Source organism: Hemiscyllium ocellatum, chromosome 36, assembly GCF_020745735.1.
Source record: "Hemiscyllium ocellatum isolate sHemOce1 chromosome 36, sHemOce1.pat.X.cur, whole genome shotgun sequence".
Taxonomy (NCBI): Eukaryota; Metazoa; Chordata; class Chondrichthyes; order Orectolobiformes; family Hemiscylliidae; genus Hemiscyllium; species Hemiscyllium ocellatum.
In genome coordinates, this window is record NC_083436.1 from 43,431,192 (window position 1) to 43,575,370 (window position 144,179).

Consider the following 144,179-nt stretch of genomic DNA (forward strand, 5'->3'; position numbering starts at 1 on the left):
TTGTTTTGATGGCAAAGCAGCTAATTGGTTTGCTAGCCTGCAAAATGCATTTGAAGTATCAGAAAATATACATTTGCTATGCAGCGATCTCCTGATTGCACAGAATGTTCATTAAAAAAGCCGACTATTTTGTCCATAAATCCATGTTAATGTTTATGCTGCACACCTACCCTACTTTATCAGGTCCATTCAGCACATCCTTTTCCACATCTGTGTATTTGGCTTCTCCTTCAGAATCCAACTCTGCGAATATTCCTTGAATAAGGAACAGAGAAAAGCTTCTCAGAAACTAATGTTTCTCTGAGGAAATGTTCATCAATGGATTGGCACCTCTACTTGAACCTGGTGCCCTAGGGAAGGAGCATGTGGAACTGTTGGTAGACTTTCATTCAGACGTGTGAATTAGGAGCAGAAGTAGACCATTCAGCCCCTTGTACCTGTCCCGTCTTTCAACAAGATCTGCTATGATTGAAATTACACACAGCCATCTACACTAATTATCTTTGACTTCTCTGCCTAACAGGAATCAATCTATCTCGGCCTTAAAATAATGTTCTATGTCCCATTTACACCACTATCTAAGGGAGAGAGCGATATAGTCCCCTGAGAGAACATAACCCCTCTGACAGAACTCATCTCTTGTCTCATAGACTCAAAAATATTTACAACACAGAAAGAGGCCATTCAGTCAAATCTGTCTACATTTTAACAAAATCTGATTGCTCTAAGCTCATCATGGGAAGGTGATAGACTGTGGGATTATCAAGAGATTATTAATCTGGAGATGCAAGGCATATTCCGGAGAACCGGGTTCAAATCCCACCAATGGCAGATGGTAGAATTTGAATTCAATAAAGATCTGGAATTCAGAGACTATTTCATAGAATCCCTACAGTGTGGAAACAGGCCATTTGATCCACAGAGCCCACACAGACCCTCTGAAGAGCATCCCACCCAGACCCCACCCTCATCCCTGAAACCCAGCATTCCCCATGGCAAACCTACCTAGTCTGCCCACTATAGGGCAATTAGCTTGGCCAATCCACCCAAACCTGCACATCTTTGGACAGTGAAAGGAAATTGGAGCACCCGGAGGAAATCTACGCATCACAAGGAGAAGATGTAGACTTCACACAGACAGTCGCCCAAGGCTGGAATTGAACCTGGGTCCCTGGAGCTTTGAGGTAGCAGCAGTGCTCATCACTGAGCTACCGTGCCATCCTAATGATTACTGATGACTATGAAACTGTTGTTGATTGTCAGAGAAAACTCATCTGGTTCAGTAATGTCCTTTAGAGAAGGAAACTGCTGTCCTCACCTGGTCTGACCTAAATGTAACTTTAGACCCACAGCAATGTGACTGACTCTCAATTGCCCTCTGGGTGATCAGGAATGGGAAATAAATGCCGTTTGTGGTAGACTGTGAGTGTAGTGGCCATCATCTAAGGAGAAGTTGTTGGGCAAGCTGAAAGGTCTGAAGGTAGATAAATCACCCAGACCAGATGAATTACACCCCAGGGTCAGATAGCTCAGGAGATTCTGGAGATATTGCCGGTGATCTTTCAGGAATCACTGGAGTCAGGGAGGGTCCCAGAGGACTGGAGAAAGTGGCTAATGTAACCCCCTCCCCACCCCATTTAAGAAAGGAGGAAGGCCAAAGACAGGAAATTATTGGCCAGTTCAGTCATTGATAAGATTTTATTCATCGAGAAATGATGAAGGATCAGTGAGATACATCCAGGGCAACAAGAATTTGTTTTTTTAAAAGTCATCCAATAATCTGAGGCAATCCAACAAGCCACATTCACTTGACCTTGATCCACATTTAGAAATATTGGAAAGGTAACTGAACATTTTCCCACTAGGGAAGGTTTGAAGGAATGTTTTAAAGGAGGATGGTGAGGTAGAGAGTTTTGGGGAAGAAATTCTTCTTTGACAACTGAAGGAACAGCCACCAATACTGGATTGATGAAAATCTACTGTGCCCGAGGCCAGAATTTCGTAAGGTGCGTAGATCTTGAACGATGTGTGGTGTGAGGAGAACACAGAGAGATGATCACAACCAAGAAGGAAGACAGAAATGAGAATTTTAAAATGTTGCTGCTTTCCAACCAGGAGCCTTTGTACCTTAGTGAGTACAGGGGTGATAGGTGAACAGATTGGGTGTTAGTAGTATATGGCAGCAGAGTTTTGGAATGACCTCAAGATTACGAGGAGGTAGAATGTGGAAAGCTGGCTGAAAGTGTGTTAGGATAGTCTAGAGTTAGAGGACAGAACAGAAGTTTCAGCAGGAGAAGAACTGAAACTAGGGTGAACTTGAGTGACATTATTGAAGTTGAAATAAGCTACTTTGCTGATGATGGGACAATGTGTGTGTGAAAGGTCATTTTAGGGTGAAATATTTCTGAGTCTGTGTGGAGTTATTGCTTTCAAAGAGTGTGGAGCTGGAAAAGCACAGCTGGCCAGGCAGCATCTGAGGTGCAAGGGCTTATGCTCGAAACGTTGATTCTCCTGCTCCTCAGATGCTGTCTGATTGGCTGTGCTTTTCCAGCACCACACTCTTCAACTGATCTCCAGCATCTGCAGTCCTCTGGGTGCTCTAGTTTCCTCTGATCGTCCAAAGATGCGCAGGGTCAGTAGATTGGCCATGGGAAATAGGAGAGCTCCCAGGGTAGGTTGGGGAGCTGGGATGCTCTAAGAGGGTTAGTGCAGACTCAATGGGCCAAATGGCCTGTTTCTGCATTGTCGGAAATTCAATGATCCTATGGCAGTGAAGGAATGGCGATATATTTCCAAGACAGATGGTGAGTGGTTTGGGGGGCTATCTTGCTGGGGTGATGTTCCCATGTATCCCTTGTCTTTCTAGATGGAAGTGGTCCTACATAACAAATGCACTTTTCATTTTTATCATTTCTCCTCATCCCTTCCAACTGAAATCAATCATTTTTATCATCCAGGTCAAGTTTTACCTTTCATGTCTCTTCCCAATTCCATACACTCCTGTCATCTGTTATCCAAATAAGGTTACAAATAGAGAGAAAGGAAATATATCTGTTCTATTACAAGATAACCTTCATGGATCCCACTCTGGCTGATTTCATGGCCACAAATCCTTCACTTCACTAGCAGCCCTGTCAATAAACTTTGGCAAGTCAAAGTAGCTAAAATAACACACTGTTGCTCCACAACAAGTAGTTATCTGAAAACAACAGTACTTTACTCAAACTCTACAGCAAAAGGTAATAGTGTGCATTTACACAAAAACTGATATTCATAAAACATTCTGAGCACTGTGAAATGTCCCAGTCCCTTCATAAGATCATCATCAGGCAAAGATTTGATGGTAACCTACAAAAGGAGAGTGATATAAGGATCGGTTGGGAAGAAGCTTGGTTAAAGAGGTCTTTTTCTATGCTAGTCTCTTAAAAAAAAGGGCAAAGAGGCAGAGACAGTTGAAGGCACGGCCATCAACTGAGCAGAGATGAAAATATGGTATGTGCAAGAAGACAAATCTTTTCAATCTCAACCCCACAAATTAAGGACAGGTGAGGACAGAGGTGGATTTATATAAAAACAAATGGGAATGGAGATCAATTTTCCTTTGCTTCATAAGCTGTGAAATAATTTTGCTTTATTTCTAGTCATGTTGCGCAACTACACTGGCACCAACCCCCATCTTTTCCTCCGCTACATCGATGACTGTATCGGCGCTGCCTCGTGCTCCCACGAGGAAGTTGAATAGTTCATCCACTTTACCAACACCTTCCACCCCGACCTCAAATTCACCTGGACCGTCTCAGACTTCTCCCTCCCCTTCCTAGACATTTCCATTTCTATCTCGGGCGACCGAATCAACACGGACATCTACTATAAACCGACTGACTTCCACAGCTACCTAGACTACACCTCCTCTCACCCTGCCCCCTGTAAAAATGCCATCCCATATTCCCAATTCCTTCGTCTCCACCGCATCTGCTCCCAGGAGGACCAGTTCTAATAACGTACACCCAGATGGCCTCCTTCTTCAAGGACCACAGATTCCCCCCAGACGTGATCGACGATGCCTTCCACCGCATCTCCTCCACTTCCCGCTCCTCCGCCCTTGAGCCCCGCCCTTCCAACCGCCACCAGGACAGAACCCCACTGGTCCTCACCTACCACCCCACCAACCTCCATATACAGCGTATCATCCGCCGTCATTTCCGCCACCTCCAAACGGACCCCACCACCAGGGATATATTTCCCTCCCCTCCCCTATCAGTGTTCCGAAAAGACCACTCCCTCCGTGACTCCCTCGTCAGGTCCACACTCCCCACCAACCCAACCTCCACTCCCGGCACCTTCCCCTGCAACCGCAAGAAATGCAAAACTTGCGCCCACACCTCCTCCCTTACTTCTCTCCAAGGCCCCAAGGGATTCTTCAATATCCGCCACAAATTCACCTGCACCTCCACACACATCATCTATTGCATCCGCTGCACCCGATGTGGCCTCCTCTATATTGGGGAGACAGGCCGCCTACTTGCGGAATGTTTCAGAGAACACCTCTGGGACACCCGGACCAACCAACCCAACCACCCCGTGGCTCAACACTTCAACTCCCCCTCCCACTCCACCAAGGTCATGCAGGTCCTTGGACACCTCCACCGCCAGACCATAACAACACGACGGTTGGAGGAAGAGCGCCTCATCTTCCGCCTAGGAACCCTCCAACCACAAGGGATGAACTCAGATTTCTCCAGTTTCCTCATTTCCCCTCCCCCCACCTTGTCTCAGTCAAATCCCTCGAACTCAGCACCGCCTTCCTAATCTGCAATCTTCTTCCTGACCTCTCCACCCCCACCCCACCCCACCCCACCCCACTCTGGCCTATCACCCTCACCTTGACCTCCTTCCACTTATCACATCTCCATTGCCCCTCCTCCCTACCTTATATCTTAGCCTGCTGGACACACTTTCCTCATTCCTGAGGAAGGGCTTATGCCCGAAACGTCGAATCTCCTGTTCCTTGGATGCTGCCTGACCTGCTGCGCTTTTCCAGCAACACATTTTCAGCATGTTGCACCTACTGTCTACAATAGATTAATGAGGATGGACCAACCTGCAACACAATTACAACAGCTGTGGAAGTATTAAACAGCATATTCTTTTAGCTGGTTGCAGCAAACAAGGTACCACTGGTACCCAATCAGACCGTGTTCTCAAAAACCACAACTATCTTCAATATTGGATGTGATTCTGCAATTGGACCACATAAATGGTTAACTCTGAGTGCATTAGTTTCCGATTGTCACTTCAGCTTGCAGTGTGGTGCACCTGTGTGCACTTGAAGCTATACACATTCATAAAATAGGCCTGGTTATTTGTGACAGTAAGAATACCACACACACACACTCTATTTCATCTAAAAAAAAATAAGTGACAGCCATTTGCTGGTTGTCAGAGCAGTGGCTTGATCAATGAGAGTCACTGCCTGGTTTAAAATTTAAACAAAGCCTGGCTGTTAACTGTCAATCATCATTAATTGGTACCTTCTCAATGGGAGTGATTTGGTTAGGGATGTTTTGCTGCAATTGTACACAGCCATAATGAGACTACACCCACAGTATTGGTCTTCTTATCTGAGGAAAGATGTTTTTGCAATACAGTGTGTGAGGGTGGGACTGATGTATGAGGAGATGTTGAATTAGTTTAGATTATATTCACTGGAGTTCAGAAGAATGAAGGGGGAAGCTCATGAAGATGTATAAAATTCTCAGAGGACTACACAGTGTAAACACAAGAAGCATATTCTGATGACTGGTGAATCCAGAACTAGTGCTCACATTCTAAGGATATGGGGTAATTCATTCAGGACTGAGATGAGGAGAAATATCTTCACTGAAACAGTAGTGAGCCTGTGAAATTTGCTATTGAGAAAACAATCTAGGTCTAAACATTATGATTTCAAGCTGTACAGACATTGGTTAGGCCACATTTGGAACACTGCGTTCAATTCTTTCTCCAGGCAACAGGAAAGATGTTAAACTTGAAAGGGTTCAGAAAAGATGTTGCAGGATGTTACCAGGGTTGCAGGGTTTGAGATGTAAGGAGAGGCCGAATAGACTGGGGCTACTTTCCCTGGAGCATCGGAGACTGAAGGGTGACCTTATGGAGGTTTATAAAATCATAATGAGCTTTGTTAATGTGATTAGTCAAGGTCTTTTCCCCAGGGTAGCAGAGTCCAAAACTAGAGTGCACAAGTTTAAGGTGGGAAGGGAAAGATTTAAATGGAACTAAGGGGCAACTTTTTCACACAAAGGATGATGCGTGTATGGAATGAGCTGCCAGAGGAAGTGATGGAGGCTGGTACAATTATAACATTTAAAAGGCATCTGGATGGGTATATGAATAGGAGGGGTTTAGAGGGATATGGGCCAGGTGCTGGCAGGTGGGACTAGATTAGTTTAGGATATCTGGTTGGCATGGACGAGTTAGACCGAAGGGTCTGTTTCCCTGCTCTACATCTCTATGACTCTAAGAAATTGGATGTTGCACTTGGAGCTAAAGGGATCAAAAGAAATGGAGGAAAAGTGGGAACTGACTATTGATCATAGTGAATGGTGGAGCAGGCTTGATGTGTCTAATGGTCTAGTTCTGCTCATATGTTCTGTCTAACACCTTTAACAATCAGATAATTTACCAACCAATTAGCATTCTACTCTCATTCAGTTTTGATGTTGCTTTGCCATTTGAATTAGTATTCTTGTGAATCATCCTGTTAAATGCAAGACAAAAAGCTTTGACAAAATGTATCTTTTTCTCAGCAATATACAGAAGAGTTTACTAAAAAGACATTGACCATTGTGATGTTAAAACTTTGAAGAAGCCATGTTATTTTCTAGCTGTCTACCCAGAACAATATGCTAGATTAGGAATATAGGAGGGATGTGCAATGGCCAATGACATATTTATATCACTAGAATATTTACATCACTGAATAATTGACTATATAAATAAAAAATCACAGATGAAAAGTCTGAAGCTTTTCTGAATCAGAAAAGATATTACAAATTGCAACTAATGCAAGGAGGTGGGGATTTTTTTGATTTGGAATGTAATGTCTGAAAGTGTAGCAGATTCAATAGCAACATTCAAAAGAGAATTGGGTAAAAATATTTAAAAGGAAAAATAAATTGCAGAATGATAGGGTAAGAACTGGGAACTAACAACACTGCTCCTCAAAAACCAGCTTTGGCACTATGGGCAAAATGGACCTTCTGATGTGATGTTAATTGATGCTGTCAGATCCAGGAGTTAGATAGCACAGAGAGATTAGAATGGTCACAACAGAATGAGTCTACTGCTCTGGATAATTCTGTGGATTCAGTTGCTCAAATTTCCCTTCAACAAAGCACTGGCTTTAAATGATCTCAAAGTTGTTTAGATTTTCTTTTCAGCTGAGCTGGATGTAGCTATGGACTACTTCAAGCCAAAGTGTTGTAACCTTTGTCTTGGTGTATTCAAGTCTGCTATGAGTTCAATCCTTTTGAAGAAGAAGAAAAATTGCCTGAGGTGGGTAGTTTGTTTATGTGGTTAAATTTTTCATTCATTCTTGAGTTTTGAGAGGAATTGTAGCTCAGGTTGAGGTTCTGGATGTAGGTTCCTCACTGAGCTGGAAGGTTCGGTTTCAGATTTTTGTTACCATACTAGGCAACATCATCAGTGAGCCCCCGGCTGAAGCACTGGTGGTATGGCCGACCTTTTATGTGTTCAGGTTTCCTTGGGTTTGTGATGTCATTTCCTATGGCGATGTAATTTCCTATTCTTTTTCTCAGGAGGTGGTAAATGTGTTTGTTGATAGAGTTCCAGTTGGAATGCCATGCTTCTCAGAATTCTCGCACATGTCTCTGTTGGCTTGTCCTGGGATGGATGTGTTCTCCCAGTCGAAGTGATGTCCTTCCTTATCTGTACGTAAAGATACTAGTGAGAGAAGGTCATTTCTTTTTGTGGTTAGTTGATGTTCATGTATCCTGGTGGCTAGTTTTCTTCCTGTTTGTCCAATGTAGTGTTTGTTACAGACCTTGCACAGTATTTTGTAAATGACATTGTTTTGCTCATTGTCTGTATAGGGCCCTTCAAGTTAATTAGCTGCTGTTTTAGTGTGTTGGTGGGTTTGTGGGCTACCATGATGCCAAGGGGTCGGAGTAGTCTGGCTGTCATTTCCGAGATGTCTTTGATTAGGGGAGAGTGGCGAGGGTTTCTGGAGGTGTTTTGCCTGCTTGTTTGGGTTTGTTGCTCAGAAATCGGCAGACTGTGTTCGTTGAGTACCATTCTTTTTGAATACACTGTATAGGTGATTTTCCTCTGCTCTGAGTAGTTCCTCTGTGCTGCAGTGTGTGGTGGGGCTCGTTGGAATAATGTTCTAATGCAGCTTCATGTATTCTCCTTGTTAACTTAGCTCTGCAATGAGAACTTAAAATCTCTTTCTCATAGCCAGGCATTTTTACCCTTCCCACCAGCTTAATGAAACTCCACACCAAAGCAGTGGGAAAAAAAAATAATCATTTTATAGTGCAAGTTAATTCAGAAAGTTAGGTACAAATCATGAATCAAACAATGTATGTGTAAATTCATCCAATCAATCGTAAAGTCTGGTAAGGTAAATTGCATTCCTTCACAGGAAAAGCAACAATTGCATCAAATGTTTAAAATGCTGAAAGAAATAATATCACATTTCCACAAGAAAAATGCCAGACAGATTGAAAATGTGCAAATATCAAAGCCAACAAACATTCCTTCTGTGCACTCTATCATCGAAAACTACTCTTCGGAGTTATGAAGATCAAATTCATTTATGGTCCCATGATTGGTTGAATCTTTTAATGGAACTGCAATGTGTTAGGTGGTGGGATTAATGATTATTGACCAAACAGGAAGATTGCTTGCATTAGTCCGTACTCCATGGATTCAGTTTGTGGCCATAACAAGCAATTCGATGGTGAATGGGAACTGTTTGACAAACCCCTATGGATTCCTCACTGGATTAGGGTACATTGGAAATGTGACTTGCAGTTGTGATGCATCATTTAAACTTTCTCAAACATCTCCTCCTGCTCAAGCACAGGCAGAATAATGTTCCACTCTGCTCCAGTGAAAAACCTTCTGTGCATTATATGGTGGGAGAGATACACAAACCTGAGATGTGTACACACAAGCACATACACACTGTGCTACCTTACCTGAGATCATTTCAGTCCTCTCACAAAGCACACCAACCTATCATCTCGAACTGTACAACTTTGTGACCTTCATTGTATATGTCTGCAACTAGTGTGCAATTTATATTACATCAGGCTCACTGTGATAAAATACATTCTGAAAAACTGCTTAAAACTTTTATAAAACATTTATATAGAAAAAAAGCAACATTTCTGAAAAAAAATCAGAGACTAGCAGAAAACTGTCATAATTTAATGGCTTAAAAGAGTTGGCACATGGAGATCCAGTTACCTGACAATCAGTTGCTTTTGAGTATCAATTCTATTTTAATGCCTAATTCACCTAAATGTTCCAAAGGGTGAGTTAGTCATCAATACTGGAAAATAAGTATAAAGCACCAGACTTCATGTCAGAATTTCAGAAATATTCCTGTTTGTCATAATTACAACTGTCTGGGAATGATGATAGTTCAGGATTTGAAACAAAACAAATTAGATGAAAAATAAGGTTATAAAGCAGCTTAATTCAACAATAAATATGAACCTTTAGTTAATATGGCTCAGAACTGAATTGTTAACTTTCAATGGGAGTGACCCTGCTGACCAGGGTCTTGTTTTCTAAGTATTGTTTTAACATCTAACAGCGTTCAAGGCCACTTCAGAGGTTACTATTAGAATCAAAAACAAAAAATGCTGGAGATCACAGTGGGACCCAATGTATAGAAAGCAAGCTAACGTTCGAGTCCGAACTCTAATGAATAGTTATTTAGAGTGGAAACGTTAGCTTGCTCTCTCTCCATGGATGCTGCCTGACCCACTGTGATCTCCAGCACTTCTTTTTCAGTACAGATTCCAGCATCTACAGTAATTTGCTGTTACTATTAGGATCCACTGGGACTGCAGTGGATCAGATCAGATCCTGTTGGTAGGTTTCTTTGCTGGAGAGATTTAGGAGCCAGAAGGATTTTTCTGATGATCGTTCTTCTGATGTTAGTTATTGGTTTCAAGTTCAATAGACAACAATAACAACAGTTTGCATGTATATAGAGCCTTTATCATGGTAAAATGTCTGAAAGTGCTTCTCAAAATGAAATTGTCACGGAGCAACAATAAAGAGATACTGGGTCAATGGCCTATGTTTTAAAAGAGCACCGTAAAGGAGCTGAGAGAGGCGGAGAGATTTCGGGAGAATTCCAGAGCTTAGGATCCAGCCCAGCAGTTGAATGCTCAGCCAGCAATGTTGGAGAAGTATTAATTGTGCAAATGGCCAGAGTTGGAACAGGTCTCAGATGGCTTTAAGTCTGGAGATAGGGAGAGGTGAGGTCAAGAAAGGATTTAAGCCGTAAAATCAGACAGTTTGCCTCTTTGGTTTTTTTTTTGTTGCATGGACTTGTGCAGAAAACAACCTTTCTGATCATGACACAAGGGATTTGCCCCAAAGACAAAACAACATTCCTGCTCTTTCCAGAGGGTTGGGGAACCCTGTGTTTAGCACAACTCGAGATTTCATTTAAAAGGTAAAGTCACCACAGATTTACTGGACGACAGGGCTACTCTCTCATTAGAGGAAAATGCCTGCTGGTGGTTTAATCTGAGATTGATATATTCTTAATCTCACAAAGGAATTAAGGTATACGGAGAAAGTGCGGGTAAGTGGTGTCGAAATGCCCATCAGCCATGATTGAATGGCAGAATGGACTCGATGGGCCGAATGGCCTTACTTCCAATCTTATTTCTTATGGTCTTAATCTGAGGGTCCCCATGCCTCTGGGTGAGGGGAGAGGTTGAGGAAGAGAATCCTTCATGGTAGCCTCAGCTAGCACAGGAATTGAACCCGCGTTATTGGCACCACTGAACATCACCAACCAGCCATGCAGAAAACTGACCTGGCCCACCTCCAAAACATTTAAGGTAAATGCCAAAAAATTCAGCAGATGGTTAAGATTTGTAATGCAGTCCCTGAAAATGTAATAGAGACCGTTAAACTGAGCTTTTCAAGAGGGAATTGGACTACTATTTGAAGGAGAAGAGTGTGCAGGATTGTGGAGATAGCAGGAGTGGGCAAAAGGTCCAATGCTCATTAATGAGCTTTTGCAGACATGATGGGCTGAATGGCATCTTTCTGTTCTGTAATAATTCAGTGATTTTTGGACATTGTGAAGGAGATCGAACAAGCCACGTTTATCCCATTACAAACATTAACCATTTGCTTTGTAGGATTCCATTTCCAGAGATGGAGTTCATCGCCAAGCTTTCTTTGTGTCAGGTAATGCCAACCAAACAAGCATGGACGTCTGTGCACCTGGCACTTGGTGCTCTGAATTTAATAATCATTGATTTCAAAGCTCTGGACTTCCACCCTAAAATTCTCCAAAGTGCATCAGACCCATAATGAATGCATTAATTCCTGTCACTGGGACACAATGCGGTTTATCTGGCTTTCCCTGTTCTGTCAGCTGTGATACAAGTGACACAAATATATTTCTTTCTAAAAGTACTTAGGCTTAAAGATCTCTGTCTGAACTGCATCATTTTACATATGGATCTTGCAAAAATATTTGCAAATTCATGTTTTTCAACTTTAATTTAAAATCATTTACTCCACAGGAGTAATGTTTAATAGTAATGTGTATCTTTCGGTCTCAAGAACATACATTAATGTGGTCTTTGGTCATTAGACTGGAAGAAAGTGTTTTTCCATTTCCCTTAGTTGAGTTCATTTCCTTCTCAAACACATGTACACACACAAACACATGTACACACACAAACATGGGGCTACAATCCCATACAAAGTTGCGACGTGCTAATAATTTCATATCCTTCATGATAAGTTAAATACCCTTCATTTGATTGCAAAGCATTTGAAAGTTTGTAAACACAGAGACCATGTGCCTTGGACCCAGTGGAACAGAAAGATGTGTGATTATATTCAATCATAGCTATCAGTACAGACTACTGTGACCCAGACCAGGTATCTGTAGCCATGTCTTCTTGTTACAATCCTTCACATCTCTGCATCCAGGAGGCTGTGGCGAAGTGGTATTATCACTAGACTATTAATCCAGAAACTCAACTAAGGGTCTCGGGACCCAGGATGGAATCCCATCATGGCAGATGGTGGAATTTGAATTTAAGTTTTAACCTAAGGATCTGGGATTAAAAATCTACTGACAACCATGAAATCTATTGCTGATTGTTGGGGGAAAAAAAATCCATCTGCCTCACTTCAGGGAAGGAAATGTGTTACCCTCACTCGCTCTCACCTACGTGTGATTTCAGACCAACAGCAGTGTGGTTGACTTTCAACTGCCCTCTGAAATGGCTGAATAAGCCACTTAGTTCAAAGGCAGGTAGGGACGGGCGATAAACACTGGCCAGCTGGCAATGCCCAAGAGAGAAGGAGAAAAAAAGCAAACTTCAACGCTTTTTACTATGATCTAGTAAACTTGGAAAGCAGCTACAAGAACATGGCTTTCCACCCAAGAGTTTCTTTAAAGGTTGTCACAAGTTGAGCCTTCATGCGTAGGTCATCCTTCCCAGATAGTTCGCAGGGACATATCCCCGCTTCCCTTTAACTTCTGCCAACCACCAATCTGGGTTCCCACTCAAGTCACTGGATTTCACAATTGTCACTCGTTCGTATTCTTGTAGGCTGAGTTCATGTTTACTCCTTGCTTCAAAAGGATAAACAGCATAAAAGATCTGCAAAAGACAAAACGCTAAGCATCACAAAAACCATAACAGGCATATCACTGGGAAAAGTGGTTTGTACAATGTCCTGTCTGTGGATACATTAACCTACAACACAAGAATGGGTCATTCAACTGAACTGATCCATGCTACACACGCAGGCTCACTCAATCCTGATCAGCATTTTCCTCCATTGCTTTCTGAAGACCCTTCAATAAACTTACCCCAGTTGTAGAGAAAAGAGCCCCAGCATGTGCCATCTTTCTTAAGAATTACAATCTCATCTTTACTGTTAATTCTGCTCAAAAAATATTTAAGTTAAGCAATTCAAGAGAAATCATAGAATCCCTACAGTGTGGGAGCAGGCCATTCAGCCCATTAAATCCACAATGACCCTCCTAACAGCATCCCACCCAGACCCACCACATCCCTGTAACCCTGCATTCCCATGGCTAACGACCTTGCCTGCACATCCTGAACATCCTGAATTTAGCATGGCCAATCCACCCTAACCTGCGCTTCTTTGGATTATGGGAGGAAACCAGAGCACCCGGAGGAAACCCACACAGACAAAGGGAGAATGTGCAAACTCTACACTGACAGTTGCCTGAGGCTGGAATCAAACTCGGGTCCCTGGCACTGTGAGGCAGCAGTCCTAACCACTGTGCCAACGTGCCACCCTTTTGCCATGCAGAACTCACTTGAACAAAGATTCAAATTATGAACAGGTGTGACCAGAGTATATCCACATGCAACAGAGTCATAGAATCGTAGAGATGTACAGCATGGAAACAGACCCTTCAGTCAAACACGTCCATGCCGACTAGATATCCCAACCCAATCTACTCCCACCTGCCCTCTAGTTCTGGACTCCCCCACCCCGAGGAAAAGATTTTGTCTATTTATCCTATCCATGCCCTTCATAATTTTGTAAACCTCTATAAGGTCACCCCTCAGCCTCCGACGCTCCAAGGAAAACAGCCCCATCCTGTTCAGCCTCTCCCTGTAGCTCAAATCCTCCAACCCTGACAACATCCTTGTAAATCTTTTCTGAACTCTTTCAAGTTTCACAACGTCTTTCCAATAGGAAGGAGACCAGAACTACACGCAATATTCCAATATTTATCTAAATTAAACTCCATCTGCCACTCCTTAGCCCATTGGCCCATCTGATCAAGATCTCATTGTAATCTGAGGTAACCCCCGTTGCTGTCCATTACACCTCCAATTTTGGTGTCATCTGCAAACTTACTAACTATACCTGCTCATATCCAAATCATTTACATAAATAACAAAAAGTAGTGGACGCAACACCGATCCTTGTGGCACTACAGTGGTTACAGGCCTCCAGTCTGAAAAACAACCCTCTGTCTTCTACCGTTGAGCCAGTTTTGTATCTAAATGGCTAGTTTTCCCTGTACTCCATGAGATCTAACCTTGCTAATCAGTCTCTCATGGGGAATGCCTTACTGAAGTCCATATAGATCACATCCACCACTCTACCCTCATCAATCCACTTTGTTCTTCTTCAAAAAACTCAATCAGGTTTGTGAGACATGATTTCCCACGCACAAAGACATGTTGACTCTCCTTAATCAGAGCTGAAAATGTGTTGCTGGAAAAGCGCAGCAGGCCAGGCAGCATCCAAGGAGCAGGAGAATCAACATTTCGGGCATGAGCCCTTCTTCAGGAATGAGGAGAGTGATAAAAGGTAGGGAGGAGGGACTTGGGGGAGGGGCATTGGAAATGCGATAGCTGGAAGGAGGTTAAGGTGAGGGTGATAGGCCGGAGTGGGGGTGGGGGCGGAGAGGTCAGGAAGAAGATTGCAGGTTAGGAGGGCGGTGCCGAGTCCGAGGGTTGGGACTGAGACAAGGTGGGGGGAGGGGAAATGAGGAAACTGGAGAAATCTGAGTTCATCCCTTGTGGTTGGAGGGTTCCTAGGCAGAAGATGAGGCGCTCTTCCTCCAGCCGTTGTGTTGCAATGGTCTGGCAATGGAGGAGTCCAAGGACCTGCATGTCCTTGGTGGAGTGGGAGGGGGAGTTGAAGTGTTGAGCCATGGGGTGGTTGGGTTGGTTGGTCCGGGTGTCCCAGCGGTGTTCACTGAAACGTTCCGCAAGTAGGCGGCCTGTCTCCCCGATATAGAGGAGGCCACATCGGGTGCAGCGGATGCAATAGGTGATGTGTGTGGAGGTGCAGGTGAATTTGTGGCGGATTTGGAAGGATCCCTTGGGGCCTTGGAGGGAAGTGAGAGGGGAGATGTGGGTGCAAGTTTTGCATTTCTTGCGGTTGCAGGGGAAGGTGCCGGGAGTGGAGGTTGGGTTGGTGGGGGGTGAGGACCTGATGAGGGTATCACAGAGGGAGTGGTCTTTTCGGAACGCTGATAGGGGAGGGGAGTATCCCTGGTGGTGGGGTCTGTTTGGAGGTGGCAGAAATGACGACGGATGATACGATGTATATGGAGGTTGGTGGGGTGGTAGGTGTGGACCAGTGGGGTTCTGTCCTGGTGGCGATTGGAGGGGCGGGGCTCAAGGGCAGAGGAGCGGGAAGTGAAGGAGATGCGGTGGAGGGCATCGTCAACCACGTCTGTGGGAAAATTGTGGTCTTTGAAGAAGGAGGCCATCTGGGTTGTTCGGTATTGGAACTGGTCCTCCTGGGAGCAGATGTGGCGGAGTCCTTAGTCAGTCCTTGCCTTTCCAAATATATGTACATCCTGTCCTTTAGGATTCCCTCCAACAACTTGCCCACCACTGAGGTCAGGCTCACTGGTCTATAGTTCCCTGGCTTGTCCTTACCGCCCTTCTTAAACAGTGGCACCACATTAGCCAATCTCCAGTCTTCTGGCACCTCACCTGTCACTATCGATGATACAAATATCTCAGCAAGGGATCCAGCAATCACTTCCCTAGCTTCCCACAGAATTCTAGGGTACACCTGACTTGGGGTCTTGGGAATTTATCCACTTTTATGCATTTCAAGACATCCAGCACTTCCTCCTCTGTAATAGCAACATTTTTCAAGATGTCACCATCTATTTCCCTACATTCTTTATCTTCCATGTCCTTTTCCACAGTACATACAGATACAAAATACTCGTTTAGTATCTCCCCCATCTCCTGCAGCTCCACAATTTGGCCGCCTTACTGACCATTCAGACTGAATAAGATTCTGACCTGCATTTGATTCTGGGTCTCACAGAGTAAGGTCAGTGTCTAACTCATTAGAATCAGGGAGGAATCCCTGGTCTTGCTGATCTGGTCGGCAGTGAGACAGGACGTCAGTAACCCTTCCAAGGCTACTGTTTGTATTCAAACACATGGTGACGCACCAATTAGTTATGTGTGGTGGAGGAGCACAGCTAATTACACAGTATGGGCAGATAGGTCAAAGGTGCAGGCACAATATTAAAAGGGCAGTCATTCATTTCCCACAATTCATATGAGCCTGCAATGGATGCCTCAGAGCTGCGGCAAAATCTTCTGATTTTACATCATCCTCTAACATCAATAATAACCTCAATTACTGCTTCCTATGATGACGTATAAAATAGCATATTATTATTTTATTATTCCAGACTTGGGTTCTAAAGTTGAGGTAACTGGGGTTTTGTATTTTCAATTTTGTGAAGGTTTTTCTTTTAAAAATCAGTCAGAATCTCATTTTTTGTATCACCAGGTCAAAGCAGCCAACGCAAGACATCGTGAGATTTAAGCTAACTGCTGAAGTGTTTACTAAATTAAGAATTACGACCCAGAGGGAAACAGCTGGAGAGGGGCCAGAAACGGATCTGTTCAAAACAGAAGGTCCACACCAGCAGAAAGGCAATTTCAGAAGTGGAAATACATCTTAAACTGTTTTGGCAGTTCAAGTAGACAGGGCTGGAAAAAGCCCCAAGGTTTGTACAAATATTTAGTGAATTAGTTTATGTCTGTGCATCTCAGAGACACAGAGAGAAAAACAACAGCAGAGAATCATATCCTGTAAATGTGCAGAAGCTCAAAGGGACTATGTCAGTAGTTACACTAGCCGGGGTGCAGAGGAAATTCAGAAGGATGTTGTCTGGTATGGAGGATTTCATTGAATCATAGAATCCCTGCAGAGCGGAAACTGGCCCTTTGACCCAATAAGTCCACACTGATCCTTTGAAGAGCAACCCACCCAACCCACTGTCCTATATTTACCCCGACTAATGCACCCAGCCAACACAGCCCTGAACATGATTGGCAATTTAGCTTGACCAATTTAGCTAACCTGCACATCGCTGGATTGTTGGAGAAAATTGGAGCACTGAGCCATCCTTTCAGCACTGAAGAGAGGCTGGATAAGCTCACATTACTTTCTTCAGAGCAGAGAGGGTTGAGGGAACCTGATAGAGAGATCTACGATTACGAGAGAAATGGACAGGGTGAATAGAAAGCAGCTGTTCCCCTGGTTTGAAGAATCAAAACTAAGGGGACATGAGTATAAAGTGAAAGACAGGTGGTTTACAGGAGATTGGAGGAAGAGCCTTTTCACCCAGAGAGTGGTTACAGAATGGGACGCATTACTGGGGGAGAGTTGAGGCAGGGAACCTCACAACCTTTAAAACCTACGTGGATGAGCACTCGAAACGTCTTAACGTTCCAGGCTACGGGCTCAGTGCAGGATACTGGGGTTCATGCACACAGCAGCATATTTCAGGCAGTACAGATTCGATGGGTCAAAGGGCCTCTTCCGCACTGTGTGATTCTTTGATTCTAATTGAGGAAGAAATCAAAGAGCAAAGGCAGAAGTGATACTTTTACTTGGGGAAAATGCTTGTAACGGACATTGCTGGGAATCTTTTGCAGTTTACACATATCTTTCGAATGAATAGCATTTTTTTTCATTTGTGTAATAAACTTTTCTTTTGTTAAAAGTACATTGATAGCCTCTTGTGAATATGCTCAGTGACTAGTTGCCACAGTAACCAAATTGCAAACATAAACTTATGATCAATTAAGTCAGGTTTCACTCTGGGATCTGACTTGTCCAGTATTACCATCACCTGGGATCATAAATAGCGTATGTCCAGAAAAGACAATGGTGGCCAATTCTTCATCATGTCTGAACCTGGGTCCAGCGTCAAAAGTGGGTGTACTATCTATTGTTCTCCGTAACGTTAAGGAGCAACGTGACACTCAAAAGGACACCAAGCAGGGTAAAGGTGAGAGTGCCGAGAAATGTCAGGAAGGATTTGGGGCTGCAAATCTCAGCAGCAGATGGCAGATGTAGATTGAATGCACAGGAACTACAATTCCCGTATCAGTTGCAGTGCAGTGAGGGCATGGAACACTTAATCGGCTGGGTGTTGGAAATATCACAGACCTACATCCGTGGGAATGACTGCAAGGGAGGAACTGCTCACATTTTGCAGAAGTGCAGTGAAACAGGTGGAGATGCCCCAATATTTGTGTATTGGCGTGCAATTTGAGGAAGTGATGGGAATATAAAGGGATCAGATCAGCCACAATCTTACGGAATAGTGGAGTCGCCTCTTGGGGGCTGAGTAATCTACTCCTTCCCTTAATTTGCATGTTCATGTGCTTCCTGAGCAGGACTTTCTTTATTTCAAGGAGAAAGTGTATAATTAAATGAAGTTCTAGGGATAGAATGACGATGAAGAAAGTGGATTCAGACAGGTCACACCAATGCAAGAGGTAAGCTATAACAACCATTCGATCAGAGAACTCTCTCACTCAGTATTACGTTTGCTACAGGTCATTATTATTAGCATGCATAGTTTTATCTATTTTCAGCAATCGCTGTTTATATTTATAGAAAACTGCTGCTAACCTTCTAAGTTGCTGAAGTTCCCTGAATTGTCTGGGGGTCACCAGCAAACACCTTTCGAAAGCCAATCCCAGGCTTTAGTTTTCATCAAGTGTTAAGGATGTTACTGAGTTTGAGGTTTCAGGTTTATATAGGTTTATAAAATCACGGATAGGTTAAATAGACAAAGTCTTTTCCCTAGGGTTGGGGGAGTCCAGAACTAGAGGACATAGGTTTAGGGTGAGAGGGGAAAGATTTAAAAGGGCAACTTTAACACGTAGAGGGTGTTGTGTGTGTGTGGAACAAGCTGACAGAGGAAGTGGTGGAGGCTGGTACAATTACAGCATTTAAAAGGCATCTGGATGGGTAGATGGAATAGTGAGGGTGTAGTGGGATATGGGCCAGGTGCTGGCAAAAGGGACTAGATTAGATTGGGATATCTGGTCTGTCTGGACACACTGGACCGAAGGGTCTGTTTTCTTGCTGTACATCTCTTTGACTCTCGTGAAGCAGTGTGATATGTCATCCCCGGTTAAACTGGGATTGTTTGATTCTTGAGCCCAGATGGCCTGCCCTACAATTTCCATTCCCAATGTGACCCTTACACCAATAGGTTTGCCCATTACTGTTTTAAGTCCACAAAACAATGCAAAGTATTTCACAGCCAAATGATTTCTTTCGAGCCCTGGGCAAACACAGCTGGCAATTTGCAGCCAGTGCAGTGACACAAGGAGCCAATTAAATATTTCATCTTCCGGTTAAAAACAAAAAAAAAAGCTTTCATGGTCTTGGGATATCCCAAAGGCTTCACAGCAAGTGAAGGGCTGACACTGTGACAGGGAATAAACATTAGCCTGAACAAACCCCTGGGTCTTCTCCGAATAACAGAGTTTCAAATCTATGACTTTTGACCCAGATGTTAAAAAAAAATGCTACCAGTGTGTCAGCATCTGACACGACAACGAAAGTGGAACAACGGAAATGAATACCAACAGTAATTTGTGACTTTTATGTCAGCAAACCACAAAAAACCTCATAAAATGGTATAGATTCAGGGAATGTGGACGCCATGTTCATGGCGTGTGGCCAGGGAAGAGCGAAACAGTAACAACAGCCAAAGGTTAGCACTGCCTGGTAATTTGTAAATAGTTCCCCTACTTTACCTGCTGATCTTCTAAGTCACTTGAGGTGTCGTCATTTCCATTAATGGATGATGTCTCGGGTGTAGACACTTCCTGAGAGTTGAAGAGAGGGTTTTCATCGTCGTTGGCGTTAAAGTGCATACTCCTTGCATTGTTGGTATCTCCACAGGGTGAAGACACAAACAGGCTAATGTCATCAAAATCTTCATCAAGCGCTGATCCATCTGTGGACACTCCATTCTGGCCCGTTGCAGGATTGTACGGTCTCAGAAATGAGGAATACACATAACCTTGCATCACTACATGGAATCAAAAACAGTTATTCACCCTACAATGTTATGTTACATTTTTTCAACAGAATTCATTCAGCAAAATTCCTTACTGATGGAGTTCACACTTATCCATTAACTATCATCACACATTATTTCAGTTGCTGGCTGTGTCCTGACAGCTGAACCTTCATGTGCTTTCAAATAACTAGCGGCAACAAATGAGCTGAAAATATATTGGATCCTGGTCTGTCCCAGATTTCAAACCAAGCGCTCTGATTTCACTTGACACTTGACCCTTCAACCAACATCCATATGTGTGTATGACTGTTTGAGAGTGAAAGAGAGTGTGTGTGTGTGAGAGAGAGAGTGAAAATGTGTGTGTGAGAGACAGAAAATGTGTGTGTGAGTGAGAAAGAGAGTGAGTGTGAGTTTGTGTCTGTGTGTGTGCGTGTGTGTCTGCCCTGCATTGAAACAGCACTGTGAATTCCTGTGTTTCTACTGGAGAGCAAAACTGGGCCTCAGGTTAATAAAGCTGAAAATGTGTTGCTGGAAAAGCGCAGCAGGTCAGGCAGCATCCAAGGAGCAGGAAAATCGACGTTTCGGGCATAAGCCCTTCTTCAGGAACCTAAAGGAGGGCTTATGCCCGGAACGTCGATTCTCCGGCTCCTTGGATGCTGCCTGACCTGCTGCGCTTTTCCAGCAACACATTTTCAGCTCTGATCTCCAGCATCTGCAGACCTCACTTTCTCCTCAGGTTAATAAAGGCTCAAACGTCCAGGGTCAGGGCTGGGAGTGCTAATCATGGTTGACACAAATTTAATAAAGAGAACATCAGCCTTGTTCTGTGAACAATTCTATTTGTTATTTCAAAAGAAAAGTTTGTTTTGAATAAGTCAGGGATTGAGTTGGAGTTATATGAACAAGTAGTAGGATATGTGGTTCCGTTCCTTGGGCCTGTTTCCCATTCAAAAATAACAATGGCTGCTCTGATTGTAATGTTAATTCCTCATTCCCGCTGACACCCAATAACCTTTCACTGCCTGGTGTACCAAGAATCTACCCACCACTGCCTTCAACATATTCAAGTACTCTGCTTCCATTAGCTTTCAGAAAAACAGCTCCAATGATTCATGACATTCTGAGAAAAAAAAATTACCGGGTCTTTTTTTAAACAGTGATAGTTCTAACTTCTCCCAAAAGAGGAAGCACCATCTCCACAGCTACCTTGTCAAGACCCAGCAGGATCTTAAATGTTTTAATCAAGTCACCTCTAATTCTTATAAATGCCAGCAGATATCAGCCCAGCCTGCCCAACCTTTCCTCATAAAACAACCCTCCCATTCCAAGTATCAATCTGGCAAACCTTCTCTGAACTGTTGTCAAGTGTTCCTTAAATAAGGAGAGTGATAGTACACATGCCACTCCTGATGGAGTGTCACCAGGGCTCGGTTTATCCGAGGCATAATCTCCCTATTTGTGTATTTTGTATTGAAACATATTTTGCTTCTTATGGGGATTGACACAATAAATGCTGAGGAGATGCTTCCCCTCTTGGGACAGTCTAGGACCTGAGGGCACAGTCTCAGAATAATTTACGATGAAGGTGAGGAGGAATTTCTTCTCTCAGAGGGTTGTGAGTCTTTGGAACTCCTGGCCATGGAGAGCTGGGCGGGCAGAGTCCTTGTGTATATTTAAGGCTGAGAGAGAGAGATTCTTGATCAGTCAGGGAATCAAGGGAAATAGGAAAATGACAGGGAAGTGTACATTAGGAAAGTTGGATAAGCCATGATTCTAGTGAATGGCAGACCAGGTTCGAGGGGCCGATTGGCCTACTCCTGTTCCTATTTCCTATGGTTTTATGGTATTTAATTCCTCTTGCGATAAACAATAACATTCATTACCTTTCATAATTACTGTGTCTGAAGCCTAATCTTTTGTGATTGCATTAGAACACTCAGATCACACTGAGCTCAGCAGCCTCTCACCATTTAGATAATATGTTTCGTTTATATTCTTTTTGCCAAAATGGAGAATTTCACAATTATGCTCACTTAATCTATCTATATCTTTTTGTAGCTTTCTTAAGTGGTCTTCACAATTTAATTTCCTATCTGTCTGTGTTTCACTAACAAATTTGGCTCCTCATCAGTCATTTTGGTGAGAAAGGATTTCCTTTCCTCAAAACTATGTTAAACCTCCCTGATTACCTTCCAGTGATCTCAAGTCCCTGTTATAACAACTTCAATCACATCTTTTAACAATAGCCCTATGACAGATGTGAAACCGACTGGCTTGTAGTTTCCTGTTTTCTGTCTTCCCCGCTTGTTTAAGGAACAGGATTACATTTTCATTTTAACATCACAGAATGTGTAAAGGATGGACAATAAATGCAGGCAAGCTACTGACGCCTACATCCCATGAGTGAATTAAAAACAAAAACTCAATACAAAAAAAACCCCACAAACAACATAAAATTACTCAACAATAATGATTAAATGTCAATGACTCCAATGCAATACGGGTTGCACTGTGATGGAGAGTAGTTTTGTCTTATCCAATTGTAATGGAAGGGCTGTGCGATTTATATAGATTGTATTTTAATATCAGCTATTTTTACATTTTATGTTTAGCGATATGTTGGTTTTTCCGTGTCTGAAGGGGTTGATGATTAACTTTCATGCGTTTCTGTAGCCATTATGATTTATTTTAAACAGCCTTATACAGATTGAGAAATAGCCTCCAGGGCTAATGGATTTTTTGTTTATATTAGGAAAGTTTGGGACATACACACCAAATAACCAAACCCCACCATCCCATGGCCAACCATTTTATCACCCCTTCCCACTCCCCCAAGGACATGCAAATCCTCGGCCTCCACCATTGTCAAATCCAAGTCACCTGCCATATGGCATCAACATTGACTTCACTAGTTCCCAAATTTCCCCTCCCCCTACCTTATCCCAGATCCAACCCTCCAACTCGGCACGGCCCTCTTGAGCTGTCCTATCTGTCCATCTTCCTTCCCACCCTCCGCTCCACCCTATCACTTTCACCCCTCACCTACCTCCCCCCAACCCCATTCCCCTTTTATCCCTCAGCCCCCTGTGCCCCCATATTCCTGATGAAGGGTTTATGCCTGATATGTCAACTCTCCTGCTCCTCAGATGCTGCCTGACCTGCTGTGCTTTTCCAGTGCCACACTTTTCAACTCTCCAGCATCTGCAGTCCTCACTTTCTCCAAGTCTGTTACTAAGCAAGGTAAATAACTGCATTAAGATTTCAAATATTAACTTCAGGGACTGGCATTTTTAAGCTTAGGGAAAACACCCATACCTTGAAAAACAAAGGTTTGCTTTGCAGTTTCAAATTTGCATGGTTCTGCAAAAGTCTTGGATGAAGTTGGATGTGTAAAGCAGTGCTCTTGAGTAAGGAAGAACGTAGAAAAAAATGGATTACCTTAAGGCCAGGAGTTCAGTAACAGTTCAGACCAGGAGTGTTTGAATAAAAACCTGAAGAGATTATTTGAAGCTGAGAACATTTAAGCTCAGGTGAATGAACATTTTGCAAACTGGATGTGAAAATCATAGTTACCTATAGAGATGCTAGAGGTGGTGATTTTACTCTGGTGTCAGTACTGTACAATTGGTGCTTTTGGGTACTATACGGAGATTTGTGTTTTATGGATTAATAGCATTATGTGTTACTGTGATTTTCAAAATCATTACAGTTGAGATATACGTAAGTTATCTGGTTTGTTCTATTCTATCTTAATATAGCTTGCTTAATAAACTTATGCTTTTTCATTAAAGTCAAATTCAGAACATTGAATGTTTGTGTTTCAGGGGGAGACCACCTTGCTTTTCCAAAAGAAACACGAAATACGATCTATCAAGAGAGATTTCAGTCTGCGATGTGTCTTGACTAAGAGTAACATCAGCTGAGATCATAACACAACCGCTCATACAAGAAGAGCAATGGAGTGGATTAGCAAAGGCAGTAGTTGTAGAACTCTTCAGAAGTTTAAGTCATATTTGGATGTGCAGTTGTGAAGTCAAGGAATAAAAGGCTATGGGCCACGTGCCTGAAAACGGGATTAGAATAGATAGATGGTAATTTTTCATCAGCTTGGACACATTGGACTGAAGTGCCTTTTTCTGTGCTATAGATCTCTATGACTGTAAACAGCAGTATATTAAAAGACCAGCAAAATTCAACTCAACGTAGAGTGATGGGAATTGGAAACACTCACCTCCTGTATCAATGAGCCACCTGTTCACACTCCCGAGGGGATCCTGTTTCTCAAGCACTGCCACGATTTCCCCTTCATGAAGAGATGCGTCTAAATCTTGGACAGCATTGAATTTTCGTTTTGCCTGAAAGAGTTTGTCAGGGCTGTGTGTGGCCAAGAGCTTAGCCCTGACATCTTCAGTCTGTTGGGGAGCCTGAGGCTTTGAGGAACACAAGTCAACCAAGTACCAGTAAATACCTCAGAACAAAATCACAGCTCCAAAAGTCAAAGAGAATGAAGTTTTGAAGAAGGGTTATTGGACTTGAAATGTTAATTCTGCTTTCTCCCCACAGACCTGCTGAGCTTCTCCAGTAATTTCTCTTTTTGTTTCAGATCTCCAGCATATGCAGTTTTTTTGTTGTAATTAAGTTTGTGAAGGGGATGGGTGAGCAGTGCACAGCTCAGCATTTCTAGATTTGGCATGGTTGGCAACTTGGGAAGAAAACAGAGTTAATGTTTTGAGTCCACTGACTCTTCATCAGAACCAGTTCATTTGTTGTAAAGACTCATTTGATTCGCCACTATGTTTTGGGTTAGGAAGTTTGATCCTGTCTGGCCTATATGTGCTGAAAATGTGTTGCTGCTTAAAGCACAGCAGGTTAGGCAGCATCCAAGGAACAGGAAATTCAACATTTCGGGCCAGAGCCCTTCATCAGAAGGGCTCTGGCCCAAAACGTTGAATTTCCTGTTCCTTGGATGCTGCCTAACCTGCTGTGCTTTAAGCAGCAACACATTTTCAGCTCTGATCTCCAGCATCTGCAGACCTCACTTTTTACTGGCCTATATGTGCCACAAGCAAATCCTGGGGATTACTGCTGACCAGAAACTGACTTGGACAATCATTTAAATACAGTGGTTACAAAAGCAGGTCAGAAACTATGAATACTGCAAGGAGCAACTCAGCTCCTGACTCCCTGAATCCTGTCCACCTGATGAAGCTAAGCCTGGATGGGTTCAGCTCCAACAACACTCAAGACCTTGACAACCATGACAAAGCAGTCCACTTGATTGGCAACACATCCACAAGCATCTACGCTCTCTCCCACCAGTGTACAGTACAGTAGCAGCAGTGTGTACCACCCAGAGGATGCACTGCTGAAATTCACCAAGGTTCCCAGTCTCGGCAACTGTTTGTGTGGAGTTTATAATTCTCCCAGTGTCTGCATGGGTGTCCTCTGGGTGCTCCAATTTCCTCCCATAATCCAAACATGTGCAGGTTGGATGAATTGGCCAAATTAAATTGCCCATAGTGTTCAGGAAGTTGTAGGTTAGGTGCATTAATCAGGGGTAAATATAGAGTAATAGGGTAGGTGAATGAGTCTAGATGGGTTACTCTTTGGAGGGCTGGTGTGGACTTGGACTGAAGGGATTCTATTTTATTGTATTTCTTCAATCACAAATACATGGGAACACCGCCATTTGTAAATTCCCCTCTGAGCCACACATCACCCTGACTTGGAAATATATTGCCATTCTTTCAATGTTGCTGGGTCAAAATCCTGGAACTCTATTCCTAAATGACATTGTGGGTAAACCTACGGAACATGCACTGCTGTTGTTCAAGAAAACAGCTCACCACAATCACCTCAAGGACAATTAGAGATACGTGGTGAATGCTGACCCTGCCAGTAAAGCCCACGTCCTGTGAATTAATGAAAACCAATTGTAGCCAAGCTCTAATTACCCTTGAACTGAGTAGCTTGACAAGGCCATTCCAGGGGGCAGTTTAGAGTCAACCACATGATGTTGTTCTAGAGTCACATGTTAAGGTGCTCATGAACCAGATGAGGTTTTACAACAATCACTTATCAGTTTAATGGTCAACATCACAGCAAGTAACTTTCAATTGCATAAGTCTATCCTCTGGATTATTAATCTCGCCAACTGACCACTGCACCAACCATTTCCCTTAAATTGAGACAGTATTCATCTGACTGGCAAAGAGCACCTAATTCTAAATAATTCTACCCTTTTATGTGTCAGACGAAGGGCGAAGACAGTTGCAGGAGTGGATCTGACGCCACTTGTAATGAAATTGCTCAGTCTCTAGACTCGCCAATGAAGGCAGTCAGGTGGACGAGGTACCATAGTCTTTGACATACATCTTCACAAGGAATCAACATTCAAGAAGGATGAGGAGAGGAGGATGAAAGAGATAAGTAGGAAAAGTAGCAGTGATGTAGATACAAGCAAACATGCAATTTAATAGGCTGAATCTTGTAGAGAAATTGAATTCCATAGTTTGGTATCTGTAGTACTATAGAATCCCTACAGTGTGGAAACAGGCGTTCAGGCCGAACAAGTCCACACTGACCCTCTGAAGGGTAACCCACCCAGACCCATTCCCCTACCCTATTACTCTACATTTACCCTGACTAATGCACCTAACCTACACATCCCTGAACATTATGGGCAATTTAGCTTGGCCAATTCACATAACCTGAATATCTTTGGATTGTGGGAGGAAACTGGGGCACCCGGAGGAAACCAGCGCAGACATGGGCAGAATGTACAAACTCCACACAGACAGTCGCCTGTGTAATAGCAGACCATATAATAACAAGGCCTGGTGTTTGGGGCTTGGGTATTATGTAAATTGGGCAGAGACTGCTCATTGATAGATGGAGTGGGTAAGCACTGGGAATGCACTGCTGACATGGAATGAACATTTGGAATAATTAACAAACTGATGCAATGTGGATAACAGGAACAGGAGGAGGTTAATCGAGGTTGTGCATCTTAATTAGATCATAGCGCAACTGTATCTTAACTTCCTGGACTGGCCTGGTCCCATAACCCTCACTGAACAAAAACCCATCAATTTCGGTCTGAAAATTTAAAAAGGCCTCAACTGTTTTGGAGGGCCGAGTTCCTGAATTTTCAGAAGATGCAGCATATTTTTCTTACGATCTGATGTAAAGAATTAGATCAGAAAAACAAATGTCAAAGTTGAAGAAAAGGGGAAAAGGGACACATGCTCAGAGAACCAAGAGACCCGGTGTTTACAATAATGAAGTGTTGACTTCGAAATGAAACAGAAAGAACTGCAAATGCTGTAAATCAGAAACAAAGACAGAATTTGCTGGAAAAGCTCAGCAGGTCTGGCAGCATCTGTGGAGTGAAATCAAAGTTAATGTTCCGGTTCCAGTGACCCTTCAGAACTTCAGACCCCTCAGACGAAGGGTTACTCAATCTGAAACGTTAAGTCTGATTTCTCTCCTCAGATGCTGCCAGACGTGCTGAGCTTTTCCAGCAATTTCTCTCTTTGTTCTTGAAATGTTGTCCTTTGTTTGAACTAAGGTCATTGAGAAAGTCCCATTAGCGGGGGACTGAATTTAAGAGCTGGGAGGTTATGCTGCAGCTCTATAGAGCCCTGGTTAGACCACATTGGGAATATTGTGTTCAGTTCTGGTCACCTCATTATAGGAAGGATATGGAAGCTTTAGAGAGAGTGCAGGGGAGATTTACCAGGATGCTGCCTGGACTGGAGGGCATGTCTTATGAAGAAAGGTTGAGAGAGCTAGGGCTTTTATCATTGGAGCGAAGAAGGATGAGAGGTGACTTGATAGAGGTAGACAAGATGATGAGGCATAGATAGAGTGGATAGCTAGAAAATTTTTTCCCACAGTGGAAATAGTTATCATGAGGGGGCATAATTTTAAGGTGATTGGAGGAAGGTTTAGGGGAGATGTCAGAGGTTGGTTCTTTACACAGAGAGTGGGGGTGAGGGAATGTACTGCCAGCAGTGGTAGTAGTAGAGTCAGGTACATTTGGGTTATTAAAGCGCCTCTTGGATAGGCACATGACTGATAGTAAAAGGTAGGGTATGTTGGAGAACGTGAGGACTGCAGATCAGACTCAAAAAGGATGGCTGGAAAAGTACAGCCGCTCCAAGGAGCAGGAGAGTCGACATTTCCAGCAGAAGCTCTTCATTAGGAATGATGGGGGGGTGGTTGTGCTGAGAGATAAATAGGAGGGGTGTGGGGCTGGGGGTGGAAGGTAGCTTGGAAGGCGATAAGTGGATGCAGGTGGGTAGTGATGGTGATAGGTCGGAGCAGAGGTTTGGGAAGGAAGATGGACAGATAGTAGAAGTTCAAGAGGGTGGTGCCGAATTGGAGGGTTGGATCTGGAATAGATTGGGGAGGGGAGAGGTAGGTTAGCTTGATCTTAGAGTAGCATTAAAGGTCAGCACAACATCGAGGGCTGAAGGACTTGGACTGTTCTATGTTCTATTAAAACAAACTGACTGGATACAGGAAGACCTTAATAACAGGAGCTTCCATGTCTGCAGTGCATTTAACAATCAAAAACTTCCCAATGTGAAACTTTGTACCATGAAGCAATATCTGGCATCCAACACATAACCAGAGATGAGTGCAGGTGACCTGAAGTTTGGTTTAAAAAGGTAGATTTTAAGGTATTATCCTATGGGGGATGAAAGAGTAAGGTTGAGAGGATTTGGGAGGGAATTCCAGAGCCTAGATCCCCAGAAGCTGAGCTACTATTTCAGGTGGCCAACAATAAACTGGGGTGGAGGAGGGAGGTTCAGTTCGTTGGGTGGTCTGTTTGCGATGCAGCGTGGGTTCAGTTCCCATCACCGGCTGGGGTTACCCTGAAGGACTCTCCTTCTCAACCTCTCGCCTCACTCTGAGGCACAGTGACCCTCAGCTTAAACCACGACCAGTCATCTCTCTAATGAGGTAGGACTGCGGCAACTTTTAATGTGTTCAGAAGAGAAACTACTCGAGTACAAATATAACAGGTATTAGATTACATTAGATTAGATTACTTACAGTGTGGAAACAGGCCCTTCGGCCCAACAAGTCCACACCGACCCGCCGAAGCGCCACCCACCCATACCCCTACATTTACCCCTTACTTAACACTACGGGCAATTTAGCATGGCCAATTCACCTGACCCGCACATCTTTGTGACTGTGGGAGGAAACCGGAGCACCCGGAGGAAACCCACGCAGACACGGGGAGAACGTGCAAACTCCACACAGTCAGTCGCCTGAGGCGGGAATTGAACCCAGGTCCCTGGCGCTGTGAGGCAGCAGTGCTAACCACTGTGCCACCGTGCTGCCCAAAATTGTCAATGCTACACTACTGAGAAACAGATGTAGCAGCTGGCAAGAAGGGCAGTTCTTTTACACTCATAAAACATGCATCTTAATGAGAAAGGACAGTGCTGACTAACCACGGAGGCAGATGATCTTTTCTTTGACCGTTCTTCTAAGCTGGTCCTCCTTTCGATCACTTTCTGAGATCCAAACTCTTTACCAAATGACAAACTGTGAATTTCTTCAATAGCTTGCTTTTTCCTGTCTTGAACCCTGTCTGAAGGAGAAACCTAAAGTATAAAAACAAACCAGGTTATGACCCATTAGTAGTTATCCAATTGTACAGACTGCTGGAGGCCATTTGGCCCATCATGTATCTTTGAATGAGTGAGCCATGCTACCCCTCCTCTTTGTCTTGGCATAGCCTTATCATTCATTTCCGTTTCAAGTACTGATCCAATTCCCATTGGAAAGTTATTACCGAGTCTGTTTCCACCACCCTTTCTGAGAGTGAATTTTTTAAAAAATAAAGTAGGATCCCTATAGTTTGAAAACAGGCCATTTGGCCCAACACTGACCCTCTGAAAATTATCCTACCCAGACACATCCCCCTACCCTATCATTAATGCACCTAACCTAGACATCTCTGAACGCTATAGGAAATTTAGCATGGCCAATCCACCTAACTCACACAGCTTTGGACTGTGGGAGGAAACCCAAACAGACACAGGAAGAATGTGCAAACTCCACACAGACAGTCGGCCCAGGGTAGAATCGAACCTGGGACCCTGGAACTATGAGGCAACAGTGCTGACCACAGAGTCACCAGGCCACCCTAATTTCAGGAGATAACTCCCTGAGTTTAAAAAAAATCAAAGGCTTCTCATTTCCTCCTTGGTATCTTTGCAAATTCTACATCCTCCAGCGAAAGTAAACTCAACTATCTAGAATGTTGAAAGAACCTGAACTCCTGAACAGATATACAATCACAGATTAACAACAGGAACAACACAGGCTAAAAGGTTTAAAGGCTTCCTTGTTCTTTCCATTTCTTTATATTTTTACAGACATTGGAAGCAGTGGTGACATCTGGCTTACTAACTCATTTCATTGTTGAGGAAGAGTGGAAATCAGTGATTGTAAATTGACAGCAAAATCTTAACAGGGGGAAAATACTAAGGGGTTTAAAAAGCTCCCCTGGTCCAGTCCTGGACAGCCAGGCAGGTTCCAGGCAAACAAAGCAGAGACAAGACAAACAAAAGTTTATTTTTTTTCCCTGAGAGGGTAGTTGTAATCTGGGCCATGCTGCCTGAAAGGGTGATGCAAGCAGGTTCAGTTAAAAAGTTTCAAAAGGGAACTGGATAAATACTAGAAACATCAAAAAATAAATTGTGGGGCTGTAGGCAAAGGACAGAGGCAAGTGGTTAGTTTTTCAAAGAGTCAACACAAGATGAAAGGCCTATTCCTGAACAGCTTTTCCATTTTACTCTCCAACTCGACACCGCCCTCTTGGCCTGTGCTATGTGTCCACCTTTCCTCCCACCTATCAGCTCCACCCTCCCCACTGACCTATCACAATTACCCACTACCTGCATCCACCTATCACCTTCCGACCTACCTTAATCCCAGCTCAACTCCTCCCCCCCCCCGCTGATTTAGTTCTCAGCACCCTTCCTCTCTGACATTCCTGATGAAGGGTTTATGCCCGAAATGTTGACTCTCCTGTTCCTCGGATGCTGCCTGACCTGCTGTGCTTTTCCAGCGCCACACTTTTCAATTCTTCCTGAATTATATGATTCAACATCCTCAGCCCCCACCAACGCCACAGTGAACCAAACCGCAAATTGGAGGAACAACACCTCATCTTCCGCCTGGGAAGCCTACAGACCGAAGGACTCAACACTGAATTCTCCAAATCTAAATAACCTCCCTCCCCATCCCTCAACTCCCTTCTCAGCCCCTCCTCATCCCTTCAACTGCTCACAGCCACCTACTGGATTCATTCCTCCCATTGACCAATGGGAGGTAGAGGTCGTTCCCTCTACCTGTCTTCATCTATCTGCCCTTCACCATCCTGCTCCCGCCACCCCCTATATCTGCAGCTCCCCCCTACACCCACCCCCAGCCCTGAAGAAGGGTTACACCTGAAATGTCAACTTCTCTACCTCTTGACGCTGCCTGACTTGCTGTGTTCTTCCAGCCTCCTGCCTGTCTATTTTGGATTCCAGCATCTGCAGTATTTTTAGTCTCTGATTTGGCGACAATGGCATTTGAACCATGATTGTGTAAGCTGAAATACAAAGTGGAACTGCTGAGGGAATGCTCGCACTGCCCCCTGGTGTAAGCATGGTGTGCAGTAGAGGCTGCTTGGCCCAGGAACAGTCAATGATGTTTACATTTTAATGTACCGCAGAGGATAATGGATTTATATTGTCAGAAACTATGACGTAGGCACTGCACACAAACAATCCAAATTTCATCTATTACTCATCCGTACTTAAAATATCTCTCCTTTTAAAGATGGCAATAACTTCTGCTCCACACCATGAGTATAGATAGCACAATGTTATAATCAGTAGCCTGTGTGGAGAAGTGTTATCTACCATTGCCTCTTAAATAGCCTAGCCCTAAGTTTACGTCTTCTCATTCTAGACTCTGTTCCACCCTCCCCCGTCAAAGGATATACCTTATCTACCTCATCAAATCCTTTTACCAGCTTCAAAATCTCAATGAGACAATCCTTTAATCTTCAATACTTCTAAATCAATCCATCTGAGCAGAGTACCAGAGAATTTCAACAGTACACGTTAATGAAATGGTTTCAAGGTAAATTCGGTGAACTGAAGCCCCTCACCCACAGGTTCAAACCCACCAGGATGGTCTTTACAGGCGGCGAGGCCTGTAGCGCTGAGCTCATGAGGTCCCTGAAGACAGCCATGAAGCAGAAGATGCAGTTAATTAGTATTTTCTTTGCCGCCTTGTTAAACTTCTGAAGTTCCTCCACCAACTGGCCATTCAATGCTTCATAATCCTTCTTTGCCTCGTTCAGTTCCTCTGCCTCCCTCTTGTCTCTCACGCTTTCAGACTGCTTGAGGCAGCTGACATAATCGAGCAATTTGTCATAACGCTTCTGTATGAGCTTCTGAGGAGTCGAAAACAGGGTGTGTAATGTGGCAAGTGGCGTCACAACGAGCCTTTCCAAACGATCTTTCTGAAATGAAGAGTTAGGAGTAGGATGTTATGGTTGGGGTTAGAGATAGACCCAAGCAGATTTTCTGCCTAACATTGAATCCCAGTCTGGCAGCATCTCACTTGTACAAGGTTCATCCTTGTGCTCAAACACATCCATGGCTCACTCATCCCCCCATCTCTATAACCTCCTCCTGCCCCACAAATTGGAGGAACAACACCTCATCTTCCGCCTGGGAAGCCTACAGACCGAAGGACTCAACACTGAATTCTCCAAATCTAAATAACCTCCTTCCCCATCCCTCGACTCCCTTCTCAGCCCCTCCTCATCCCTTCAACTGCTCACAGCCACCTACTGGATTCATTCCTCCTATTGACCAATGGGAGGTAGAGGTCGTTCCCTCTACCTGTCTTCACCTATCTGCCCTTCACCATCCTGCTCCCGCCACCCCCGATATCTGCAGCTCCCCCCTACACCCACCCCCAGCCCTGAAGAAGGGTTACACCTGAAATGTCAACTTCAAGTTCTCTGCACACCTCCAATTCTGCCCCCTTTCATTTCCCAAATTTTCATTGTTCCATCATTGGGTGACGGTGATGTTATAGTGGTATTATTGCAAGACTGTCCAGAGACCCAGATAATGTTCCCAGATTGTACAATTTGAATTCAATAAAATGGAATTAAGTGTCTATTGAAACTATTATCGATTGTCAGAAAAAAATCCTCAAGTCACTAATGCCCGTTAGGGAAGGGAACTGCCGTCCTGACCTGGGCAATTAGGGACAGACGATAACTGCTGGCCGAGATAGCAAGACAAAAATCAGCATTTGTGCTTCAGCTGCCCGGGCCCTAAAGTTTGGAATTCTGGCAAAACTGCTCCATTTCTCAATCTCTCTCTTACCATTCTGTAAAACCCACCTCTTTGACCCAATATTTCCTCATTTGTCCCACAGTCAAACTTTGTCACCAATGCTCCTATGAGACATTTTACTTCACAAGAGGGAGTCACCCAGCCAGATAAGGCCCACCATTAAAAATATTACATCACTGTGGAATCCTTGAGGGAACAAGAGGAAGATAATTCCTTCCCACTTGCTCCATGTGGGATCTCTGGGGTCTGCCTGGGACAAGATGAGTGGGACAGCTTATCAAAGTGTCTGTCCTCTGTTTTGAATTTTCAAAATGTCATTCATTGGATTTAGACATAGTTGGGTAGGCCAGCATTTACTGCATAATTTCCAACTGCCCTGAGGAAGATGTCCACTTGTACTGTGTTGGTAAAGTGACGGTGCAGTTAGGGAAGAGGCACCAGGGTCTTAACCCATTACAACGGAGATAATTCGGAGTCTGGGTGGGGTGCAACTTGAAGGGGAACTGGCAGGTGGTGGGTGTTAATTGTATATTCGTTGTGTTTTAATTGAATGCAGCTGGTGAACATTAGCTTGGGATTTACTTGAGCTTCTATAAATAGATGTAAAAAAAAAACTTGGGTTTGGATGTGCACAATGTTCACCGTTAAGGATGAAGACAAGCTTCTCTGAAAGGTGGCTTCCTCAAATTAGACAGCGTTAATTCTGGGAGTTGGAGAAACTCAGCAGGTCAGGCAGTATCAGGGGAACAGGAAAGGGCACAGTGGGTCAGGCAGTATCAGGGGGAGCAGGAAAGGGCACAGTGGGTCAGGCAGTATCAGGGGGAGCAGGAAAGAGCACAGTGGGTCAGGCAGTATCGGGGGGAGCGGGCACAGTGGGTCAGGCTGTATCAGGGGGAATGGGAAAGGGCACAGTGGGTCAGGCTGTATCAGGGGGAATGGGAAAGGGCACAGTGGGTCAGACAGTATCAGGGGGAGCTGGAAAGGGCACAGTGGGTCAGGCAGTATCAGGGAGAATGGGAAAGGGTACAGTGGGTCAGGCAGTATCAGGGAGAATGGGAAAGGGTACAGTGGGTCAGGCAGTATCAGGGAGAATGGGAAAGGGCACAGTGGGTCAGGCAGTATCAGGGGGAGCAGGAAAGGGCACAGTGGGTCAGGCAGTATCCGGCGGAACTGTTTAATGTGGGAGCTGGTGGACCCATTGTGATTCGGAGTGAGCCCATCTGGAGCAGGTGTTAGTTGTTTGAGGAAGCAGGTGTCTGAGCTTCAAATACTGTGACACATCAGGGAGGGGGAGAGTTACCTGGACATTGCGTTTCGGGAGGCAGACACACCCTTTAGATTAACGAATTTAGATCAAATTCAGTCAGTGGTCAGGGACTGGAGAATGCGACCACGAGGGAACCAGGTAATACTGAGGAACCTTATCCCTGGAGCTTGTCGAACAGGTTTGAGCTTCTCACTCTGTCGATGGGAGCAGGATGGGGGGGCTATGGGAAAGCTGAACTGACCATAGCACCATGGTACGAGGGGTTGTTCAAGAGGGGGGAGAAAACTGCAATGTAATTGTAATCAGGATAGGATAGTCAGAGAATAGAAACGGTTCTCAGTGGCCAGGATTGACAGTCCCAAAGGCTATGTTGCCTGCCTGGTGCCCAGGTTGAGGATATCTCATCTGGGCTGCAGAGGAGCTTGGAGTGGGAGGGGAAAGATCCAGTTGTCGTGATCCACGGATGCACCAGCAGTGTAGGTAGAAAGAGGAAAGTAGTTCCGCTGAGGGAATATTAGCGGCTAAACTTAAAAAAACAGAACCAGAAAGGTAGCAACCTCCAAGTTACTCCCTGAGCCACAAGCAGATTAACATAAGATTAAAGATGTAAATGTGTGGCTCAAAGATTGACGTCAAAGAAACAGGTTTGAATTCATGGGGTATTGGCCCCAGTACTGGGGAAGGAGGGAGCTGTTCAGATGGGACAGGCTCCAGTTAATCAGACTGGGACCAGAAACTTGGCGAATCACATAACTAGGCCTGTGGATAAGGTTTCAAAAGATATAGTAAGGGCAAGGGTTCTGTTCCATGGAAGGTTAATGGGGGAGGAGTCAACAGAGTTAAAATTTTGAGAACAAGTAATAGGAGAGGGCAAGGGTCAAGAATCTAACTTCATGCACAGCAGATAATGGGACAATGAGAAGGGAGGCAGTCAATGCAGGACTGAGGGTGCTGCACTTAAATGAATGTGGAATCCAAAACAAGGGTCAATGTGCTTGTAGCGTAGACTGAAATTGGCAGGTTGTGGGTATTGCAGAGATGTGACAGCAAGGGGATCACAGCAAGGAACTAAATATCCAAGAATACATGTCCTCTCAAAAGGATGGGCAGATAGAGGGGGAGGGTGGGGTTGCCTCGTTAGTAAGAAATGAAATTAGTGATTGCAAGAAATCATAGAGTCAGGAGTCATAGAATCTGTGTGAGTAGAGTCGAGGAACTGCAAAGGGAAAAAGACCCCAATGAGAGTTATGTACAGGCCTCCTAGCAGTAGTCAGGACGTAGGACAGACCAAACATCAGGAGATAGAAAAGGCATGTAAGAAAGGTACTATTACAATACTCATGGGGGAATTCAATGTGCAGTTGGACTGGAAAATCAGATCGGTAGTGGATTTCAAGAAAAGGAATCTGTGGTGCTTGTAATGTGGTTTTTTTTTGGAGCAGCTTGCGGTTGGGCCCACAAGGGAACAGGTACTTCTGGATTTGGTGATGTGTAATGAGGCAGACTGGATTAGGGAGCTGAAGGCGAAGGAACCCCTGAGGGGCAGTGACGATAACATGAAGAATTCACCGTGCTGTTTGACAGGGAGAAGCTGGAATCCGATGGAACGGTATTACAATTGAGTAAAGGGAACTACAAAGACATGAGGGAGGAGCTGGCCAGAGTTAATTGGAAGGGAGCCTAACAGGGAAGATGGGAGAGCAGCGATGGCAGGAGTTTCTGGGGGTAATTTGAGGCACAGCGGAAGTTCATCCCAACAAAGACGAAACGTACTAATGGAAGGAAGAGGCAACCATGGCTGACAAGGGAAGTCAGGGAGAACATAAAAACATAAGAGAAAGTATACAATGTGGGGAAGATTAGGAGGAAGCAGAGGATTGGGAAGCCTTTAAAAACCAGCAGAGGATAACTGAACGAGCATGAGAACTGGGGAGGAAGATGAAATATCAGAGGAAGCTAGCTAGTTTCAAAAAAGAAGATTGAGGTAGAGTTTTTTACAACTCTGAAAAGTAAGAGGGAGGTAACAGTGGACATTGTTAGAAAATGAACCTGAAGAAGCAGAAACAATGATCAAAGAAATGGCAGAGGAAGTGAGCTGATATTTTGCATCACTTTTCACACATCAGCCATGATTGAATGGCAAAGCAAACTCAATGGGCTGAATGGCCTCATATGGTCTCTATATCTTACCATCTTATAACCTTCAACTCCACTTTCCTGCCTTTTCTCTATAAACCTCAATTTCTTCACTGATTAAAAATCTATCAATCTCAGTCTTGAATATACTGAATGACCCAGCCCTGACAGCCCTCTGAGGTGAAGAATTCCACAGACTCACTCCTCTCTGAGAGGAAAATAAACTCCCCCCTATCTCTATCTTAAATGTCTAACCCCTTGTCCTGCGATGATGCTCTCTGGTCCTTGGACTCTCCCACATGGGGAAACAACCTCTCCACATTGACCCTGACAAGTTTCCTAAGAATCTCATTTATTTCAATAAGGTCACTCCTCATGCCTTCTAAACCCCATGGGTTGCAGGACCAATCTACTTCAACTTTCCTCATGAACCGGGGGGGGGGGGGGGGGGGGAGGCCATTCAGCCCCTTGCCCTGGCATTGAATCAGTTCTAACTGAAGGAGGAAGCTCAATGACCAGCAGTAGCTCTATGCTGTGTCTAATCTGGTTATGATTGATGCTGAAGTGATTGAGAGTGTTCTGATCCTCCATTTTAACATAATCACTAAGATAATCATGCATTAAAAACAGTAGCCCACAGTAATCTGGCACAAAACCAATGACTAAAATGGTCAAAGGCAGGTCACACTCTCACAGGGTTTCTAGGTGCCAGGGCCTAGCTCTCGTGGTCTAATCGCAATATCCTCTACTTCCAACCAATCTGTGCACTTCAACAGTTCTCTCCAGAATCACTCATTTAACATTAAGTCAAAATACTTTAGGAAAATGAAGAAAAAGTGAACAATATTATATAATTCCTTGGATTTTTTTTGTTGATTAGATTAGATTCCTTACAGTGTGGAAACAGGCCCTTCAGTCCAAACCGACCCTCCAAAGAGTAACCCACCCAGATCCATTACCCTACATTTACCCCTGAGTAATGTACAATTCACCTGACCTGCACATTTTTGGATATGTGAGGAAACCCACACAGACACGGGGAGAACGTGTAAACTCCACACAGTTGCCCAAGGCTGGAATTGAATCCAGGACCCTGGTGCTGTGAGGCAGCAGTGCTAACTACTGAGCCACCTGTGCTGCACCTTTACTCCCAGCATTGTTCAGGAGATTAACATTTAATTCCCAGTGACTTCACAAACACTCCAAGAGGTCTGGCAGCTGAAACATGAAGAAAATTCTCAGATCAGATCCGATACTTACAAAACTTTCAAAGGAATGTTGGTAGGTCTTCAATTCCTGAAGAGAGTCACCGTTGTTGTGGTTGCAATCCTGAACAATTCTCTGAAGGCTGTGCACATTCTGGACAGCTAGTAACATGCCTTCCTGAGCAAGAAAAGATTCAACAATAATTCTCAAATATCAGGACAGAAAACACAAATAATGATGGTGAACAAGGAGAAAGGTTAGACTGAAATCTTGTCAGACAGAGGAGCAGAACTTTATAAAGGTGGACATCCCTGGAAGAGATGTGGCACATGAAAATTAAACAAAGAACTGCAGATGCTGGATATATGAAAAATAAAAACAAATTCTTGGAAAAACTCAGCAGGTCTGGCAGTATCTATGGGAAGAAAGCAGAATTAGCATTTTGAGTTGTCTGACTCCTCATCAAAACCTATTTTATGGTACAACAATAATCATTCTTTGGTTCAAAAGAATTTTAACAAAATAAGGTTCAAGAATGAAAGGTGGGCTAGGCTGTGAGCAGCTCATGTTAAAAATTTTAGGGTGACTGTATCACAGATACTAGGCCCTGAGTTTTGGGATTTGTCAGATTTGTGGAACTGATCACCAGCAGTTTGTGATTACAGTCAGGTAATGTCACCAATCCTCATTTCTATTCAGAATCTAAGGGTCAATACTTGTTTGGTCAACTGGTCATAGAGTCACAGAGATGTACAACACCAAAACAGACCTTTTGGTCAAACCATCCATGCCGACCAGACATCCCAACCCAATCTAGTCCCACCTGCCAGCACCCGGCCCATGTCCCTCCAAACCCTTCCTATTCATATACCCATCCAAATGTCTCTTAAATCTTGCAACTATACGAGCCTCCACCACATCCTCTGGCAGCTCATTCCACACACGTATCACCCTCTGCATGAAAAAATTGCCCCTTTCCCCTCTTTTCCCTCTCACCCTAAACCTATGCCATCTAGTTCTGGGCTCCCCTACCCAAAGGAAGACCCTATCCTATCCATGCCCCTCATGATTTTATAAGCCTCTATAAGGTCACCCCTCAGCCTCTGACGCTCCAGGGAAAACAGCCCCAGCCTGTTCAGCCTCTCCCTGTAGCTCAAACCCTCCAACCCTGGCAACATCCTTGTAAATCTTTTCTGAACCCTTTCAAGTTTCACAACATCCTTCCGATAGCTGCAATGAGTTAGTTTGATTTAATAACTAAGAGTAAGTTTATCAGCAACCAGAAATGACACATTAGGATCTCGAGCTGAACACAGGGTTCTTGTGATGCAGTGGCAGGAGGCCTGTGTTCAAGACCACCTACTCCAGAGGTGTGTCATAACACCCCTGAATAGAGTGATTACAATGTAGAGCTGAACTTCTGCTTTTGCCATTCAACATAATGGGACTTCATTAGATCAGTTGGAGCCTAATACATTCTGCAATATTAATAATTTAAAAACTGTTACATTTTACAGCACTCTCTCCAACATTTTCTCACCTCACCCCGCTCCCCCCTCCCCCAAATCACCACCTCCCCCATATCCTCTCAGGTACGGAAATACATGAACATTTACCACTACCACACCAGCCCTAATCATGGAAGATGACTACTCCATCAAAACAAATACCATTTTCCTTGTAGTTTAGACCAGGCTATTCCTTGTTTCTAATTTTATCCCAAACTCTGATGTTTCTTGATTAGATTAGATTCCCTACAGTGTGGAAACAGGCCATTTGGCCCAACAAGTCCACACTCACTATCCAAGGAGTAACCCCCCCATGACTAATGTACCTAGCAATTACGGACAATTTAGCATGGCCAATTCACCTGACCTGTACATCTTTGAAACATGTAAGGAAACCAGAGCACCCGGAGGAAACCTGCACAGACAAGGGGAGAATGTGCAAACTCCACACAGTCAGTCACCCATGGCTGGAATCGAACCTGGGTCCCTGGTGCTGTGAGGCAGCAGTGCTAACCACTGAGCCACCGTGCTGCCCTGTGCTGCTGCTATGTTGGTCTGGCCTCCATGGAATAACTTGTAGCTTATCTCCGTTTTGTTCAGGTGAATCTTTATTCTAGATCTGCTGACTCACCTGTGTTGATGCATGTAAGCTCTTAATAACACCCTGTTCGATAGGTTAGGATCTTCATTCATTCACTCTCTGTGGGTATCTTCCTGGTGAACTTGATATTCCACGGTTGTGGTCCTGGAGAAGTGCTGCTTACATATGACCATAAGACACAGGCCCATCGAGCCTGCCTCGCCATTCTCCTGCTTTCTCCCCATAACCCTTGATCTCCTTGATACTCAAGAACCTATCTATCTCCATCTTAAATATACTCAATGCCCTGGCCTCTACAGCCTTCTGTGGCAACGAATTCCATCGATTCCCCACTCTCCGGCTGAAGAAGTTTCTCCTTCTCTCTGTTCTAAAAGGGTCTTCCGTTTACTCTAAGGCTGTGCCCTCGGGTCCTAGTCCCTCCTACTAACAGAAACATCTTCCCAATGTTGACTTTGTCTGAGCTATTCAGTATTCTGCCTGTTTCAATGACATTCCCCCTTATCCTTCTAAACTCCATGAGTATAGACCCAGAGTCCTCAAACGTTCCTCATATGTTAAGTTGTCCATTCCTGGGACCATTCTCATGAACCTCCTCTGAACACACTCCAAGGCCAGTACATCCTTCCTGAGACATGGGGTCCAAAACTGCGCATAATACTCCAAATGCTCCACATTTCATTGTCTTTGTCATTGCTGATTATTTATTAAAAGATAAAAAGATTGAACTCAAATTTTTGTACTTGAGCTTTTGAACTTGTGTTGGCTCATCAACTGGAATCAAAGTCAAGCCCGCTGTCTCAGTCTGTTCAGTGGCTGTCCCCACAACCTCAGCTGCAGGTTTACCAATGACCTCCGACTGGTTACTCTGCTCATTTTTGTTCTCAGCACTTGCTTCTCGTGGCTAACTTTGCAGCAATTTCATCCTTTGGCTCTTCGCATCAGAGAGTGACGGGAGCTGGGCGGAAGTGAAGGCAGAGCGCAAAGCCAATCTGGAAGGTAAGTGATTGTTATTTGAGTGGGTGTGTTCTTTGTAGGGCCTCCTCGAACATAAATTAAAAGCCCACAGACTTGCCCCAAAAAGAGGGTCCAAGTAAGTTCCTGTGGATTGAAAAGTGAGGCTTTAGCTCAGGAGTCTTTGACAAGGAGGTTGAGTGAAGTGATTACGCCACAGTTGAAGAGGGTGAAGACATGACTGCCAAGCTGGTTCAGTGTGCTACGTGCTTGATGTGGGAGGTCAACGACTCTGGTGTGTCTGGCTCGTATAAGTGTGGAAAGTGTGTGCACATTCAGCTACTGACCGAGCATATTGCAGCACTGATGAAAGAACCCGGGGACCTTAGGCTCATCCGAGAGAACGAGATCTTTCTGGACAAGACCTTCAGCGAGGTTATTACACCAACCATAACAGAAGAGAGCAGAAGACAACAGACGATGAGGAAGGCAGAGAGGAGACAGGTGCAAGAGACCCCAGGGGAAGTACCTGTCAGGAACAAGTTGAATCTTTTGGAAACAATAGAGACAGATGACACTGCCAATCCACGAGGGGGCCAGGTCTGTCAATCAAACGTTGATGTGGAGACAGAATGGAAGAGTTGGACATCGCACAGAGCCGTGGTAATAGGGGACTCCATCGTGAGAGGAACTGACTGGGGTTTTTGTGGCAGCAGACGGGATTTAAGGATGGTGTGTTGCCTTCCTGGTGCCAGGGTGAAGGACATCGCAGACAGAGTGCAGGAAATCCTCAAGGACGAAGGTGAAGAGCCAGAGGTGGTGGTACATGTCGGCACAAATGATGTCGGGAAGAAGAGGAGGAACATACTACAGCGGGACTTCGGAGAACTAGGAAGAAGGCTGAAAAGCAGCTTGTCCAAGGTGGTTATCTCCGGTTTGCTTCCTGTTCCTCGGGCTGGTGAGGCCAGAAACAGGGAGATAATGGACTTGAACGTGTGGCTGGGGAACTGGTGCAGGAAGCAAGGATTTAAATTCTTGGATCACTGGGGTATGTTTTGTGGTAAGCATAAATTACACAAGAGAGACAGTTTGCACCTTAATAGGTTAGGGACCAGCATTCTGGCAGGCAGGTTTGCTACTGCAACACAGCTACGTTTAAACTAAGTAGCGGGGGGAGGGGACAAACTGGATGTTTAAGAAGGAAATTGGAGGGAAATTAGAACAAGGGAAGTCAAGAAAGACAACTGTATCAATGAGGCAGAAACCTCAGAAAGGGATCATGCTGTAAGTTGAGTGAAATAGGAGTTGATGGGAAGGGTGAGGGCAGTAACAAATTAAAAATACTATACATGAATGCACGAAGCATTAGACATAAGGTGGATGAGCTTGAGGCTCTTTTGGAAATTGGCAGATACGATATTGTGGGGATAACTGAGACGTGGCTTCAAGTGGACAGGGCCTGGGAAACGAATATTCAAGGCTACACGTGCTATCGTAAGGACAGACTGATGGGCAGAGGGGGTGGGGTGGCCTTGTTGGTAAGGGATGATATTCAGTCCCTTGCGCAGGGCGACCTAGAGTCAGGGGATGTAGAGTCAGTGTGGATAGAGCTGAGAAATACTAAGGGTAAAAAGACTTTCTTGGGAGTTATCTACAGGCCCCAAAACAGTAGTCTGGATGTCGGATGTAAGATGAATCAGGAGCTGAAATTGGCCTGTCGCAAAGATGTTACTACAGTTGTTATGGGGGATTTCAACATGCAGGTAGACTAGGAAAATCAGGATGGTATTGGACCTCAAGAAAGAGACTTTGTGGAGTGCCTCAGAGATGGATTCTTAGAACAGCTGGTGCTGGAGCCGACCAGGGAGAAGGCAATTCTGGATCTGGTATTGTGCAGCGAACCAGAATTGATCAGGGACCTCGAAGTGAAGGAGCCATTGGGAAGTAGTGGCCATAATACAATAAGCTTCAATCTGCAATTTGAGAGGGAGAGGGTACAATCGGAAGTGACAATATTTCTGTTGAATAAAGGGAACTATGGAGCTATGAGGGAGGAGCTGGCCAAAGTTCAACGGTGCAATACCTTAGCAGAGATGACAGTGGAGGAACAATGGCAGATATTTCTGAGTATAATGCAGAAGTTGCAGGATCAGTTCATTCCAAAAAGGAAGAAATATCCCAGGAGGAGGCATGGGTGGCTGTGGCTGATGAGGGAAGTTAAGAAACATATAAAGTTAAAAGATAAAAAACATAACATAGCAAAGATAAGTGGGAAAACAGGGGACTGGGAAGCTTTTAAAGAACAACAGAGGATTACTAAGAAGGAAATACGCAGAGAAAAAATGAGGTACGAAGGTAAACTGGCCAATAATATAAAGAATGATAGTAAAAGTTTTTTTAGGTATGTGAAAGGCAAAAAAATGGTTAAGACTAAAATTGGGCCCTTGAAGACAGAAACAGGGGAATATATTACGGGGAACAAAGAAATGGCAGAAGAACTGAATTGGTACTTCAGATCTGTGTTCACTCGGGAAGACACAAGCAATCTCCCTGAGGTAACAGTGGCTGAAGGACTTGAACTGAAGGGAATTTATATTTGCCAGGAATTGGTGTTGGAGAGACTGTTAGGTCTGAAGGTTGATAAGTCCCCAGGGCCTGATGGTCTACATCCCAGGGTACTGGAGGAGGTGGCTCTAGATATCATGGATGCATTGGTGATTATTTTCCAGAGTTCGATAGATTCAGGATCAGTTCCTGCGCATTGGAGGGTGGCTAATGTTATACCACTTTTTAAGAAAGGTGGGAGAGAGAAAGCAGGAAATTATAGACCAGTTAGTCTGACCTCAGTGGCGGGAAAGATGCTGGAGTCTATTATAAAGGATGAAATTACGACACATCTGGATAGTAGTAACAGGATAGGTCAGAGTCAGCATGGATTTATGAAGGGGAAATCATGCTTGGCTAATCTTCTGGAATTTTTTGAGGATGTAACTCTGAAGATAGACGAGGGAGATCCAGTAGATGTAGTGTACCTTGACTTTCAGAAAGCTTTTGATAAAGTCCCACATAGGAGGTTAGTGAGTAAACTTAGGGCGCATGGTATGGGGGCAAAGTACTAGATTGGATTTAAAATTGGTTGGCTGATAGAAAACAAAGAGTAGTGATAAATGGCTCCCTCTCGGAATGGCAGGCAGTGACCAGTGGGGTACCGCAGGGATCCGTGCTGGGACCACAGCTTTTTACAATATATGTTAATGATATAGAAGATGGTATTAGGAATAACATTAGCAAATTTGCTGTTGATACAAAGCTGGGTGGCAGGGTGAAATATGATGAGGATGTTAGGAGATTACAGGGTGACTTGGACAGGTTAGGTGAGTGGTCAGATGCATGGCAGATGCAGTTTAATGTGGATAAATGTATGGTTATCCACTTTGGTGGCACGAACAGGAAGGCAGATTACTACCTAAATGGAATCAATTTAGGTAAAGGGGCATTACAGAGAGATCTGGGTGTTCTTGTACACCAGTCAATGAAGGTAAGCATGCAGGTACAGCAGGTAGTGAAGAAGGCTAATAGCATGCTGGCCTTCATAACGAGAGGGATTGAGTAGAGAAGCAAAGAGGTTCTTCTGCAGCTGTACAGGGCCCTGGTGAGACCAGACCTGGAGTACTGTGTACAGTTCTGGTCTCCAAATTTGAGGAAAGACATTCTGGCTATTGAGGGAGTGCAGCGGAGGTTCATGAGGTCAATTCCTGGAATGGCGGGATTACCTTACACTGAAAGACTGGAGCAACTGGGCTTGTATATCCTTGAGTTTAGAAGACTGAGAGGGGATATGATTGAGACACATAAGATTATTAAAAGATTGGACACTCTTGAGGCAGGAAACATGTTTCCGCTGATGGGTGAGTGCCGAACTAGAGGACACAGCTTAAAAATATGGGGTAGACCATTTAGGACAGAGATGAGGAGAAACTTCATCACCCAGAGAGTGGTGGGTGTGTGGAATGCTCTGCCCCAGAGGGCAGTGGAGGCCCAGTCTCTGGATTAATTTAAGAAAGAGTTGGATAGAGCTCTCAAGGATAGTGGAATCAAGGGTTATGGAGATAAGGCAGGAACAGGTTACTGATTAAGGATGATCAGCCATGATCATATTGAATGGTGGTGCAGGCTCAAAAGGCAGAATGGCCTACTCCTGCACCTATTGTGTATTGTCTATTCTTTGATGCTGGCAGAATGGAAAACACTTCCCTGTAGTCCTGTGTAGTCTGCTGATAGTATGAAACAATTCTCTTGACCAACGTAGATGGTTTCAATAGATTCCTTCTTCCTTTTGTGCTGCATCTGGGAAGCCCAACAAAGTCTTCTACCCATTCACACATCTGTGCACATTGATCATAAAGTCCTACCCAAGCAAATTCATACAAAGCTCTCCAATAACAGGAACTTTGCTGATGAAATGTTCTTTTTGTCATCTTTCATTTTATTCTTAACATTTTTCTAACTTAGTAGTAATGTTTACTCCACACAATGCGTAAAATTTATCATCTTTCCAGTCTTCATGTATGTTTCCACAGACGAAGACACAGCTCAGTTCCTGATAACTTACACATGAAACAGATGCAAAAAGTGGCTGTCATTCTGCAATTACCGTCACCCAGACAAACCTGGAGAAAATGTTGTGAATAATCAACTCAATAACAACATTGGCCCTTACCTGAATGTTTTGATGGTAACAGAAAGTATTCTTTGCATAAAGTCTTACAGCCTTTTCCAGGTTTCGAAATATTTTCTCCTCTCTATCGAATGTCTCATCTTTGACCTGTAAATAACCAAATGCTGTTTGCAGTTTATGCAAACACACACAAACATCTGTGCTTCCAACTTGTCAACAGATAAGCCATTACCACTTCAGTTACACATTTTCAGCCTACCCAGTGGGAAACAACATTTGCAAGTCAATCTCAAACCATCAAAGGTGGACAAGGCGCCATGGCTCTACCCTGTTGCCAATCTGTGTGGTTTCAGCTAGTTAAACTCCAGCAGTGCATGTAAGCAAACTAAGACCAGACCTCTGCTGGGATGGGTGCTGATGATGGTGTCTTGGGGCATGGTGTACAAAGGCTGATTCCAGAAGGATGACCATGTGATGAGGACAGCTGTGGGACCCTTCTCCCAGTTTTGACACAAGCCCCAGATGTAAGTAAGGAGGATGTGGTCGGATTTAACAGGGCTGTGTCTGCAGTTCTTGGTTCCTGTGCTTAGGTTGGTGCCAGGTGTTCTGTCCAATTGAATTCCTTTCTTTCGACTTAGTGGTGGTTTTGATACAACGGAGTGGTCTGCTAGGCCATTTCAGAGGGCAGTTAGGAGGTTAGATTAGATTACTTACAGTGTGGAAACAGGCCCTTCGGCCCAACAATTCCACACCGACCCGCCGAAGCGCAACCCACCCATACCCCTACATTTACCCCTTACCTAACACTACGGGCAATTTACCATGGCCAATTCACCTGACCTGCACATCTTTGGACTGTGGGAGGAAACCGGAACACCCGGAGAAAACCCACGCAGACACGGGGAGAATGTGCAAACTCCACACAGTCAGTCATCTGAGGCGGGAATTGAACCCGGGTCTCTGGCGCTGTGAGGGAGCAGTGCTAACCACTGTGCCACCGTGCCGCCCACAAATCCACAAAGTGGGTCTGTTGTAGTCCACACTGGGTAAGGACAGCAGAAGTTAGTTAGCCTAAAGGCTAAACCCAATCCTCCCACAGTCACCATCAGACTAGCTTTTAGCTCAGAGTTTATGGAATTCAAATCCCACTGTTTGCCATAGCACAATTCAACCCCAGGACCCCAGAACTAGCCTGAGGTTCTGGATTAGCAGAACCATTTTGGCCAGAGAACTTGTTCAGAAACAGGACATCAGAAACTTGGATGCGATGAAGGAGGTGCAAGTCCAACATGGTTTTTGGAATAGTTGAATGTGGAATATATCAAAGCCAAGGCTGAGAGTGTTTCCTGCAGCACACAGGCTGAGACAGAGATAGGTGCTATTATAGAGGTGGACGTAGATAACCTTGTGACAAGGAGGATATGGAGTCAAAACTCAGTTGAGGATTAAATTGATCTAGTGTTTAAAATGCTCTCAATGTTAATAACAAGGAAAATACCTGCAGCTCCCCCCAGGTCAGGATCTTCAAGTGACTGGTGACACGGTTGGATTTTTTCCTAATTGATCGAATGTTCACCTTGGACAGCTTGTCCCTTAGAGACTCGTCTTCGTCACTTTTCTTGTATTTCATCACTGAAGGAACAAGGTGCAAGTGGAGCAAATTAGTCCGAGTGCAGAAAATATTCATTGCGTGAGGCTCTCTTGAGGTCCAGTGGCCGTGTCCCTGTCACTGGACTAGGAGGTCCAGATTCAATCTCACCTAATCCAGAGGTGTGAAGTAATATTCCTGAACAGGTTGTTCAGAAAGCAAGGTTATAATTATGTGTCCCGGGGGCTCCTTGTGGTGCAGAGGTAGAGGTAGCGTCCCTATCCCTGAACCGGGAGGCTAGGGTTCAAGTCCTACCTCTTCCAGAGGTGTGTAATAAGCTCTCTGATCAGGCTAATAGGGAAAATAGGTTAAATAATGAACAATGTTAATCTTGAGGGGCACTTGTGATAGTGTCCCTGTCTCTGACCCAGGAAATCTGGGTTCAAGGCCCACCTGTTCTGAAGGTACATAATAACATCTCTGAATGAGCTGATGAGAAAACAAGAATGTTAGGTATGTGTTTTGCAGAACTGCTTTTTAAAGTTTAGTTCTCGAAGAATATGTCATGGGTGGTCTCTCCCTCTCTGATCCATTACTCAATGTTGGCCTCTGCTACATGATTAGTTTTAAGTGATTACCTCCAGAACATTTGGTAAAATGTCATCATTGTTGAACACATATTGTAGGTGAAGCGTAGAAGCTAAACGCTCAATACAGCAGCAGGGTTTCACACTATTGTCTACTTTGTTCAAACATAGTCAGGTCTCCAAATTATTAAGAGTTATATCTACAGTTGGAATCCACTCATTTGTTTATAGCTCAATCTTCAAAAGCTGATCTTCAGCCAACCACCAAAAGCTGAACAAAAGCCAAATGAGAACTTTTAATTCATAATTACTTACTATTATATATCAGAAAAATGTAAACACAAAAAGGACTGAACTGCTCAGTATCCACTGGCACATCACCAGGTTTTGGAAAGAGCTGAAAATGTGTTGCTGGAAAAGCGCAGCAGGTCAGGCAGCATCCAAGGAACAGGAAATTCGACGTTTCGGGCATAAGTCCTTCATCAGGAATCCTGATTCCTGATGAAGGGCTTATGCCCGAAACGTCGAATTTCCTGTTCCTTGGATGCTACCTGACCTGCTGCGCATTTCCAGCAACACATTTTCAGCTCTGATCTCCAGCATCTGCAGACCTCACTTTCTCCTCGAAGGTTTTGGAAAGGTCAGGATACAAAAACTGGACTTGCCCACTCTTCTCCCAGGTTAGCACACAGTGCTACTGTCCAGGTTTTACCATTCTCCTAGCCCAGGTTTCAGGTTAAAGCATTGCCTCCTCCACTGGTTATGTCACTGAGGTTCCTCTTGGGGTTATAGTTGATCTAAAATTTGCACTCATTTCCCAGCAGAAAGGGCTAAAGCTACACTCTCTTTCTCCAACTGTTTAGATGTTTAAACAAGTTTTCTGGGAACAAAGTCCAAATGGGATTTTACTTGCACTGAATTAATTTCACAGCTGCTTCTGCAAGGGTCAACCTGTAACCTGTATACATTTACAATCTGGAGGAATGTGGGTGGGGGCATCTGGAAAACATGTGGGGTCTTCCCTTCAGTACGACAATGTGCCAACCCTGGTCCAGTCCAGGGTGTGGGGATAATGGGAGGGATGAGAAAAGCAGGTAGACACCGGGGATAAAACCAAGGGCAGGGGACACTGCGGATGGTTCCGGAAATCCCAGCTGCTGGGGAAATGAGCAAAAGAGTGGTATTAAATAAAAACTGAAAGGATGCAGATGCTGTAAATCAGAGACAAAAATAGAAGTGGCTGGAAAAACTCAACAAGTCTGGCAGTATCTGTGGACAGAAATCAGAGTTAATGTTTCAGGTGGAGTCACCCTTCCTCAGAACTGATGGTAGCCAGGAAAATGTAGGCTTATATTTAGAAGATAGGGTGGGGGGAGGGGGTAAGGAGTAAATGATGGGTGGGGTTGGAGCCCAAAGAGAGAGAAGAGCAGCTGGACAAACAAAGGAGTGGATCACAATCTGACCAGGAGGGTGAAGAGCTGTTAATGGGGACAGTTAGTGTCTAATAATGCGTTGTGTGTAATAGCAGACTGTGATAACAAGGCTTGGTGTGTGTGGATTGGGATAAGGACATGGGAGAGCCAAAGCCCTCAAGTTATTGAACTCGACATTGAGTCCAGAATGCTGCAGGGCCCCAAAGCAGAAAATGAGAAGCCCTGTGTTAGTGAATATGCCTCCATACGTAAATCCACTGACAAGCTTTTGAGAAGTCACATTGATCTGTTTCCACATTGGTTGTTTGCTACCAACTGAATCACACAAAAGCCTTTCTAAACATGCTTGTATAAAATAGTCCCCTCTGTTAGGCTTTGGATGGTAATTACCATCTGGCTGTATGTTGGCAACTTGCTCACTCAAAAAGCCCACGATCAATAACTCCCTTTCATGTTGAAGAATTTACAACGATGAACAGCAATGATCTTACCGAGATCTTTCCTCCTTTTGAACTCATTAATGTTCACGTTGATTTGCCTCACCGCTGCTAATGCATCTCCAACTGGTTTATGATCCGCGTGCAACTCTGGGGTGGATTTGTAAAGCTCACTCAATAGCAGGGGGTATTTCATCACCCGTTGCACAGGCTTAATAAGCAGCGATCCCATATCCAACAAGGTGGATTTCCCTCTAGAAACAGGGACAGAAAGAGATACTCATCATTCCTACTTACAAACAATCAGAACCAACATTTTAAAACATGCTGAATATCCCGAGACACTGGGTCTGGAGTAGATCACTCAATCCCTTGAGGTGTTTTATGACTGAATAAGCTGATATCATATCCCTATTTTCTATGTTCCTGGCAGAGGTTAGCTCTTTACTCTTCCATGGGACGTGTGCATCCCTGGCAAAGCCAGCACAGGGTAGTATGGTAACTCAGTGGTTAGCACTGCTGCTTCACAGTGCCAGGTTCGATTCCAGCCTCGGGTGACTGTCAGTGTGGAGTTTGCACATTCTCCCTGTGTCTGTGTGGGTTTACTCCCACAATCCAAAGATGTACAGGTTAGGTGGAATGGGCATGGGAAATTGCCCGTAGTGTTCAGGGACGTGCAGGGCCCTCATCCACCCATTGTACTCTTTGCTACCTTCCCCCACCCTCCTCCCTGACCTTCATCCCCACCCCACTCACCTATTGTACTCTATGCTACTTTCTCCCAACCCCCACCCTCTTCTCATTTATCTCTCCACCCTGCAGGCACTCTGCCTGTATTCCTGATGAAGGGCTTTTGCCCAAAACATCGATTTTCCTGCTCCTCAGATGCTGCCTGACCTGCTGTGCTTTTCTAGCACCATTAATCCAGGCTAGGTAGGTCAGCCACAAGAAGTGCAGCGTTACAGAGAAAGAGTGGGATGTCTTTTTTGGAGGATTGCCGTGGAATCGATGGACCAAATGGCCTGCTTCTGCACTGTAAGGATTCTATGATTTGTTGCCCTTCATCAACTGCCCTTAAACTGAGTGGCTTGTCAGTCATTTCAGAGGACATTTAGAAGTTCACCCCATTGTTGTGGGTCTAGAGTCACATTATGGCTCGAGGGGCTAAGAAAAGCAGGTTTCCTTCCCTAAAAGGCATTAGTGAACCAGATGGGCATTTACAACAATTGCTGGTCATTTCAAGCTCATCATCACTGAGACTAATTTCCAATTCTGGATTCCAGGGTGGTTAAGAGAGTGAAAGATAAGGAGAATAACCTCAAACTGAGAACTAGCCTCTGCAGGAGTGATGTCTGGAAATGTGTGACTCTTCATAAACAAGTGTGAAAAACTGGAATTCTCCCTCTCTAGAAAAGGTCGCTTGCAACAATCCTCAGAGTGTACAATATAGCCAACATCCCAGAAATAGCTACAAATCAGGAAGTGGAAGGGAGGAACTAAACAAAGTTACAATCACTCGGGAAGTGAGACTGAAGGAAATTGTTGGAGCTGTGGGCTGATATCTCACTGGATCCTGACGGACACTGTCCGAGGGAGTAAAGAAGAGTGGTTAGCCTGGTAGTTTAAACATTGGTTTTAATTTTCCAAGGTTCTCTTGATTCGGGAATGTGCCATTAGATTGGAAACTAACAGTTGTAACTCCTTTATTCAAAAAGGGAGGTAACTAGAGGATCAGGGAGTTATTGGTCATTTAGCTTCACATTTATCAGAAGGAAAATGTTATGAACCTGTAATTAAATGAGTTAATGCAGGGCATTTAGAAAAAAATCTAATAATCAGGCAGTCAATATGGTTTTGTGAAAGGAAAATCATTTTAATCATTTTGTGCAGTTCTGTGAAGTAGTGACATCTGTATAAAGGGGAACCAGTGAATTTTTGTTTTATTATTGTCACATGTACCTATGTACAGTGAAAAATTTGAGAGCTCCTTTCAGAACTCTAATAACAGGAGGGATGGAGCTGTCCTTGAACCTGTCGCTGCATGTCTTGAGCTTTTGTATCTTCTGCCCAATGGAATAGGTTGGACGAGATTATAACCAGGGTGGGATCATGTTCATAGAATCCCTACAGTGTGGAAACAGGCCCTTCGGCCCAACAAGTCTGCACCAATCCTCCAAAGAGTAACCCACCCAGACCCATTCCCCTACCCTACCCTATTATTCTACATTTACCCCTAACTAATACACCTAATCTACACATCCCCAAACACAATGAGCAATTTAGCATGACCAATTCACTTGACCTGCACATCTTTAGATTGTGGGAGGAAACCAGAGCACCCGGAGGAAACCCACACAGACACAGGGAGAATTTGCAAACTCTATACAGAAAGTCACACAAGGCTGGAATCGAACCTGGGTCCCTGACACTGTGAGGCAGCAGAGCTAACCACTGAGCCACCGTGCTGCCCCTATTAGCTGTAGTCCTGAGGCAGTGAGAAGTGTAGATGGAGTTAGTGGATGGAAGGTTAGCTTGTGTGATGGACTGGGCTGTGTTCACAACTCTGTAGTTTCTGACAGTCCTGGGCAGAGCAGTTTGGCTAGTGTGGATGATGAAGGCATTTGGTATAAGCAGTAACATATTGGCTTTGATAAATGATTGAATAAACTAACAGAAAACTAAGAGTGGGCATAAATCTTATCTTCTTTCTACTTGGCATGATGTAACAAGTCTTGTGCCACAAAACTCAGTGCTGGGGGCTTTCACTTTTTATAACGTTTCATAATTAGAACTAGGGTCATCCATTTTAAAAGATGGTGAGGAAGGTTTATCCTTCCAGAGGATTGAGAATCCTTGGAATTTAAAAAATTTAATTCATGTGACAAGGAAATCACTGGCTAGGCCAGCCTTAAGAGTTAACCTCATTGCTGTGGGTCTGGAGTCACATGTAGGCCAGACCATGTAAGGGTGGCAGTTTCCTTCCCTGAAGGACATTAGTGAATCAGATGGGTTTTTCCAACAATCGACAATGGGTTCATGGTCATCATTAGGCTTTGAATTCCAAGTGTTTTTATTGAATTCAAATCCCACCATCTACCATGGTGTCTCTGCATTTACAGTCCAACAATAATAGCCTTAGGCCACTGCCTCCTCTGAGGGGAAGCTCTCTTCTTGAAAAGCGAATGGAAGCAGAGTCCTTGAACATGTTGAAGACAGAGGGGGATAGATGTTTTGTTAAGCAAGAGAGAGTGAAAGATTATCGGGATAAGTAGGATGTGGAGTAATCGGATCAGACACGATCTTGTTAAATGGTTAAGCAGGCCCAATGGTACAAATGGTCTACTTGTGATCCTTATAGGAATGTTTTTAAGTTGTTGAGGATGGGATTCAATTGAAAATTTTGATAGAAATAAAACAAATCAATAGTTAGCAGTTAATTCAACATTAAACAGTTGTATGATCTGGAATGTTCTACTTGAAAAGGTAGTGGAAAGAGATTTAATCGGAGTTTTCCAAATGAAACTGGATAAGTACTTTTAGGGGGTAAAGCTTACAGGACTAGATGGAAAGGGCAGGGGAGTGTGAGGAAATGAATAGCTCTTTTAAAGAGCCAGTAAGGCAAAATGGGCTGAATGGCCTTGTTCTGTCCCTGATTCAAACTGGCATATAGGTCGTATCTAATCAAGCTCTCTGGAAACTTTAAACACTTCACAGCCAACGAATTACTTTTAAAGAAAAATCACTCCATCAAAATAAAGGGAAAGATGTTAACCAGAAGCCTTCCGCCTTTTTCTTTCAGTGGTGCATCTTTGATATATCTGAACAGTGTCTTGGCTTGAAGATTCATTTAATACACAGGATTTCTCACAATGCAGCACACAGTTAGTGCCACACTGACTGAGTAGCCCACAGCTACCTAGACTACACCTCCTCTCACCCTGTCGCCTGTAAAAACACCATCCCATATTCCCAATTCCTTCGTCTCCGCCACATCTGCTCCCTGGGGGACCAGTTCCAATACCAAACCACCCAGATGGCCTCTTTCTTCAAAGACCGCAAATTTCCCCAGGCTTGATCGACAATGCTGTCCACCGAATCTCCTCCACTTCCCGCTCCTCCGTCCTTGAGCCCCGCTCCTCCAACCACCACCAAGACAGAACCCCACTGGTCCTCACCTACCACCTCACCAACTTCGATATACATCGTATCATCCGCCATCATTTCCACCACCTCCAAACGGACCCCACCACCAGGAATATATTTCCCTCCCCTCCCCTATCAGAGTTGTGAAAAGACCACTTCCTCCATGACTCCCTCGTCAGGTCCACACCCCCCACCAACCCAACCTCCACTCCCGGCACCTTCCCCTGCAACTGCAAGAAATGCAAAACTTGCGCCCACACCTCCCCCCTCACATCCCTCCAAGGCCCCAAGGGATCCTTCCATATCCGCCACAAATTCACCTGCACCTCCACACACATCATTTACTGCATCCGCTGCACCCAATGTGGCCTCCTCTATATTGGGGAGACAGGCCGCCTACTTGCGGAACGTTTCAGAGAACACCTCTGGGACATCCGGACCAACCAACCCAACCACCCCGTGGCTCAACACTTCAACTCCCCCTCCCACTCCACCAAGGCCATGCAGGTCCTTGGACACCTCCATCGCCAGACCATAGCAACACGACGGCTGGAGGAAGAGCGCCTTATCTTCTGCCTAGGAACCCTCCAACCACAAGGGATGAACTCAGATTTCTCCAGTTTCCTCATTTCCCATCCCCCCCACCTTGTCTCAGTCCCAACCATTGAACTCAGCACGACCTTCCTAACCTGCAATCTTCTTCCTGACCTCTCCGCCCCCACCCCACTCCGGCCTATCACCCTCACCTTAACCTCCTTCCATCTATCACATTTCCAACGCCACCTCCCCCAAGTCCCTCCTCCCTACCTTTTATCTTAGCCTGCTTGGCACACTTTCCTCATTCCTGAAGAAGGGCTCATGCCTGAAACGTCAATTCTCCTGCTCCTTGGATGCTGCCTGACCTGCTGCGCTTTTCCAGCAACACATTTTCAGCTCTGAGCAGCCTGGATCACAAGCTCAAGTCCTGCAGTGCAATTCAAGCTAATTCAGTGGGAAGGAGGTAAGCAACTAAGTGAGCCAGGCTTTCAACACCATCAATAAGATAGATTATTGGAATCTTGCTGTGCACAAAGGGGATATGATGGTAAAGCACTAATTTCATTGGACTAATCATCCAGAGACCGAGTAAAGCCCTGGGGCCGTGGGTTCAAATCCCACTGTGGAATTTCGATTCAACTTATAAATCCAGAACTGAAAGCTAGTCTCTGCCGTGGTAACCATGAAATTATCAATGATTGTTGTAAAATCCCATCTGGTTCACTAAGGCCATTAGTGATGGAAATCTAGCAGCCTTACCTGGTCAGACCTACATGTACCGTCATATCCACATGACGGCCAAGTAAACCACATTGCATTGAAGAATAAAAGACCACCTGATTTACTACATTATAACAGTGGCTACACTTCCCGAGCTGTGTAGTAAAGTACAATGAAGTGTCCCCAGGTTGTGAAAGGTGTTACATTAATTCTTGCACACATTTAACCTCTTTTGATTAGATTATATTCCCAACAGTGGAAACAGGCCCTTTGACCCAACAAGTCCACAAGGAGGAACCGATCCAGACCCATTTCCCTCTGACTAATATGCCTAATACTATGGACCATTCAGCAATTCGCCAGACCTATACATCTTTGGACGGTGGGAGAAAATCCATGCAGGCACAGGGAGAATGTGCAAAATCCACACAGACAGTCGCCCGAGGCTGGAATCAAACCTGGGTCTCTGGCACTGTGAGGCAGCAGTGCTAATCACTCAGCTACTGTGTCACCCCAAGATGACCTTTTTGAGGTATGTAGGGAAGAATTGCAGGATGGAACCTTAGACAAATATATGACTATATTTACCCTGGCTGGTGCTGGTTTTTTTGAGTGACTGACAAAAAGACCTGATGCAGGAAGTTAAAAAAAGAAAAAGGCACAGCATTGAGGTGAAGCAAAGTTGGTTTAACACTCTGCTGCAAAATGTGGGAATGAGATGGAAGTAAGGGAAATAGTTTCTTGATTCTTAGGGAATATATTGTTTGTGGGAATATATTGTTCCTACGTTGCTGGTTAGTTAGTTAATTCATTTGCTCTCTTGGGAAAAGGACTTTGGATCCCAATGCAGTTGAAATGTTGTAACGTACTCTGATATAGCTGTGAAAGAAATGCAGTTTACACTCGATGTTATCCATTACACACTGATCGACTCGACAATCCCATATTCTATTTATTCCGGATTGAACTCATGATTTTATATCTCTCATATAACTTTACACATTATTCAGAACTCGCAGATCTCACACAACTTCCTTTCGGAAAAGAGTTTCTCCTTTATTATTGTTTGGTAATACAGAACTCGAGAATTGCAGGATAAAAGGCATTTTTTGAAGCTTTTCATTTTGCTCACTTCAGGACATTTGCAGGTATATCAATGTAAGGTTTTTAAATACTCCAGGAGAAGAGAGTGCTGTTTGGTTGGCAGGTGGACTCTGATTGGTAGAGTTTGTTGTCATGTAGAATGCACCAGTTAGATGATTACTGACAATTAACCACCATGCTGTGTTTACATTTGAACACTGAAGGTCAACACTCATTGGTCAAGGCATTGCCCTGAGGAATGAACCAGTGAATGGCTGTCGCCTCTTGTATTGTGTTGAAACAAGGATAGTACAGGTTATTCTGCTACAACACAAATTCACTGTAACGCGATTGACAAATAGGGGACGTTGTGTCCAAAGCATAAACTTTTAAAACGTGTGTTGACTGTAACGTGATTGCTATTAAGTGCTATTTTTAATTGTGCGTTTTTATATAACACGGGGTTACACAAGAACGCCACCATAGCATTATCGAAGAGATAACTATTTGCATATGTGTTCTTTCTGTCTGCAAAGGACTGGCCCCATTGTGTTGTATATGTGGAAGGGATAGCCTGACTGTCAGTCTTAAACTGGTGTCAGTATAATTCCGAGCATCCTCAGGATACTTCAGCAAATGTTGTCCAGTCACAGAATCACATCTAATGTTGGACACCACACCATGTTGTGAGTTTTGCAAGCAATGTCTGGTTGGGTGCAGTAAATAGCTTGTCAGTAAATCGCTGAAAAGACACAATGTTTGATACAATCTGCCAGTCATTTGGGCATATGGCCAACATACCTGGCATCACACCGGCACTGAAATTAAATACCACATTGCTCATTTGTTTGGTAGGCAGAACATCTTTTTAGCTTGAGGATAGCATCCTGTTAGTGGTGAACATTACTGGTGAAATACCTAGTTTTACCTGTTACGCAAAGTTATGACAGAATTTACCCTTGATGGGTAATTTTAGAGATAGTGTGGGATTTTTTGGGACTGCAAGTCATGGCCCTACATCCGTTCATGAACTTGCACGATAGACAAAAAGAAATGATCTGATTAGATTAGCCATTATCCCACAGAATGGCTATAATGTTCTCTATTATCAGCATTCAAACTGGCACCATGTAGAAATGTCCCATGTGCATAAGGTCAATCTATAATAACACGTGGAACTACAGGTTTGGCTGTAAACTGCCAATCATCATCAAACTGGTGCATTGTTCATGGCAACACCTCTACAATTCCTAGGTCACTTGCTGACCAGTCAGCACTGATGTCCTGTACAATATAAAACATTCAGCCCCAGTTCTGATTAAGGGTCACTGCACCTGAAATGTTAACTCTGATTTCTCTCCACAGATGTTGCCAGACCTGCTGAGCTTTTCCAGCAGCTTCTGTGGTTGTTTCTGAATTACAGCATCTGCAGTTCTTTCGGTTTTTATTGGTCCCCTCTTGTTGGTATTTTTACGAGGAACGCAAGATGAAAACCTCAATAAAAATGTCTTTTTTCAGCATTTCCCCTTATGTGGTCAATATTCCAAATGATTAAAGAAGGGAGTACAGTAACTACAAATGTATGGTTTGATCACAAGTCCCATTTACAAATCCAGTTTATAGCTTTAGTGGATTACCAATAATTCTGGGATAAACATTTACTCAGAAGCTTCCAAGATTATTTCCCTGAGTTAATGGTCATATTGGCAGGCAAATAAATGATGACTAAAAGCCACGGAACAAATAGAAACTATTCTAGTGACAGATTAATGTATAAATCATCGTATACTCAGAGAGACAGCCATAGCCAGAGTCAGAGCCAGAGCCAGAGCCAGAGGATCAAGGAAAACTAAAAGGTGGAAGTAATTCTTTTATCATAAATAAAATTGTATACTCACTGCTCCTGGTATATTTTCCTAATTTTTAAAAGAAATAAATCATAATTAAAACAAGTTTAAAAAAACTTGAGCATAAAGCAATTTTAGAAATTGAAGGCTGTATAGTTTCAGAAAAGATCTACTATTAAGTATTACCTTTTCAGACCCGTATATTCACGCTGTTCTCAAGGGGAGTGTGATTTTTTTTTTAATTCACTGAGCACTTTAATGCCAAAGAGACCATTGACTAATTCTGATGAAGAGTTAAGATCAGACTGGTGCTGGAAAAGCACAGCAGTTCAGGCAGCATCCGAGAAGCCGGAAAAATCAACGTTTCAGGCAAATGCCTGTCATTCTTGGCAGTACCCATTTCTGCCTAGTTCTGATGAGGACCTGGCCCATTCTATCTGAACCCCAATTTTAGCAAACAGCCACGGTCAACATAGAGTTGGAACCGGAGCCATATCTGGAGGTTTGCTGACATGATTCTTGACCATACGACCCCTGATGTTGTTTGAAGGATAAATATTTGTCAAGACATGGAGGGAGAACTTAAGGGAGTGAAACAGTGGAACTCATTCAAAAAAAAGTACCTCTGACAATACAGCACTCCCTTACTGTAGCATTGGGAATGTCAGCCTCAATGATGGGGGCTTGAGCTGCTTATGCTGCAGAGCTTTCGGATCTAAGTTAAAATTGCTACCCACTGGGCCACGACTGATATTCATAGAACATAGAACATAGAACATAGAACAATACAGCGCAGAACAGGCCCTTCGGCCCACGATGTTGTGCCGAACATCTATCCTAGATTAAGCACCCATCCATGTACCTATCCAATTGCCGCTTAAAGGTCGCCAATGATTCTGACTCTACCACTCCCACGGGCAGCGCATTCCATGCCCCCACCACTCTCTGGGTAAAGAACCCACTCCTGACATCTCCCCTATACCTTCCACCCTTCACCTTAAATTTATGTCCCCTTGTAACACTCTGTTGTACCCGGGGAAAAAGTTTCTGACTATCTACTCTATCTATTCCTCTGATCATCTTATAAACCTTTATCAAGTCACCCCTCATCCTTCGCCGTTCCAACAAGAAAAGGCCGAGAACTCTCAACCTATCCTCGTACGACCTAGTCTCCATTCCAGGCAACATCCTGGTAAATCTTCTCTGCACCCTCTCCAAAGCTTCCACATCTTTCCTAAAGTGAGGTGACCAGAACTGCACACAGTACTCCAAATGTGGCCTAACCAAAGTCCTGTACAGCTGCAACATCACTTCACGACTCTTGAATTCAATCCCTCTGCTAATGAATGCTAATACACCATAGGCCTTCTTACAAGCTCTATCCACCTGAGTGGCAACTTTCAAAGATCTATATACATAGACCCCAAGATCCCTCTGTTCCTCCACCTGACTAAGAACCCTACTGTTAACCCTGTATTCCGCATTCTTATTTGTTCTTCCAAAATGTACAACCTCATACTTGGCAGGGTTGAACTCCATCTGCCACTCCTCAGCCCAGCTCTGCATCATATCTAAGTCCCTTTGCAGCCGACAACAGCCCTCCTCACTGTCCACAACTCCACCAATCTTCGTATCATCTGCAAATTTACTGACTCACCCTTTGACTCCCTCTTCCAAGTCATTAATAAAAATTACAAACAGCAGAGGACCCAGAACTGATCCCTGTGGAACTCCACTTGTAACTGGGCTCCAGGCTGAATATTTACCATCTACCTCCACTCTCTGACTTCGACCGGTTAGCCAGTTTTCTATCCAATTGGCCAAATTTCCCTCTATCCCATGCCTCCTGACTTTCCGCATAAGCCTACCATGGGGAACCTTATCAAATGCCTTACTAAAATTCATGTACACTACATCCACTGCTCTACCCTCATCCACATGCTTGGTCACCTCCTCAAAGAATTCAATAAGACTTGTAAGGCAAGACTTACCCTTCACAAATCCGTGCTGGCTGTCCCTAATCAAGCAGTGTCTTTCCAGATACTCATAAATCCTATCCCTCAGTACCCTTTCCATTATTTTGCCTACCACAAGTAAGACTAACTGGCCTGTAATTCCTGGGGTTATCCCTATTCCCTTTTTTGAACAGGGGCACAACATTCGCTACTCTCCAGTCCCCTGGTACCACACCCGCTGACAGTGAAGACGAAAAGATCATTGCCAACGGTACTGCAATTTCCTCTCTTGCTTCCCACATAATCCTAGGATATATCCTGTCAGGCCCGGGGGACTTGTCTATCCTCAAGTTGTTCAAAATGTCCAACACATCTTCCTTCCTAACAAGTATCTCTTCTAGCTTACCAGTCCGTTTCACACTCTCCTCTTCAACAATACGGTCCCTCTCATTCGTAAATATTCACCTCAGAAAGCCACAGGTACTTACTTCAGAGCATCAACTTGGTTCCTTAAATGTCGCCGAATTTCATCATCTTTGTCGTATGTTTCAAGCAAACTATTGGCATCATCGTGGTGATAACAATAGATTTTATAAACTTCTTCCAAAGGAGTCTTAAGCTGTAAGAATATTTCACCTGTTTGAAGAAGTGAAGACAATGTAAGTAAACAGAAACTGGCCTTCACACTTAGAAATGTGGGCGGCATGGTGGCACAGCGGTTAGCACTGCTGCCTCACAGCGCCTGAGACCCGGGTTCAATTCCCGACTCAGGCGACTGACTGTGTGGAGTTTGCACGTTCTTCCCATGTCTGCGTGGGTTTCCTCCGGGTGCTCCGGTTTCCTCCCACAGTCCAAAGATGTGCGGGTCAGGTGAGTTGGCCATGGTAAATTGCCCGTAGTGTTAGGTAAGGGGTAAATGTAGGGGTATGGGTGGGTTGCGCTTCGGCGGGTCGGTGTGGAATTGTTGGGCCGAAGGGCCTGCTTCCACACTGTAAGTAATCTAATCTAAATACTAAATCATAAACTAATCCTACCAGGAAACTTAACTGATCTCAGCTAGAGTCAGAGTGAGAAAGCTAGCCTCGCAGTCTCCCTGCTCCCCTACTGGTAGCAGTGCCTAGGTCCAAGTTATAACATTCTTTAACTAAATCTCTCCATTTCTGTCTCCACTCCTTAAGACTGTCATTAAAACTCTTTGCTGAAATATTAATGTCCCCATTCCCTAATGACAATTAAATGGCGATTAAAGAAAGGGTCATAATGTCCAGTGACTAATTTGTCTGACTGTGTATCCTAGCAATGCTTCTGCAGATTGTGGAAGGTATACAAATGGATGTTGTTGCAATTCATCTGCAGATCTCATTTTTTACTCGAAGATTTTAACCTACTGCGAATCCTCTTACAAGGATGCCTTCCTTGAAGAAGCTCTCTTCCTCCCTCTACAAGGATTTCAGTGAGTCCCTCTCTCACTGCACCCCCCAGGTCATCTCCTCTGCACAGAAGCTCTTACCTCCTTCCGCCTATCCCACCTCCATCGCCCCTCCCCCTAGTCCCTCCTCCCTACCTTTTATCTCAGCCTGCTTGGCTCTCTCTCTCTTATTCCTGATGAAGGGCTTATGCTCGAAACGTCGAATTCTCTATTCCTGAGATGCTGCCTGGCCTGCTGTGCTTTGACCAGCAACACATTTGCAGCAATTCATCTGAAGAAAAAGAAAACTCAGAAACATGCTCCTGTCTGTGTCTTGTGACAAATACCCACCTCGTCTTTTCCCTCCCACTTCCGCAGACCCATCGCTCCTGGCACCATGCCCTCCCCTACCCCCCCACTACCTGCTTCCCCCATCCACACCTACATACTCTTCCCACCCCCCACAATCTCTACTCCTGCTGTGCCCACTTAACTCATGTCATTCCCAGCTACAGAAATTGCTTTGATGTTGGGTTGGAGTTGACAGGGATTATGTTTGCGTGTGTGAAATCTCCAGCATTTACTCTCTGGATCCCTTTTGCAATATTTATAGGAAATGAGGGAAGTTGTAGATTATGTTCTCACAAAAAGACAAAGATTTCAAACATTAACACTGTTACTCTCTCTGCACCAGTAGCTGTTTCCAGCATCTTCTCTTTTTATTTCAGATTTCCAGCAACTGCACTACCTTGTTTCAGCATGAATGGTGTATTAATGTTGCACATTTATTGCCAAAAGCTCACAAAGAAGATGCAGACACTGAGGAGACAAAGGAGGCTGCATTGTAATCTGAATGGGGTTTTAGGGGGTTTGCCCTTGGATGCTGAATATTCACTGATTGATATGTAAAGAGGAGTCTTTGGGAAGATTGATATGGTAATTTCAGCAGGAATGTTACTGTTAACAGGATTTTTGAGCTTAGTATGTGATACGGAATTAATAAAAAAAGACCAAGCCATCAAAAGAACACCAGTCTCCCTTTATCAGCTGCCTCAACTACTTGTTAATGGTTATATCGAACATTTCATCATTAAGGTCCTTGCACTTTAACCTGGTATGAGAAGCAGATTACAGACCTGAACTTGCCTAAAGATAGCAGAATTTCTGTCAAAATCAATAAGTACAAGATAGCTATTTACTGAACCACACAAAATATCTCACTTAATGTCATAAGAACATAAGAAACAGGAACTGGGGCAGGCCATTCAGCCCGCTATTCAATGCAATCATGGATGCTTCACCCCAAGCCTCAACTCGAGTCATCTCATCTCCTTACACCCCTCAACACTTTAAAAACAAACTTTCTAATTCCTCTTTTTAAAACTTTCAGAGATCCAGTTCTTTGAGGCGGAGAATTCCAGACGTGCACTACCATCTGGGAGACAAAATTCCTTCACATTAAATGAGACCCCGCCCCGCTCCATATTCTGCACCTATAACCCCAAGTTTGTGATTCCTCCGTCAGTGCAAACATCTTCTCAATGTCTACCTGGTCAAGCCTCCTCTTGCATGTTTTGAATTTTGTCCGGCAAATGCTGAAGGTATGCTGCTGGTAGGGGTGTATATAATAAGATGAGGCACATGTTCTTACTGAACTCGAAGAAGCTTAATTATTTACAAAGGATGGTAAAAGAAGACTTCTGAAACAGTCCTGTTCCATGTGATCTGACATCAACATGACACAGCTCCTTATGCACGTGCTCAGTAGCAGTTCCCAGAGTTCTCTTTGCTCCAAGGTATGATGGTGGAATAGGTGGGGGCTGTATTTCACAGTCTGGAATAAGCTCCCAATTCACATGAATCAGAAGAGAAAATGACAGTGGGAGGCTGTGTTAAAGGTTTACACTTATTCCTCATTTTCCCCATTGATTGTCGATCAAATGCACAAAGGGCACAATTTCCAGCTGTTATTGGTGTTCACCTCCTGTTATCCAACAATAATGTGACTAATCCCAGTGTTATTACCCCAGTGCTATGCTGGCATCAAGGTGAAATCATTGAAAAAAGACGTCAACGACTGAAAGTGTAAGGACAGGAACGTAAAGTTATACAAAAATAAAATCAAAGCTTTTGCATTTTAGAAACTGAATACTTGAGGATTAATCAGTTGTACAAAACATTGGTTGGTCACAGCTGGAGTGATGTGGGCAGTTTCAGAAAGACCCTTTAAACCATAAGGAGCAGACAGCATAATAAAAGGGTATTACCGGAAACGTGAAATATTGAAAGGTGTGCCAACAGAACAGAAAAGTCAACAATCATTTGAAAAGGCACTGGAATAGTCCATTTGATGCCTTCAGTCTGCTTCCCCATTCAATAAGACCATGGCTGATCTTATATCTCAAACTGACATCTCCACAATTCATGGAGAAATTGAGGACTGCAGATGCTGGAGATCAGAGTCGCAAGTGTGGTGCTGGAAAAGCGCAGCAGGTCAGGCAGCATCCGAGGAGCAGGAGAGTCAACGTTTCAGGCATGATGGATCACCGCAATTCATGACTCCATTAACAAGTGGTTAAGTAAGGTTATTAAAATCGTAAAAACACCAATTGAGAGAACTGAGAGTAAGATTATCCCTCTGGTTGCAGAGTGAGAAATGAGAGCATAACAACTAAATGTACCAAGAAAGGAAGAGGAGAATGACAGGAACTATCTTTGCGTGAGCTGCTACTGGAGAGTAGGTGGCCAACTCCGATGGCTTTAGTGAAGATAATGGAGAGAGAGCGAGATTGGTTTGGAATTGTTCCACCACAAAGTCAGTGTGATGGGTCTGAGACAGTGCCCTCCTACTGCCCTGTAGATGCCTGTGATTCCCACAGGGATACTTCATTGTCAAGCATAAACACATCACTGCTCACATACCGATCATCTGCATCTCTGGATCATCTTCAGCAATGGCATATTCTAACATGGACAAGAGCTTGGCAGATATCTGATGAACAGATTCAATGTTGCTGAACAACCCATCGACATCAAGACACTCCATCTGCGGATACAAATTGAGGTCAAATCACAAAGACAACACAGTCTAGACTGTCTGATGGTGTTTAAAAGAGATATGTGGGGCACGTTTTTCCTACAAAGGGTGGTGAGTGCCTGGAACGTGGTGATGGTGGTGGAAGCAGACACAATAGTAACACCTGGGTGAATACATGAAAAGATCCTGTAAGTGAAGACAGTTTCTTACAGAAAGGCTCAATGTGTTGGCACAGCTGAGAGGGCCTAAAGGCCTGTTGCTGTACTGTGTCGTTCTTTGCTCTATGATGTTTCATGGACTGTTTTAAGAAAACATTTCACACTTGACCATGCCAGGAAGTGTTAGGGCAGGTGACTAAGGCTTGGTCAAGGAACTAGGTTCAAAGAGTGTCTTCAAAACAGAGAAAGAGTGGTATGGAGAGAGAATTCCAGAGGTTCGGGTCTAGTCAGAGGTGTAAATGGCAGAGTGACGAAATCAGGGAAGACTGTGAGGTGACAGTCTGCAGGAGCACAATGATCTTGGAAGTTCATAGACCTTGAGAATGTCAGAGAGATAAGAAAAAGCAAGACCATGGAGGAATTTGAAATCAAAGAAATTACTTATCAAATGGAGGTATTGTCCAACTTGGACTAAATGAGGATCAGTGAGCACCGGGTGATGTACAAACACATTGTGGTGTGAGTTAGAATATAGTCAGTAATATTTTGGATGAGATCAGCTTTTAGGAAGGAAGAAAGAGAGAGGAGAGACAGGAAAACATTCAAATAATCAGAGCTACAAATAACAAAGGCATGTGGATGGTCTGCAGTGGAAGATGAGTGAGGGAAGGGACATAATGGGTATAATGGAAATAGGTAACTTTGGTAATGAAAAGGGTTCAAAGTATTGTCACCAGATTTGGGAGGGGCTGCTGCTATGACCTTATGAGAAAAAAAAACACTGCAAGAGGTAAAAATGTGGAATTGATTTTAACTCTGCAAAAACCCACAGAATGTCAGCACACTGAAAAGGAAGTCAACAAATCAAAGCTACTAAGAGGAAAGGTTCAAGTAATGTTTAGAGAATATTACCCTTTTCTCTCTCAGTGGGTGAACCACGTGTGTGATGCACAGATCCAAGTCGTTGAAGTGATCTTTCTCAGTCACTACTAGCTCTTTGATGACCTTTAACCTCCTGCCCATCATGCGCTGCCTCTGCTCCTCAGGGTCCAGAGGTGGGGTCATTGGTGCCTCGGGAATGGCGTGGGGAGTCATCTTAGCTGTGAGGGCAGGAAGGAAGGAACATCAGAATCAACGATCCGAGAATAAAAAGGAGGTTATTCAGAAACTAAAAGAAATCAAGACACAGGAGGAGACCGGTAAGCTCTTTGAGTCTTTATTGCAACTTGAACAGATCGTGGCTGATTTTTACCTGAACTCCATCACTGACCTTGAGTCTTTAACACCTGTCTGTCTCTGATTTGAAACTCCTGTTGTTTCAACAGCTAACTTGGAAAGGGTTCCAGATTTTTATTGCCATTTTGTATCCATCAGCCCTGGACAATGTGATGATCACTCTAACTCAAAAGAATTTCCCCCCACTCATCCACCCCATACTTTTTGCCACTTATCTTAAATATTTGGCTATTGATGCAAGTCAAAATCCAAAATTTGTTATTAGGGTGTGGATCTTAGATGGGGTCTTGTGCTTGGTAGGATCTCGAGGCTAAGCTGTTGATAAATTTGCATTTTAACTAGCATTTTGCTAACTATTTACACAATTAAGCTTAACATGAAAATCCATACAGAATTCCCTCTCTCCAGACTCTGGTGTTAGTTGATGTCTTAAATCACTGCTTTTGGAGGCTGACCGTTTACAGATTTGAGTATTAACCCTTTCCACTACAAAAACCTCTTCATAATTTCGAGCCGCTAGATTTAATTTCCCTTTAACACTCCCTGCTCTGAAAAATTCCAGCTCCTCCAGTCTCTTCACATTGACTGGTGTTCCTCATCCTGAGCAAATTCTGAGATTTATAAAGTTTTAGTGTACCTTCCTGATTGTTGTAGAGTATCCATGCTTCTATTGATAAACAAAGGATCCTTTGAGCAGAATCTCCTGCTCCCACAGGTGGTGAGCTTGGAGCTGGCAAGGACATCGTATTGGGTACAGTGGCGGCACTCTCAAACCCTGTGTCTTCCTCATTCTTCCTCAAGTATGAGGCAGGAATCTTGTTCAACCTCCCTGTCCTGCCACCAACTGGGGTCTTTGGGAGGGCAACAGATCACCAGATAAGGGCCTGACACCCAACCACCACTGTGAGGAACAACCCGGCTGCAGGAAGGTCTGTCACCATGCAGTCAAACTGGGAGCTGGGGGTGTGGGTGGCATAGAATTTCAAAGGACAGCCCCATTGAAGGACTGGAGGTACCGCAGGGTGGGGGCTGGAGTGTGGGATGGGGGCTGGAGTGAGGGGGTTGGAGAGTGGGGGCTGGTGAGAGGGCTGGGGGCTAGAGTGTGGGGTGGGGGCTGGAGCAAGGGGTCTGTAGAGTGTGGCGTAGGGGGAGATGTCTGCTGAGAGCCATCCCCCTGCCCTTGCTTCTGACCCCCTCTAGCCACACTCCCCAACAAAAGAAACCCCACCCTCCCATCCAGACAGCACTTTCCCTGAAACAGGCCTGGGTGCAGTTCCAAATGCAGCCATGGTCTTCACCATGGTGTTGCTGAGCACACAAGAGCTGCCAGCCTATCACGGACCAGCAGCTGTTGCTGGGCTAGCTTCCACCCCCCCTCACCCCCAACTCCTCCCTCTCCCATTCTCTCTCCTTCCTTTAATGCAGGGGGTTAATTCCAGGTGTAGGATTGGATGCTGCTTTGGTAGGCCTCCAGTGGAACAGACCACACACCCCTGCCAGCAGGCAAGACCCCTGCCCTCTCAACAGCATTCCACCCAATAGGGTTTCATTTTTAAGCAGCTTTCAATGTGGTCCTTCCACCTTCAAAGATCTGTGTATGGACAGCCTGGGGTCTGTGGATGAGTGTGCGCTCTGTGAAAGGATATCACTGGATTTATATTGCTGAGGAATGTCATCAGCTGCCCCCATTGGCTACTCTTCCTTTGTGTTTTAAGCAGCCATTTTGAAGGAAAGAATTTTCATTTATCTCGCACTTGCCATGATCGCTGGACATCACAGTGTTTCAAAGCGGATGCAGTACCTTTTGAAGTGTAATTGCTGTTACAATGCAAGAAACACAACCAGCAATTTGCACACAACATGATGTCCCAATACACGCTGCTATTGCGAGCAGGTAATCTGTTTTTGTGACTTGGTTGATTCATGAACAGCGGCCAGGAGAAAACACCCCGGATCACTTTGAAATACTGCAATGGGATCTTTTACAGCTGGCAGACAGATGCCTCACCTCATTGGAAAGATCAGCCCTTCCAACAATGCAGTAGTCCCTCAGTCACCCTTCAGTTTCAGACTCAGTCCCTGAATTGGGATATGAACCCAAAACCTTGTGACTCAGGAATGAGAATGCACCACTGCTAGCTCAAAGACCATTCTCAGGACATCCAATAACATTCCACAGCCCAATTAAATACTTTGAAGACTCTTGTAGAGAAAGATGCAGAGACCAGATACAATAAGTCTAGTCTCAATGTGACTCAGGTAATGCTGTCTCTCCTTAACACCATTAATAAAACAGTGACAATATCTGTTTCATATTAAGAGATTCACTGTAACGTAGTTTGCCATGTCTGTCCATTTCCTGCCCCTGCACAAGATATTTCCTCTTCCCTTATTCCTGACGTTCCCTCAGCCTGCCTCTTATTCCTGGCCCTGCCCTGATTCCTGATTTTCCAACCCACCACAGTTCCTGTTCCCACCCTCTGTTCCAATCTTTAACATCTCTGGTGTCACTCGTGGGGACTTGCTGCTCTACTTCTCCCTGGCTCCTGTTCTGAACTTGCACTGAAATCCTGGTACCAGGAGTTAGTCAGTGCAGAATGTTCTGAACTTCAGGGGCTGCCTGCACTGACCGGTTTCTGCCAGGAGATGGAGTCTGTATTAAAACTTTGTCATCTGAGCACTTTCTTAACATTTACTTACAATATTGTCATTTATAAATGTAGAGGAGTATAACACAAATGTATTTTAAAGGTTATTTTCTTCATGAAAACAGGCATTTAGGAATGCACACCATTCAAACTTGATAATGTTTAAGTCTTTCTTTTATATTAATTGATTTACTTTATTTTGCAAGTTGTTTCAGCCAGGACGATGCAGCGATTCAATCTGTACATTGCTCTTTTTTCTAGAATTTAATAGAATAGCCTTAATTGCCATACATACTCAATGAATATCGTGAAAAGTTTATACCTTGCCAATTACAGTGCTGATTTGGATACAAAACGTACCCAGGCACAGCTTTCTTTAGTTACAAGATTTTAAACAATAGATTAATAAAAGGTCTAGCATTACAGAAATAAAAGTTTAGTCTAGCAGATCACAGAGGCTCCTAACCCCAGTCCACACTGGGCCCTGGCTCCTGACAGCACCAGTGACACCCCAACACTGGGAGGCCGCTGCAGGAGGCCAAGTGGTCACCACGTCAACGCCAGGAGGCCCCCTAAGGGAGGTGGCCGCTATGCCAGGCCAGGGGATCGCCATGCCAACACCGGGTGGCCGCTGTGCCAGGCCAGGGGATCGCCATGCCAACACCGGGTGGCCGCTGTGCCAGGCCGGGAGGTTGCCATGCCAACACCGGGTGGCCGCTGTGCCAGGCCAGGGGATCGCCATGCCAACACCGGGTGGCCGCTGTGCCAGGCCAGGGGATCGCCATGCCAACACCGGGTGGCCGCTGTGCCAGGCTGGGAGGTTGCCATGCCAATGTTGGCAGGCTGCTGTACCAGGTCAGGAGCCTGAGAAATGTCTGAAGGAACTTAACTCCAATTTTAACGTTAATTTTAGATTAGATTAGATTACTTACAGTGTGGAAACAGGCCCTTCGGCCCAACAAGTCCACACCGACCCGCCGAAGCGCAACCCACCCATACCTCTACATACACCCCTTACCTAACACTACGGGCAATTTAGCATGGCCAATTCACCTGACCCGCACATCTTTGGACTGTGGGAGGAAACCGGAGCACCCGGAGGAAACCCACGCAGACACGGGGAGAACGTGCAAACTCCACACAGTCAGTCGCCTGAGTCGGGAATTGAACCCGGGTCTCAGGCGCTGTGAAGCAGCAGTGCTAACCACTGTGCCACCGTGCCGCCCGCAAAGAATAGATCAGATTAGTTAGAGTGTTGAAACAGGCCCTTCTGCCCAACATGTTCACACCAACCCTCCGAAGAGCAACCCGCCCAGACCCATTCCCTGCACATTTTTTGGACTGGAGGAGGAAACCCATGCAGACACAGGGAGAATGTACAAACTCCACACAGACAGTCACCTCAGGGGGGAATTGAACCCAGGTCTCTGTTGCGGTAAGGCAGCAGTGCCAACCCACAGAAGGAAGCAAATTTCTATGAGATCCTATGATTTACTTAAAGTTATGATTTTCAGAAATGCAATAACAATTTTAAGTGAGGTTGTAAAGCTCACACATAATATCTAACCATGTTTCACCCTGACACCTCTGATAAAGCGATAGATGTACTTTGCATTAGTTGCTAATAGTTTCCAAAGCAATTCTCCAGCCTGTGATTTTCTTCCTTTCAGCTGTGTGTTGACTGACATGACAAATTTATCATGGTATGTGTTAATCTGCTTGTTAAAAGCTGAATAGAAAGCTTCGGTTTATCACAGGCCATGACACTGGTATCCTGGGCCTCCAGAAGCTAAACAGAGGCCGGCAGCTTCTGGGTCCTAAAGACAGTCAGCCAAGGCCCACTCCTCAGCAAATCCAATGACCGGAAGATAAGTGTTCATACCTTCTTGTCATAGGATAAGGGTTCGAGGAGAGGAGTCAGGGGCATGGGCAGAGAGCGGATTTCAGACGCTACCTCTTAGCCCCAATCCATGCATCCAATTACCCAAGATCAGGGCAATTGAGGCCTGGCACTACTGAGCAGGGAGTCACTCAGGTTACTCAGTCAGGGGTCTGCCACTTTTCCTGACTGCCAATAAAGCACATCTTTGAGAAATCATAGTCATAGAGTCATAGAGATGTACAGCATGGAAACAGACCCTTCAGTCCAACACGTCCATGCCAACCAGATATCCCAACCCAATCTAGTCCCACCTGCCACACCCAGCCCATATCCCTCCAAACCCTTCCTATTCATATACCCATCCAGATGCCTCTTAAATGTTGCAATTGTACCAGCCTCCACCACATCCTCTGGCAGCTCATTCCATACATGTACCACCCTCTGTGTGAAAAAGTTGCCCCTTAGGTCTCTTTTATATCTTTCCCCTCTCACCTTAAACCTATGCCCTCTAGTTCTAAACTCCCTGACCCCAGGGAAAAGACTTTGTCTAGTTATCCTATCCATGCCCCTCATGATTTTGTAAACCTCTATAAGGTCACTCTTCAGCCTCCAACGCTCCAGGGAAAACAGCCCCAGCCTGTTCAGCCTCTCCCTGTAGCTCAAATCCTCCAACCCTGGCAACATCCTTGTAAATCTTTTCTGAACCCTTTCAAATTTCACAACATTTTTCTGATAAGAAGGAGACCAGCATTGCACGCAACATTCCAACAGTGGCCTAACCAATGTCCTGTACAGCCGCAACATGACCTCCCAACTCCTGTACTCAATACTCTGACCAATTAAAAAAAGCATACCAAACGCCGCCTTCACTATCCTATCTACTTGCAACTCCACTTTCAAGGAGCTATGAACCTGCACTCCAAGGTCTCTTTGTTCAGCAACACTCCCTAGGACCTTACCATTAAGTGTATAAGTCCTGCTAAGATTTGCTTTCCCAAAATGTAGCGCCTCACATTTATCTGAATTAAACTCCATCTGCCACTTCTCAGCCCATTGGCCCATCTGGTCCAGATCCTGTTGTAATCTGAGGTAACCCTCTTTGCTGTCCACTACACCTCCAATTTTGGTGTCATCTGCAAACTTACTAACTGTACCTCTTATGCTCGCATCCAAATCATTTATGTAAATGACAACAAGTAGAGGGCCCAGCACCGATCCTTGTGGCACCCCACTGGTCACAGGCCTCCCGTCTGAAAAACAACTCTCCACCACCACCCTCTGTCTTCTACTTTTGAGCCAGTTCTGTATCCAAATGGCTAGTTCTCCCTGAATTCCATGAGATCTAACCTTGCTGATCAGTCTCCCATGGGGAACCTTGTTGAATGCCTTACTGAAGTCCATATAGATCACATCTACTGCTCTGCCCTCATCAATCTTCTTTGTTACTTCTTCAAAAAACTCAATCAAGTTTGTGAGACATGATTTCCCACGCACAAAGCCATGTTAACTATCCCGAATCAGTCCTTGCCTTTCCAAATACATGTACATCCTGTCCCTCAGGATTCCCTCCAACAACTTGCCCACCACCGAAGTCAGGCTCACCGGTCTGTAGTTCCCTGGCTTGTCCTTACCACCCTTCTTAAACAGTGGCACCACGTTCGCCAACCTCCAGTCTTCCAGCATTTCACCTGTGACTATCGATGATACAAATATCTCAGCAAAAGGCCCAGCAATCACTTCTCTAGCTTCCCACAGAGATGATAATTTGAGGATCCATAATGGCTGTTCATTAACACTTCATGGTTTAAAGTGGTTGGAGGTTGTGAATGTTGCGAATGGACTTTCTTGCCCAGAAACAAAATGGTGAAATGGCAAGAAGCATCGAACCAAGCTTTACAGGCTGAAAGAATATGTACACGCATTGTGCCCATCTCATCATAACTAAATAAGCAATAGTTCAACATCCTTAAGGCAATGCCTGAGCCGATCAGAGTCAACCTGCCTGGTTTAAACTTAAACCAAGCTTGGCAGTTAACTGTCAGTCATCTTCTAACTGGTGCATTCCCAACTGGAAAACCTCTACCAATGTAAGTCCACTTGACAACCAATCAGCACTCTCTTCTCATGCATTTCCAAATGTTATTCCCTTTTAGATTGGTACTTCTTGCAAATTGTCCTGATGCAAAATGGAAACTTCAACAAAACTTGTCTTTTTCAGCAGTACACACTTAGAGCTCAGCTTAGATTAAACCTAAGAGTCCCCTGTACAGTCTGGTCTCCACATGACTGTATCAGTGTATGATGTTTTAAAAACAGTATACAAAAGGGATGGAAACAGAACTGGGAGGTTATAGAAATGAAAATCAGCACATGCTGAGTCTATTTCCAACAGAAATAGGAAGGCTAAAGAGAGACCTGATAGAGGTTTTTAAAATCAGGGAGGAGTTAGACAGAATGGATGTAGAGATGAGTTCATTTCTGAGTAAGCCTAAAATGAGGAGTCATGAACATCAGGTACTCATTAATAGCTCCAATAGGAAACACTTTGGGATATATTTTACATCAGCCAATTGGGTGGGCTCCCATATCCCCCACAATCGGGTGCCCCTCTTCCTCTGGCGGCACGGTGGCACAGTGGTTAGCACTGCTGCCTCACAGCGCCTGTAGACCCGGGTTCATTTCCCGACTCAGGCGACTGACTGTGTGGAGTTTGCACGTTCTCCCCGTGTCTGCGTGGGTTTCCTCCGGGTGCTCCGGTTTCCTCCCACAGTCACAAAGATGTGCGGGTCAGGTGAATTGGTCAAGCTAAATTGCCCGTAGTGTTAGATAGATGTAGGGGTATGGGTGGGTTGCGCTTCGGCGGGTCGGTGTGGACTTGTTGGGCCGAAGGGCCTGTTTCCACACTGTAAGTCTAATCTAATCATGAATCATGAGCTCTGTCATTTGGCCAATTTCCCAAATCACAGGAAGCAAATAGGTGAAGACTTCTGCAGCTGACCAGCCATCTCAAAATCACTCACTAACAAAATATCGAACTAGGTAACAATCCACATCAGTTGTGTGCTGTTTTGTGGCACGCTGCGCTTCCTGGGAGTTGGATGTAGGAAGGGTTTTATAACAAGCAAAGCACAGGCAGCAGGGTGGCGCTGTCTACATGATTTCTGACTCACTTTTAAATAAATATTTTGATTCAAGACTAAAACAAAGACGAAGGCCAATTCCAAGAGCAGGGGACCTCGACACCTGTAGTTGTGACTGAGTTGTCATACACAATGTTACCCCCTAATGCCTGATATCTTTGCCTGCAGTCCTGATTGGGTGGTGAGCATTCCACACCAGCCAACCTCCTTCTCTAATTGGTCACCTTCCCACAGGTTGCCCGCTAATTGGCAATCTGACATTTGATTGGATGAATTGAAAATGCGGGGGCTGAAGGAAGCCTGCAACAAAATGTAATACCCAGACTGGGAGGCCCTCTTGTGATGCAGTGGTAGCATCCCTACGCCTGGACCAGGAGACCTGGATCCAGAGCTGTGTAATAATGACTCTGAACAGTTTGATTAGAAAAATAGGTTAACTTGTTTTTAAAAAATGCACTCCTAAAAAGAACCTAGACTAGGGAGCTCTTGTGGTGCAGTTGTAGTTCCCTGAACCAGGAGGTCTGTGTTCAAGTCCTGCCTGCTGTGTAGTAACATCTCTGAGAAAAAATATTGAAATCTCGGACTGTTTCCCCAGATAGTGGTGTGGAACTCACTGCCATCGGGAGACAAAAAGTATTGGTGTATTAAAGAGAAGTTAGAAAGAGCAAACAGAGAGAGAAAGGACTAGATGGATATACTTGACAAGGCAAGATAAAGTCAGATGATAGAGGTACAGCATTAACATCAATGAAGATCAGTGGTGCTATAAATACTTCTTGGGATGTTATGTAAAGGCCGGTGAAAAGGCTAATTGAAGTCTGTTCATGCAGAGTGATTTACAATTGAATTTCTAGCCCAGGTGTCTCTTAAGAGAAGACTGGTGCTGTGATAAGAGACTGTGGGTTTTTGAGAAGAATTGACAAAATGGCTGTTCTTGTCTTTATCTACCATGTCCTCTTGTGAATAGACCTCTCGGTGAATAAAATGGAAAAACAAATATTTAATCAAGGAAATGTATTTAGCCTTTGTCAAAAGTAAATCCACAACAAATGCCATTTGAGGGAGTTTGTTATCTCTGGAGATACAGCAACCAAACACAGTGCTCAGAGATAGTCCATACATGTTATAAACTTCCTGTAACCATGGCTATGCACAGTGATACGCTGAGCTTTGAACTCTGTGCTTCCATTTAATGACCATGTGCCAATCATTGACAGTGAATAGCATATTCTTGAAAGAAAAGGATATTTCTGGTTACAGGTGGTGAACTGCTAGTCTGTTGGGATTTTGATCTGATCTGTCACATTCTCCTGGTCCTTTAAATCAATCTCTCAGAGAGTGATTCTGTTGAATTTATCACCCGTATTTCTTTGCTCTCTCTGTGTTCCCAGGGGGTAGGTTAGTATCTGTGTTCTGTTTGCCCAGCGTGAAACCTGCCTGGGCTTACCATGAACACAAGAGAATCAAGAGTTCCTCTCTAAAGCTCGATCTCAATATGATGTTCACAGCTCATGGCCCTGAAATGTGTCAGGTTATAGATCTTACTTCTCAGTGGAATGCCAATTAAGAGAATCAAAACCAAACTAAATTCCTCAGATGTGATTCACTGCATCACCGGGGAGTGGAAATAAATCAAAAGAAGTGGCCCATTTTTGAAAAAACTTTTCTTTAAAACTTTGTTTTTTCCTCCTTCATGTGGGCATTCCTGATTAGCCCCCTCCCCAACATTGTTTGGCCATTCCTAGTTTTTGAGGAGAAAGTGAGGACTGCAGATGCTGGAGATCAGAGCTGAAAATGTGTTGCTGGAAAAGCGCAGCAGGTCAGGCAGCATCCAAGGAACAGGAGAATCGACGTTTCGGGCATTCCTGAAGAAGGGTTTATGCCCGAAACGTCAAATCTCCTGCTCCTTGGATGCTGCCTGACCTGCTGCACTTTTCCAGCAGCACATTTTCAGCTCATTCCTAGTTTTTCCTGAACTCTGTGCCTTGCTCAACCATTTACAAAGACAGTTGAGGTTCCATCATATTACTGTGGGTCTGAGGTCACATGTAGCCCAGACCAGGTAAGGACGGCAGATTTCCTTCCTACCTACGGCAGCTCATTCCTTCCTGACAGTCGTTACCTCTCGGCTGAATCTTTTTTTTATATTTCGAAAATATACTTTATTCATAAAATATTCATAAAATAATTTGATACACTGTACATTAGGTAATGCCATACATATGTCCACATTTACATACACAGCTCAGAATTATTATTATTACATACAGGTCTGTGCATTTCTCACTCATATATTGAGCTGAGGCATCAGCAGAGCCCAAATGACTGCATGGGCCCCCCGTGTGCCCACTTCACAGGTTAACAAGTTGGAGTGAGGGGTCCCACAATCCCGATCTCTCACTGGAGCAGTTTGAATCGCTTTAAGGTGAGACTTTCACCTGCACTTTGGGAGGCAGTCCTGTGCTAGGTAAACAGCTGGCCAATTGGATGGCTGGCATTTCTGTAGTGCCAGCAATGCCAGGTGAGGGTGGTGGCTATTGGCAGTATAACGGACAGATCCTAAACTGGGAGGAGCCAGCCCTTTGAAACTTTCATTATCTTCATTCTTTCAGGGAGAGGTGAACATGTTGTCATGGGTCTGGAGTCACACGTAGGCCAGACCAGGTAAGGATGGTAATGAGAAGATTTGTAGCTCAGGTTGAGTTTCTGGGTGTAGGTTTGCTCGCTGAGCTGGAAGGTTCATATCCAGACATTTCATCACCCTACTAGGTAACACCTTCAGTGGTGAAAATGTGTTGCTGGAAAAGCGCAGCAGGTCAGGCAGCATCCAAAGAGCAGGAGAATCGACATTTCAGGCATGAGCCCTTCTTCAGGAATCCTGAAGTTTCCTGAAGAAGGGCTCATGCACGAAACGTCGATTCTCCTGTTCCTTGGATGCTGCCTGACCTGCTGCCCTTTTCCAGCAACTCATTTTCAGCTCTGATCTCCAGCATCTGCAGTCCTCACTTTCTCCTAGAACATCTTTAGTGTTCCTCAGTTGAAGCGGTGTACATGATTCCTGCTTTCTATTTATATGTTTGGGTTTCTTTGGGCTGGTGATATTATTTCCTGTGGTGATGTCATTTCCTGTGGTGATGTCATTTCCTGTTCTTTTTGTCAGCGAGTGGTAGATGGTAGGATGGTAGATTCCCTTCCTGAAGGGGAATAATGTACCAAATGGGTTCTACAGTATCCTTGATGGTACCCAGCACTGACATTTCCAATTTGAACTTTTTGACCAAATTTGTACTGCACTAGCTGCTGTGGTAGGATTTGAACCCATGAGCTGAAAAATGTGTTGCTGGAAAAGCACAGCAGGTCAGGCAGCATTCAAGGAGCAGGAGAATCGACATTTCGGGCATAAGTCCTTCTTCAGGAATGAGGAAGGTATGCCAAGCAGGCTAAGATAAAAGGTAGGGAGGAGGGACTTGGGGGAGGGGAACCCATGACCCTTGAACATTAACTAGGCAATGGCAAATCCACCTTGCCGGATTTTACATGATATCATGTTGCCTTCACACCTGCCTACTCAGGAGCCCCTGAGTCTGGTATCATTCTGGGAAATCATTTTATGACAACTGCTCCTGTACCTGGTTGTCTGTTATATAACCTGGACACCATGACAGTGAACCATACTCCAGACATGGTCTAACCAAAGCCAATCCAGGTTTTGCATATTTCTTTTATTTTTGGTTCTCTTCCTGTAGAAATATGCCCAGTGTTGGGCTTATTGATCTGACTGCAAATGTGTTGCTGGTCAAAGCACAGCAGGTTAGGCAGCATCTCAGGAATAGAGAATTCGACGTTTCGAGCTATTCCTGATGAAGGGCTTATGCTCGAAACGTCGAATTCTCTATTCCTGAGATGCTGCCTAACCTGCTGTGCTTTGACCAGCAACACATTTGCAGCTGTGATCTCCAGCATCTGCAGACCTCATTTTTTACTTATTGATCTGACTCACTACTTCTCTACAGCTTGACCTCTTGACCCCATTTAGACTCTGATTTTCCTCTCTTCCTTATTCCTTTCAATAAAATGTGCCACCTCCCATCATGATTGAAATTCAGTTGCCATCTACATGCCATTCTGCAACATTTTCATTACCTACTTGTATTTTGTCACATTTTTCCTGGTATTACATAACAACATTAATAATTGGTGCAGGAGTAGGCGATACAGCCCTCAGGTCTAACCCACCATCCAATATGGTCATGGTTGATCTGCCCAGGTCTCAAATCCTCTTTCATGCCAGATCAACATATCCTAAACTCCCTGCTATTTCAAACATCAATCTACCTCCCGTTTAAATAAGGGGGTTGTGAAATTTGAAAGGATTCAGATAAGATTGACAAGGATGTTGCCAGGGTTGGAGGATTTGAGCTATAGGGAGAGGCTGAACAGGCTGGGACTGTTTTCCCTGGAGCATTGGAGGCTGAGGGGTGACCTTATAGAGGTTTATAAAATCATGAGGGGCATGGATAGGGTAAATAGACAAAATCTTTTCCCTGGATTGGAGAGTCCAGAACTAGAGGGCGGAGATTTAGGGTGAGAGGGGAAAGATTTAAAAATGACCTAAGGGGCAACTTTTCCTGGGCGGCACAGTGGCACAGTGGTTAGCACTGCTGCCTTACAGCGCGAGGGACCTGGGTTCAATTCCCGACTCAGGCGACTGACTGTGTGGAGTTTGCACATTCTCCCTGTGTCTGCGTGGGTTTCCTCCGGGTGCTCTGGTTTCCTCCCACAGTCCAAAGATGTGCGGGTCAGGTGAATTGGCCATGCTAAACTGCCCGTAGTGTTAGGTAAGGGGTAAATGTAGGGGTAGGGGTGGGGTGCGCTTCGGCGGGTCGGTGTGGACTTGTTGGGCCGAAGGGCTTGTTTCCACACTGTAAGTAATCTAATCTAATCTAATCTTTTTCATGCAGAGGGTGGTGCGCGTGTGGAATGAGCTGCCAGAGGATGTGGTGGAGACTGGTACAATTACAATATTTAAAGTGCATCTGGATGTGTATATGAATAATATACCTATTGCCCAATGCTGGCAAATGGGACGAGAGTAGGTTGGGATATCTGGTCATTGTGGACAAATTGGACCGAATGGTCTGTTTCCGTGCGGTACATCTCAATAGCTCCATAAATAGTCCCAGCAATCTAGCCTCCACTTCTCTCTGGGGTAGAGAATTCAAGTCATTCACTCCCCTCTGGGAGAGGATTCCCTTCACACCGAAATTGTAAATGAGCTCTCTCTTACTCTGTAGCTATATCCTTGGGTTTTATGATCCCCAACAGCTGCGCTATCAAATCCCCTCACATCATCCCTCCTCCTTCTAAGCTTTGATGGATAAAGGTCTAGCCTCTGTAACTGTTCTTAATAAAGCCTCCAAAGCCAGCTACATTTTAAATGCAAAGACTAATACTGTTAAGTGCTCCAGTTGTGGGTCTCATAGAAACCCAAGACATTAACTACACCGTAAAATTGGTATCATCTGCAAATTTGGAAATGGAGGTTCTCTCATTTCTGGGTCCAAGTTGTGTTTGTAACTGGTAGAACAGTGGGCCGAACATCTATCCCTGTGGAACATCTTCCTTAAGGAGTGATTCTCAAACACCTGCTCTCTGTTTTCCGGACTCTGTTATCCATTCTGCCACATGTGCTGGACTGCAAGTGGAAGAAACCGGGCACAGAATGCACCTCCTGTCGAACAACATACGTTCGAGAGAGATTCATGTGTGCCACACCTGCTGGGTTTTCAATAACCTCAGCTTATTATCCTGAGGCTTATGTTTACATCTGAACATGTTATGTTCTTGCAACACACTTCAGCTGATTTGTTCTCCTACATTTAACATTCTTCCAACCAAGCAATGATGCAATTGTCCAACAGCCAAGATCGAATAAGTAAAACCTTGTAAATATTCAGCTCGTTTGGAAAGGAAAGTGTTTGTGCGTTTTATTTAAATTGGGAGAAAGTGAGAGGGAGAGAGAAGACTGGAATATATTTGCACATTCACTGTCGAGATTCCCACGTCAAACTCCCATTACAGCCCATCCTTTTCCAATTCCCAGTTGATGACTTATTCGTGACTTTCACCAAGTTGCTTAGCAATAGCTTAATGAACCAACTCAAGAAGAAAGGGTTTCTAAAAATTCATCTCAGGGAGCTTTACCCTGGAGAAGCTGCACGTTTATGCTGCACTGTACCAGCACAGTGAAGCTTCAAGGTGTTCTAAATCTTCATAGCCTGTCCTCACAGCTAAAAAGGCTTAAAATTTCCCTTGGGCAAATCATCTTTTCTTTGAGAGCAGTGAGAACCCACAGGGAGTGATTGAGGTAAATAGTGCAGAAGGGCTGATGGAGTGAGACTGGAGAGAGACAATCTTTGCCACTGTAGTATAACATGGAGAAATCTAATCAACCTTTTCAAGGGTGTTATTATACATCTCTGGAACAGTGAGATGTGAATCTGGACATCCTGGCTCAGAGATAGGGACATTACCACTGTGCCACTAGACCACACTCCAGTGTGGCAAACAGAAAGGCAGGGCATTATTTAAATGGTGATATAGGGGAAAGTGTGGGTGTACAAAGGGTGTACTTCATAGAATCCCTATAATGTGGGAACAGGCCATTCGGCCCATAAAATCAACACCAACCCTCCGAAGAGCATCCCACCCAGACACGTCCACTTTCCCTATAACCAGTCATTTGCCACGGCATACCTACCTAACTTGCACATCCCTGGACATTATGAGCAATCTAGAATTGCCAATCCACCCTAATCTGCACATGTTTGGACTGTGGGAGGAAACCAGAGCACCCAGAAGTAACCCACACAGACAAAGGGAGAATACACAAACTCCACACAGACAGTCGCACAAGGCTGGAATCGAACCTGGGTTCCTAGCAATGTGAGGCAGCAGTGCTAACCACTGAGACACCGTGTTCACCCTTGTACATCGATCAATGAAGGTAGACAGGCTGATGCAGCACACAGTTAGGAAGGTGAATGGCGTATTGGTTTTCATTGCAAGAGGATGAGAGTTCAGAAGTAGGGCTGTCTCAGTGCAGTTATACAGGTTGTGGTGTGATGGATAGGACAAATAGACGAAGTCTTTTTCCTGGGGTTGGGGAGTCCAGATCTAGAGCGCATTGGTTTAGGGTGAGAGGGGAAAGATATAAAAGAGCCTGAAGGGGCAACTTTTTCACACAGAGGGTGGTACGTGTATGGAATGAGCTGCCAGAGGATGTGCTGGAGGCTGTTACAATTGCAACATTTAAGAAGCATTTGGATGGGAATATGAATAGGAAGGGATTGGTGGGATATGGACCAGGTGCTGGCAGGTGTGATTAAATTGGGTTGGGATATCTGGTTGGCATGGACGGGTTGGACCGAAGGATCTGTTTCCATATTGTACATCTCTATGACTCTACGGCTCTATGTTACCTGGTCACCATTGGCCCTGCTGTTTTAATTCCTGATTTTACTGAATTCAAATTTCACCAGCTGCCACACTCGGATTCAAACCCATGTCCTTCAAACATTAGCCTGGGCCTCCAGAAATACCGTTTCAGTAACATTACCCCTACACTGTCACCTCCTCAGTCTGTGCCAGTAGTTCTACCACATTTGATTATCCTCCCACCATCTCTCATCTAAACCCATCATTGTTTCCCTTCTACTCCCCATTACACAAGCTAATGGGTATGGGAGCATTAATGCCTGATCTATGCCAAAGATCCTCCTAGTCTGATCTATAACACAGCTACTGGGCAGAAACAGGGCCAGGCTGGGCAGAATATTTGGGGCAGTTTGGAGTTGAATGGAGTCTGGCACAGTCTCCCTCTGGAAGCACACATCTTACCTACTTCTTATTGGTAATAGTTAGTAAATGTGCCTATCAGTGCATGGATTAAGAACATTATATCATAAGAAACAGGAGCAGGAGTAGGCCATTTAGCCCCTCAAGCCTGCTCTGCCACTCAATAGGATCACGAAGAAGAAATTCTTTTACAGTGTAGAAACAGGCCCAACAAGTCCACACCGACCCTCCAAAGGGTATCCCATCCAGACCCGTTCCCCCCTGACTAATACACCTAACCGACACATCCCTGAACACTGGGCAATTTAACATGGCCATCACGGGGAGAACATGCAAACTCCACATAGACAGTCGCCCAAGGCTGGAATTGAACCCGGGTCCCTGGTGCTGTGAGGCAGCAGTGCTAACCACTGAGCCACCGTGAAGCCCACATTCCTCTTTGTCTTGGTCTGAAATTGGTGCCTCTTTACAATACCCTCTGGTCCTAGACTCCCAGAAGGGGAAACAGATAATAATGTGATGTATTAACCTCCATCTTGTTTCCAAGGACAACAGCATCTTCTGCTGACACTTATTCATGGTTCATCCTCTGCCTGAAATTACTGAGTAGCCACTGAGACTGGTGTAAGGAGGATGAGTGTGGCAGTGTTCGACCTCTGGTAGTGTGTTTGCATTGGGGAGCTGTTAAGATGCAGTTACTTTCCCATCCAACAAACCCCACCATCTCAGGCCCAGAAAAACCCAGCTGGATGTGTCTCACATACGGACAGTACAGTTTAGACCAGAGGCCAAAATATCACACGGACATCTTCATCAGGATTCTGGGTAATCCAAGATGAAGGATGGGAAAAATTTCTGGCTTTAACAGCTGTTCCTTTTTTGAGGTATTTTAGATGTTGGAGGTGATTTCCTCAAATTCCAGGAGCAGCAATTACTGTTTTATATGCTGTTACATTGTTTTGGAACTTTGAAGAAAATGAGCTGCCAGAGGAAGTGGTGGAGGCTGGTACAATTACAACATTTAAAAGGCATCTGGATGGGTATATGAATAGGAAGGGTTTGGAGGGATATGGGCCGGGTGCTGGCAGTTGAGACTAGATTGGGTTGGGATATGTGGTCGGCATGGACGGGTTGGACAGAAGGGTCTGTTTCCGTGCTGTACATCTCTATGACTCTATGATTCTATGTCATGGATAGTGAATTTGTGGAAGTCTCTGTTGATGTTGAGTCATTTAAGTACACTCAAGGCTGATATAGACAGATTTTAATCAGGAAGGGAATCAAGGGTTATGGGGGAAAAAGCAAGAATGTGGAATTGAGGGTTATCAGAACAGCCATGATCTGATTGAGCAGGCTTGATGGGCTGAATGACCTACTTCTGTTCCTTACTATTAATGTCATGGCTGTTTTGTTGCAACACCAGCCTTTGATGAGTAACCTGATGAGTTAACACACTAACTCAGGAGACAGCGTGCTATTGTTTCAATGCTGTTCTGGTATCTCATTCATTTGCTGTTACTCCTTTTTCCCTGTTGATGATCTCACTGCACCTAGTGAACAAAACGAGACTCATCAAACTGCAATGCATTGTCACCACAGGATTTGCTTCAAATTACACTTTCGAAAACAACTCTAGACCTCCGTGTCAATATTTCACTCCCCAACCCTTTCAGCATTCCACCGAGACCATTCCCTTTCCCTCTGCGACTCCCTTGTTAGGTCCAAACCACCACCACCCCCCCCACCCGACCCCCCCCCAATCCTCCAGCCCGGCACCTTCCCCTGCTTCCACAAGGGGTGTAAAATCTGCACCCACACCTCCCCCCTCACCTCCACATAAGGCCCCAAAGGATCCTTCCACAGCCAGTAGAGATTTTCCTGCATGTCCAAAAATCTCATCTACTGTGTCCATTGCTCTCGGTGTGGTCTCCTCTACATTGGGGAGACAGGACATCAGCTTGTGCAACGTTTCAGAGAACATCTCTGGGACACTCACACACACCAAACATCCCCATCGCCCTGTGGCCGAACATTTCAACTCCCCCTCCCACTCCACCAAAGATATATAAGTCCTGGGCCTCCTCCATTCCCAAATCCAAGCCACCTAATGCCTGGAGGAAGAACCCCTCATCTTCTGCCTTGGGACCCTCCAAACACAAGGCAACAACGTCGGCTTCACCAGTTTCCAAATTTCCCCTCCCCCTACCTCATCCCAGATCCAACCCTCCAACTCAGCACCACCCTCATGACCTGTTCTACCCATCCATCTTCCTTCCACCTTTCCACTGCACCCTCCTCTCCGACCTATCACCATCATCCCCCACTTTCATCCACCAATCGCATTCCCAGCTACCTTCCCCCCGCCCCAATCTCCACACCCCTCCCATTTAACTCTTAGGCCCCTTGGACCCACCCCCCCTCCCCACATTCCTGATGAAGAGCGTATGCCTGAAACATTGATTGTCCTGCTTCTCAGCTGTGCTTTTCCAGCGCCACACTTTTTGACACTGACATTGGTGTCAAATTCCCAGGTGCATTTTGTGCTGTCATTCTCGCAGCTTATTTTGTTGATTCATGGGATTTAGACACCCCAGACAAGACCAGCATTTATTACCCATTCCTGATTAGTCTAGAGAAGGTGGTAAATGGTTGAACTGCTGCAGAACGGGCAGCACGGTGGCACAGTGGTTAGCACTGCTACCTCACAGCGCCAGGGACCTGGGTTCAATTCCCGCCTCAGGCGACAGACTGTGTGGAGTTTGCACGTTCTCCCCGTGTCTGCGTGGGTTTCCTCCGGGTGCTCCGGTTTCCTCCCACAGTGCAAAGATGTGCGGGTCAGGTGAATTGGCCATGCTAAATTGCCCATAGAGTTAGGTAAGGGGTGTATGGGTGGGTTGCGCTTCGGCAGGTCGGTGTGGACTTGTTGGGCCGAAGGGCCTGTTTCCACACTGTAAGTAATCTAAAAAAAAATGGACTGACTGCAAAATACGCTGCACTTTCCCCAATCTCCCCAAACTGAAATGTGCTTTGTGATTCTCCATTTTCAAGATCACTTGGACACCTGACCCTCAAGGAAGGAAGTTTAATGTCTGTCCACTTGCAAATGCTACTTGGCTGGAACTGCAGTCTGGTTTACATGAACTCCTCTCTTAAAGCTAGCCTTTCACTAGCGAAGAGCTCAGTTTCCACAGCAGGCCTTGCACACTGGTTCTGGGAATGTCGGTATGGTTAACAAATACATTCAAATAACATTACACAAAACACTCAGTCTTTTCTGATCATTGATTCAGATATTCTCAGTAAACACAAGAGGGCAGAAAACCCATTGGGCAGCAGCAGAAATAGGATCACAACATTTATAGAGTCATAGAGATGTACAGCATGGAAACGGTCCAACCCGTCCATGCCGATCAGATATCCCAACCCAATCTAGTCCCACCTGCCAGCACTGGGCCCATATCCCTCCAAACCCTTCCTATTCATACACCCATCCAAATGCCTTTTAAATGTTGTAATTGTACCAGCCTCCATCACTTCCTCTGGCAGCTCATTCCACACACGCACCACCCTCTGCATGAAAAAGTTGCCCCTTAGGTCTCTTTTATATCTTTCTCCTCTCACCCCAAACCCATGCCCTCTAGTTCTGGACTCCCCCACCCCAGGGAAGAGACTTTGTTTATTTACCCTATCCATGCCCCTCATGACTCCATAAACCCCTCAGCCTCCGACGCTCCCATACAGTCTGAGCTTCTGCCTTGGAGTCACACTCAAAGTGATTGCTGGATGGAGATGGGGCATACAAAGAACATGCTGGAGAAACTCAGCAGGTCTGGCAACGTCTGTGGATAGCATTGAGTTAATGTGTCCAACTGACTGCGTTTCCATGGGGTGGCACAGCGGTTAGCACTACTGCCTCACTGAGTCAGGGACCCCCGGGTTCGATTCCAGCCTCGGGCAACTGTCTGTGTGGAGTTTGCACGTTCTCCCTGTGTCCGTGCAGGTTTCCTCCCACAGTCCAAAGATGTGCAGGTTAGGATGGACTGGCCATAATTTAATGGCCCATAGTGTCCTGTGATGTGTAGGTTATGTGGATTAGCCATGGGAAATACAGAGATTGGGTGGGACACTCTTTGGAGGGTCGCTCTGGGCTGAATGGCCTGTTTCTACACTATTGGTATTCTATAGTTAGGATTATCCTGATGAAAGCTGGTTATGACCTCAAACGTTAACGTAGTTTCTTGAACCATGCAGAAGTGGCAGGAGTAGACCACTCAGCCCCTCGAGCATGCTTTTCCATTCAATAAGACTATAGCTGTAACCTCAAATCAGCATTCCTACCTACCCCCAATAGGTTTTCACCCCCTTGCCTAACGAGAATCTCTACACACACACACGCTGCTAGACCTGCTGCACCTTCCCAGCAAGTTTATCCACCCAGTGGGGGACAACTGAGGAAGCGTGAGGGACTGCAGGGGGAGTGGAGTATACCGTAGGCAAATGGATCCACTCAAATCTCCACTTCTTTTGGATTTGACAATTCTAACAGCTCAGCATTCAAGATGACAAGAACAAACAACATGCATTTATGTAGCACCTTGCACACCCTCAGGAATGCCTGAAAGAGATATGTGACTGAAGTAATGTTGTCTCTTTGATATGCAGTCACTGTTGTTAAGTTATAAAAATACAGCAGCAAATGTATGCACAGCCAGATCCCACCAGTAGCTAAAATGAGATGGTCCTGACAATCTCTTTTTTTAATGATCTTGGGATGGCACAGTAGCCCAGTGGTTAGCGCTGCTGCCTCACAGTGCCAGGGTCCCGGGTTCAATTCCTGTGGAGTTTGTACATTCTCCCCATGTCTGCGTGGGTTTCTTCTGGGTGCTCCAGTTTCCTCCCACAGTCACATAGATGTGCAGGTTAGGTGAATTGGCCATGCTAAATTGCCCGTAGTGTTCAGGGATGTGTAGGTTAGGTGCATTAGTCAGGAGTAAATGTCAAGTAAATAGATTAGGGGAATGGGTTTGGGTGGGATATTCTTCGGAGGGTTGGTGTGGACTTGTTGGGCCGAAGGGCCTGTTTCCACACTGTAGGGATTCCATAATTCCAGAGTGTGAATATTGACCTCCAGGACACTAGGAGGAAGTCTCTCCTGCTCTCTATTGAAACAATGACCATAGGATTTCTCTGATGTGCCAATAAAGCCTAATGGAGCCTTAGTTTAATATTGCAAACAAAAGACAGCATCTCCAACAGTGCAGTATTCCCTGGTCAAATGGCAACACGGGTGGCTGCCTAGATTCCTGATGAAGGGCTTTTGCCTGAAATGTCAATTTTCCTGCTCCTCGGACGCTGCCTGACCTGCTGTGCTTTTCCAGCACCACACCCTTTGACTCTAATCTCCAGCATCTGCAGTGCTCACTTTCGTCACGTGGCTGCCTGGATTGTTTGCTCAACTCTCTGGAACAGCAACTCCCACTTCAATATTCTTTGACTGAGCATTGACCAGAAACTGATGTGGACTAACCACATAAATACTGCAGCTACAAAAGCAGCTCAAACTGGGAATCCTGCAGTGAGTAGCTCACCTCCTGACTGCTCACCATCTACAAAGCACAAGTCTGGAGTGTGATGGAATACTCCCCACTTGCCTGGATGGGTGCAGCTCCAACAACACTCAACAAGCTCACCACCATCCAAGTCAATGCAATCCCCTTGACTCGCACCCCACTGAACACCCTCAACATTCACTCTTTCCTACACCAATGCACAGTGTGTACCATCCACAAGGTGCACTGCCACAACTCGCTAAGACTCCTTAGCACTTTTCAAATCAATTATCTCTTTCAATTAGAAGGAAAAAGCTAGCAGATAATGGGAACACCACCCTCTGCAACTTCCCTCCAAGCCATTCACCATCCTGACTTGGAAATATATTATCATTCCTTCAGTGTTGCTGGGTTAATATCCTGGATCTCACTTCCTAATAGTGATTGTGGGAGTCCCTACTCCCAAAGAACTGCAGCAGCTCAAGAAGGTAACTCAGCACACCTTCTCAAGAGCAGTTAAGGAAGGGCAACATGCTGGCTCAGCCCTCAGTACCCACATCGTATGAATGAACAATAAAGATAAAGGATACTTTTGTGAAGAAAAACCCAATAGCTAGTTCCTTGATTAATGGATATCATAGAGGCTACACCCTATTACAGAGAAGAGTACACTATCCTGATTAAGAAGAAACTATCTTGTTGATTCAGATTGTTAGCTGCTTACTGATGAAACAGTGAGTGATAAAGAATATCTCAACTTGAGGCTGACGTTTTACTGCTCCTTGGATGCTGCCTGAACTGCTGTGCTCTTCCAGCACCACTGATCCAGACTCCCAGTGCAATACTGAGGCGATGCTGCACAGTTCGATATTTAAGGTTGTGAGAGATTCTTAATCAGTTAGAGAACCAAAATTTATGTGGGAAAGTGGAGTTTAGGATTATTAAATCAGCCCATGATCTCACTGAATGGTGGCGCCTACCTGATGAGCTGAGTAACCTACTTCCAATCCTATTTGAAAGTGCTACCTCTCAGTTGAGATGTTAAATAAGGCCTAGTCAGCCCTCTCAGGGGAAACAAAAGGTGCTATCCTGTGTACATGAACCTTATTGTAGGAAACTCTTCAACAAAAGGTACCAGCACCAATTACATTTCATCATCTTTTATCCACCTTTTGAAATGCTGGCCCATTGTCTTTTAAATTATGTTAAATTCTCTGCCTCACAAACAAATCTCACAATAGTGATTTTTAATATATTCAACCACAAAGCTTAGTTCCTGTTCACTTCAATCTGTATAAACGCGACATTCCAGCACAGCGACTGGATTGAAGTGGCAGCTAGGTTTTGCAACATCGATACGTGGAAGAAAATAAACTCGCCACACCTCACTGAGAATTAAACGGACTTCGCTGCCGACTATGTATTGTTCATATGAACAAAGGCTTCAAGGAAGTTCCTCAATAGTTTGCCTGGTTAGTTCTGTCACAACAATGAGGAAGTAGACATGTTGTAATTCGTTTTGTTGACTAGTTGGGTGAAAGGACTTGTATTGAGATATATTTCCTCAAACAACCCCAAGCACTCCACAATTAAAGGATTTGAAAATGTGTTGTAGGATTGAGGAGAACTGTCGTCAGCACCTCCTGAGGCCTGTGGCCTGCACAGTTTTCTGAGGGGTGTCAATGTGGCTCAGTGCAGGGAGGGACATTCTTGTCTCATTCTGATGCTCTGGTTTCAAGTTTCATTCAGAATTTGAGCTCTGAAGGTTTTTGGCTTCGCTGGAGTATTGCAGGGCTGCTGTGATGTTGGAGGAGCCATCTTTTCAATCAGATGTTAAACGGATAGAACTAGATACAACTCTCTCCTGCCCACCCACCGCCCATGCCCAGCACAGTTAGGCAGCTATCAGGGATTCGGGTAGCCCACTCACCCATTAAAGACGACTGAGATACACCCCACCCCCGCTCTCCAGCTCACTTTCCTTTCACTGACTCCAGTTATGGGCAGACCCCCACGTTCCTCTTCTTCCTCCAGCTCTCACCTCCCCCTCACCGGGGTCATGTCATCACTACGCCTGCGCTGGTGTTATTGGCACATGCTGAGGTAGGGCACCCCCACTCTACCCCTGCTGGGTGGGCTCCTCACCCTCGTCTTTTAACTGGGTACCGGGGGGGGGGGAGGCACAGCACATCCCAACCCCAATCTAATGTGGGCACACAAATACCTCCCCCACCACCCCCAACACCCCCACCACCCCCATCACCCCCCAACTAATATCATGAAGAGCAGGGCATTGTGTTTCTTCTTCAATTATCATCACAAAATCAGATTATCTAGTTATGACCACGCTGCTATTTATGGGATCTTACTGTGCACATAGCAGGCCCTGTGTTTCCTGCAGTCTTTAATTGGCTGTAGAATCATAGAATCAGAGAATCGCTACAGTGTGGAAACAGGCCCTTCGGCCCAACAAGTCCACACCAACCCTCCGAAGAGTAACCCACGCAGACTCGTTCCCCTACCCTATTACTCGACATTTACCCCTGACTAATGCACCCAACATCCCTGAATACTACGGGCAATTTAGCATGGCCAATTCACCTAACAATGTCTGTGAAACACCCTGTAATTATGAAAGGAAAGAATTAAATAAAATTTCACTATAGAAGGACAAGGGCAGCAGATACATGGGAACACCACTCCCCTGCAAATTCCACTCTGAGCCCCTCACCATCCTAACCTGGAAATATATCACTGTTCTTTCACTGTCACTGGGTCAGAATCCTGGAATTCCCTCCCTAAGGGCATTGTGGGTCTACCCACAGCACATGGACTGCAGCGGGTCAAGAAGGCAGCTCAACCCCACCTTCTCAAGGGGGCAACTAGGAACAGGCAATAAATGCTGAGCCCAGCCTGTGCCTACCAAAAATAAAATGCTGTCATGTTGCAGATAGACACAACAACCAACACGTACTGAGTAAGGAGCAATGTGATAGAAGACCCAGTGGCCTTTTTTGCAACGTTGGTTTGAGAGATAAACACTGGCAAGAAGAATGGTGTTTCAAATGTTGACGTGATAACTTTTGCACACCCCTGTAAATCAAATCCCAACTGGAATGGTTCATCAGACAGCAGCACTCCCTCAGCCAGCCTGACAAGTCAATGGAATCTGCATCAATGGAGCAACAGCGAGGAGGTTGACAATGTCAGGTTCCTCGGAGTGATGATAACCGACAATCTGTCCTCAACTTCCCATATCGATGTGACAGTCAATAAGGCACAACACCTCTTCTTCCTCAGGCAGCTCAGGAAATTCAGCATGTTCATTAGGGATTCTCACCAATTCCTACAGAAGCACGTTTGAAGCATACTGTTTGGGTGCCTGGTACGGCAATTGCTCTGCCCAGGACAGAAAGTAGTGTGCACAGCCCAGACCATCACGGAACCAACCTCCCATTCATGGACTCCATTTACCCTTCTCGTTACCATGGAAAGGCTGCCAACATCATCACTGACCCCTCCCACCCGGGAATACTCTCCTACAACTTCCTCTGTCATGCAGAAGATACAGAAGCTTGAACACATGCATCAACAGGTTCAGGAACAGCCTCTTCCCTGCCGTTATTAGACAGATGAATGGACCCTCTAACTTCAATTAATGCTGACATTGTTAACATTGATCTTGCCTAGTGCACATCCTGTGCAGTGTAACCTGTATGCCTCATTCTGTCCAAGAGTTTTTCTCCCACTTTATGATCTGTCCATTATTGCTTACTATGATCTGCCTGTACTACTCGTAAACAAAGCTTTTCACTGTACTTAGGTACATGTAACAGTAAATCAAATCAATTGAATGGGAGCTTAACAAGAACTTGCATTAACATACAGAGGAACCTCGATTATCCAAACAACATGGGCGGGGAAATATTGCGTTTGGTTAATTGAATGCCAGATAATCGATGCCGGGTAACATAGTTAACCACGCATCGGGACCTTGCGATCTTGTTCAGATAATCCGAAATGCAGTTAAACGAATACCAGATAATTGAGGTTCCTCTGTAACACTTTTAAAAGAATCAAACCTCACAAGGTGCTTTGCAGGAGCACGACTGGAGAGATCATCCTGCCTTATTAGGAGGATGAGGAATTTCCCACATGAAGACAGGTCGGCACTAAGCAGTGTTCAAACTAAATGGAACCGAATGAAGGGACAGGCACGGTGGCTCAGTGGTTAGCACTGCTGCCTCGCAGTGCCAGGGACTCTAATTAGATTAGATTACCTACAGTGTGGAAACAGGCCCTTTGGCCCAACAAGTCCACACCGACCCTCCGAAGAGTGACCCACACAGACCCATTTCCCATATTCACCCCTGACTATGGGCAATTTAGCATGGCTCATTCACCCTGACCTGCACAATTTTGGATTGAGGGAGGAAACCGGTGCACCCGGAGGAAACCCACGCAGACACGGGGAGAATGTGCAAACTCCACACAGTCACCCGAGGCTGGAATTGAACCTGGGATCCTGGTGCTGTGAGGCAGCAGTGCTAACCACTGTACCACCGTGCTGCCCCCAATTGATTGGTTCCAGCCTTAGATGATTGTGTGGAGTTTGCGCATTCTGTCTGTGTGGATTTCCTCCGGGTGCTCTGGCTTTCTCCCACAGTCCAAAGATGTGCAGGTGAGGGTGGATTGGCCATGGGAAATTGCCTGTAGTGGGCAGGGATGGAGTAAGGGGGTGGCTCTGGCTAGGATGCCCTTTGCAGGATCAGTATGGGTTTCAGTGAAAGAGAAACTAGTATCACTGCTGCTGTCCATTGCTTTAAACAGTGGATGTAAAAATAGATCAGCAAGAGGATTAGACTTGACAGTGCAGTGTTATTCCAGGTATGTATCCATCACTTGCTCCCTGCTGTGGGCAGGGGTTAAGGCCGTGTTAAATTAATGAAAACATTCACATTGAGCTGAATTAAAGGCTCCTGTTTTACAGACAGTATTGTGTGCAACCACTGATTGCAAATTTTGCAGGAATACCTTTTGGATTACATTAAAAATCCTCACCCAGCGTAATAGTGTTGGCCAGCTGCCTACATCAAACAGTAGGAAGCCCTTAGAGAATTATTCTGTCTGCATAATAATCAAAAACTATTTCAGCAACATGAGGACAAGGTATAATATATCTATGCCCCAGAACTGAAGGGGTTGTATATAAGAGTGTTGTAGTTCTCAAAAGAATTACATTGAAATGTTGTGTACTTTCAAAACCCTAAAAGGAATGACTGAGAGATTGAGCGAGAGGGTGAGAGGGCAAGTGAGAGAGAAAGTGAGAGAGAGTGAAGGAGAGAGTGAGTGAGAGAGAATGTGTGTGAATGTGAGTATGAGTGTGAGAGCATGAGAGAATGAGAGACAGCAAATTTGAATGTGAGTGAGGATCTGAGTGTGAGTATGAGTGTATCTCTGTGTGTGTCTGAAGTGCACTTGTGTGTGTCACTGTGTGCACTTGTGTATGTGTCAGTGTGTGCGTCTATGTGTGCGTCGGTGTGTGTCAGTGTGTGTGTCTATGTGTGCGTGTGTGTGTGTGTGTCAGTGTGTGCATTGGTGTGTGTGCCTGTGTGTGCATCAGTGTGTGTGCCTGTTTGTGTGTCAGTGTGTGTAGGTGTGTGTTCCTGTGTATGTGCCTGTGTGTGTGTCAGTGTGTGTGTTCCTATGTGTGTGTTCCTGTGTGTGTGCCTGTGTGTGTGCCTGTGTGTGTGTGTATGTGTGTGTGTATGTGTGTGTTGGTGTGTGTGCCTGTGTGTGTGTTGGTGTATGTGTCTGTGTGTCAGTGTGCGCGCCTGTATGTGTATCAGTGTGTGTATCTGCGTGTGTAGATGTGTATTCCTGTGTGTGTCAGTGTGTGCACCAATGTGTGTCAGTGTGTGTGTCGGTGTATGCACCTGTGCGTGTTGGTATGTATGCTTATGTGTGCCGGTGTGTGTGTTCCTATGTGTGTATTGGTGTGTTTGCCTGTGTGTGCCGGTGTGTGTGTGTCCATATGTGTGTTCCTGTGTGTGTATCAGTGGGTGTGCAGGTGTGTGTGTATCAGTGTGTGTGCCGGTGTATGTGTCAGTGTGTGTGTCGATGTGTGTGTTCCTGTGTGTGTATCAGTGTGTGTGTCGGTGTGTGTGTATCAGTGTGTGTGCCGGTGTATGTGTCAGTGTATGTGTCGATGTGTGTGTTCCTGTGTGTGTATCAGTGTGTGTGTCGGTGTGTGTGTATCAGTGTGTGTGCTGGTGTATGTGTCAGTGTGTGTGTCGGTGTGTGTGTTCCTGCGTGTGTATCAGTGTGTGTGTCAGTGTGTGTATCAGTGTGTGTGTCGGTGTGTGTGTCGGTGTGTGTGTCGGTGTGTGTGTCGATGTGTGTGTTCCTGTGTGTGTATCAGTGTGCATATCAGTGTGTGTGCCGGTGTGTGTGCCGGTGTGTGTCAGTGTGTGTGTCAGTGTGTGTGTTCCTGTGTATGTATCAGTGTGTGTGTATCAGTGTGTGTATCAGTGTGTGTGTCGATGTGTGTGTCGATGTGTGTGTTCCTGTGTGTGTATCAGTGTGTGTGTCAGTGTGTGTATACCTGTGTGTGTATCAGTGTTTGTCGATGTGTGTGTTCCTGTGTGTGTGTATCAGTGTGTGTGCCGGTGTGTATGTCGGTGTGTGCACCTGTGTGTGTTGGTGTGCGTGCTTATGTGTATTGGTGTGTTTGCCTATGTGTCAGTGTGTGTTGGTGTGTGTGTTCCTGTGTGTCTATCAGTGTTTGTGCCAGTGTGTGTGTCAATGTGTGTGTATCAGTGTGTCGGTGTGTGTGTCGATGTGTGTGTCGGTGTGTATGTCGGTGTGTGCACCTGTGTGTGTTGGTGTGTGTGCTTATGTGTATCGGTGTGTTTGCCTGTGTGTCAGTGTGTGTGGCGATGTGTGTGTTCCTGTGTGTCTATCAGTGTGTGTGCCAGTGTGTGTCAATGTGTGTGTCAGTGTGTGTGTCGGTGTGTGTGTCGATGTGTGTGTTCCTGTGTGTGTATCAGTGTGTGTGTCGGTGTGTGTGCTTCTGTGTGTCGGTGTGTGTGTCGGTGTGTGTATCGGTGTGTGTGCCGGTGTGTGTGTCTAAGAGCAACAGAAGCATAGGCTCACACAGGATTCACTGGAAATGTGGATCCCCCCACACAAATCCCCTCTCCACCCCCCACACAAATCCCCTCTCCACCCCCCCACCCAAATCCCCTCTCCACCCCCCCCCACAAAAATCCCCTCTCCACCCCCCCCACACAAATCCCCTCTCCACCCCCCCCACAAATCCCCTCTCCACCCCCCCCACACAAATCCCCTCTTCTTTCAAACCACAAAATAAACAATGAGGGTGAGGTTCCACTGAAAATTTTAAAAACTGAGACAACAACATTAAAAATCACACAACACCAGGTTATAGTCCAACAGGTTTAATTGGAAGCACACTAGCTTTTGGAGTGACGCTCCTTCATCAGGTGGAGTATATGATCGATCTCATTCTCCACAACCACCTGATGAAGGAGCGTCGCTCCGAAAGCTAGTGTGCTTCCAATGAAACCTGTTGGACTATAACCTAGTGTTGTGTGATTTTTAACGTTGTACACCCCAGTCCAACACCGGAATCTCCCAATTGAGACAACAACAGTGTGGAGAGTCAAGCAGTGACATTGAGTCAATGGTAATCATCCTGATCTAATTAAATGTCAAGTGTCGGAACATGCCGGGACATCGCTCCTGCCTGATTGGAATCTGTCTTTCCTTGTCCTTCAGCTGCCAAACGTGGCTTAATGGCTAACACCCTCACCTCTGAAACCAAAGGACATTGGTTCAGGTCCCACATCAAAACCTTGGGCCTATAACCCAGGCTGATATCTCCCTGCAGTACTGAGGGAATACTGCACTGTCAGGAACGCTGGTTTTCAAGTGTTAAAATAAGGCTCTAGCTGTCCTCTCAGCTAGATGCAAAAGAAGATCCGTGGAGTTATCCCTAGTATCCTGATCAATATTTATCTTTAAACTACAATCGCAAAAAATATGATCTGGTCGTTATCACATTACTCATTGTGGAAGCTTGCTGTATGCAAATTGGCTGCAATGTTTCCCTATAACACAACAGGGACTGACCTGAATAGCTATGACAGGCTTTGAAATGGGCTGCAGTTGTGAAAAGTGCTATATAAATGCAAGTCTACCTTCTCATTTCATGGATAGTGCATACTCATTTAGACCAGGATGAACATACTCATATTTGCAAAAGCGAACAGATGACAATGAAATAAACTAAAACCTGAATTTAGGCCTTTATAGTATCCACGGTTTTGAACGGTCCCACGGGTAACAGCTATTAACACAGCAAGGAGAGTTTCAAAGACTGACCGATCTTATTAAAATGTTTAAGAAGCTGAGAGGGATTGACCAGGTAAATGTTGAGAGTCCGTTGTCCCTGGCTGGATAGGCTGAAACTGGGGGTCGGAGAGTGTGGAGCTGAAAACGCACAGCTGGTCAGGCAGTGTCTGAGGAGCAGGAGAATCGACATTTCGGGCATAAGCCCTTCAGGAGAATGTGGGGTTGAGCTAAATAGGGAGGTGAGGATGGTGGGAAGGCGTGAGATACAGGTGGGGGGATCAGAGCTGAGGGTGGAGTGGGAAGGAAGATGGGCAGATAGGACAGTTCAAGTGGCGGTGCCGAGTTGGAGGGTTGGATCTGGGATCTGGGATAAGGTAGGTCGGGTAGGGGGGATGGGGAAACTGGTGAAATCGATGTTGATGCCGTGTGGATGGAGGGTCCCAGGGAGGAAGATGAGGCGTTCTTCCTCCAGGCGTCGGGTGGCTTGGATTTGGTGGTGGAGGAGGCCCAGGACTTGTATGTCATTGATGGAATGGGAGGGGAAGTTGAAGTAGTCAGCCACAGGACAGTGGGTTGTTTGATGCGTCTGTCCGGGAAATATTCCCTGAAACATTCCACAAGTTGGTGCTCTGTCTCCCCAATGTAGAGAAGACCACATTGAGAGCAACGGACACAGTAGATGAGGTAGGTGGATGAGCAGGAAAATCTCTGCCGGATGTGAAAAGATCCTTTTGGGGCCTTGGATGAGGTGAAGGGAGGGATGGGTGGAAAGTGTGGATGCAGGTTTTACACTTCATGCGGTGGCAAGGGAAGATGCCGGGAGAGGAAGGTGGGTTACTGGGGCATGGACCTAATGAGGGAGTCATAGAGGGAATGGTCTCTGCAGAACGCAAATGGGGGTGGGGAGGGAAATATATCTTAGCTGGTGGGGTCTGATTGTAGATGGCGGAAATGGCAGAAGATATTATGCCTTATCGGGAGATTCGTAGGGTGGAAGGTGAGGACCAGGCGGGTTCTGTCCATGTTGTGGTTGGAGGGGTGGGGTTCAAGGGCAGAGGTGCAGGAAGTGGAGGAGATTGAAGGGCATTGTTGAGCATGTGGGAAGGGAACCTGCGGTTCTTGAATTAGGAGGCCATCTGGGATGTTCTGAAGCTGAATTTCTCCTTTTGGGAGCAGATGCGGCAGAAGGCGAAGAAATTGGGAATCAGGGATCGTGTTTTTGCAGGAATGGGAGGAGGTGTAGTCCAGGTAACTGTGGGAGTCGGTGAGTTTGTAATAGATGTCCGTGTTGAGTTGTTTGCCGATGATGGAGACAGAGAAGTCCAGGAAGGGGAGGGTGGTGTCCGAAATGATCCAGGTGAACTTGAGGTCAGGGTGGAAGGTGTTCGTGAAGTAGATGAACTGTTCAATCTCCTTGTGATACAGTGATCAATGTAGCGGAGCAAAAGGTGAAGGATGGTGCCGGTGTAGCTGTGGAAGATAGACTATTCCATGTACCTGACGAAGAGGCAGGCATAGCTGGGGCCCATGTGGGTGCTCATGGAGGAAGTGGAAGGATTTGTTGGAGAAATTGTTGAGGGTGAGGACCAGTTCAGCCAATCCAATGAATGTGTCGGCGGAAGGGTACTGGTTGGGTTGACAGGAGAGGAGGAAACAGAGGGCTTGGAGGCCTTTGTCGTGGCTGATGGATGTGCACAGGGACTGGATATCTATGGTAAAGATAAGGTGTAGGGGGCCGGGGAAATGGAAGTCATGGAGGGGGTGGAGGGCATGGGTGGTGTCCCGAATTTATGTAGGGAGTTCCTGGATCAGGTGGGACAGGATGGAGTTGAAAAATGAGGAGGTAGGTTCCGTGGGGCAGGAGCAGGCTGAGACAGGGGCAGTCAGGTTAGTGAATTTTGGTTAGGAGGTAGAACCGGGCGGTGCAGGGTTCCCGAACTATGAGGTTGGAGGCTGTGGGTGGGAGATCCCCTGAGGGGATGAGGTTGTGGATGGTCTGGGAGATGATGGTTTGGTGATGGGACGTGGGGTTGTGGTCGAAGGGGCGGTAGGAGGAGGTGTCAGTGAGTTGGCGTCTGGCTTTGGCAAGGTAGAGGTTGGTGTGCCATACTGCTGGGTGGGGGGGGGAGCAGTATCAGGGTAATTTGAAACTGAGATGAGCAGAATTTCCTTCACTCGGGGGGGGTTGGGAATATTTGGAAGGGGGTTATGGAGGCCTACTGAGTTGCTGAGACGGAACGGGCTCTGGTGAATGGCGGGTATGGGAAGAGGGCGGGAGAGCAGAGTGAAATTCGAAGACTAGTCGTGATCCTACTAAATGGTGGGGCAATATTGAGCAACCACACAGCCTACTCATCTTCCAATTTCTCAGATTATTATCCTTTGAAATGGGCAAGTTTTACAATGGGCTTATTGAAATCCATTGCTCCGGGCTGTCAGTGTTTACTGAACTCATCTGTTATAGCTCACAAATCCGTCAGGTTGGTGTTAAAGCGTTTTTCACTGGGTAATAGGATCCCAGTCCCTTGTATTTAATAGTTGTTTTGCTTTGTAATAGGTTACTTTGAGAGAGGACAGACTTTTATTGTTGCAAATAGGAATTCTAATTGAATATAGCTTCCTGCTCAAAGAACTATCTTTACTTGTAAATAGCCCGATGCTGTTAAACTGAGGAAATTGTATTGTCAATGGGTGACTATTTCCCGCAATTAAAAATAAAATCCTGATGTATGAAAAGTTAATTAAAATTTTGTTGAGGGATTATCCTCCGTATATTTGAGGGCTGGGCGGAGTTATGTTTCTAGTGTAGCACGACTAAAATTATCCCTGGTCCTCAGCTCTTACATTTTATTTTCAATTTCATTAATAATAACAAGAACACATTGCCTTTTAGTTAGTGTCTTTAATGCAGTAAAATAGCTTATAAAGCAGCTTGAATTTACATAGTGTTTTTAACTACATAGAATGCCCCAAGGTAAGTTGCAGACACAGTGGGCGGCACGGTGGCACAGTGGTTAGCACTGCTGCCTCACAGCGCCAGAGACCCGGGTTCAATTCCCGCCTCAGGCGACTGACTGTGTGGAGTTTGCACGTTCTCCCCGTGTCTGTGTGGGTTTCCTCCGGGTGCTCCGGTTTCCTCCCACAGTCACAAAGATGTGCGGGTCAGGTGAATTGGCCATGCTAATAGTGTTAGGTAAGGGGTAAATGTAGGGGTCTGGGTGGGTTGCGCTTCGGCGGGTCGGTGTGGACTTGTTGGCCCAAAGGGCCTGTTTCCACACTGTAGGTAATCTAATTACTAACAGAATTGGACAGTGAACTACAAAGGAGGTTATTAGGAAAGCTGACCAAAGATTGGAGCAGGAGACACTGCCAAGCACTCGCCATTAAAAACAGCAAAGGGCTGGTCATGGGTTCGGACCATGTTTAATGTGGGTTTACTGAGGCTGGAAGGGAATTGAGGGTGAGGTGGGGAGTGAGGGGATTAGAGGTGGTGCAGGACAGTGTCACTATTACAGTGTCTTGTGTCTGAATAGGTGCATGTATGTGTCTCAGTCAGGAGCTGAAGGCCTGAGCTGCATCCAAGCAGCCTACCTCAGTCAGGTGCATTCGAATAGCTCCTACCAGGCAACGTACAATGATGGAGACCAGGTGGGAAGGAAGGATAGGCACAAACTGTCCTGTTGGATGATTAGGCTCTGGTGGGGGTGGGGGGATACTGAATGAGCGAGTGTGAACCATTCTTCTCTTCCTCTGAGTTGGGCAGGGGACTGTGTAGTTGGCACACAATGTTCTGCAGGGAACTAGCAAAACACCATACAAAAATCCACAGAACTGCGGATGCTGGAAATCAGAAACAACAGCAGAAATTGCTGGAGAAGCTCAGCAGATCTGGAAACATATCTGGAGAGAAAGCAGAGTTAATGTTTCAGGTCCAGCGACCTTTCTTCAGAACTGGAACATGTATGCAAAATGTGACATATGAGTCATTGCAGTTGGATGGAGATAGACTGTTTATGTTTGAAACTGTTTCTGCACCAGATTCTTGGAAGCCTGCGCCGGATTGTTTAAACACAAAAACAGGTGGCACGATCAAAGGCACCATTTCTGGCCTCCATTTTTCCACCATTGGCCAGGCAGCCTTACCTTCAGCTGTCTGGCTCCGATTAGGAATTCTGGGATTTGGAATTTTTGTCTTGGACCTGTCTCTCTCCATCACATTCACACTCACACACATACACACTCTCTCTCTCTCTCTCTCTCTCTCTCTTTCTCATACACATTCTCCCCCCATCTCTCTCTCTCTCGTTTTCCTTTGATCAAGCTTTCACTCACCTGTTCACACTATTTCCTAACACGCCTAATTGTCAAAACCTGCTGGACAATACTGAAGAAGGGTTATAGCCGAAACATTGACTTCTCCACCTCCTGACGCTGCCTGGCTTAGAACACAGAACATAGAACATAGAAAAATACAGCGCAGTACAGGCCCTTCAGCCCTCGATGTTGTGCCGACCGAAGCCTACCTAACCTACACTAGCCCAATAACCTCCATATGCCTATCCAATGCCCGCTTAAATGACCATAAAGAGGGAGAGTCCACCACTGCTACTGGCAGGGCATTCCATGAACTCACAACCCGCTGAGTAAAGAATCTACCCCTAACATCTGTCCTATACCTATCACCCCTTAATTTAAAGCTGTGTCCCCTAGTAACAGCTGACTCCATTAGTGGAAAAAGGTTCTCACTGTCAACCCTATCTAAACCCCTAATCATCTTGTACACCTCTATTAAATCTCCTCTAAACCTTCTTTTCTCCAATGAGAACAGCCCCAAGTGCCTCAGCCTTTCCTCATACGATCTTCCTACCATGCCAGGCAACATCCTGGTAAACCTCCTCTGCACTCATTCCAATGCCTCCACATCCTTCTATAGTATGGCGACCAAAACTGCACACAATACTCCAGATGAGGCCCCAGAGTCTTATACAACTGCAACATGACCTCAGGACTCCGGAACTCAATTCCTCTACCAATAAAGCCCAGTACACCATATGCCTTCTTCACAGCACTATTTATCTGGGTGGCAACTTTCAGAGATCTGTGTACATGGACACCAAGATCCCTCTGCTCATCCACACTACCAAGTAGCCTACCATTAGCCCAGTAATCCATCTTCTTGTTACTCCTACCAAAGTGAATGACTTCACACTTAGCTACATTGAACTCCATTTGCCACCTTTCTGCCCAGCTCTGCAACTTATCTATATCCCGCTGTAACCTGCCACATCCTTCTTCGCTGTCCACAACTCCACCGACTTTCGTGTCATCCGCAAACTTGCTCACCCAGCCTTCAAGCCCCTCCTCTAGGTCATTTATAAAAATGACAAACAGCAATGGTCCCAAAACAGATCCTTGTGGAACACCGCTAGTAACTGCACTCCAAGATGAACCTATACCATCAACTACTACCCTCTGTCTCCTTCCAACCAGCCAATTCCTAATCCAAACCTCTAATGCACCCTCAATGCCATACCTCCGTAGTTTTTGCATTAGCCTACCATGGGGTACCTTATCGAACGCCTTGCTAAAATCCATATACACCACATCTACTGCTCTACCCTCGTCCACTTCCTTGGTCACCTTCTCAAAGAACTCAGTAAGGTTTGTGAGGCACGACCTTCACAAAACCATGCTGACTATCCTTGATCACATTATTCCTATCCAGATGTTCATAAATCCTATCCCTTACAATTCTCTCTAAGACTTTGCCCACAACAGAAGTGAGACTCACCGGCCTATAGTTACTAGGGCTATCCCTACTCCCCTTCTTGAACAAGGGGACCACATTTGCTATCCTCCAGTCTTCTGGCACTATTCCCGTAGACAATGACGACATTGTGTTCTTCCAGCCTCCAGCTTGTCTATTTTGGATTCCAGCATCTGCAGTATTTTTTGTCTCAGAGAATACTCCTGTCAGAAATCTTGAAATGCTTTACCACATCAAAGCTGTTTTACTATTGAAAGTTGCTGCTGTGATGGAGACTAGTTTGCTTTCGTTCTAACAAATTTCAGAGAAACTTCTCTTGTATTTTAATGGATCTGGTTTTATGCTCCCAGCCATGGTCACCTGGAGGACAGACATTACACCTGTCTCATTTGTTTCAGATTGCAATAAGCACCTTGTTAATGACAGCAAGGAAGCAGTTCACCCAGAGCAGGTCACCTTGACAAGCAGATGCCGATATTAATTTGGTCGATTCAATGTAGGATGGTCTATTGTTTAGCCTGAATTATGTTTTAATTCCAATTTCATTAACCTCCCCATGATCCCGAATACAATACAATTTGTAATATTTAGGATAAAAAGTTAAATTTAAAAAGTCCTGACTTTCTGCTGCAAAATAAAAACAATCCAAATGACCTGAAGGCTGTTGGGGAATTCTAGAATATTCTGAATAATGCATTTACTTCATTATTGTAATGTGTGTAGTACCTGCTGTTAAAAGCTATGAATTTTGCAGTTGCCTTGTGTGTCTGGGCTTAGATGGCGCAGTATTCACCTGTTCACCGGGAACTGTTAACACATTACATCATGTCTTCAGCTATGCACCTGTTGGTTCAGGTTGGTCACATTATGCTTATGATGTGGGATGTACCTGAGTCAAGGCTAGAGTCTAATTACAGTGTGATTCATCAAGGGATTAGCTCATACTTAACCCTCTCTTGTGCCTAGAGGTAAGCAAGCTCCAGCTCACACAATCACGGTCCTACATACGTGTTCAAATTCAGTTAACACCTACCCCAAAAAGGAACATTGACTGACTGTGATGATTCAGAAGAGGTTTACCAGGATGTTGCTGTGAATGGAGGGTTTGAGTCATAAGGAGAGGCTGGAGTTTCTTCACTGGAGTGTACAAGGTTGAGGGGTGACCTTATAGAAGTTTATAAAATCATGTGGGGTATGGATAAGGTGACTGGCAGCTTTCTTTCCCTCAGGTGGGTGGGTTCAAAACTAGGGGATATATTTTTAAGGCGAGAGGAGAAAGATTTAAAGAAGATGGAGTGTTTCATGTGTAGAATGAACATCCAAACGTTGCAGGTACATTGCAACACTTAGTAGACAATTTGGATAAGTATATGAATAAGAAGAAATGGATGGATGTGGGCCAAGTGCAGGCAGGTGGGACTAGTTTAGTTTGGGATTATGGTCAGCATGGACTGGTTGGACTGAAGGGTCCACATGATTCCATGACTGGATACAGCTAAAGACAAAAACAGCCTTAAAGGTTAATAAGGTTTTATTTCACTGGTGCTGGGTTACATTAGGCACCTATCATTCAATCAGCAATATGTGGCAAACATAAAGTTACAAACAATTCAAAGGCAGCCGTAATGTACCCTGTAAACCTGAATCCTAAACCACTTCTCAATTTCCATTCCCAAATATTTGTAATAATTTGAGGCTTTTAAAACTCAAGTTAAAGATTAAAACCAACTAAGTGTAGAGCATTAATGACCATTACATTAAAAACAAACAAATGACCACATTAATGACTATTGACTCTTGTAAGAACTGAGCGGCTTTTAAGGTATCACTTTTAAAAGAATTGCACACTGTAGGGAAGGTCCAATAACATAAGGAATGAACAAGAGGAGGCCATTCTGCCTTTCAAGTCTACCCCACCATTCAATATGATCATGGCTGATCTGATTTTAACATCAACTCTACATTCCAGTGTATCACTAATAATCTTTCATCCCTTTGGACCACCAAGAATCTGCCTTAAAAATAATCTGAACTTCTGCATGAACTGCCTTTTGATGAAGGAAATTCAAAAGACTCACAATCCTTAGAGAAAAAAGTTTCCTCATCGCTGCCTTAAATCACTGTCATTTATCTCAAGAGGGTTGGAATATAAAAGCAGCGATGTGTTACTGAGACTTTATAAAGCTCTGGTTAGGCCCCATTTGGGCCTGTGTCCAGTTTTGGTCCCACACCTCAGGAAGGACATACTGGCACTGGAGCGTGTTCAGCGGAGATTCACACGGATGATCCCTGAAATAGTAGGTCTAACATACAAGGAACAGCTGAGGATCCTGGGATTGTATTCATTGGAGTTTAGAAGATTAAGGGGAGACCTAATAGAAACTTACAAGATAATACATGGCTTGGAAAGGGTGGACGCTAGGAAATTGTTTCCGTTAGGCGAGGAGACTAGGACCCGTGGACACAACCTTAGAATTAGAGGGGGTCAATTCAGAACAGAAATGCGGAGACATTTCTTCAGCCAGAGAGTGGTTGGCCTCTGGAATTCATTGCCGCAGAGTGCAGTGGAGGCCAGGTTGCTAAATGTCTTCAAAGCAGAGATTGATAGATTCTTGATGTCACGAGAAATTAAGGGCTATGGAGAGAATGCGGGTAAGTGGAGTTGAAATGCCCATCAGCCATGATTGAATGGCGGAGTGGACACGATGGGCCAAATGGCCTTACTTCCACTCCTATGTCTTATGGTCTAAATGAGTGCAGGCTTATTTTTAAACTCTGACCCCTAACTCTAGACTCTCCCAAAAGAGGAAACATCCTTTCCACATCCACCTGGTCAGGGTCCCTCAGCATCTAAAATGTTTCAATAAAGTCACCTCTGTTTCTTCTAAACTCCAAAGAATACAGGTCTCAGCCTGTCCAGCCTTTCCTCAACAGGCAATCCCCACGTTCCAGGGATTAGTCTGGGAAACCTGCTCTGAGTTGCTTCCAACGCATAAACATCCGTCTATAAGTATGGGGAGCAGGACAGTACACAGGCCTTCAGATCCAGTCTCACCAACACCCTGTTTAACTGAGGCATAGTCATAGTCTTGCATTCAATTTCCCTTCACAATAAACATTCAATTGGCTTTCCTGATTACTTGTACCCTCATACTAACCTTCTGTGTCACATGCATTAGGGCACCCACATCCCTTTACACCTCAGAGCTCAGCAAACTCTCACTATTTCAGTAATATACTTTTTCAAATTCTTTCTGCCAAAATGAACCATTTCTCACTTTCCCACATATCACTTCATTAGCCAGATCTTTCCTCACTATGTTCCAGCTATATCTTCTTATTCTTAAACCATTGAAAATGGCATCAGACTGTGGCAACAGTTGAAGTTTTTCACTGTGTTTTACTGTGATGTTCATTGTAGAGTCCAAGTGACAATAAATCATCATTCATTACTCTGTAAACCTAATCTTAACCCTTAACACATCCATCAATTGCTATGGATTCTATGTTAACAAGATCTTTTCAATGATGTGAATTCAATTATTTTAACTAAATAAAAAACTTGTATTTATATCACTACATCTTGAAAACACTATTAAAGATAAATATTTTCTGAAACACAATTAAGAGTCCAAAAATACTCAAAATTAATGATCAGTTATTCTATTTTTTCTGGAATGTTAGACAATTATGAGAATTCCTTGTTCTACAGCAATGAAGTAGGAGACCTTATTCATTGTTTTCAAACAGATGGACTGAAGGTTCTCGTTTATGTGAAAATAATTTACTTTCGACCAAGGCTTCTAATACAATAAAGCATCGCAAGATGCATGACTGGCACATCACAGGCCACAATCCACCGAACAGTGGACAAGGGCTTTTGCCCGAAATGTCGATTCTCCTGCTCCTCGGATGCTGCCTGACCTGCTGTGCGTTTCCAGCACCACTCTAATCTAGACTCTGATTTCCAGCATCTGCAGTCCTCACTTTTGCCTAAACGGGGATCGAGGACAAGTGAGCTTCAAGGAACATCATCAAAGTCGAGAGAAGGTTGGTGTTGTTGAAGGTTTTCAAGGGTCAGTAACCCCTGTATATGGGGCCCAGGCAACTGAAGGGACAGTCCCCAATGGTGGAGCGATTCAAGCTGGGGATTAAAGTTGGGGGATGCTGAAATGGCCAGAACTGCATCAGCACCAATATCTATGAGGGCTTTAGGCGAGACAAGGTTCCAGAAATAGGGAGGACCAAGAGAGTTGATTTTGCACAAGAGAGGCTATGAGTTTCCAAACTGAGACGCTGCAGGATTGGGAGCTGGTACAGGGTGGTCAGCACCAGGGGCTGATATGGGAGCAGGTGGGGTGCATGTTAAAATATTACAGAGCTTGAATCTTGCTGAAAAGATGTTTGTGAGGCTTTTCGCTGTGCACTTATCAGGACAAATGCAAGAATGTCAAATTTTGATGTATAAAACAGGAAAACAGGGTGCTGATTAATTGGCATGTTGGTCCTGATTGATTGTTGTGTTATCATGTGGAAAACAACAGGGAATTATAGCATCTTGTAATTTAAAAAATGCCAGGCTTGTATATATTTGTTTAGTGTGCAGGGAACAGGTCTCTGGACATGACTACATCTCCCTTCCAGCCTGTATAGCTGGGCCTCAGCATGAACTTGACTGATCATTTTAAATTGGTTGTTAGTGTCACTATTAGCACACTCAGAGTTAGTCAGGAAGTGCTCCCTAATCTTGGAATCACATCTAACCCAAGATATTTTGGGTATTAAAAGTGGATGATAAAAGTCCTGATGAAGAGTTTATCCTCGAAACGGCAATTCTCCTGCTCCTCAGATGCTGCCTGACCTGCTGCGTTTTTCCAGCACCACACTCTTCAGCTCTGATCTCCAGCATCTGCAGTCCTCACTTTCTCCCAATATTAAAAGTGAAGGCTGGTTGATATAAAGCATGTTATATATATTGCAAACAGCCAAAGGACTCAGCTACTAGATTTGATCAGCCAGTTTTGGGACATACAGCCCATGGTCTCGCCCTGACACTGAAAGTCATACATGACTCCATTTATCAAATCATCACGAGCCTGGAAAGAGTGAATAGACAAGAGCTTTTCCTCAGTGTAGGGGAGTCCAAAACTAGAGGGTGTAGGCTTAGGGTGAGAGTGGTGTTGTTGAGGGGTATCATTGAGCAGTAATCCCTGGATGTAGGGCCAGGCAGCTGAAGGGACAGTCACCGACAATGGAGTGATTAACGTTGGGAATTAAAATTGAGAATGGACATTGGGAAGGTGTTTCCATTGGTAGGAGAGACTAGGACCCGAGGGCACAGCTTTAGAATAAAGGGAAGGCCTTTTTGGAATGGAGATAAGGAAAAACTTCTTCAGCCAGAGAGTGGGGAATCTATGGAATTCACTGCCACAGAAGGCAGTGGAGGTCAGGGCATTGAGTGTGTTTAAGACAGAGATAGACAGGTTCTTGATTGTAAAGGGGATCAAGTGTTACGGGGAGAAAGCGGGAGAATGGGGTTGAGAACCTTATCAGTAAAAAGTGAGGTCTGCAGATGCTGGAGATCAGAGTTGAAAATGTGTTGCTGGTTAAAGCACAGCAGGTTAGGCAGCATCCAAGGAACAGGAAATTCGACGTTTCGGGCCAGAGCCCTTCATCAGGAATCAGACTCGATGGGCTGAATAGCCTAATTTCTGCTCCTATGTCTTATGGTCTTATGAGAGGGGAAAAATTTAAAAGAGACCTAAGGGGTACTTTTTCACACAGAGGGTGGTGTGTGTATGGAATGAGCTGCCAGAGGAAGTGGTGGAGGCTGGTACAATCACAGCATTTAAAAGCCATCTGGATGGGTATATGAACAAGAAGGGTTTCGAGGGATATGGGCCAGGTGCTGGCAAATGGGACTAGATTGGGTTGGGATATCTGGTCTGCATGGACAAGCTGGACTGAAGGGTCAATTTTCGTGCTGCACATCTCGATGACTATCAGAATGGACAAAGTTAAAAATCAGAGCTGAAAATGTGTTGCTGGAAGAGCACAGCAGGTCAGGCAGCATCCAAGGAGCAAGAGAATCGACGTTTCGGGCATAAGTCCTTCTCTTCCTGACCTGCTGCGCTTTTCCAGCAACACTTTCAGCTCTGATCTCCAGCATCTGCAGTCCTCACTTTCTCCTAAAGTTAAAAATCACACAACACCAGGTTATAGTCCAACAGGTTTAATTGGAAGCACTAGCTTTCGGAGCGATGCTCCTTCATCAGGTGGGAAGGAGCAGTGCCCCGAAAGCTAGTGCTTCCAAATAAACCTGTTGGACTATAACCTGGTGTGTGATTTTTAACTTTGTACACCCCAGTCCAACTACAAATCTCCAAATCATGTGTATCGGAGTGCGCAGGTTCAGGTGAGTTGGGCAACAGGTAGGTCCCCAGCTCCAGTTACACAGTCAGAGAATCCCACAGCACAGAAGAGGCCGATCGGCCCATCCCCACAGTTATAACCTGGATTTGACAAGGTGCCCTTGGGCAGATAGGGGAATGAATGAGAGTTGAGACCTTTAAGGAGTGATATGTTAAATGGGTTTGAGTCTCCCCCTTTTTTAAAAAAAACCCTTTCCCCTCTGTGTCCTCCCCTGTCCCCACCCTCGCAGGCTCCCTCTCACCTTTCAGTTTGTGACTGTACTCGGTGCGGTCAGACTGACTCCTCCTGAGAGTGCCGCATCTCTCCTCCTCGCCGCCGGCTGCACTCTCGCTGATGATGGTGTCGGTGCGGCGCCTCTCCTGGATGTACAGCCTCGGGGGTTTGAAGAAGCCCAGGTTCCTGCGCTTGCTGCCCGCCCCGGGGGCTGTGCTGGGCTCCATCAGCCGGAGAGAGAGGGGGGCACTGAGCACCGGGACACTGCCTCTCCCTCTCCCTGTGTGTGTGTGTGTACCTGCCCCAGTCCCTGGGACACACACTGGCTCCTCCCAGTACAGACTGCCTGCAATGTGAGCTCCTTGTTGCTGTCGATTCACTCACACTCCCCACCCCCGTCCCTCAAGTGTCAGGTATTCAAATAAAATCCATTCCCAGAGAGAAAAAAGTACTGGGCCACAATAATGAGGGCTCTTGTGTGTACAGAGGGAATCTGTTTCCCGTGAAGGAAGGTTGGAGAGTCACCTGCTACTCCGAAAGCTAGTGATTCCAAATAAACCTGGTGGATTATATAACATGGATCTCTGGTGTGATCTTTTCTAACGAGGGGGACATAGAGGACTGGAGCCTGTTCTGCCAGTCAGACTAGGGCAGAGGGGGGGTCAGGGGAGCAGTGAGTTACTGTGAAGTGGTTGGAATTCACCTTTCAAAAGGGAATTGGGTGTGTGTTACACAAGAGAAAATGCCTCAGAATCCCTACAGTGTGGAAGCAGGCCATTCGGCCCATACAAACCCTTCAAAGAGCAGCTCACCCAGACCCAACCCTGCGTTTCCCATGGCTGACCCACAGGGCTTATGCCCGAAACATCGAATTTCCTGTTCCTTGGATGCTGCCTGACCTGCTGCGCTCTTCCAGCAACATATTTTCAGCTCTGATACTCCAGCATCTGCAGTCCTCACTCTCTCCCCACACATCCCTCGGCACTATACGGCAATTTAGCATGGCCAATTCACCGTAACCTGCACATTTTTGGATTGTGGGAGGAAACCAGAGCACCCGGAGGAAACCCACGCAGACACGGGGAGAATGTGCAAACCCCACACAGTCAGTCGCCCAAGGGTGGAATCAAACCCGGATCCCTGGTGCTGTGAGACCACTGTGCCAATCACTGAGCCAGGCTACGTGCACCGTGCAAGACAGAGTGGCACTGGCTCTGTCAGAGGGTCAGTACAAACACGGAGGCCAAATAATCTCCTCTTGTGAAATTTGATTCATGCAGCGAATGGCCTGGGATCTGGATTGCTGTGCCTGAGACAGTGGGGGAGGCCAGTTTGACTGAAACATTTCGAAGGGATTTAGATGGATCTGAAAGGGATTGGCCAGAGGTTGGCAGCGAGTGAGCTGTTTGTTCAGAGAAGCAATGGGCCAAATAGCCTCCATTCTTGCTGTAATAGTTCTGTCTGACTTTGTTCAGAATGGTTACTTGTTGAACTTGAACTCTGAAAGCAGTTGGAACTGTCCCATTTGGGATGCAGAGCTGGAGTGTGAGATCGGGTTATGTGAGTGTCAACTGCAGCAATAGGCAAACCCAGCCCAGATCCCCATTCCCAAAGGGTCACTCCTGAAGGAAGATTCCAAAGTCTGTCTTTACTTGGACGAGATGTACTCACAGAGTGAGACACCTCCCATAAAACACCACAGGGCAATCAAGGATGGCAGCCTAATCAGTGACACCCATAACCATCAACAAATACACCTTTTAGAAATCTCCAGAGTTCACATGGAGGTGATTCTCACTGTGGGTTTCTCAACCCTAGGGTCAGGGTCAAATAGGAGCCTGGACAGGGGATTGCAACTCAGTCATTTCCCCCATTGGCCAATTAATGTTTGGGGGAGGAATGGGGCACACTTATCATCCAATAGGATTCAGGGCAGATATAGGCCATTCAGCCCCTCAAGCCTTCTCTTCCATTGATGGCTGCTCATCAAATCTATACTCCCACCTACCTTGAAAACCTCTCACTGGCTTAAGACTATCAGGCATCAGAGCACGAATAGACTATTCCAAGCACTGATGGGCCAATCTGATCATCCTCAACTCCCCTTTCCTGCCTCTTCCACTACTAACCCTTAATTCCCTTACTAATTAAAAACAAGTCCTGGGCCTCCCTTCACCTCAAATCCAAGTGACCTGACTCCTGGAGGAAGAAGCCCTCATCTTTCACCTTGGGACCTTCCAACTACATGGCATCAATATTGATTTCACCAGTTTCCTCATTTCCCCCCCCCCCCCCACCTCATCCCAGATCCAATCCTCCCACTTGGCGCAGCCCTATTGAACTGTCCTACCTGTCCATCTTCCTTCCCATCTATCCCCTCAACTCTCCGCTCTCACCTATCACCATCACCCCCCACCTGCATCCACCTATCGCATTCCCAGCTACCTTGCCCCCAGCCCCACACCCCTCCCTCCCATTTATCTCTTAGCCCCCTTGAGCTCCCCCCTCACCCCACAACATTCCTGGTGAAGATTCTCCTGTTTCATCAAGATGTCGACTCTCCTGTTCCTTGGATGTTGCTTTTCCAGCGCCACACTTTTTGACTCTAATTAAAATACTGTCTCTCTCAGCCTTGAATATACTTAATGACCCAGCCTTGACAGCCCTCTATGGTAAAGAATCCTATAGATTCACTCCCCTCTGAGAGAAGAAATTCCTCCTCATTTCTGTTTTAAATGTCTGACCCCTGTATTTAAGATTCTGCCCTTGGGTCCTGGGTTCTCCTACACAGGGAAACAACTTCTCCACATCTAACCTGTCAAAATCCCTTTAGAATCCTGTATATTTGAAAAAGGTCACCTCTCATCCTTCTAAACTCCAAGACATACAGGCCCAATCTACACCATCTGTCCTCGTAAGACAGTCCCTCCATCCCTGGGATGAGTGAGTGAACCTGCTGTAGACTGTCTCCAATGCCAATCTACATCTGTTTTGCTTAGATAAGGGCCCAGAACTGTTCGCGGTCTGCCAAATGTGGTCTGATAGGTGCTTGGTTTCATTTTAATAAAGCCTCCTTACTTTTATACTCCATTGTATTTGAAATAAAAGCCAACATTTCATTAACCTTCCCTATTACCTGCTGAACCTGGATGCTAGATTTTTGTGATTCATGCACTAGATCCCCAAATCCCTCTATTCTGTAGCTTCCTATAGTCTTTCCCTATTTAAATAACATTCAGCTCCTCCATCAAGTTGCATCACCTCACATTTCTCCACATGATAATCCATCTGCCATGTTTATGTCCATTTATTCATTCTGTTTGGATCTGTCTGCAAAATATTTGTGTCATCCTCACCATTTTCCTGCTCACCTATTTTTGTGACAAACTTGATGATAATACGATCAATTTCCTCGTCCAATTAGATTAGAAATAATTGTGGCCCACCTGGTTGAAATGGAGGAGTTAGGCCGAAGGGCCTGTTTCTGTGCTGTTTGACTCCATGGCTCTAATTCCTGTGGCATTCCACTACATGGAAGCATAGAAATTAGGAGTAGGCCATTCAGCCCTTAAGCCTCCTCCACTATTTGTAAGGATCATGGCTGATCATCCAACTCACTCTTAGCTTTCCCTCATACTCCTTTGATCCCTTTAGTTCCAAGTTCAACATCGAATTCCTTCTTTAAGACATTCAATGTTTTGCCTCAACCACTTTCTGTGGCAGAGAATCCCACAGGTTCCCCACTCTCTGGGTGAAGACATTTCTCCTCAGCTCAGTCCTAAATGGTTTACTCTGTATCCTTAGACTGTTGCCCCTGGTTCTGGGCTCCCCATGTCATCAAAGCAGAGTCTTTTTAAAATTCATAATGTGGGATGTGGGGGTCACTGGCCAGGCCCAGCATTTATTGCCTGCCCCTAGTTGCCTCTTGAGAAGGTGGGGGTGAGCTGCCTTCTTGACCCGCTGCAGTCCACATGCTGTAGTTAGATTCACAATGCCCTCAGGGAAGTATTCCTTCTTGAATCCTGTTACAATTTTATAGGTTTCAACGAGATCTTCTGTCATTCTTCTGAAATAATTCTAACTGATTTAATCTCTGCTCATACATCAGCTGTGCCATCTCAGGCACCAGTCTGGTAAACCTTTGCTGCACTCCCTCTACAGTAGGAATATCTGTTCTCAGATAAGGAGACTAAAACTGCACACTATACTCCAGGGGTGGTCTCACCAATTGCCTGTACAGTTGCAGCAAGACACTCCTGCTCCTGTATTCAAGCCCATTGCTATTGAAACCATTGTTCCATTTGCCTTCTTGACCGTCTGCTGCACCTTCAGTGGTTAGTGTACAATCCCCTCTCAATTTATAGCCATTCAGATAATAGTCTGCCTCTTGTTTTGCTTCCAAAGTGGATAACCTCACATTTACCCACATTATTCTGCATTTGCCAAGCAATTGTCCACTCACTCTGCCTGGATCAGTGGTGCTGGAAGAGCACAGCAGTTCAGGCAGCATCCAACGAGCAGCGAAATCAACGTTTCGGGCAAAAGCCCTTCTCTGTCTGTCCAATCACACTGAAGCATCTCTGCATCTTCCTCGCCCCTCACTGTTGCCATCCTGAAAATGCCACCTTTATCCCAACTGTCTTATATTAGCTAACTAATCCTCTACCCATGCTAATATATTAGTTATATCAGATAGCTAATCCTCTACCCAGGAGAAAGTGAGGACTGCAGATGCTGGAGATCAGAGCTGAAAATGTGTTGCTGGAAAAGCGCAGCAGGTCAGGCAGCATCCAAGGAACAGGAGAATGAAGAAGGGCTCATGCCCGAAATGTCGATTCTCCTGCTCCTTGGATGCTGCCTGACCTACTGTGCTTTTCCAGCAACACATTTCAGCTCTAATCCTCTACCCATGGTAATATATTAGTTATATTAGATGATTAATCCTCTGCCCATGCTAATATATTACTGTCAACACCATAAGTTCTTACCTTAGCCAATAACTTATGAAAATCCAAGTATATTCCATCCACTGCTCCCCATTTCTTCTTGTTACCAATCCTGCTTGTTACACCCTCAAAGGTTTCTAGTAAATTTATCAGGGCTTGATGTACCCTCCATGAAGCCATGTTGATCATATTATGTATTTGTAAATACTCTGTTATTACATTCTTTGTAATTGACTCTAACATTTCCCTGATAATAAATGACAAACTAACTGGCCTAGAGTTGCCTGTTTTTCTCTCTTCATCCCTTTTTTGCATAAATTGGCAGTTATCCAAACCCCCAGGGTTTTTCCAAACTCTAAAGATTCCTGGAAGATCACTACCAGTGTATCCACTATCTCTGTTGTTACTTCCTTTATTGCCTAACGAGAGTTTATCCAACTCCTCCTTAAAGTTATTCACGTCTCTGCTTTCCACCAGGTCTTTAGGAAGGTAGTTCCAAAGACCCACACCCTATGAGAGAGAAAAGACAATCACCTCATCTCCAGGGGTAATTCCTAATTATTTAGCAGGGTCCCTCCAGTTCAAGATTCTCCCATAAGCGTATCCTCACTGCACCATTTGGTGAAGACCTCTCAGGGTCTTACATGTTTCGGACATTGGTTAGGCCACTTTTGGAATATTGCGTGCAATTCTGATCTTCCTATCGGAAGGATGTTGTGAAAAGGTTCAGAAAAGATTTACAAGGATGTTGCCAGGGTTGGAGGATTTGAGCTATAGAGAGAGGCTGAACATGCTGGGGCTGTTTTCCCTGGAGCATCAGAGGCTGAGGGGTGACCTTCTCAAAGTTCATAAAATTATGAGGGGCATGGATAGGATAAATAAACGAGGTCTTTTCTCTGGAGTGGGGGAATCCAGAACTAGAGGGCATAGGTTTAGGGTGAGAGGGGAAAGATATAAAAGAAACCTAAGGGGCAACTTTTTCACACAGAGGGTGGTACGTGTATGGAATGAGCTGCCAGAGGAAGTGGTGGTGGCTGGTACAATTGCAACATTTGAAAGACATCTGGATGGGTATATGAATAGGAAGGGTTTGGAGGGATATGGGCCCATTACTGGCAAATCACGGTGGCTCAGTGGTTAGCAGTGCTGCTTCACAGCACCACGGTCCCAGGTTTGATTCCAACCTCAGGCAACTGCCTGTGTGGAGTTTGCACATTCTCCCCGTGTCTGCGTGGGTTTCCTCCAGGTGCTCTGGTTTCTTCCCAGTCCAAAGATGTGCAGATTAGGTGAGTTATTTTTAGCCATGCAAAATTATCTGTAGTGTTAAGCGCATTAGTCAGAGTGGGGTGGGTTACTCTTTGCACGGTCGGTGTGGACTTGTTGGGCTGAAGGGCCTGTTTCCACACTGTAGGGAATCTAATCTAATCTAAAATGGAACTAGATTAATGTAGGATATCTGGTTGGCATGGACGAGTTGGGCTGAAGGGTCTGTCTCCGTGTTGTATGACTCTGTGACTCTGTGTTTTGATCAAGCTACTCTTTTAAACTCCTACTGACATGGACCCAACCTGACCAACCCACACATTCCAGGGATTAGTCTGGGAATCCTCCTCTGAACTGCTTCCAATGCATTAGAATGCCAACGCTGTTGTGTGCTTGGAGAAACATATTTGTGCACTCTGTCTTGCTGTCGTCATGTGACCTTGGAGGTGGTTACTTTCAGTTTAGAGACAGAGGCTATTCTGTGTACACTTGGGATGTTCCCACCTGCCGACAGGTGCCTATTCAGGAGGGAACAGATAAAGGTATCCGACTTTTAAACTCAAATAGAAAACATGGAGTCTCTGGTGAGGTGACGGGGGTGGCTCAGGAGCGGTCTTGTGGTGGAGGGAGCTGTGGGCATGCAAAGGGAAGGGATAGATATGCGGGGAAGGGGTAAACAGGAAGGAGTGGGCATGCGGGGTACAGGAGGGTGGTGGCATGGGAGAAGGGGGGGCTTGAATGGAAACATGATTTTCTGCTTGAGTGGGTGGTATACACTGGGGCTGGAAGTGGCTATAAATCCCTGCAGCTGCCTCAGAATCACAGAATTATTATTGTGCAGAAGGAGGCTATTTGGGCCATCGTGTTTTCAGTGATTCTATCCTCGAGTGCCAATCTTTTCCCCATGTCTCTGCCCATCGTTACTATCCAAATAACTGTCCAATACCCTCTTCAATGCTTCACCTGAAGCAGCCCTCACTACATTTCCAGGCAGTGCATTCCAGACGCCCTACGTACTCATTGGGTGAAAAGGCTTTCATCATCCTTACATCTGTACCTGGCTGAAACATTGCTTCTTAAGATCTACCCCCCACCGCCGCCCCCCCCCCCCCCCACCCCGCCCCACCTTTGATCGATCTGTTGATCAACTGTCCCAATAAGACCACAAGAAATAGGGATAGGAATAGGCCATTTGGCCCCTCAAGCCTGCTCCACCATTCAATATGATCTTGTCTGATGCATTATTCTCCATCATAACCCTTATCCCTTACTTCCCCTACCGTCTGATAGCTCCTTGTGTGGCTCAGTGTCAAATATAGGAGTTAATCATCCCCTAAAGTCCCTTTCAGCTATATAAATGCAATTGTTGTTAGCAATGGTGTAAGTAATTATGTAATGCAAGCATTTGGGCTTGTATTACAAGCTTTTAAATGTGATGTTCTATACTACTTTAAACCTGAATACATTTGAAAAACACCTTCACGACTGACTGAATATGGATGTGTCAGCACTGAATGACAATAAAGGTTACCAAGTACTTGGGGAGGGGGCATGTCAAAAAACCCTTCCCCCACCAAAAAACAATCACTTTTTTATATAGCAACTGTGTAATTGGCTGAAAGGAAATTGGGGAAATTGTGAGATGGTGAAAGGGCAATACGAAATGTAAAGCTCTTTTCGTCCAAAAACATCATTCCTTCATAGACTTGTAAAACAAAACATTTCCACGTGAAACTTACAGCAAGTGCAATAATATCAACCAGTCTCCAGTATGTTCCACTCTGAGGTGGCCCAGGCAATAATCAGTCATCAACCTCAGTGCCTTTCCATTTCAGGCTTGTCATTCATTAAAAAAAAGTAGCTCAGTAATAATTGTAGAGCCATCAACAATGAAATGCTGCATATTTTTCTTTATTACAACAATATAATTTATTTACAAAATTTTATCTGCAAGTGTGTGGTAGGGATGAGTTGGAATGAAGGGTCTGTTTCCATGCAGCATAATTCTAGGATCATAAGTACGTGCAAAGGTCCTGGAAGAGTTATGTACAGTCTTTGCAGAGAAAAAGCAATCACATTGGAAGTTGACATGCCTCGGAGTTTCCCTGTAGTTGTCCCGGGAAATTGCCTGGAATGAATTTCGACAAAAACCCCTCTATCTGTCTCCAGCCTCCCTCTGCAAAGGCACATCCCAGAAGGAGGTGTGTGAGAGTCTGTAACCAGCAGCCACTTTGAGGGTGGTGTACGGTGGTAGAGCCAGCCAAGGACCTGACAGGGAGTGACCTTCTCTGCTCCTGTTACGATCTAGGCAGGTTGGAGAGGGTTACAGAGACGTGGAGAGAGAGGCCACCGTGCAAAGATTTGAAATAGGCAGGAGGCTGGGTGAACACAGCAAGGCAGGCAGCATCAGGAGGCTGGAAGAACACAGCAAGGCAGGCAGCATCAGGAGGGAGGGGGACACAGCAAGGCAGGCAGCATCAGGAGGGAAAGGAACACAGCAAGGCAGGCAGCATCAGGAGGGGTAGAAGTCGACATTTTGGGTGTAACCCTTCTTCAGGAGTGGGGGGTGGTGGGTGTGGGGGGAAGCTGCAGGTAAAGGGGGTGGGGGTGGGCGGGTGGTGAAGAATTGACATTTTGGGCCGGAGCCCTCCATTGGCTCTTTCCTGACGAATGCGACCGGCCTGAAACGTTGATTCTCCTGCTCCTCAGCCGCTGCCTGGCTTGCTGTGATTTTCCAGCACCACACTCTCAACTCTAATCTCCAGCTTCTCCAGAGCTCACTGTGTCCTGGGGTGAGGTGAAGACAGGCAGATGTTACAACCTGGTTGGTCAATGGGAGGAATGGCAGGGAGCAGTAGAAGGGAGGGAGAGGGACTGGGATTTGAACACGTTGGCGATAATTCTAAATCCAGGGCATTTTTTGGATTGGAAGTAACTCTTTGACGATGAAGAGAATAAGAATAAGGTGCATTTAAAACTGTGAAAGACCACAAACTGACCAAGAACCTGGGGTTTCAGTGGTGGTTTGTTGTGCAGGATGAAGACAAGACAGTACAAGATAGGAATTTAAACACTGGCATCTCTTTGTCTACAGTTACTTCTGTAAAGTGACCGCCACCCCATCCCCAGTCATCATTGTCATTGTGATGACTCAAGTTCGATAGAATTAGATTAGATTAGATTACTTACAGTGTGGAAACAGGCCCTTCGGCCCAACAAGTCCACACCGACCCGCCGAAGCGCAACCCACCCATACCCCTACATTTACCCCTTACCTAACACTACGGGCAACTTAGCATGGCCAACTCACCTGACCCGCACATCTTTGGACTGTGGGAGGAAACCGGAGCACCCGGAGGAAACCCACGCAGACACGGGGAGAACGTGCAAACTCCACACACTCAGTCGCCTGAGACAGGAATTGAACCCGGGTCTCTGGCGCTGTGAGGCAGCAGTGCTAACCACTGTGCCACCGTGCCGCCCAAGTTCCTTTTTAAAGATACAGTTCCACTGAGACGGTTGTGACTATCACTGTCTTTGTATTTCAATTGGGCCATGCATTAATGAACGCGGGGTGTGAATTGAAGCAATTGCACTGCATCTATAATAAAAGTAAGATACTGTAGATGCTGGAAATATGAAGTAGAAACAGAAGGTGCTGGAGGTGCTCAGCAGGTCTGGGTCATACATGGAGAGATAAACCCAGTCAATGTTTCCAGTACAATGGCTCTTCCTCGGAACTAGATTGAATAAACCCATGCAAATGCGAGCCATGTGTTGCTATAATAGTGGTATTTGCTCACTCCAGGGCACTGGGACCCTCCGGCTCGATGAAACAGCACTCCCCAACTCTCACAGCACAATTTAGAACCACAAGATGCCAGCCTCTGGGAACCGGAGACGGGGGGCAGATCTGCTGATTTGAACATTTTGGCTTTGTGACAATCTCTGGAGTAAGGGAGGTGTGGGCTTACGGTGGGGATGGCACCACCAAGGTGGGGAGAGAGGGTGTGACATGATGCCAGAGGTGGTGGTGGGGGGTGTGGTGGGCGTTGGAATGTGGGATAGTGCTGAAGGATAGGGTCCCCTGGCAGTACGTCCCTATTTATCTACTTCATCGGGATCTCCCCACCTTTCTCCACAGATTCCACGTACCCATCAGTGCAAACTCGAGTTGAATTACGGTTGCTTCTGGAGCTCCAGACACGCTGCAAGTTTAATTGAGAATGTTCAAATAGATTCAATTTCAGCAAAAAACTCTCAGAATCTAGTAACTGATTAAAAATTGACTGTTATGTCTTCAATTAAAAATCACACAACACCAGGTTATAGTCCAACAGGTTTAATTAGAAGCACACTAGCTTTCGGGGCGACGCTCCTTCATCAGGTGGTTATTACGAAGTAGCAGCGCTCCGAAAGCTAGTGCTTCCAAATAAACCTGTTGGACTATAACCTGATGTTGTGTGATTTTTAACTTTGTACACCCCAGTCCAACACCGGCATCTCCAAGTTGTCTTTAGGCTGCAAAACCAATGAATGTGCAGAACAGCAAAACATTTGCACACAACAAGATCCCACAAATAGCCATGTGATAACAGCAGATCAGTTGATTGCATCTGTCTTGGTCAAAGGCCAGGTTTAGTTCAGGATGTCAATGAAACTCTGTGCACGTAAATATAATCCAGTTCAAGTCAGAGATATCTTTGGTTTGTTTGGATACAGAGCTGAAAATGTGTTGCTGGAAAAGCGCAGCAGGTCAGGCAGCATCCAAGGAACAGGAGAGTCGACGTTTCGGGCATGAGCCCTTCTTCAGGATTTCCTGAAGAAGGACTAATGCCCGAAACGTCGATTCTCCTGCTCCTTGGATGCTGCCTGACCTGCTGCGCTTTTCCAGCAACACATTTTCAGCTCTGATCTCCAGCATCTGCAGACCTCACTTTTTCCTTTGTTTGGATACAGTCAAACTCCAATATTTGCTTGTTTCCTTGATTTACTATCATACAGAACCAAACTGTTTGTGACAGTTTTTTTATGAATAAAGTTTTTTAATTAAAAAAAGTGCAGCCCTCCCTCAGCACTGACCCTCCGACAGTGCGGCACTCCCTCAGCACTGACCCTTCAACAGTGCGGCACTCCCTCAGCACTGACCCTCCGACAGTGCGGCAATCCCTCAGCACTGATCCTCCGACAGTGCGGCACTCCCTCAGCACTGACCATCCAACAGTACATCACTCCCTCAGCACTGACTCTCCGACAGTGCAGCACTCCCTCATCACTGACCTTCCGACAGTGCGGCACTCCCTCAGTACTGACCCTCTGACAATGTGGCACTCCCTCAGTACTGACCCTCTGACAGTGCGGCACTCTCTCAACACTGACCTTCCGACAGTGCGGCACTCTCTCAGCACTGATCCTCCGACAGTGCGGCAGTCCCTCAGTACTGACCCCCTGACAGTGCGGCACTCCCTCAGCACTGACCCTCTGACAGTGCGGCACTCCCTCAGCACTGACCGTCCCAAAGTACAAGAGCCACTTTCACTTTCTCAGTCCGGCATTATGAATGTCAGCCTGTATTTCTCTGGAGTGATCATGAACCCTTGACTGACTGCCTTTGAAATTATTATTGTGTTCTCGATTAGAATGTGTCATGCAGAGCTGCACTATCCCATCAGTGAACCCACATCTGGAAACCTTTGATAAAGTAACACATCAGACTCTTGTAACATCGTAGGGATATGCTGGCTCAGGGGTATGGGTATATTACACGCCAGGGGTCACTCCAAATCTTAATTTCCAGTCTGGGGATTTTAATTGGCCTGCTCAGAAATGTTGTAACATTTGTATCAGGTGGGACTCGAACTGGGCTTTCTGTTCCAGAGGTTGGGACACTACACTGCAAACACCCTCAGAGGCTGGCTGGAAAAATTCAAATCAGAAACCAACGGAGAAGGTTGAAAGAGGCTTTTTTGTGTTGACAGGGTATTGTTTCACAGGCAGTGATGTTGGGACCGTTATTGTTCATCAGATGAATCATTGATTTGGAATTGAAAATGGAGAGGGCACTTTTGAAGTCAGTGGCATAGTGGTAATGACACTGGATTAGTAATTCAGCCTCATGTTTCAAGCTAAAGGTCTGCAGTTTGCCCCAAAGTACAAGAAGATTACCAGCCTGTGAGAGCAGGTCAGAAAATGAAATTCAGTATTACAATATTCAGGTGGTTTGTTCTGAGATAAGGAATAAAGACACCATTGGATGGTAAAGAAGTATACTATGAAAGAAGAGTAAAGAGAGCAGGGATAATAAATGAGTAAATCTTTAAATGAAGCAACAAATTGATGAATCCACAAAGAACATCAAAGCTACTGAAGAGATTGAAAGCAGCAAACAAGAAGACAATGTCAAATCTATCCAGAATTTTGCTTAAGCCACGCTCGAAATATTGTGGGAAATTCTGGGTTTCATACACATCAGGAAGAATCTTGAAACACTGAAGAGAAGATTCACAACTATCTTACCAGAATTGAGAGCTGGTAATTATCAGGAAGGATTGGATCGTTATTACTACATTACCAAACAATAAATTGAGGTTAGTTTCCTCTTAGGAAATGGAAAGACTAAGGACACTTAATTGAGGTCCTTAAATTGATGAAAGGATGCAATGGGGTGGACATTGAGAAAATGGTTCCCCTTGTGGTCAGATCCAGAATAAGGAGACGCAATTATACAACAATGCTCACAGGTTAAAGAAAGAATGATTGAATGTAGAACATGGAACACTATAGCACAGTACAGGCCCTTCAGCCCTCAATGTTGCGCCGATCTGTGAAACCAATCTAAAACCCATCTAACCTACACTATTCCATTATCATCCATATGTTTATCCAATGACCATTTAAATGTCCTTAAAGTTGGCGAGTCTACTCCTGTTGCAGGCAGTGAGTTCCATAACCCTACTACTCTCTGAGTAAAGAAACTACCTCTGACATCTGTCCTATATCTATCACCCCTCAATTTAAAGCTATGTCCCCTTGTGCTAGCCATCACCATCCGAAGAAAAAAACTCTCCCTGTCCACCCTATCTAACCCTCTGATTATCTTATATGTCCCAATTACGTCACCTCTCAGCCTTCGTCTCTCTCACGAAAACAGCCTCAAGTCCCTCAGCCTTTCCTCGTAAGACCTTCCCTCCATACCAGGCAACATCATCTCTGAACCCTTTCCAAAGCTTCCACACCCTTCCTATAATGCGGTGGCCAGAACTGTACACATTACTCCAAATGTGGCCGCATCAGAATTTTTACAGCTGCAGCATTTCCGAAACTCAATCTCTCTACCAATAAAAGTTAACACACCATATACCTTCTTAACAACCCTGTTAACTTGGGTGGCAACTTTCAGGGATCTCTGTACCTGGACACCAAGATCTCTCTGCTCATCTACACTACCAAGAATCTTACCAATAGCCCAATACTCTGCACTCCTGTTACTCCTTCGAAAGTGAATCACCTCACACTTTTCTGCATTAAACTCCATTTGCCACCTCTCAGCCCAGCTCTGCAGCTTATCTATGTCTCTTTGTAACCTACAATATCCTTCGTCACTTTCGACAACTTTACCAACCTTAGTGTCATCTGCAAATTTACTAACCCACCCTTCTATGCCCTCATCAAGGTCATTTATAAAAATGGACCCAAACCAGATCCTTGTGGTACACCACTTGTAACTGAACTCCAGGGTGAACATTTCCCATCAACCATCACCCTCTCTCTTCTTTCAGCTAGCCAATTCCTGATCCAAACTGCTAAATCACCCTTAATCCCATGTCTCCGTATTTTGTGCAGTAGCCTACTGTGGGGAACCTTATCAAATGCCTAACTGAAATCCATATACACCACATCAACCACTTTACCCTCATCCACCTGTTTGGTCGCCCTCTCAAAGAACTCAATAAGGTTTGTGAGGCATGATCTATCCTTCACAAAACTGTGTTGACTATCCTGAATCAACTTATTCCTTCCTAGATGATTATAAATCCCCTCTTTTATAACCCTTTCCAACACTTTAGCCACAACCAAAGTAAGGCTCACAGGTCTATAATTTCCAGGGTTGTCTCTACTCCCCTTCTTGAACAAGGGAACAACATTTGCTATTCTCCAGTCTTCTGGCATATTCCTGTAGACAATGACAACATAAAAATCAAAGGCAAAGGTTCTGCAATCTCCTTCCTGGCTTCCCAGAGAATCCTAGGATAAATCCCATCTGGCCCAGAGGACCTATCTATTTTTTACACTTTACAGAATTGCTAACAACTACTCCTCAGTCCCATCCGGTCTAGTAGCCTGTGTCTCAGTATTCTCCTCCACAGCATTGCTTTTTTCTAGTGTGAGTACTGATGAAAAGTATTCATTCAGCACTTCCCCATCCCCTCTGAGTCCACGCGCAAGCTCCCACTGCTATGCTTGATTGGCCCTGATCTTACTCGAGTTAGTCTTTTATTCCTGATATACCTATAGAATGTGAATGTGGAACTGGCTGTCACAGGGAATGTTTGAAGCAAAGAGCACCAATGTATTTGATGGAGAATATGATGCATCCTTGCTGGACAAGGGAATAGAGTGTAAAGGTGTAGATCGGGCAGGGTTAATTAAACTGGAAAAGGGCTTGCATGAACACTAGCGAGGAGCAGTTTGTCGAATAGACTGTTTATGTGGATTCTATTCATTTGATGTTAACACAGCTGCTGTAGGGCATCAACTATTGCACATAATAATTTGAAAGCCACATGTGAGCGATTTTTCATTAAACTTCGTTTCTGAAAACCACCTGTAGACTTGTGCCAAAAATAACGTTGCAATCCATAAAGTACCAATCTCCAGCTGAGAGGGGAATCGGATATTTGATGATTGTTCCTCGCAGCTCCTTGAAAGTGGAGTCTCAGGGAAATAGGATAGTAAAGGCGGCATTTGGTATGCTTTCCTTTATTGGTCAGAGCATTGAGTACAGGAGGTGGGAGGTCATGTATGTGGCTCTGGTCTCTCTCTTATCAGAAGGATGTTGTACAAATTGAAAAGGTTTCAGAAAAGATTTACAAGGGTGTTGCCAGGGTTGGAGGATTTGAGTTATCGGGAGAGGCTGACTAGGCTGAAGCTGATTTCCCTGGAGCGTCGGAGGCTGAGGGGTGACCTTATAGAAGTTTATAAAATCATGAGGGGTGTGGATAGGATAAATAGACAAAGTCTTTTCCCTGGGGTCGGGGAGTCCAGAACTAGAGGGAATAGGTTTAGGGTGAGAGGGGAAAGATATAAAAAAGACCTAATGGGCAACTTTTTCATGCAGAGGGTGGTATGTGTATGAAATGAGCTGCCAGAAGAAGTGGTGGACAACATCTGAGTTTCTCCAGCATTCTCTGTGTTTGGTGCATAACAGTGAAGGAGGGAAAGAAAAACTTGCATTTATATAGCACATCAGCATATCCCAAAGTCCTCCTCAGACCATTATGTGCTTTTGAAGTGAAGGCATGGTTGTCATGTAGGAAGAAAGGCAGTAAATATACACACAGCAAGATCCCTGAAAAAAGTAACAAGATGATGGGCCGAACAACATCGAGAACCAAAGGGCCTGAACTGTGCTGAGCTGCTCTATCGATTTCTGTTCTATCATAACCAGATAACGTGCTTTCACTGATGTTCGTTAGGGGATGAATATCAGGCAGGCCATCTGAGGAGAATCGTCCATCATTCTTCAAATGATGGCTGTGCATGTGGTCTTTCTGTCCAGCTGAGGAGACAGAGCAGGATTTGAATAAAGATTAATGTAGAAGATGCCACCTCAGACACTCCTGTCAGAACAGCACACAAAATGTCAGCCGAGACTTGGTGCTCAAGCCTTGGCACTGGGACTTGACCTATACCAAAAGATGGAGGTTCCAAAATGCAAATTCTACACAACAGCGGCTGCTATTGAAAAGTACATCACTGGATGGAACCAATTTGGCGAGTCTTCAGCTCTTTATAAATGCAAATCCTATAAAGACCATAAAATATAGGAGCAGGAGTAGGCCATTCAGCCCATTGAGTCTGCTTCCCCATTCAACGAGATCATGGTTGATTTGATAATCCTCAACTTCTTTTTCTCTTGTGTCTAGAAAGCTGCTACTGAACACACGTTGGCTAAAATATTTACACTGTGTTTGCTAGAGGCTACTTTGTCATCCCATGTGTCACTCATGGCTCCTGATAATAATCTCTTTTGCAAAATTCCGAGGAAGGTGCCCTTCAGTCTGCAGTAGTTTACATTATACAAATGTGTCAAATGCACAAACAAACCTCCAACAGGATATGATGTACAATTCCCGAACTGGTTAATTCCCCCATCCTACCAGCACCAGCTCACCCTGTCATACATCGTGAGTCATGTAGCACAGAGGTGGGCCAGGCCTCCCTGAACACTCTCTGACTTTGAAAGAGATTGCTACAATCCTGCCTCTTGCTCTCCAGGGCAGCACGGTGGCTCAATGTACCTGGGACCCTGGTCTGATTGCCCCCTTGGGTGACTGTGCAGAGTTTGCGCTGTGTGTGTGTGTGTGTGTGTGTGTGTGTGTGTGTGTGTGTGTGTGTTTTCCACTGGGTGCTCCATTTTCCTCCCACTCTCCAAAAATATACAGGTTAGTGGATTGGCTCTTTGGAGGGTTATTGCAGAACCAATGCGTCTGTCGGGCTTCTATGATTTCAGCATAATATCCAGGCTGACACTCCTGTACAGTACTGAGGGAGTGCTGCACTCTCAGGGTCTTCTGCATGGGATGTTAAACTGAGGCCATGCTTGTAAAAGCTCCCACAGCCACTATCTGAAGCTGAGCTGAGGAACGTTCCCTCTTACTCTGTCCAGTCTTTACCACTAACTGACAGACTGTAACAGAACAGTACTATTCATGCGTGCTCATTGGCTGCCTGTTACAACACTGGTGATGTTTCAAAAGTACTTCATTGGTTGTAAAGGAATGTCTTGAAGTTATTCAAAGTGCTATATAAATGCAATACCTTTCTTTTCCTTTTATCATACAAACAGCTGATGGGTCGTAGCCTCCACAACAAAGAACAGAAAACTGGTCCTAATAGTCAGAGGGAGATTGAGAAACAAACTTATAGGGAGATCTCAGTTATCTGTCAGAATAATAGGGTGGTTATGGTAGGGGATTTTAACTTTCCAAACACAGACTGGGACTACCATAGTGTTAAGGGTTTAGATGGAGAGGAATTTGTTAAGTGTGTACAAGACAATTTTCTGATTCAGTATGTGGATGTATTTACTAGAGAAGGTGCAAAACTTGATCTACTCTTGGGAAATAAGGCAGGGCAGGTGACTGAGGTGTCAGCGGGGGAGCACTTTGGTGCCAGCGACCATAATTCCATTAGATTTAAAGTAGTGATGGAAAAGGATAGACCAGATCTAAAAGTTGAAGTTCTAAATTGGACGAAGGATAATTTTGACAGTGTTAGGCAAGAATTTTCGAAAGCTGATTGGGGGCAGATGTTTGCAGGTAAGGATGGCTAGAAAATGGGAAGCCTTCAGAAATGAGATAACAAGAATCCAGAGAAAGTATATTCCTGTCAGGGTGAAAGGAAAGGCTGGTAGGTATAGAGAATGCTGGATGACTAAAGAAATTGAGGTTTTGGTAAAGAAAAAGAAGGAAGCATATGTAAAGTACAGACAGAATAGATCGAGTGAATCCTTAGGAGAGTACAAAGGAAGTAGGAGTATACTTAAGAGGGAAATCAGGAGGGCAAGACGGGGACTTTGGCAAATAGAGTTAAGGAGAATCCAAAGGATGTTTACAAATACATTAAGGACAAACGGGTAACTAGGGAGAGAATAGGGCCCCTCAAAGATCAGCAAGGCGGTCTCCAAGGTGGAGCTGCAGAAAATGGGGGAAATACTAAACGAGTATTTGGCATCAATGTTTACTGTGGAGAAGGACATGAAAGATATAGAATGTGAGGAAATAGATGGTGACACCTTGCAAAATGTCCATATTACAGAGGAGGAAGTGCTGGATGTCTTGAAACCCATAAAGGTGGATAAATCCCCAGGACCTGATCAGGTGTACCCTAGAACTCTGTGGGAAGTTAGGGAAGTGATTGCTTGGCCCCTTGCTGAGTTATTTGTATCATCGATAGTCACAGGTGAGATGCCAGAAGACTGAAGGTTGGCTAACATGGTGCCACTATTTAAGAAGGGCGGTAAGGACAAGCCAGGGAACTATAGACCAGTGAGCCTGACAGTGCTGGTATGTTCTTGGAGGGAATCCTGAGGGATAGGATTTACATGTATTTGGAAAGACAAGGACTGATTAGGGATAGTCAGCATGGCTTTGTGCGTGGGAAATCATGTCTCATGGACTTGATTGAGTTCTTTGAAGAAGTAACAAAGAGGATTGATGAGAGCAGAGCAGTGGACGTGAATAAGGTGTTCGACAAGGTTCCCCATGGGAGACTGATTAGCAAGGTTAGATCTCATGGAATACAGGGAGAACTAGCCATTTGGATACAGAACTGGCTCAAAGGTAGAAGACAGAGGGTGGTGGTGGAGGGTTGTTTTTCAGATTAGAGGCCTGTGACCAGTGGTGTGCCGCAAGGATCGGTGTTGGGTCCACTACTTTTAGTCATTAATACAAATGACTTAGATGTGACCATATGAGGTATAGTTAATAAGTTTGCAGATGACACCAAAATTGGAGGTGTTGTGGACAGCGAAGAAGGTTACCTCAGATTATAATAGGATCTTGATCAGATGGGCCAATGGGCTGAGGAGTAGCAGACGGAGTTTAATTTAGATAAATGCGAGGTGCTGCATTTTGGAAAGGCAAATCTTAGCAGGACGTATACACTAAATTTAGGTTCCTGGGGAGTGTTGCTAAAAAATGAGACCTTGGAGTGCAGGTTCATAGATCCTTGAAAGTGGAGTCGCAGGTAGATAGGATAGTGAAGAAGGTGTTTGGTATGCTTTCCTTTATTGGCCAAGAGTATTGAGTACAGGAGTTGGGAGATCATGTTGCGGCTGTACAGGACATTGGTTAGGCCAATGTTGGAATATTGCGTGCAATTCTGGTCTCCTTCCTATCGGAAAGATGTTGTGAAACTTGAAAGGGTTCAGAAAAGATTTAGATTAGGTTACTTACAGTGTGGAAACAGGCCCTTTGGCCCAACAAGTCCACACCAACCCGCCAAAGCGCAACCCACCCAGACCCTCACACTATGGGGCAATTTAGCATGGCTAATTCATCTAACCTGCACATTTTTGGATCCTGGGAGGAAACCGGAGCAAACCCATGCAGACACGGGGAGAACATGCAAACTCCACACAGACAGTCGCCTGAGGCGGGAATTGGACGCAGGTCTCTGGCGCTGTGAGGCAGCAGCACTAACCACTGTGCCGCCGTGCCATCCACAGGATGCTGCCAAGGTTGGAGGATTTGAGCTGTGGGGAGAGGCTGAAAGGGCTGGGGCTGTTTTCCCTGGAACATTAGAGGCTGAGGGGTGACCTGATAAAGGTTTATAAAATCATGAGGGGCATGGATAGGATAGCTAGACAAGATTTTTTTTTTCCCTGGGCTGGGAAAGTCCAGAACTAGAGGTCATAGGTTTAGGGCGAGAGGGGAAAGATATAAAAGGGATCTAATGGGCAATATTTTCACGCAGAGGGTGCTGCGTATATGGAATGAGCTGCCAGACAAAATGGTGGAGGCTGGTACAATTACAGCATTTAAGAGCCATTTGGATGGGTATATGAACGGGGAAGGTTTAGTGGGATATAGTTCCAGTGTTTGCAAATGGGACTAGATTAGGATAGGATATCTGGTCAGCATGGATGAGTTGGACCGATGGGTCTGTTTCTGTGCTGTACATCCCTATGACTCTATAACTCTATAATGGCCTGGAGGTGCTCACCCAAGCTTGCTACTCTTATGAAAAAGATATACTCGGGAAACGCAATGAAGTTTAAGAAGGAAGAGGAGCCGGATGGGTCATGTGCCATTTAGTAATGTGTACATGATAAATGTCTGAAGGGTTGACTTATGTCATTGTGTTGAACTTCCAAACAAATAACAAGAGGGTTTTGCCAAATATTTTTTTGTTTAATGAAGACAGTGTCCATAAAGGTCCAATTCTCTATCAAAACACCTTTTGTCTGGAGGTGAAGTTTCACCGTTTATTCTGCTAGACCGCGTTTTCCTAAGAAGAAAACATTAGGAGCAAAATGCTGACAGCTAGCTAATGGATAAGAATCTTCCCAGAATCCAGAGTGAATGCAGTGCTCCACAGCCAATCAGGCAGACACCTTTCTCAGGGAATTCAGAACTCTTTTATTGGATTTGACCCCATCAGAGATGGGAATACCTCAGTTCCAGTCAGCCTGGAAACAATCCATGACCCACAAGCACTATCGAACATATCATCAGTGAACAGTCGTGTGGAGCAGTTCCAGGTGATTGCACTATTTACATAGCAATACAGGAAGGAGCTTTAGAGCAGGAGTCATTACTGTGTCAGGTGCATCTGAAACACTCAAAGACTGTTGACTTAGACACTATGAAAAGGTCAGTGACTCACGCAGGGGACATGTATTTGATGAGGTTGCTCCAACAACAACTGTTTGCATTTTTGTACTTGTCACTGATGCCATTAAATATCTGACATCAGTGCAATCTAGCAAAACCTGGCACCAAGCCAAGGAAGGGCGATATTAGGACAATGGATTAAAAGCAAGATTCAAAAGGGTGCCTGAAAGGATGAGAGAGAGGGAGGTGGAAAACTGTAGGGAGGGGATTCAGAGCTCAGAAACCAGTTGGTTGAGCAAGAGACCAGAATTAGAGGAGCACAGAGACTCTGGAGGGCTTTGGAGTGGAGAAAATCACAAACATAGGGAGGGGAAAGGCATGGGGTTTGAAAACAAGATCGAGAATTTTAAGAAGCGAGTATCACTTGAATAAGAAATTAATGTGAGTCAGTGATCACAAGGATTGGGGGGGCGGGCATGAATGGGTTTTGGTGTGAGGTAGGATGTCCCATCTCCTCATCTCTTCCAACTGAGCAGTGAGCACTAATTAATGCCATCCTTTCATACATGAATGTGAACAGTGTGAGCAGCTCTGCTGACTCCTCAGGTATTGAAGCAGTCTATGTCCAAATGCAGCAAAATGGACAATATCCAGGCTTGGGCGAAAAGGACACAAGCAGCATTTGTGCCACACAGTACAGGGCAATGAGAGAATCGAACCATTACTTCTTGACATTCAATGGCATTATCATTGTTGAATCCTGAAATACCAACACTGTGTGGGTTACCATTGACCAGAAACTGAACTGGACTCATCTTGTAAAAACAGTGGCTACATGGGCAGGTCAGAGTTTGGGATTCCTGCAGCGGGTAACTCCCCTCCTCACTCTCCAAAGCCTGTCCACCATCTCCAAAGCACAGGTCAGGAGTGCAATGGAATACTCCCCACTTGCCTGGAGGGGGGCAGTTCCAACAACACTCAAAAAGCTTGACACCACCCAGGACAAAGCAGCCCCTGTTTGATTGGCACCACATCCACAAGCATTCACTCCCCCCACCACCGATGCTCATTATGAGCAGTGTGTAGTATCTACAAGATGCACTGCAGAAATTCAACAAGGTTCCTTACACAGCACCTTCCAGACCCACCACCAGTTCCATCTAGAAGGACAAGGGCAGCAGATACATGCAAGTTTCCCTCCAAGCCACTCACCATCCTGACTTGGAAATATATTCCTTCAGTGTCACTGGGTCAGAATCCTGGAATTCCCTCCCTAAGGGCATTGTGGGTCTACCCACAGCACATGGACTGCAGCGGCTCAAGAAAGCAGCTCACCCCCACCTTCTCAAGGGGCAACTAGGGATGGGTAATAAATGCTGACCCAGCCAGTGATGCCCAGTTAGTGAATCAAAAGTATATCTAAAATTTATAGCAATATGCTAACTGTGTTAGCAGGTCAGAGGTTTCTTCCATTTTTGCAGAAATTGCTTGTCAAAAATACATTTTATTGGCACTTAGATACAGAAACATTTGCTTTAAATTGAGTGTCCTACAATCTTATTCTCCAAACCACCTGATGAAGGAGTGGCACTCTGAAAGCTATTGCTTCCAATTAAACCTGTTGGACTATAACCTGATGTTGAAAATGTGTTGCTGGAAAAGCGCAGCAAATCAGGCAGCATCCAAAGAGCAGGAGAATCGACATTTCAGGCATAAGCCCTTCTTCAGGAGTCTGGACTATAACCTGGTGTTGTGTGGTTTTTAACTTTGTACACCCCAGTCCAACACTGGCATCTCCAAATCATAGATGCAGCCTGTGATCATTATAAAAAGACATTTTGCAGCTCATGGTGCTTTGTGTATATAATAATCAGTCATCTCAGAAAGGACTCCCTGTTAACCTCCAGTCGTGTTTCTCTCCACACCAGGTTTCTAGTGAAGTTCCAACCATGAATGACTTAACTTCTGACCTTTCCCTCCTCAGTGTCACCGATCAAACTAATAATTAATCCTTTTACCATCCTCTGAGGACACCATCACCCCTCCCCTCCCTTTGGGCTTGTGAGCGTGAGCCTATTGTAGATTAACTGGCACAACAATCAACAGACAGGAGGGTTCCCTCCCAGTTGGGGAACACTTCAGCGGTCTAGGACATTCGGCCTCGGACCTTCAGGTGACCATCCTCCAAGGCAGACTTCGGGACAGGCAGCAGAGGTAAGTGGCTGAGCAGGGGCTGATAGCTAAGTTCGGTACCCATAGGGAGGGCCTCAACCGGGATCTTGGGTTCATGTCACAGTACAGGTGACCCCACTGCACTTTACACACACACACACACTCCTACACACACACACACACACTAACAGACAGACAGAACAAAGACACTCCTACATACGGACACTCTTACACACACACTCCTACAGACACACACACACAAACCCCTACACTTCTACAGACCTATACACTCACGCAGACCCTCTCTCATACACAAGCTCTATGTCATACGCTCACACATAGATTCACACACGCACCCTCTCACAGACTTATACTCCTTTACACTAACACTCACACATATACACATACACACACTCTCTCACAGACACTCATAACACCCTCCCCAAACACACACCCATATGCACACATGCACACCCATCTAAAAGTTTGTGGGGGGAATTTGTACTTGCAGAATTACATTTTATTTTGTTCAAAAGCTGCATAAATCCATGTAAAATTCTGTAAATCCCTTTTTTAGATTAGAATCAGTCTGAACATTGGGGCACAGACAGCCTCACACAGGGCACCTCACACCTGACATGGCGCCTATTGTTAACATTCACTTGAGAATGTAACTTTAAGAAAGTTCTGTGATTTACATAGGAAAGAACCAAACATGGTCATTCTAAAAGATGAGAGACTTAACAGACAATCCAGGTCTTTTTCAATATATAATTTTAGTTACGTCTCACTGTAAAATCTCTCATTACCTCACTAATGGTCTCAGCATTTGTTGCCAATCCCCCTTGGCCCCTGAACTGAACAGCTGGCTGCTTTAGAGGGCAGTTGACCATCTTCTCAGGAGGTTAAAACCCCCAGTACCTTAGTGCTCCAGTTCGACCATAGAATCCCTAGTGTGGAAGCAGGCCATTCAGCCCCACAAGTCCATACTGACCCTCTGAAGGGCATCCCACCCCCTCCCTGTATTTCCCATAACTAAACCACACAGCCTGCACTATGAACAATTTAGCATGGCCAATCCATCCTAACCTGCACATTCTTGGACTGTGGGAGGAAACCGGAGCACCCAGAGGAAACACATGCAGACACAGGGAGATTGTGCAAACTCCACACAGACAGTTGCCCCCGAGGATGGAATGGAACTTGGATCCCTGGTATTCTGAGGTAGCAGTGCTGACCACTGAGCCAGCATGCCACCAGTATAATTTCCAAATATTACTGTCATTTTTTTACTGTTTACTTTTCTCTTGGAATGAGATGTAGACGAGACCAGTGAAAGACAGTAGATTTCCTTTCCTAAGCTGGATGGATTTTTAACCAACACTCGATGATGGATTCATGGTCACCATTACTGATTCCAGATTTAGAGACATAGAGTCATAGAGATGTACAGCATGGAAACAGACCCTCCTGTTCAACCTGTCCATGCTGACCAGATATCCCAACCCAATCTAGTCCCACCTGCCAGTACCCAGCCCATATCCCTCCAAACTATTCCTGTTCGTATACCCATCCAAATGCCTTTCAAATGTTGCAATTGTACCAGCCTCCACCACTTCCCCAGGCAGCTCATTCCATACATGTACCACCCTCTGTGTGAAAAGGTTGCCCCTTAGGTCTCTTTTATATCTTTCCCTTCTCACCCTAAACCTATGCCCTCTAGTTCTGGACTCCCCGGCCCCAGGGAAAGACTTTGTCTATTTATCCTATCCATGTCCCTCATAATTTTGTAAACCTCTATAAGGTCACCCCTCAGCCTCCGACGTTCCACGGAAAACAGCTCCACCCTTTTCAACCTCTCTCTATAGCTCAAATCCTCCAACCCTGGAACATCCTTATAAATCTTTTTTGAACCCTTTCAACTTTCACAACATCTTTCCGATAGGAAGGAGACCAGAATTGCACACAATATTCTAACAGTGGCCTAATCAATGTCCTGTACAGCCGCAACACGACTTCCCAACTCCTGTACTCAATACTCTGACCAATAAAGGAAAACATACCAAACACCTTCTTCACTATCCTATCTACCTGCAACTCCACTTTCAGGGAGCTATGAACCTGCACTCCAAAGTCTCTTTGTTCAGCAACGCTCCCCAGGACCTTACCATTAAGTGTATGACCAACATAGAAGAGAAGACATCTCAGGTTAGACAATGTACTTTAGGTGTGAAACCTGTTTCCAATCTACGTAATAAGTGAGGTCTCGGTTTCCCCCTTGTACATTGATCAAACCTTTAATTATCTGGGGACAAGGGTTCGAAAGGGAGCTGAACTTTGCATTTTAATTGGCAGTCTACCTCCTAACTGGCTACCCCCTAATTGGCAGTCTACCCCCTAACTGTCTACCCCCAATTGGCAGTCTACCCCCTAACTGGTTAAAGGATTCAACAAGGGGCAGCTAGTTTTAAAGTTGTTAAGTTTTTGCTTATAAATAGTGTGTCTTACACCTCTCTATCATACCACGCTTGAGGAAGGAGCAGTGCTCCGGAACCTTGCAATTTGAAATAAACCTATTGACCTAGAAGCTGGTTTTGTTTGATTTTTGACCTTACTTTTCACATACGGTACCTCCACACTGTGAGTGCCGGATAGGATTATAACATAGAAGAGGGATGTTGGCAAACCTCTCAGAGCATACCATTTAAAAAGTGGTCTTTACGCCCAAGAATTTGAGAATCTCTGCTGAATGGGTCTTGTGGTAACAAAAGCAGCAGATTTGGAGTAATAACTTAGCATCAGAGAGTGGGGAGCCATGGAAGTTGAGAACTTGTGTGTTAGTTCAGAGACCTGACGCACAATCTGTAGGCTCACACACCTCGTGCTGAAGGAGTGCTGCACTGTCGAAGGTGCTGAGCTTTCAGATGAGGTATTAATCTGAAGCCTTTTCGGCTGTTTCATGTGGAAGTCTAAGATCCCATGGCATTGTTATGAAGGAGGTCAGGGACTCAGGAAGGTGGTCCCCGGTCCTGAGCCCAATCTCTTGTTCTCTCTTAGCTTGTATAACCAATTAAAGTAGATTATCTAGTCACTGCCAAATTGGTGTTTGTGGGATCTTGCTGTGCATACAATGGTTTACATTTAAACAGTGACTGCACATGAATTAGGAGCAGGAGGAGGCCATTCAGCATCTCAGGCTTGATTCGCCATTCAACTCCCATATTTCCATCTATTCCTGATAACCTATCACTCACTTGTCACTTACTTCAAAAATCCATCTGCCTCTGCCATCAACTTATTCAATGATCCTGCCTCAGCCATTCTCTGGGGAAGAGGATTACAAAGAGTCACCATTCTCAGGGAAAATATTCTCTTCATCTCAGTCCGAAATATTGAGACCTTTTATTTTAAACGAGTTCTCGTCTGTCCCACACGGGAAAACATCCTAGATCAGCCGCAACTTGACCTGCTACAGAAAGGATGGAATTAAACATGAGAAGGTTCAGAAAAGATTTACAAGGATCTTACCAAGACTGGAGGGATTGAGTTATAGGGAGAGGTGGAATAGGCTGGGACTCTTTTTCCCTGGAGGCTGAGGGGTGACCTTATAGAGATTTATAAAATCACAAGGGGCATGGATGGGGTAAACAGACAAGATTTTATCCCTGGAGTTGGAAAGTCCAAAACTAGAGAGTATAGGTTTAAGAAGAGAGGGAAAAGATTTGAAAGGAACCTGAGGGGCAACTTTTTCATGTAGAGGTAGTACATGCATGGAATGAGATGCCAGAGGAAGTGATAGGGGTGAGTACAATTAAAACATTTATAAAGCATCTGGATGGGTACATGGATAGGAAGGATTTAAAGGGATAATGCAGGTAAGTGGGACTATTTAGTTTGGGAAACCTGGTCAGCATGGATGAGCTGGGCTGAAGGGCCTGTTTCTGTGCTGTATGACTCGAGTTTGTATGGACTCTACCAACTTCCCTCAGGATTTTGCATGTTTTAATGAGACTACCCCTCATTCTCCAATGAGATCACCCCTCATTCTTCAATGAGGTCACCCTTCATTCTCCAATGGGATCATCCCTCATTCTCTACTGGGACCACCTCTCATTCTCCACTGGGACCACCTCTCATTCTCCAATGCGGTCACCCCCATTCTCCAATGGGATCATCCCTCATTCTTCACTGGGTCACCCCTCATTCTCTAATGAGATTACCTCTCATTCTCAAATGAGATCACCCTTCATTCTCCAATGGGATCATCCCTCATTCTCCACAAGGATCCTCCCTCATTCTCCAATGAGATCACCCCTCATTCTCCAATGTGATCATCCCTCATTGTCCAATGGGATCACCCCTCATTCTCCAATGAGGTCACCCCTCATTCTCCAATGAGATCACCCCTCATTCTCCAATGGGATCATCCCTCATTCTCCAATGAGATCACCCCTCATTCTCCAATAGGATCATCCCTCAGTCTCCAATGGGATCACCCCTCATTCTCCGATGAGACCATCCCTCATTCTCCAATGGGATCATCCCTCCTTCTCCAATGGGATCATCCCTCAGTCTCCAAGGGGATCACCCCTCATTCTCAAATGAGATCACCCCTCCTTCTCCAATGGGATCATCCCTCATTCTCCAAGGGGATCACCCCTCATTCTCAAATGAGATCACCCCTCCTTCTCCAATGGGATCACCCCTCATTCTCCAATGGGATCACCCCTCATTCTCCACTGAGATCACCCCTCATTCTCCAATGGGATCATCCCTCATTCTTCACTGGGTCACCCCTCATTCTCTAATGAGATTACTCTCATTCTCAAATGAGATCACCCTTCATTCTCCAATGGGATCACCCCTCATTCTCCACAAGGATCCTCCCTCATTCTCCAATGAGATCACCCCTCATTCTCCAATGGGATCACCCCATATTCTCCAATGAGGTCACCCCTCATTCTCCAATGGGATCATCCCTCATTCTCCAATGGGATCACCCCTCATTCTCCAATGAGATCACCCCTCATTCTCCGATGAGACCATCCCTCATTCTCCAATGGGATCATCCCTCATTCTCCAAGGGGATCACCCCTCATTCTCAAATGAGATCACCCCTCCTTCTCCAATGGGATCATCCCTCATTCTCCAATGAGGTCACCCCCCCCATTCTCCAATGAAATCACCCCTCATTCTCCACTGAGATCACCCCTCATTCTCCAATGGGATAACCCCTTATTCTCCAATGGGATCATCCCTCAGTCTCCAATGGGATCACCCCTCATTCTCCGATGAGATCACCCCTCATTCTGCAATGAGATCACTCATCATTCTCCAATGGAATCAGACTCGACTAGTACTTCATTGGCTATAAAGCACAGTGGGACATTCTGAGGTTGTTGAAGGCATTAGATATGTACAAGACTTTCTCTGAATGTTGACCAACACCTCTATGTTGCACAGTATCCTGGATATATATCCACCCCATTCGCTATCACCGGAACAGCATCCTGAAATTCTACACCATGGGGGAGGGGTGGAGCACTAAGACCGAAAGCACAAGCGGGCTAGAAGGAGACCATTCAGCCCTAGAATGAGTTCTGCCACACAATGAGGTCAGAGCCGATCTATATTTCAACTAACTCTATCAGCCTTGACTTCATATCTTGTCCATCTGTGTCAAAAATCTGTCAGGTTCAGGTTTAAGTTCTGAGTTAGTATCTCGTGCTGTTTGTGAGGGAGTTAACACCTCTTCTACACCACCCTTCATGTGATAGAAATCTGTACTAATGTCTCTCGAGAATGAACACTCTCTGATTCCTCGCTGTTTGTTGCAGATCTCTGCAGCCCCCACCTTACCCCTTGTACGTGCTTAAAGGGCACAACCCATCACCATCCTCGCGGATCAGCGGGGACTGGGTCAGAAGCGAAGGCCTTGCCCATAGTTACAAGCAGATTCAAAAATATATATAACCTCTCCCACAGTGAGAAACGTTTCCAAAGTTTTCGACATTTCCAGGTGTTTCTTTATGCCATCTAGTGGTGATTTTCAGATTGTTTAAAAGAGCAGGAACTTGAAGCAAAGAGCCCCAGCTGTAAGAGTAAATTAAAGAAAAGGTTTCTGTTTGTGTCTCTTCTTTAGGCAACTCCTGGGGTTCGAGGGTGATTTACTAATGGCTGATCAATCCAATTTGTGATCTATGGACACCGTCATAACTCAAAGGGCCACCACAGAATCCCTACAGTGTTGATCAGACTCTTCAGCCCAACAAGTCCACACTGACCCTCCAAAGTGTAACCCACCCAAATCCATTCCTCTACCCTATACTTACCCCTGACTAATGCACCTAGCCTACACATCCCTGAACACTACAGGCAATTCAACAAGAACAATTCACCAAACCTGCACATCTTTGGATTGTGGGAGGAAACCGGAGCACTCGGAGGAAACCCACGCAGACACGGGGAGAATGTGCAAACTCCACACAGTCAGTCACCTGAGGCTGAAATTGAACCTGGGTCTGTGACACTGTGAGGCAGCAGTGCTGACCACTGAGCCACCATGCCCCTCCAACCCAGAGTCCTCAGTAAATCTTTGACAAACGGTCAGTTAGACTCGAAACGTCAGCCGTTTTCTCTTGTTACAGATGCTGCCAGACCTGCTGAGATTTTCCAGCATTTTCTCTTTTGGTTTCAGATTCCAGCGTCCACAGTAATTTGCTTTTATCCTCAGACAATCAGCTGGTGGAGTGGTTGGGAGGTTTGTGCATTCTCTAAGACACCTCATTATGGGCTCTGTGTGTACCTGAGCTCTCTCCATGCCCTCAGGGCCTTCCTGGTTGAACCTTCTCCATTTGGTTAGGGTCTCCCATGAGTAGAATCAAATAGAAACTTATCATCACATGTACTTTTACATACAAAACACAGAGAAATGTTTTATAAGTCTCCTCACCATGGTGCCTACATCAATGACCAAAGTCATACACACAATAAAAAAATGTAAAATTCAGAACAAAATTCATCACAGTTCAGTTACTGACTCCTGGGCTCTGGTAAAGTCAATTAAGGAGCAATGGAATACCCTGAGCAAGGATGAGACCTCAATTCCAGGACAAGACTGCCACTGGAATTCCTGGAAGCTGAAGCTGAAGAAGACCTCCACACCAGGCCCACACCACCTCCACTTTTTCAGAGGCAAGGGCCTAGCTGCAGAGGTGGAGCCTCGGTCTCGCCTGTGAGTCCATGCCTGGAACCCCGGCCTAATCTGTGAGTCCATGCCTGGAGCCCCGGCCTAACCTGTGAGTCCATGCCTGGAGCCCCGGCCTATCCTGTGAGTCCATGCCTGGAACCTCGGTCTCGCCTGTGAGTCCATGCCTGGAGCCCCGACCTATCCTGTGAGTCCATGCCTGGGGCCTTGGCCTAACCTGTGAGTCCATGCCTGGAGCCGGGGTCTAGCCTGTGAGTCCATGCCTGGAACCCGGCCTAATCTGTGAGTCCATGCCTGGAACCCCGGCCTAATCTGTGAGTCCATGCCTGGAACCTCGGTCTCGCCTGTGAGTCCATGCCTGGAGCCAGGGTCTAGCCTGTGAGTCCATGCCTGGAACCTCGGTCTCGCCTGTGAGTCCATGCCTGGAGCCCCGGCCTATCCTGTGAGTCCATCCTGGAGCCCCGGCCTAACCTGTGAGTCCATGCCTGGAGCCCCGGCTTAACCTGTGAGTCCATGCTTGGAGCCCCGGCCTAACCTGTGAGTTCATGCCTGGAGCCCTGGCCTATCCTGTGAGTCCACGCCTGGAGCCCCGGCCTATCCTGTGAGTCCATGCCTGGAGCCTCGGCCGAGCCTGTGAATCCAGGCCGTGGGAGTCAGCCTGGGACCTGCTTTTCACTCGCTGGGAGACCCTGGGCTGGGGTGGAGCTGTGTCTGGATTGTCCTGGTGTCACTGCCACTGCTGATGGCACTGGTAGCCTCCTTCTTCGGCATTTGCAAGAATATTACAATTTATTTATTTATTATCACATACATAGAGTCATACATTCATACAGCATGGAAACAGATCCTTCAGTCCGAACAGGCATGCTGACCATAATACCAAACTAATCCCACCTGCCTGCATTAGCCCATATCCCTCCAAACATTTCTTGTTCGTGAACCTACCCAAATGCCTTTCAAATGATGTTAATGTTTCCACATCTACCGCTTCCTCTGGCAGTTCATTCCACAATTGAACCACACTCTGTGTAAAAAAGTTGCCCCCGTGTCCTTCTTAAATGTTTCTTCTCTCAGCTAGAAATATGCCCCCTAGTTTTGGACACCCCCATCCTAGAGAAAAGACCCATAACGTTCACTCTGTCTGCACCCCTCATGATTTTATAAACGTCTATAAGGTCACCCCATAACCTCCTATGCTACAGTGGAAAAAGTCCCAGCTTTTTTAAATATCTCAAACCCTCCTTTCCTGGTAAATCTCTTCTGAACCCTCTCCAGTGTAATAATAGCCTCCTATAACAGGGCGACGAGAACTGGACACAGTATTCCAGAAGAAGACTTGCCAATGTCCTGTTCAAGTTCAACATAACTCGTTAACTCTGAGTGAAAAGTGATTTGTCGCCACAGTGCAGTGCCATTCTGAATAACAAAAAGAATAAAATGAAAATGATATGCTGAGGACATCCCTATCGCTATCTCCATTGCTTTAGCACACTGAGACGAACATCAACTGTGCCTGGAGGATCATCAAGTCGGTGAAAGACACTCTTTGATCTGTCCAAAACCTGTTGATCTTCCAGCTGAAGGAGTTGACCCCGACTGAGTGTTGCAGACTGGCACATTCCAAGGTCCAGGACTACGTGTTGAGGGACGCGCTGAAGCTTGGGGCAGCTGTCGCCAAGGCGCGGTGGGGAAAGACCACCGTGTAACATCTGCCTGTCTAAAGAAGAACAGGGGGCCCACGCAGTCATTTGGGCTCTGCTGATGTCTCAGCAGAATAGCTGGATAGTAAATGTACAGGCTTGTATATAGGAAAATAAATTTCGATGTCTGTATGTAAAGCAATGTAATGTGTGCACAAGAATGACGACCAATTGTATAGAGATCCAAATAATTTTATGAATAAAGTATATATTTGAAATAAAAATAAATCTCGATTGCTATAGCGCCTTTCAAAGTGGGTGGACGTTGTGGCTTTATGTTTTCTAAACACAAAATGAGCAAACTTCAGCCCAGAACTGGTAAACCAAATGTAGGGTATTTTTGTTAGAAGATACATTGCAGTGTTACTCAGCAGACACAATCGCCATCAAAGGTTTAGTGACAGGAAAGCAAACTGAAACTCCCTCAGAGTGTACATTGTGCTAGACTGGGCATTGACTGCTGCACACACCTCCTGCATCCTAGCTACTTTCCCATTAACATGTCCCCTCTTAAAGTGACATCGCACCCAGGATTGTTTTTAGATTAGATTACCTACAGCATGGAAACAGGCCCTTCGGCCGAACAAGTCCACACTGACCCTCTGAAGAGAAACCCACCCCCCTATACTTACCCTTGACTAATCCACCTAACACTATGGGCTATTTGTCACGGCAAATTCATCGCAAATTCATCTAATCTGCACATCTTTGGTCTGTGGGAGGAAACCCACGCAGGCACAGGGAGAATGTGCAAACTCCACACAGACAGTTGCCTGAGGCTGGAATTGAACCTGGGACCCTGGCGCTGTGAGGCAGCAATGCTAACCACTGAGCCACCGTGCCGCCCAGAGCAAAGCAGGCCAGTGCCCAATGTGTGCTCTCCGACCGGCCAATGGGGAATCACATTTTGTGAGATGGAGGCGGTCTTCATAACTTCCAGTGACTTTATTGCAGTCATTTCCAAGAGCTCTGAGTCAGTGAAAAGTCTTGGTGTAAACCCGATCACCAATCAAAGCCTTTGAGATACAGAGGTTTAGAGAGTGAATTCCAGAGCCAGACCCTCATCAGCTGAGAGTGCAGCCACCAATACTGGAGCACCTCTTTCTGGGTGGGGGTGTTTGTGAGGGGACGGGGGTGGTAAGTGGGGTGGGGAGGGTTGTACGAGCAGCTGTGGAGTTGGAAGGAGAAGGGGGAAAGTCAACACAACAGATCACTTAATGAGGTCAGTGGTGGGCAAGTTGTTGGAGGGGATCCTGAGGGACAGGATGTACATGTATTTGGAAAGGCAACGACTGATTAGGGATAGTCAGCGTGGCTTTGTGCGTGGGAAATCCTGCCTCACTAACTTGGTTGAGTTCTTTCGAAAAGAGACAAAGAGGATTGATGAGGGCAGAGTGGTGGACATTGACTATATGGAGCTGAAAATGTGTTGCTGGTCAAAGCACAGCAGGCCAGGCAGCATCTCAGGAATAGAGAATTCGACGTTTCGAGCATAAGCCCTTCATCAGGATTCCTGATGAAGGGCTTATGCTCGAAACGTCGAATTCTCTATTCCTGAGATGCTGCCTGGCCTGCTGTGCTTTGACCAGCAACACATTTTCAGCTGTGATCTCCAGCATCTGCAGACCTCATTTTTTACTCATTGTCTATATGGACTTCAGCAATGCGTTTGACAAGGTCCTGCATGATAGACTGGTCAGCAAAGCTCAATCATAAGGAACACAGGGAGAACTAGCCATTTTGATACAAAATTGGCTTGAAGGTAGAAGACAGAGGGTGATGGTGGAGGGTTGTTTTTCAGACTGGAGGCATGTGACCAGTGGAGTGCCACAAGGATCGGTGCTGGGTCCTCTACTTTTCATCATTTATATATATAATTTGGATATGTACATAGGAGGTATAGTTAGTAAGTTTGCAGATGACACCAAAATGGGAGGGGTAGTGGACAGCGAAGAAGGTTACATTAGAGTACAATGGGATCTTGGACTGAGGAGTGGCAGATGGAGTTTAATTTAGCTACCTGTGAGGTGCTGCGTTTTGGAAAGGCAAATCAGGAGGTCTTATACACCTAATGTAGGTTCCTGGGGAGTGTTGCTGAACAAAGAGACCTTGGAGTACCAGTTCATAGTTATTTGAAAGTGGAATCACAGGTAGATAGGATAGTGAAGAAGGTGTTTGTTATACTTCCCTTTATTTGTCAGAGTATAGGAGTTGGGAGGTCATGTTAAGGCTGTACAGGACATTTTTGGAATAGTTCATTCAATTCTGGTCATCCTGCTATAGGAAGGATGTTGTTAAATTTGAAAGGGTTCAGAAAAGATTTACAAGGATGTTGCTAGGGTTGGAGGGTTTGAGCTACAGGGAGAGGCTGAATAGTTTGGGGCTATTTTCCCTGGAGCGTTGGAGTCTGAGAGCTGACCTTTTCGAGGTTTATAAAATCATGAGGGGCATGTATAGGGTAAATAGACAAGGTCTTTTTCCTCAGGTTGTGTATCTAAAACTAGAGGAGCCGGGTTTAAGGTGAATGGGGAAAGATTTAAAAGGGACCTATTTGGTCGGCATGGAAGAGTTGCACCGAAGGGTCTGCTTCTGTGCTGTACAGCTCTATGACTCTGTGACAATTTAATGATGTAATTGATAGAGTCTCATTTTCATAAGAAATTCTTCCTTCACCTCATCAAACTGGGGTCAGTGTCGATGACATCAGCTGAATGTTTCAAGCTGTGAGGTGATGGCATTCATTTTCTGACCCATTTTTCTGCAGAAGTAAGTGAGAGGGGGGTTTGTGGTTTTTTTCATCCAGTGGATCAGGCTCACCTGGTTCCAGTGAACCTCAAACCTTGCCAGCAGACCTTCTGGCGAATTGGATATCAGTTTCCAGAGCCAGCATTCTTTTGTGAAAGTTGTCAACAGGAGGAAGATTCAACCCAGAACAAAGCCATTTGACTCATTGTGTCTGTGTCTGGACACTGAGAGAGCTTATCTGTAAATAGGGAGCAACGGTCTGCGCTCAGGAAAACATCAAGAACAAGAGGCACAGATTTAAAGCCTCTGTAACAGAAGAAAATAATGATGAGGAAAATAATTTGCACTTAACACGTAGCTAAGGTCTGGAATAACCTGCCTGAGCGTGCAGAGGAAGCAGGTTCCATCAGGCATTCGGAAAGGTGATGGTCTAAGGGTATTATCACTGGATTGTTCATCTAGAGACCCAGGTAATGTTCTGGGGACCAGGGTTCACATCCTGCTATGACAGATAATGGAACTTGAATTCCATAAAAAATATCTGGAAGAGTTTAATGATGACCATGAATCCATTGTCAATTTTTGGAAAACAAACCCATCTGGTTCACTATGTACTTTAGGGAAGGAATCTACTATCCATACCTGGTCTGCAATAGATGTGACTTCAGACCCACCGCAATATGGTTGACTCTTAAAATGACCTCTGGTCCATTAGGGACTGGCAATAAATGCTGCCTAGCCAACAATGCCCTCATCCTGTGAATCAATTAAAGAAGGCATTAGATGTTCATTTTAAAAGGAAGAATGTGGAAGATTACAGGGAGATTGACATGAGGTGAGATGCTCATTTGGAGAACCAGCACAGACCAGATGTGCTGAATGGCCTCCTCCAGGACGGTAGTGATTCTGTAATTCAATTGGTCCAACACCTCTCTTGTTCTTTTGTTAATTGCATCATGTGGTGTCTTCTAAGTTTGCCACTTGAAGTGGTGTCCCCCTGTCGAGCCCATATTGTCAAATTTTATGATTATGTTCTTCTTTGTCAATATTTATCCTTCAACTAAATCATAAACACAGTTTGGGCGAGCATTGCCATTGCGGGATCCTACTGTGCTCTCATCAGCTGCCAGGTTCCTCCTTTCTAACAGTGACCACATCTGAAAAAGACTTTCACTAACTGCCAAGCACTTTTGAGCATCCTGGGTTTATGGACTGTGCTATATAAATGCTAAATGTGTCTTATACATAACCATATGAAATGATCGATCAGTTGAACTTGAGAACTCTGTGGGAAGCCAGGGAAGTGATTGCTGGGCCTTTTGCTGAGATATTTGTACATCGATAGTCACGGATGAGGTGCCGGAACACTGGAGTTTGGCTAATGTGGTGACACTGTTTACGTAAGGTGGTAAGGACAAGCCAGGGAACTATGGACCGGTAGGCATGTTGTTGGAGGGAATCCTGAGTGACAGGATGTACATGTATTTGGAAAGGCAATGACTGATTAGGGACAGTCAGATTGGCTTTGTGCATGGGAAATCATGTCTCACAAACTTGATTGAATTTTTGAAGATGTAACAAAGAGGATTGATGAAAGCAGAGCAGTAGATGTGATCTATATGGATTTCAATTTAGTGTTCAACAAGGTTCCCCATGGGAGACTGATCAGCAAGGTTAGATCTCATGAATACTGGGGGAACTAGC

At 45.1% G+C, this 144,179-nt stretch overlaps 1 protein-coding gene across 2 annotated transcripts; it reads right to left on the reverse strand.

Moving 5' to 3' along the window:
- Window positions 1-8,685: 8,685 nt before the first annotated feature.
- Window positions 8,686-108,191, reverse strand: arhgef38 (Rho guanine nucleotide exchange factor (GEF) 38). 2 transcript variants are annotated; one of them, XM_060851623.1, is made up of 14 exons: window positions 107,913-108,191; window positions 65,697-65,884; window positions 64,512-64,635; window positions 60,670-60,817; window positions 58,278-58,295; window positions 49,951-50,150; window positions 47,350-47,483; window positions 45,894-45,998; window positions 38,168-38,290; window positions 32,316-32,654; window positions 29,581-29,733; window positions 24,342-24,540; window positions 19,842-20,119; window positions 8,686-12,902 (listed from the first exon to the last, which is right to left on the reverse strand). In XM_060851623.1, exons 1-14 carry the CDS (start codon window positions 108,109-108,111, stop codon window positions 12,717-12,719), a joined length of 2,394 nt encoding a protein of 797 aa, XP_060707606.1. In that variant the 5' UTR covers window positions 108,112-108,191; the 3' UTR covers window positions 8,686-12,716. The 2 variants fall into 2 exon arrangements, with proteins under 2 accessions (XP_060707606.1, XP_060707607.1); XM_060851624.1 differs by lacking the exons at window positions 8,686-12,902; window positions 19,842-20,119; window positions 24,342-24,540; ... (5 more) ...; window positions 49,951-50,150; window positions 58,278-58,295 and having other exon boundaries at window positions 60,666-60,817.
- Between the last annotated feature and the right edge of the window lie 35,988 nt (window positions 108,192-144,179).

Coding starts and splice junctions, on each gene's coding strand:
- arhgef38 (XM_060851623.1), bottom strand. CDS start 108,111: ATGGAGCCCAGCACAGCCCCCGGGGCGGGCAGCAAGCGCAGGAACCTG. Junction 65,885..107,912: donor GTACAGTCACAAACTGAAAG/GTGAGAGGGAGC, acceptor CTGCCCTCACAG/CTAAGATGACTCCCCACGCC. Junction 32,655..38,167: donor AACATTCCTTTGAAAGTTTT/GTAAGTATCGGA, acceptor TCTTCATTTCAG/AAAGATCGTTTGGAAAGGCT.